The 141,242-nt window shown below is 43.9% G+C and overlaps 8 protein-coding genes and 1 non-coding gene across 12 annotated transcripts in view; 4 read left to right on the top strand and 5 right to left on the bottom strand.

Moving 5' to 3' along the window:
* The window catches only part of kmt2d (lysine (K)-specific methyltransferase 2D), a 44,368-nt gene extending 3,498 nt beyond the window's left edge, over positions 1-40,870 (bottom strand). Inside the window, exons 1-53 of one of the 2 annotated variants that reach the window (XM_061774505.1) lie at positions 40,725-40,870; positions 38,136-38,218; positions 37,849-37,960; positions 33,169-33,371; positions 32,942-33,051; positions 32,672-32,834; positions 31,860-32,031; positions 31,624-31,738; positions 31,311-31,489; positions 30,948-31,234; positions 28,739-28,867; positions 26,490-26,609; positions 25,633-26,378; positions 25,450-25,557; positions 25,232-25,345; positions 25,026-25,130; positions 24,738-24,919; positions 24,327-24,491; positions 24,053-24,162; positions 23,599-23,640; positions 23,329-23,514; positions 23,063-23,233; positions 22,869-22,991; positions 21,893-22,014; positions 21,662-21,797; positions 21,488-21,565; positions 21,326-21,403; positions 21,082-21,240; positions 20,934-21,003; positions 20,539-20,777; positions 20,371-20,444; positions 20,112-20,162; positions 18,399-20,009; positions 18,147-18,320; positions 16,923-17,062; positions 14,884-16,631; positions 14,670-14,793; positions 14,404-14,485; positions 14,259-14,325; positions 13,912-14,144; positions 10,898-13,768; positions 10,663-10,812; positions 10,413-10,577; positions 10,184-10,331; positions 10,015-10,096; positions 9,764-9,936; positions 7,802-7,926; positions 7,577-7,712; positions 6,868-6,989; positions 5,431-6,784; positions 5,178-5,314; positions 4,595-4,725; positions 601-886 (exon numbers count right to left, since the gene is read on the bottom strand). In XM_061774505.1, coding sequence (XP_061630489.1) covers positions 601-886; positions 4,595-4,725; positions 5,178-5,314; positions 5,431-6,784; positions 6,868-6,989; positions 7,577-7,712; positions 7,802-7,926; positions 9,764-9,936; positions 10,015-10,096; positions 10,184-10,331; positions 10,413-10,577; positions 10,663-10,812; positions 10,898-13,768; positions 13,912-14,144; positions 14,259-14,325; positions 14,404-14,485; positions 14,670-14,793; positions 14,884-16,631; positions 16,923-17,062; positions 18,147-18,320; positions 18,399-20,009; positions 20,112-20,162; positions 20,371-20,444; positions 20,539-20,777; positions 20,934-21,003; positions 21,082-21,240; positions 21,326-21,403; positions 21,488-21,565; positions 21,662-21,797; positions 21,893-22,014; positions 22,869-22,991; positions 23,063-23,233; positions 23,329-23,514; positions 23,599-23,640; positions 24,053-24,162; positions 24,327-24,491; positions 24,738-24,919; positions 25,026-25,130; positions 25,232-25,345; positions 25,450-25,557; positions 25,633-26,378; positions 26,490-26,609; positions 28,739-28,867; positions 30,948-31,234; positions 31,311-31,489; positions 31,624-31,738; positions 31,860-32,031; positions 32,672-32,834; positions 32,942-33,051; positions 33,169-33,371; positions 37,849-37,960; positions 38,136-38,184 — 14,757 coding nt within the window. In that variant the 5' untranslated portion in view covers positions 38,185-38,218; positions 40,725-40,870. The remainder of the gene's footprint in view (positions 1-600; positions 887-4,594; positions 4,726-5,177; positions 5,315-5,430; positions 6,785-6,867; positions 6,990-7,576; positions 7,713-7,801; positions 7,927-9,763; positions 9,937-10,014; positions 10,097-10,183; positions 10,332-10,412; positions 10,578-10,662; positions 10,813-10,897; positions 13,769-13,911; positions 14,145-14,258; positions 14,326-14,403; positions 14,486-14,669; positions 14,794-14,883; positions 16,632-16,922; positions 17,063-18,146; positions 18,321-18,398; positions 20,010-20,111; positions 20,163-20,370; positions 20,445-20,538; positions 20,778-20,933; positions 21,004-21,081; positions 21,241-21,325; positions 21,404-21,487; positions 21,566-21,661; positions 21,798-21,892; positions 22,015-22,868; positions 22,992-23,062; positions 23,234-23,328; positions 23,515-23,598; positions 23,641-24,052; positions 24,163-24,326; positions 24,492-24,737; positions 24,920-25,025; positions 25,131-25,231; positions 25,346-25,449; positions 25,558-25,632; positions 26,379-26,489; positions 26,610-28,738; positions 28,868-30,947; positions 31,235-31,310; positions 31,490-31,623; positions 31,739-31,859; positions 32,032-32,671; positions 32,835-32,941; positions 33,052-33,168; positions 33,372-37,848; positions 37,961-38,135; positions 38,219-40,724) is intronic. The other variant, XM_061774512.1, reaches the window with a different exon arrangement.
* An 8,744-nt stretch (positions 40,871-49,614) lies between these two features.
* dhh (desert hedgehog signaling molecule) lies at positions 49,615-62,308 on the bottom strand. 2 transcript variants are annotated; one of them, XM_061774492.1, is made up of 5 exons: positions 57,131-62,308; positions 56,243-57,052; positions 52,481-52,742; positions 50,568-51,285; positions 49,615-50,262 (listed from the first exon to the last, which is right to left on the bottom strand). In XM_061774492.1, coding segments are annotated over exons 2-5 (1,380 nt in total). In that variant the 5' UTR covers positions 56,642-57,052; positions 57,131-62,308; the 3' UTR covers positions 49,615-50,261. The 2 variants fall into 2 exon arrangements, with proteins under 2 accessions (XP_061630476.1, XP_061630470.1); XM_061774486.1 differs by having other exon boundaries at positions 50,258-51,285; positions 57,131-58,540; positions 61,881-62,308.
* Positions 62,309-62,458: 150 nt separating this feature from the next.
* On the bottom strand, positions 62,459-79,522 carry lmbr1l (limb development membrane protein 1-like). Its single transcript, XM_061774473.1, has 17 exons — positions 79,237-79,522; positions 71,830-71,914; positions 69,520-69,553; positions 69,035-69,174; positions 68,664-68,767; positions 68,452-68,575; positions 68,292-68,360; positions 68,146-68,210; positions 66,877-66,949; positions 66,691-66,780; positions 66,536-66,612; positions 66,372-66,449; positions 66,220-66,293; positions 65,995-66,085; positions 64,765-64,831; positions 64,440-64,601; positions 62,459-63,886 (listed from the first exon to the last, which is right to left on the bottom strand). Exons 1-17 carry the CDS (start codon positions 79,297-79,299, stop codon positions 63,801-63,803), a joined length of 1,482 nt encoding a protein of 493 aa, XP_061630457.1. The 5' UTR covers positions 79,300-79,522; the 3' UTR covers positions 62,459-63,800.
* Positions 79,523-79,948: 426 nt separating this feature from the next.
* trnag-gcc (transfer RNA glycine (anticodon GCC)) lies at positions 79,949-80,019 on the bottom strand. Its single transcript has one exon. It is a non-coding gene; the product is annotated as a tRNA-Gly (tRNA).
* Positions 80,020-80,541: 522 nt separating this feature from the next.
* Positions 80,542-85,430, top strand: dnajc22 (DnaJ (Hsp40) homolog, subfamily C, member 22). Of its 2 annotated transcripts, XM_061774462.1 has the most exons (4): positions 80,542-80,642; positions 81,697-82,305; positions 82,403-82,695; positions 84,446-85,430. In XM_061774462.1, exons 2-4 carry the CDS (start codon positions 81,756-81,758, stop codon positions 84,620-84,622), a joined length of 1,020 nt encoding a protein of 339 aa, XP_061630446.1. In that variant the 5' UTR covers positions 80,542-80,642; positions 81,697-81,755; the 3' UTR covers positions 84,623-85,430. The 2 variants fall into 2 exon arrangements, with proteins under 2 accessions (XP_061630446.1, XP_061630438.1); XM_061774454.1 differs by lacking the exon at positions 80,542-80,642 and having other exon boundaries at positions 80,672-82,305.
* A 139-nt stretch (positions 85,431-85,569) lies between these two features.
* ikzf4 (IKAROS family zinc finger 4) lies at positions 85,570-98,954 on the top strand. Its single transcript, XM_061774442.1, has 8 exons — positions 85,570-85,667; positions 89,341-89,401; positions 89,482-89,562; positions 89,647-89,934; positions 90,022-90,189; positions 92,322-92,477; positions 92,591-92,722; positions 94,792-98,954. The coding sequence occupies exons 2-8, from the start codon at positions 89,341-89,343 to the stop codon at positions 95,580-95,582; spliced, it is 1,677 nt and encodes a 558-aa protein (XP_061630426.1). The 5' UTR covers positions 85,570-85,667; the 3' UTR covers positions 95,583-98,954.
* A 7,987-nt stretch (positions 98,955-106,941) lies between these two features.
* wnt1 (wingless-type MMTV integration site family, member 1) lies at positions 106,942-111,340 on the bottom strand. The gene is made up of 5 exons (XM_061774429.1): positions 111,011-111,340; positions 110,794-110,909; positions 109,207-109,460; positions 108,573-108,838; positions 106,942-108,488 (listed from the first exon to the last, which is right to left on the bottom strand). The coding sequence occupies exons 2-5, from the start codon at positions 110,892-110,894 to the stop codon at positions 107,997-107,999; spliced, it is 1,113 nt and encodes a 370-aa protein (XP_061630413.1). The 5' UTR covers positions 110,895-110,909; positions 111,011-111,340; the 3' UTR covers positions 106,942-107,996.
* Positions 111,341-114,009: 2,669 nt separating this feature from the next.
* On the top strand, positions 114,010-124,705 carry wnt10b (wingless-type MMTV integration site family, member 10b). Its single transcript, XM_061774420.1, has 4 exons — positions 114,010-114,197; positions 114,653-114,915; positions 117,615-118,054; positions 120,428-124,705. The coding sequence occupies exons 1-4, from the start codon at positions 114,124-114,126 to the stop codon at positions 120,926-120,928; spliced, it is 1,278 nt and encodes a 425-aa protein (XP_061630404.1). The 5' UTR covers positions 114,010-114,123; the 3' UTR covers positions 120,929-124,705.
* Positions 124,706-130,448: 5,743 nt separating this feature from the next.
* Positions 130,449-136,903, top strand: arf3a (ADP-ribosylation factor 3a). The gene is made up of 5 exons (XM_061774406.1): positions 130,449-130,539; positions 132,611-132,794; positions 132,880-132,990; positions 135,325-135,449; positions 135,558-136,903. Exons 2-5 carry the CDS (start codon positions 132,647-132,649, stop codon positions 135,717-135,719), a joined length of 546 nt encoding a protein of 181 aa, XP_061630390.1. The 5' UTR covers positions 130,449-130,539; positions 132,611-132,646; the 3' UTR covers positions 135,720-136,903.
* The last annotated feature ends 4,339 nt before the right edge of the window (positions 136,904-141,242 follow it).

Genomic DNA, 141,242 nt, shown 5'->3' with positions numbered 1-141,242 from the left:
TTTGAGGTCAACTTTGGGGATGCGCATTATACACGAGAAATTACGGTACTCAAGTACTGAGTAAATAGTGAGTAACTTCTGATTTTTTTTTAATCCACACCATGAACGGCAAGTTAAAAAAAATGAAATAAATAAAATGTGAATGTGAAAATTCTGATGATGCTGTGTTTTTGCATGTGTGTATGCAGTCAAAACTACAACACATCTACAATTTACTGCACGGAGTTTTAGTGAGTTATAAGTGATCTAAAAGATCCACGTTTGGGCAGACAGTGCCAGACAAATACAATACATGAAAGCTGTTGTTTTTATTCGTTTAAATATAAACAAGAGTAGCGCGCCGCCTTCCCAAAATGTTGGCCACTTATTGGCACGACGATCAGCAGGTCTGGTTTATCGAGCGTTAATCCCGTTACGACGTTGCTTTGACCTCCCCCCCCCCGGGAAAAACTCATCGGATCTCTACGATTCACGTAAATGGCCTATTTTGAGTTCAAAATGACAAATTTCACCAAAAGGCGACTGATTTGCGTGTATGCAAGTAGAAGGGATTTTTGTTATTTGGTGGACTGTGGAGTCACAATATTGGTAGGTACATACCTGTAACTCGTAGATCTTCTCTCTGCGGTTTGCCACCTCATTGCGAATTACTGTGCCGATATATTCGATGACCATAGTGTGCTTCTCTAGATCTTTAGCAGCGTACAGACCCAGGCCCTGAATGCGAGAGCGAGCCAGGTACACATTGTTCTTCCACTCTGTCTTCAGGCGCCGATACTGCGAGGACTTTGAGTGGACAAACTGCTTGCTGTATGGCGTGTTCATCTCACAGGTGAAGGTGCTCTGGTAGGCCTTGGACACACTAGTGCTGTTCAAAGTATGAGGCCTGAGGACAGACGACAAAACTGTCTGAGCCAGTTTACAAAAAAAAAGGTGCTGGCCATTTGAAGATGGGAGATTAATTATCAATCCAGGCAGCAGGGTGGAGCACCTGTTGAGCACATCTGCCTCAAAGTCATTATTCTGAATTCGAATCTCTGTATGGAGTCTGCACGTTCACCGTGTGCTGGCATGGGTTTTCTTCTGGTACTCCGGGTTACTCTCACATTCCAAAAACATGCATGTTAGGTTCATTGAAGAATAAATTGTCCATAGGTGTGAATCTGAGTTTTGTTTTTATTTTTTATTTTATTGATTTATTTTTTTAAATCGGTCTAGTTTTGCCCTGTGATTTGCCCATGGTGTACCTTGCTTAGGCCTGTCACAATAATTACTACATCGATTTATCGTTCGATAAATAAAATGGACATGATAGTCGGTCGGTGCACGGATTACACAGTGAGCTGACAGAGTTGGACGGCTGTGTCATTAGCCGCTAGTGGGCTCATAGAATGTTGGCGGACCAATACACTCTTGCTGGTGCTCCGTCCAATACTCCACAGCCTTGGTCCATTTGCAGCACGAAGATTCACACAACAGAGACACTTAAGGGAAAGTTCCACCGCGGCAAAGTCATTTAAAACGTCACCGCCACTCTTCGAGTTGTTGTGTGTGTTAATCCCCAATTAACACAAATACGGGAAAGTTAACTGTTTATTAAGCATAACCTAAGTGGCCCACTTTATTCAGTCAGTAGTTGCCATGGAAGGGGCGGAACTTCCCACAGAAACAGTCACCATGGTTTCAAGAGTTAGATTATTGTAAACACTATCTGCCAGTCAAAGCAACGGCATGCTCCCGAATTAAAATAAAACGGTTCAAGTTTTAACGAACAAAAAGCACGACCGACGATCACTGATGTGTGCTTTTGTGTTTTTTTATGTGCCCTTGTGTGAGGCTTCTATAATATTAGCCGTGTGAACATCAGACGCACTGCACACGGCACCGCTGAGCGAAGCATAGGTCGGGCAAAATGAAAAGGGACGAGGAGAACTTTTCCGATCGTGTACACATTATGCGGACGAACACTATTGCAACACATTGCCTATTCTATTTTGGAGCTTGTGGATGATGAAAGGCTGACTTGTCACAAGGAGCATTAAGCTTTCCTTTGAATGCAACCAGTCGTCCTGTCCCTGCAGCTGAAAAACACCCCCACAGCATGATGCTGCCACCACCATGCTTCACTGTTGGGACTGTATTGGACAGGTGATGAGCAGTTCTTGTTTTTCTTCCCCACACATACCGCTTAGAATTAAGGCCAAAATGTTCTATCTTGGTCTCCTCACACCAGAGAATCTTATTTCTCACAATCTTGGAGTCCTTCAGGTATTTTTTAGCAAACTCCATGCAGGTTTTCATGTGTCTTGCACTGAGGAGAGGCTTCCGTTGGGCCACTCTGCCATAACGCCCTGACTGGTGGAGGGCTGCAGTGATGATTGACTTTCTAGAACTTTCTCCCATCTCCCTAGTGAATCTCTGGAGCTCAGCCTTAGTGATCTTTGGGTTCTTCTTTACCTCTCTCACCAAGGCTCTTCTCTCCCGATTGCTCAGTTTGGCCGGACGGGCAGCTCTAGGAAGGGTTCTGGTCGTCCCAAACGTCTTCCATTTAAGGATTATGGAGGCCACTGTGCTCTTAGGAACCTTTAGTACAGCAGAATATTTTTGTAACCTTGGCCAGATCTGTGTCTTGCCACAATTCTGTCTCTGTGCTCTTCAGGTCCTTTGACCTCATGATTCTCATTTGCTCAGACATGCACTGTGAGCTGCAGGTCTTATATAGACAGGTGGGTGGCTTTCCTAATCAAGTCCAATCAGTATAATCCAACACAGCTGGACTCCAATGAAGGTCTAGAACCGTCTCAAGGATGATCAGAAGAAATGGACACCACCAGAGTTAAATATATGAGTGTCACAGCGAAGGGTTTGAATACTTATGGCTGTGTGATTTCAGTTTTTTTGTTTTTTAATAAATCTGCAAAAATTTCAACTATTCCGTTTTTTTCTGTCAATATGGGGTGCTGTGTGTACATTCATGAGGGGAAAAAAGAACTTCAATGATTTTAGCAAATGGCTGCAAAGAGTGAAAAAATTAAAGGGGTCTGAATACTTTCCGTACGCACTGTACGATTTGTACGCTCTCAGGGCGAATTAAATTAAACAATGACTCTTGAGCGGTTGCTGGCTTCCCCCAAATGATCAGTTTTCATTTTTTAGTTTTTTTAAACCTGTCCTCTTCGGCTGTTAGGTCAAGCAGAATGGAGAATCTGTTTAAATGGAGATCAGTTTTCGTGTTATTTTACGTTCTTGAGAATTATATTAGCTAGCCTTCCACAAACAAAGCACAAAACGCTCTTAAATACAAGTTCAGAATGTTTAGTATGCAAAAGCACAGCAACGACAAGCCCTGCCAGTTGCAGTCTTTCTCGCTCTCCCTAATCAAGTGGCCGGCCTCACAGAAAAAACGGCTTGCTACTTGAAATCATCACGAAAGGAGGAAAAAAACAAGATAATGTTGTGTTGATGTAGTCTCCTTTCTTTAAAGGCGTTAGTAAAATGTCAACGATTGTGTCGTCTCTTGTAGTTTCGACCAAAGAATTAGCGAACCCCAGTGAGCTAACATTAAAAGCTATGCCAGCTACGCATGAGACGATCGGTCCATATTGAACTCAAGTATAGATGGGGATGAATATGTTTTCATGATGTGACTCAACTCGTTCGGCGAAGTTTTCAGTGTGCCTTAAGTGAATTGTAAATAATACAGTCAGCCGTAGAGATCAACGGACTGGAAGGGGCGGGGCAAGATCAGTCCTTAAAGCTGAAAGTGCGTGGCTTAACTCCTGTTGACTACAGCAAAGGTCAATATATATTTGATTGACAGGTGAAGGGCTTGTCGTCAAGGGACCAACAACAGTCTTGCAGCTCGAGGACGGGGCTTATTTTTCATGATTTCGCACACATAAACAACAACTATATTATCGTTGATCGTGGTAGTTTTTGGGGAAAATATATCTTCTTAAGAAAATTGTTATCGTGACAGGCCTAACCTCGCTCAAAGTCAGGTGGGATAGTGTGCAGCTCACCCTTGACACCTCTATCCTTTATTATTGTCTGTTTCCTCTCTTTGTGGAAATCTGCCTTTTCCTTGACAACTGTGCTATGTTTCTGTGGTTCTGTGTGGTTTGTAAAAAAAAAATTACAATATATTTTATATGCGCCTCAAAACCTGATGCAGGGTAACCGTTTTTCCATTGCAGCGCATCGGTAGATGTACAGTGCTCAATCGCTTGGTGCGCGGCAAACAGTCGCCAACTGTAATTTTTTCGCGATGGTCCATTTCAGTCGCAAACTGTCACTCGATGTGCAGCGTGCTTTTACATGCATGTTTTTCAGAATGTGGGAGGAAACCAGAGTACCTACAGAAAACCCACATAAGCAGAAAGAACATGCAAACTCCACACAGGGATGTCCAGAGCAAAAAGCTGAACCCATAAACTTCTGACTTTGAGCCCGACTAAACACTACCCACTGTGCTGCCGAACAGCAAACTAATTGGGTGAACGTAAATCAATTATGCCCCCCCCCCCCCCCCCCGAGAGGCTTCAAGACATGGCTTAAAAATGGAGAATAAATATCTAAAAATATTGTGCCTTACCTCTTGCACTGTGTAGGGACTTTGGGCTCCGAGCGAGCAGAACCTGTGGGATTGATCATGAGAGGGAGCTCCATCAGTGGGTGACGGCCATATCGGAACTGGTAGTTCTGGCAGTTCTCCACTCCAGGCAACTAAAATTCAAGAAAGGTGAGATAATCATGTTAAATGTCCTTTAACTTGAACCCAGTACTGCCACTATCCATCCATCTATTTTCTATGCCAATCATCCTCATTAGGGTCACAGATGAGCAGAGGCCTATCCCCGCTGACTTTGGGCGAGAAGCGGAGTACACCTGGGACTGGTTGCCAGCCAATCGAAGCGCACATATAGACAAAAAAACATTTAGACTCACATTCGCACCTGTGGCTCTTTAATGAATGCGGACTACCCGGAGAAACCTCACACAAGCATGGGGAGAACAAACTGCACAGAGTAAGGCTGAAGCTGAGATTTGAATCTCACAACTGTGAGGCAGACGTGATAACCACGAGAGCACCGTGCTACCGAATACGGCCATTAATCGAGTCAAATTCATGAGAGTGGCTATAAATTGTCGCACTTCCATGTGCATTTTTCTCTTACCGATTCAGTGATGCGCATTACAGCATGAATGGTGAGGCCGAACATCTCTTCTCCTTTGACATGTTCAGTGAACAACTTCAACATGGACGAATCATCTCGGAGTTTGGCAACCTTGTGAACCACCTGTTCCCAGATTCCTACCAACAAAACAGAGTCAACCTTTTCCGTCACTGTTAAGTTATTTTTTTAGAGGCAAAGAAAACACTGAGACACATGATAAACAGTAAGGAGAGTCTACAAGTCCAAGTCTTACCCTGCGGACTCATGTCACGGTACTGCAAATCCTCCATGCCATGTTCCAGAACACGCACCTCAAACAAGGGGCGGCCTTCGTCGTCGCTGATGCGGCAACGGTAGCGACAGCGCTTGTTGGGCACACGTGTGCTCCAGTAGATGCGCGTGGCCTCATAGCCGACAGGGAAGATGGCAGTAGGTGAGTGGAAGATGGCCATTTGGGAGGGTAGCAACTGACCGACGGCGTGAAAGATGAGACCGCCGACTCGGAAAAGGTGGATGCGGTCCCCTCGCTGCAAGATGCTGGCGATCTGCTTGACCTCGTCACGCTCAATGTAGACCCGCCGTAAAACAGCAAAAGAGGAAAGTTCATCTTCGCTGGGGCCCTTCAGTTTGTGCTGGGTGCACAACATGGTTTTGTCTTTGAAGAACATGCAGCGGGCGCGGATGGCACAAGCAAAGTGGTAGACGTTTGGGCAGCGCAGTCGGTTGCAACTGTTGGTCGCACCAGTTTTCTGGCAGCACGCACACATTGTACGCAATCCGCGACGCAGCGCCACCTCCACATTGATAAGCGCGCCGCCCTGCGTCTCATATACCTCAGTAGACCACAGGGCGCAGTTGAGGTGCACCCACAGGTCCACGTCAATGTTAAGCAAGCGGGCAGGCCCGTCCGTGGCGCCGTCACCCTCCTCATGGCAGAAACAGCATTTGCGTTTATCCCGTGGTAACCTGTCAGGTCGCAGAGTAATACGGAGACGCTCCATCAACTCAGATACCTCACGACTGCTTTCCTTCTTCGAGCCACCTTTACGTATCGAGATGACAATCTGCAGGCGCTTCCAGCGAATCCCCTTCCATTTTTTCACGTTGGGGAGTAAGACCTCATCAGGGGAGAGAGGCCTGCGTTGCTTTATGGCCTTTGGAGAGGACTCCAGTGGGCAGGGAGAATCTGTGATGAGAGGATCAGTGACCAATTCCTCCTCCTTGGCAGCAGGAGTCAGGTGATCTTCTGGGGCAGCAGCGGGATCGAGACCCGCAGGGTTAAATGCTGGATCAGTGGCCGTCTCTGGAGCAGAAACTGTCGACACGGTCACACCAACCCCTTCTGCAGGAGGAACACCATCCTGCTCAGGCTCTATCTTGATCTGGACAGAAGTGGGAGTGGCAGGCAATGGGGATGAGGGGGCTGACTTTTTGGAAGGTTTTGCCTCATGAGATGGAACTGGATCTGGGGAGGAAGGAAGTGGAGGGGATGGTGATGGAGGCAGTGATTCCTCCACTGGTATAATCGGAAGGTGGCGCACATCCAAGTCGTTTACATTGGTTGTGTAACAGTGCTGGACTGCTTTGCCTTCATTATCTTGGAATTCCTAAAAAAAAAATGCACACGACATATACAGCTCTGGAAACATAACAGTAACTCTACATTGCATCAAAGAGATCTTTAGCTGACCTGTTTTATCAGTGTCAGAATGTCCACTTGTTTCTTTAATGTGCAGCCTGGCAGAGACACATCAAATTGCCTTAACCACTCATCCTGACTGGATGCGGCATTGTCCTTAAGACAGACAACACCTGGAAGACACGGTTAGTCATAAATGATGAGATAATGAACAAGTAGGCTTGACTTTCTCTTTGTTACAATCAGCATAACGATAGTGTTCCCCCGCTGCATTGCAGTTCAGCATTTGCTACCTTGCTATACTGCTTTTTTTTTTTTAAGTGTTTTTTTTTTTTTATGGGTTTTTACAGTGTACTTACTGTAATGCCCTTGCATTTGGGAAATGAGAGCCAGTCACTGATGCACTTTTCAGCCATTTATTGACTATCGAGCACAGCTCACTTACACGCCGACATTAACATGCTACCCCAACTGGCCACGCCTCTTAAAGGCACATCCATGCACAGAGACACTACAATGCATGTATAGTATTTTCTATAAATTTTATGCTTGCAAGATTTTTTGTGTTCAAATATTGACAATGTGTTTAAAAAGTGTGTTTTAATAAGTTCAAGTGGGTTTCAAATGAGTTTAAAATGTTTGAAGAGTCGCTTTATATTGCAGATTTTCACCAATTGGGTGGGGGTCTGGAAATCGGGGGTTCATTGCACCAATTCTTACTACGTAAGGGAAAACATGAAACATCTTTTTGTGCACATACCTGACTGGACAGGCCCTTTCCCAGGATCATCCACTCCAGGCATGTCAAGGTTTTGGGAAGGGAAGGTCACCTCGTACGAACCTGGCATCCTTATTTTGAGCAGCTGGGCCATTGCCATCATCACATGGTTAAGTTTCTGGGAAAATATCAGGTTAGTTTTCAGTCAACTATGCATGTAGGAACAATAAAGTCAGAACAATTTGCAATAATCTTGTGGTGTAATACCTTAGCTGCCATGGAGGACAATGTGAAGGTAACAGCCACCTCGTTACTTTTGGCTTTATCCCAGTGATTAGATATAGAAACCACTCTTCCATCACCTGCTTCAAAGGGTTTGCTCTCCGAGAACACTAGCAGAGAAGAACATATGAAAGACTGTTTATTTATCCAGCTTGGATTTTACCATTCAAAAATCAGTATGACGTTGCAGTTAGAATTCACTGAAACTCAATATGGTGACAAATTAAAAGTCCCTCTAAAGTGAAAATAAATGTCTTCTAAATTATACACACTACAGAGAGGAGTGTTAACAACCCTGTCAAATTTGAATGATTACCCCCCCCCCCCACCCCTCAAAAAAATTTAAAATAAAATACAATTGCCAAGTATATCAAATCAAGCTTCAAAATCAAGATAAATCAAGGACGTCTCTCCGCTCTCAGACGCTGTGGGCATGTCTGCTGACTGTGCACTGCTCAGCTGTCAATCAAATACCACTTCAACGACCTGGAAAAATGGACGCTACTTCATCTAGCATCTTTCTCATGCCTACAGATGACTTGATGTTTGCGCCGCAAAAAGAAAAAACACCCACTTAAAGCCTTCTTTGGCTGGGATACTGTACTGCAGGGGTGCCAAAGTCAAATTCACGGTGGGCCAAAATAAAAAATTGGGACAACGCCACCGGCCAAACTCAATATTTAATGAAAAATCACTGCGATGTGCATGTTTCCCTTTTCTGCAGAAATGTAGCGTTAAAGTTTATCATTGACAACAAACTTAAATTTTGCTTAAACACTGAATCTGGAATAAACAAACTTTAATATTATAAACACGAGAAATCAAATTTGCGATAAAAGACATCAGTGGTATTTGTTTGTGGTTTTGTATTTAAATAGATAACATGAATTCTGCTGTCTCTTTATCTTCTATTTATCTATCTCCAACTACCTTTCTTTTTGATGTAAATCTTTTTTCAAAGGCCAACAACAAAACAATCCCAACAAATAAGAATGTCCTTCAATAAAAATTCAAACCTCAAACTATTGACAGTCACTGCCTCGGAGTTGATAAAGGGCATTAAAAAAAACAATTAAATTATGTTATATTCTTTGTTACAGCCACGTTGCTCCACACATGACAAAACAGATCTGTCTTTAATTTAGTAAACAGATAAGCTGCCTCCCACCTGTCTTGGAAGTTAACGGTTTTCCATCTTTAGTTTGGCCATCTTTGGGAAGGGGAAGTGTAAATTTGCTCGAGGAGACTGGTAGCATAGTTGCTAACGACTGCAACAGAAAGGGAAGGGGCGCTCGCCGGTCTAGAGTGATGGGCCAATACACTAGCAAAGCATTCTAGGATTTTTAATATTAGTGGCGCATGTGCTATATACTGTCGTGCCAGCTCTAATACACATTTAATATGGTCTTGCGGGCCAAATATAATTACATTGTGGGCCAAATCTGGCCCCCGGGCCTGAGTTTGACATATATGCTGTACTGTATATCCCATCAGGTAAATCGCTGGGCTTTTTCATGTCGTGACAATGAAGCGCCAAAGTGGTTGTGTCAGCACGAAGCCCCTGTCCACAAGCTGGCTGTCATCTCTGTCGCCTCCTCTCCATAACCACCACGCACTCAAGGCCAACAACGAGAGGCCTAAAAGAGCCATGCCAGCCCCAAGCCCTGGTCCACAAGCTGGCAGCTGTCAAGTCTGACCCGACCCCCCCTTTCTCCGTGACGTGCGCATACTCACGGCCGACAATGAGGCGCTCTTAAGTGGTCTTAATAGTGTTATTCTATACGAAAAATAGTGTCATGCTATACCTCCACAAACAGAGTACAAAGTAGTTCTCAGTCTTGAATGTTTTCGTCTCAAAAAATTTATATTTAGAAACAAATCTCTTAATTCACTCTGCAGGGACTTTTTATGGTGAACAGGTTTATGCCAAAAATTGCCTGTTTTTACCTGGGATAGCCGTGCGAGGAATGACAGGAATTATGGGGGATATTGCTCTCTCCGTCTCCTCCTCCTTTGGCTCCTGCAGACGAGGGAAACGTGGAGTTTCCTCTCCAACGTTACTCTCAGGAGAGGATGCTGGAATGATGCTTTCTGGAGCATCCTCATCATCACTCTCCATCCTGCAAGACGACATCCAAATTTGTTTAGCTTCAGAGCAAAGAAATGAGTGACATAACGTCAAAGAATCCCTGCTGTACCTGATGTCCTCATTCTGGTTATGTGGTGGAGTGGGAAGCGCTGCAAGAATGTCAACACTCTTTGTCTCCTCTGTAACCGCTTCTGCACAAACAAGTACAGAACATTTAGAAGCAGAGATTTTGGACAATTATTGAACATGAATGCCAATTTGATGCTGTCATTATTTACCTATTGGTTTGTTTTTTAACTCTGCATTTTTCTGACCCCGAGAGAGTTCCTCCCCAGGAGTCACTCCATTGAGCAGCTTGTGCTGTACAGAAGGCGGAGGTGTCGGTGGCAGGGAAGATGGAGGTGTTGGTGGGTTGCTGAGGTTGCTCTGTAAAGGTAGATAATTCCCTTTGATGAACATCCAAAAATAAATGACACAGTGCACAGACTTCACCTTGGCTTTCTTTACCTTCGTGAGTAACTGAGAATAGTAGTCTGGGATATTGTCGAGCATTGCATTTCCAAAGGATCCTTTGAGCTGGGCTTTTCCATTGGCTGGGCTGCTCCCAAAAGGGGCAAACAGATCCAGGCTAGCTGTGATGGAAGGTTCCATCAAGGGCAGCAGAGACAGACCCTGGAAATATATATATAATTAAAATTAGTACCCATTGTGGAATCAATCAATTGAGGAATGTGTGTGTATTACAGGTAACAATTACCTGTTTTAGTTGCTTTATGAGCGCTTCAGTACTTTTTCCAACTTCTTCCTTCTTAGTCTTCTTCCGTACATTAAGCCCCCGGTCTCCAGGTGCTTTATTAGTGCGCTTTGGCTTTTGTGCTGGAGCCCTTTTACTTATAGACTGCAAATCCTGAGTGTGTCAACAAAATAATACAAATCAACTTAATTCTCCACAGAAGAACTCTGTGATGGAAAATAAATAAATAAAATCTTACCTCCATATTTCGAGGAGTCCCTTGAAGTTTTTGTTCCAGCATTGCAAGTTTGCTGTTGATATGGCCATTTATCTCATTGTGGATGCCTTCAGGGGGCCTCTGGGCTGCAAGCTGAAGGTTCTTCGTTCTCAAGAGTTTCTGGAGCAATTGTTGTCCAGTTTCAGATCTGGTGTCATCTGTATGAATAAATGTAGTGTTGCTCCCAGAAGAAACCATGTCAGCTGTCGCTTCTCGCTTTATAGCATCAGAATGGGCATCTCCTGCACCATCACAATGTACCTCCCTTGGCTCCTGTTTAATGTTCTGCAGCGTCAACTTGCATAGATCTCCTTCTGTAGAGCCATGCGGTGGGTGAGGAGCATGGCTTTCTGCAACTTGTGGAGACTGTTGCTGGACATTCAATCCTGTACGAGGACCATTTGGAATCAGTGGGGTTGTAGAAGATGTTTCACTGACCGATGTCTGCGATTCTATTTTCAGCCCCGGACAGTCAAGCGGAGTCTTGGTTCCCGGTGACCTGAGCGGAGACGCCTTGACTTGACTGTATGGACTTCCCCTTCCAGCTCTATTGTCAGCTAACGAAGGTGAAGAGACATGGGATGGGAGCGGGGAGGCTGGGTGGGTAGGGCTCATGCCAAAAGGACCTCTTGGAGAATATGCATGAGAAGGGGATCCCTGCATGCGGATTGCTGCAGCTGCCATCATTGCCTGCTGCTGGTGCTGGTTAGGAGTGGGTGGATGCATCCCTACTGCTTGGTTCAGCGGGTGTCTGAGATCACCAGGTTGCGTGGGTAACGACTGACGTGGTGATGTGGGCCTGATCATACGGCCGTGGTCCATAGGAGCTCGTGGTAGTGGTAATTGTCCTCTCATAACCTGATGTTGTATTGCCTCTCCTATTTGCGGTTGCCCTGGAACCATCATTCCCTGCTGAAGTTGAGAACCACTCTGTTGCTGAGTGCACATACCTACAGGCTTCCCCATGGCTCCATATGGCATATGTTGCCCTTCCATTCTTGGCATTTGGTTTCCAGCATGTGGCACCTGTCCTGGTAACATGTGATGTCTCATCTGACTTTGTTGTTGACCCATTGGCATCCGCAGCATTGGTCCCTGGTGGAGCTGCCTCTGGGCAATCATAGCTTGGATGTGTTGTAGTTGTTGATTTGGGGGAAGATTGCGTAGCTGTGGATTTTGAGCAATGATAGCCTGGACCTGGAGGTTGATAGGGGTGCGTATAGGAGCAGGTGGAACCCCAGGCCTCTGTGCCATCATGCCTTGCTGCTGAGCTCTAATCCTGCCCATCATGGCCTGCTGTTTTTGCTGTTGTGCAATGAGGGTGAGCTGTTGAGGATTATTAACTACAACAGACTGTTGCTGGCCAATATTCTGTTGCTGGATGTTGGGATCTCGAGATTGCTGCATGACATGAACCGTTTGTAGTCGCTGTTGTTGCTGCTGCTGGGCTAAGAAATCCAGAGATTTCCCTTCTTCTTTAATCGCCATCGAAGTGGGCTTGTCAGTGCTACCTGAATCTTGCCTCTGTAGAGCAGTTGATTGGATTTGTGGATTTACAACAAGACTGGATTGTTGGTCGGGAAGTGATGGTTGTTGCTGCATATAACCCTGGTCTTGGTGCTGCTGATGAACTTGCTGTCGCCCCAAATCAGGTTGCTGATCATTTGCAGGGCCCACATGGGTCATATGATTGGGTGTGGAGGGTCCACTAAGCTGTGGTGGGGTTCTGGTATTAGGGCTGAGAAGGTCACCCTCTTTAGTCTCTACTATTTGACTATCTGTAGCTCCTAATGGCTGAGGTGTCGTACTGCCTGTCGAAGGGGAAGAGCCCATTTGTGGCGTAGACGGTTGGGAAAGTCTTCCTTGCTCTTGGCTGGGTTGAATCGTCAATGGGGTTGGTTGCCTTTGTTGTGCCAACGGTTGCTGCTGAAGTTGAGCAAAAGTCTTTGGGACATTCTGCTGCTGCTGTTGTTGCTGCTGCTGCTGCTGAGAAGCAAGCATGCGTTTTGCCGCCAGAATGTTCTGTTGTTGTTGTTGTTGTTGAGCCATCTGGCCCTGGGGACCCCTGAGGACAGGATGGCCTGGAGATACAATAATTCCCTGCTGACCCATCATTGGAGCCCTCTGTTGTTGTTGTGTAATTGGCTGGTTCCCAGTTAACCTTGGTTGAGATGCCCCCTTGGCTTGAGCCTGGTTATTGGGCTGGCCAGCACTAAAGTTCTGTAGTGGTGGAGCCACAGACTGACCTGCACCCATTACTTGTGGGACCTGAGCTATGCTCTGCTGATTCACCTGACTGGCTAACATCTCCTGTTGAAGATTTGCCTGCTGCTGGGACATGAGTGGGTTCCCCATCAAACTAGGCTGTGGCTGAGTTATTAAGGCTGACTGTTGATTTTGTTGTTGCTGCTGGCCCATCATCGCTTGCTGTTGCTGCTGGAGCTTTGCCATGTGCATCCTATGTTGAAGTTGTCTTTCTTGGAGAAGCCTGGGGTCAGCATTCTGCATTCCTGCCGGCCCCTGTGGGAAGTATCCTGTTGGAGCACCAGGGGGACATGTGGGCCTAGAACCATTGACTCCAAGAGCGACGGGAAGCTGGGGTTGGGGTCTTCCAATGAAAGGCTGACCTTGGGGCATCCGAACAGGCATTCCACCTTGTGGAACCATACCGGGGTGCTGGGTAATGACTTGAGTTCCCTGTTGCCCCATTATCATCTGGCCAGGTAATTTGGGAAGCATGTGAGGTGCGGTTCCCTGTGCAGAATGTCCAGGAGCAAGAAGACCTGGACCTTGCTGCTGCTTGCTTCTATACTCTGCAATGAGATTGGTATGCTCCTTCTGCTGCTTCCGTACCTAAAGCAAAACAAATATTTATAGAGTTTTTAAGCCAAATTGCATTTTCCTGTGTTGATAAACTTACATTTTAACAGCTACAATGATGTTACCCTGATTCAGATAATAATGGATGAATGGGTGATATTTTTAAAGCCACATACCTGGTCAAGCTGTTTCTGAATTTTGCTCTGTTCTTCTGTGACCAACTTGAGTTTCTCAGCATCTGACTCAGCAAACTCCCTGCCAGCTTTCTTTGCAGTGCGTTGCTTAGCACACAGTGCCTTGCGTGATTTTCGATGGACTCCAATTTGTTCTTCCAAGAATTTTAACTGCATTTGGAGTAACTGCTGAGTGTGAACAAGCCATTCCTCATACTGGTGCTGTTCTGAATTATCTGTGACAGGAAAATTACCTTAGACATCTACACGGGAGATGCATGAGCAAGATACCAACAGGAAGATAGGAGCGTTACAAATTAATTAATGCATTTGTTATTGTCAGGACATACTGATGATTCCTTGAACAAACGGAGGAGGGTTTGGTCTCGACTGGGTCGGCTCACTGGTTTCTCCATCCTGAACACAAAAATATATTAAAATGGTCATATAAAATAACATATTAAATATATCCCTTCCCCTGAAGTAAGTGCTTACTTTTGGAGGCCCTGATGAAATTTGACCTGGATCTGTGCCTGAAGCAGATGAAAGTCTTTGAGCAAGCAGAGAAACCTGTTGCCTGAAAAGAAAGCAAAACATATACAAAAGGTATGACAACATTGCTATAACAATATCAACACATAAACCAGTTGTCTATAGAGTACAAAGCTTTGTTATGTAGTAGTGTTTAGTTCCGGTTTCTATATCGGTACAATGACAACACAACAAATTACGAATACAAATACTTATACATTTTTTAGTACCTGTTGATGCCAGACGGCACAACCATGGGTTCCTGTGCCAACACTCTTTTGATACCTTTAAGAGCCACCATCTTTGCCTTGGCAATGGGATCCATTATGTCATCAGTAGCAAATTTGTCTAAATCTGGAATACAAGACCAACACAATATCAGGTGATATAGTGTGGAAAAACTAGTGTTCGGGAATAATTACAGATAAAAGCCATAGTGGTAACCTTTGTCTGGGAAGAAATTGTTGGCCAGAGGTGACTGTTTCACCACAGGTTGCTGCGGTGGATGATTGATGATTCCTGGTTGCCCCATTCTCACCATGGCTTGCTGCTGGCTCAAGGCCATGTGAGGTGAGGGTGCCACTGCACTTCCCAAAAGTCTTTGTTGATGCTGCAACATGTGTGGAGCACGAGGTACCATGCCGGGCCGAGTCATCACTGCTTGGGATGGTGAACGGTGGTGGTCTTGCGGCAACATTAACGGCCCGGGTGCCTGTGGGTTTGACTGTTGACTTGGAACACAAGGAAAATGAGGAGCCATGCCTCCCTGGTGAAGAGAGCTGAGCTGTTGCTGCTTCTGCTGCTCCTTCTTTTCATGTTCCAAAAGATCTTGTATCAGGAGAGGCAGCTCACCATCTAATGAGCTTTCTACCTTCGCCAAATCCACAGCAACAGAGTGCTGTCCTCCAACATCAGGCAGGTCAAGTGCATCGTCACAAATATCTGCATGCGCAGCAGCTGTAGGAAAAGGCAAGGGACCATCCTGGCCTTGTAGTGGGTATGAAAGTCCCCCTAATCGAACAGAACTGAGGGAAGCTGGCTGGTGTTCTTGCTGTGCAGGCATGGCCGAAGGTGTGGTTCGACCAAGAAGCAGAGAGACGGCCTCTACCATTTCATCTTTTACAGTAGCCTGTCCTGACAGGAGCTGAGGGGTGAGTGTTTCTCTCTTTACTTTGGAGTTACCAGCTGTGCTAGGGGAGGGTGGCATTTGGGTGGATGACCTGCCTGGTGAGGCTGGTGTTGTTGAGAGGGACTTCTGCCCAGACGCCAACTTGGGTTTTTCTTCTACTTTAATGTGTGCAGACCCAGAGGCTGATGAAGGGGTTTCACTTTCTGCTTCTACTAAACGCAGCTGGTCTGAAAAGCCATCCTTGGGGTCTCCTTGGTCTAGTTCAGGGTCAGTATAAGCCAGCAGGTCAAATTCATCACTATTCAGCAAATCATCAAGATGTGGATCATTAGTTTCCAGGTTGTCCAGGTTTCCCAATTCATCATCTCCTTTGTCTGGGTCCAAGTCAAGAGCTAAATCTTCTTCATCCTCCACACCTGCATCTCCTGGCGCATCTGCAAGGCCTTCAAGATCAGGCTCTGGTAGTGCCTGATTGTGTTCTACCACAGCAGCTTGGTTCTGTTCTGTGACAATACTCGATTGTGACAGGTGTCGATGTCCAGAGCCAGCAGTGTTGGAAGTCAAAGCTCCTGCTTGGGGCTGGTGTGCTCCTGGGACTGCAGGCTGCGGAGGTAATAAAGATGACAGTTCACTCTGCTGTAATCCGAACTGTGAGTTAATGCCCCCATCTGACGGAATAGCACTAGTATGCGGTATGGGATGCTGCTGGACATAAGGTGCTGGCATCTCTTGTGGGGCAAAGAGACGTTGTCTGGGCTGAGGTCCACGAGGCATAAACTGGGGTCTAAGTGGTAACCTCTGTGAGTTGTGTCTTAATTCGATAAACTGTGGTGGGGGTCCTTGGCCAATTGGTTGCATATTCTCTCCTCCATGTCCTGGTATCATGGGGTGAGGGTGACCCACAACTTCCATACCCTGGATGTTGACAGCATTGGTGAGATTGTGCCTTAAGGCCATAGCCTCCATGCCAGGGTGGGGGAATCTCCTTGGTCCTGGAGCATGCCACTGAGGAGGGAATGGTGGGCGAGGAAACATGCCCTGAGGCTTTGTGGAGCCTTGTGGCCTGAGGGATAGATGAATACAAAAGATAGGAAAGATGAAATGGCGTGAACTAGCTCATGCAATATGTCATAAAACCACAGACTTAATGCAAAATTATCTTCCATTAGTAAGAGAAATTTATTTTTATTTTCTTTTATTTTTTTTTAAATCACTCCTTGTTTAGCCATTCTCAACAGTTACAATATGTACAGCCAAATTACAATTTTTCCCTGATAATGATAGAACATATGTTTGTATCATTCTGACTAGTTCTAATCAATTTTAATATCTAAATGATAGCTTGGAGGCATACCTAAGTGTACTAGGATCCATGATGGAAGGGGTTCCTGTGGATGGTGGGGAAATGAGCTTGTCGTCCATGCCACTTGCAATCACAGGGATCTTTCCCATAGTAGAGGCCTGAGCGCCAGCAGTTGTAACAGCAACACGATCCTAATCAAACAAACCAAAAGGAAGCACAGTATGTTGGACTTGACATTTGTCACAATCAAACTGTGTCACAGGTAACAACAACCCACCACTGTTTTGACTTGCTGCCCTCTGGAAGGTGCTACTGGTCCATCAGGACCAGAACGAACAGACTCAGAGACTGCTTCTTCGCACAAGTAATCACTGCTCTGAACTCACAATAACACCAACTCATTCCATATTGCTGCTTATTTTTTTACATTCCTGACTCTGCTGCTATTTTACATATGTGTGGTTTACTGCCTTTCATTTTTCTAATATCTTTTTTTTTTTGTTGTATTTTCAAAACAAACTTGGAGTTGCGCCCCAAATTCCTTGCACCATACAATGACAATAAAGGCTTTTCTATACTACTGAAGTAGATTTTGGGGGTAAGTGTAACAAGTATTTCTTGGCAGAAGAAGCAGCAAATACTGTTCTAACAGTGAGGAGTCATTCCATTCAGATTATGTTGTCAAAAGAGAGTTTTAATGAGGAAAGAGATTGAGGGTAAACTGTTATATTATCATGTTTTTGGTTCTCTGATTTGACTCCGGACCGAAGCAGAAAATGAAACATTGTTTTGCATCACACTGTACATTTAACATTGGATTATGGAATTACTGGAGATACACAAACAGGATTTCATTTAAATCCATTGATATTGAGTACAACCTAACTGCTATTAACAATGTTTCTCTTTTCTTTATGCTTGAATGCAGATCTGCAAAATTGCCTTCAACAGTTGTCAAGATGAGTTTTATGATACATTACTGAATATGTGTACAGGGAACATATTTGCAGTTCAGAATTTGCAAATTTGAATATTCACATCATTTTTTGTGGGGGGCGCTTAGCCTCTGTTATTTCCTGAAAAACTCGCCAATTCGTTTTTTTGTGCTCAGGCCAAAGCAATATAAGTATTACTTTGCCACCATCCTGTGGAATCTTTGTGCCAAGGAACTATGTTGAGACAAACGTGCTCTGCTGCCATCTTGTGGCATCGATAAGCAATTCTAAACATTTTAGGAGGGTCCCTATCCTCCACAAAAAAGGGGGTTCTCTGTACCTGTGGATAAGGTGGTGGTGCTCTGTGTATCTTGTCTTGTTGAAATGCACCCATCTCTCCTCCTGGCCATCCAGGAGATGGGTTTCCCACAGCGGCTGCAGCTGCCTCCTTTTCTTGTCTCATAGTGTTCCGTTGCATTTGTTGTCTTATTAGAAATTCCCTCAGTCTCTGACGCTAAAAACAAGACATGGATTAAAAACCAAAACTAAAATATATTTATAAAAGCTTATTATTTGTGCTATATTTTAATACCTGTCTGTGCTTCTCCAGCTCAGAGGGACTCAGGCCCACTAGTGCAGGGTCTTGCACTGCTGACACATCAGGCATTTCTTGAGTGCCCGGCAAGGATGGGGGATGAGGTTCATCTTGAGGGCGGACAGCTGCCAGTTCTTGGGATCCAGAAGGAGGTATCAGTCGAGAGCTGTAGCTGTCTGCAACAGTAGTCTGCTGTGTTTGGGGCTGGGGCAGCGGTGGCTGTGGCTGACCTGGTGCCTGCTGTTGGGATATCTGAATTGTTCCTGTGCTAGGGCTGAATGAAGGCGGGGGTGCTAAGGGTTTGCAAGAAAGAGGATCCCTGATGGGACTACTGTTGGAATGCAACTGAGGTGATTGATTTGAATTAGGTGAGCTTTTGAAACTTGTAGTTCCATCTGATGCAGCAGATGTGGGGCGAGGTGGTTTGTGGATAGTCATGAAAGGGTCTCTAGATTGTGGCCTTGAAGAAGGCTGAGAACAGTGATCTGGGGACTGGAAACGTGGGGTTACAGGAGACTGTGCAGAGTAGGCATCATTGGAGAGCCCTCCAGGAGTGAGGGGAGACTGACAACTGCCCTGGGATTGCGGGCTGGAGGGAACTCTCAAGCACAAATCCTGTTGAATTACAGGGTGTCTCTGGGGTCCAAGAGAACAACCATCACCAGACTGCAACTTGGGAGTTAGTGGAGACTGAATGTGGTGGTCAGAGAAAGGGTGTGAGGGAGACTGTCTGTATCCTTCAGAGGGGTGGCTTGGGGAGGCTCCAGGATGAAGCACTCCACCGTCCCCTTGGTGCATTCGTGGTGTCATAGGTGCTTTAAATAACCCATCCCCAGACTCAAGCATCCCAGCAGGGGAGCCAGTGGCAAGATCAGGTCTTCCGACAGGAGTGGAGCGAGGAGAAGGTGCACTCATATCACCCCTATACTGGCTGGCAGGTGAGGATGTAACTGAGGGTACTGGGGATGAACCGTATTCTGTCTGTAGAGTTCTTTGAGGGTCTCCGTAGTGTGTGTTATGGGGTGGCGAGAAAATGGGTGACTCAATCCCTATTCCAGCGCTTCTTGAATGAGGACTTTGTAGAGGTGTAAGGGACTCTTGAGAGCCTTGCTGAGATTGTGATAAATGACCCTGTTGATGCTGTAACTGTGATCTGAAATAGGGGTCAACCTGCTGAGCCCGTCGGGAGGCTACTGAAGTCCCTGGTTGTGTGTCAAAGGGGCCAAGACTAGCTGGCCGTCCCTGAGGAGGACCCTGTGGGCCGGAAGCAGAATAACCTGAGGAGGAAGCCTGTATGGGGCTAGCCCCAGCATAGGATAGAGGCGTTGGTGGGTGTGAGTGAGAACGGGGTGACTGAGGGGGGATCTTGGCAAAAGGATCGGTACGGATTTCAGCTGATCCTGGGGTCTTTGCAATACCATCTGAGAAAAAGACAGAGGAAGATCCTGAATCTGGGGGGAAAGGAAACGGGCTTTCTGCCGAGCTTGGGTGAGACGAGATGGACGTAGATCTGGAAGGCGGGGGAATCTGGATGTGTAAACTCGGTCTTTCCCCTTTAACACGCACTGGCTCCATCTTAACTGGCCTGCACACCTGACTCTCTGCCTGCTATGAGATTAAAAAGGAGAAATGACTGAGAAAATATTACAATTACCGTACTTTTTTTTTTGCAACTTTCACTTGCCATCACTAATAGAAGTTTTAACTCACCTTCTGTGCCTTGTTGATCCTCTGAGCTGCTCGGTTGTCTTTGGCCTTTTGCTATTGAAATAAAAATATATGTTACAGAAAATTAAACGCAATTAATTGGCTGTTACAAATATCTGTCAGTCTTTTTATCCACTCAACAATAAACCGGGAAGGAAAAAAGGAATACATTTTGCTCCAATTGCTCTGGCTACAACAATCACTATAAAAAATCCAATACAATATAAATGTCTTTTTCCTGTTGATAAAAATGAGGACCTACCAGATAAGGAACCTTGTCAGCTGCTGACACTTTTCTCCAGATCTTCATGATTTGCTTACAGCGGTTCGCCCAGTCTGGGAAAGGGCAAGATTTGCAACTTATGTCTAACATGTAACAAAACAACAATTGAACAATGTTCATCAAATGATAATAGACTTCCACACACACCTGGGTAGTCCTGCTTGAGAGTGGGAAAGTTGCTATTGGCGTAAAGCACGGGCGAAATGGTTGATAACTCTCCCAGCTCCTCATCTTTCTCCCATCGCTGGAGACTGCGCTGATTGTAGGACAGTCCATCACCTTCTGCCTCAGTGGGGGTTGGTGGGGATGAAGGAGTCGCTGGGGTGGAGGGAGTAGCCCAGGGACTCTCCTCGCCACCATTTGGACTGAAAAGCCCTCCTTTGTCCCTGAACACAGTTTAAGAGACTAAAGGCTTACACATTTCATCGTCTGAAGCAATCCATTCTCATAATAAAAAAATAACATACAAAGACAAATTACATGCATTGTCAGTGGCAGAATTGAGCTATGCCATGCTAAATAAGAAATGTAGCACTTCCTACCGCATGTCAAAGAATGACGACTGAGAGAGGGCAGGGAAAGCATCCATAACTCCAGCTGAAGGTAGAGACCCTACAAAAGATGCATATCTCAACTTCAACCTCACATCGAACTTCACTTACTCTATGGGAGGCATCATATTCTACACACCTGAGAGGATAGCTCTTTGTGGCAGAGCACTACAATTGAGTTCTCCCTTATTGCCCTCTGAGATGGGCTTCATACCCTCCAAGGTGGAGCCTTCTGACACTCCCAGAACCTTCCTGAAAAACTGCTCAGAATCCTGATTCTCTACTCCTTGTGGAAGACCTGATATGCAAGGAAAAACATCAACACCTCTGAAACATTTGCTTTTGTGCACAGTTAAGTCCAAGGTGTCATCTGCAAGCGTTACCTTCACTTTTTTCTCCATCAAAGTCATGAGGATCGGTTGACCCCAGGTCCTTCAGTGTTGAGGATGGTGCACAGACTTCTGAAATATAAATTTGCATGTTAATGTTAATAAAATTACCTTCACACCAAAGCAATTCATTTTTGGAAGTCTCTAGTAACTAACCTGCACCTTCTCCCTGAGCCTGCGGGGCCTCGCCCCTCTCTTGCTTGAGATGATGCACCATACGATCCTTGGCCTCAGCTAGTGAGGAGTATAAAAGTTACACATGAATGCTTAGCAAACAGTCAACTTGTTTGTAGTTACGGTACGCGTCAAAGTTTAAGTAGTTTTTCTTACTTTCTGGGGATGGAGTTTTGAACACCGGTGGTGCTGGTAATGAGGGTTGAAGAAGGCATACAGCTGGCCTCTGCCCAGGGGTTGTCATTACAGCCTTCTTACTCAAATCTATAAGTGTCTTTCCAAAAAAAGCCTCCTGCATTAAAAAACAAGTGTAGCATATAAGAATGTTATAGTAGTCTATTGTCCCACAAATGTTTAATTCAGCTATACAGAGACAGACAAACAAACCTGGAGATACGGTGGAAACATGTCCTCAAGTTTGCTCTTCTTTCTTCCTCGACGTTTCTTGGCCTGCTCCTCGCCCTCCAATGGTTTAGGATCCATGATGTTATCTGTGTCAGGATGGGGTCCTACGCACAACAATTAAAATATTCACAAAATAAAAACATAGTAGTAGAATGATGCTCAGATACATCCATTCTCTGTATTGCTTATTCTCACTATGGTTAGGGGTGTGCCAGAGCCTACCTTTTTGGCTTGTAGGAGGAAACCTGATTACCGGAGAAAACCCACGCAAACACAGTGACGACCTCAGAACTGTGAGGTGGACATGCTAACTAGTCATCCACCATACCGCTCAGATACATAACATTTAAAAAATTCTAATGGACATGCCATCACTTGTCTTTGCTTGCTGTATAATACGATGTCGTCTTTTGTACAATTTCAAGCTGCAACGCTGGTAAATGCGATAATAGCACTACTAGATGGATAATGAACTGCAGTGTCCCATGATGAATGGTTAGTGGCTAGTCATGGATTTTTATTTTAAACATGAAATGTTAAAGTGGAACTATTATGGAAAACTGCTTTCAGACATGCAAACACCAAAGGAATGAAAAAGGTGGCCCAAAAAAAAACATTTTAGAGGGGTCCTGGGGGGATCCCCCGAGCCCCTGCAGAGAATTTTTTTGATTTTAACATAAATTAAGCAATCTGGAAGACTCGAAAGAGTACAATAAGGCAAAAAAAAAACAAACAAAAAAAACAAAAGGGCAGGTGGAAAGCGGTCGCTCATTTTTATGAGACAGAACCGCCCGCTCAAAACCGGCCAAGAGACGAGAGGCTAGAGAGGGAGATACTTAATCTTTAGGGAATTTTGACAAAAGCATGTCACAGAAATGTTATTAAGACAGGCAGGAACTGGCATTTTAAGGCATATGTCTTCTTTCAATAAAAATGGTCATCCATTCTTGTTACTGACCCTCTTCGATGGTTCTCTCTATTGGCTGCCCATCTAAAGTAGTCTCTCCAGCCAGCTGGGCAAAAAACTCTTTCTTCAACCGTGTATGACACTTCCTTTGTCGCACCATGAATCCTCCAATTCCTAATGCAATGAATTCATACATTATCCACAAATTACTTGCAAAATATGATTTTCGAATAATGCAAGCTCACCAGGCCTGTAGGGTTTCCGTTTTCGTTTTTTACCATCTTCCGCATCGTCTGCTACCCCTTTGAGAACATCACATTCAGCCATGCCATCTGTGCCTCCATCAACACCACCTTCTCTGTCAGGGCTTCCAGGGTTCTCAATCTTAGCATCGCAGTCCATAGACTCCCCGCAGACTAAATAGGATAAAATTAAGTTTGAAAACAGCAGCGCATTTACAACACAAATATCGCTGCTCAGAAGCCAATAGATAGGCAGAAAATGTGCCAACCTTTTCCCTCTTCTCCTTCCCCCTCCTCCCTCACATCCATTCCATCAGGGCCTCCTTCACAACACAAGGTACCAAGGCGAGAGCGTCGCTGTCGTCTCTTAAGCAAGGGAGACATGGAGATAGACCGCAGCAGGGACATTCCCGATTCAGTCAGCCATACACCCTCTAACCGGTAGAACTGTGGTTCTGTAAAGTTCATGAGGTAAAGGTGAATTTAAAAAGACAAATTGAGCATAGAAAACACTGAAAAATGCCCAAAATGTCACTAACCTGGCTCTTTGATCCTTATTGAAGCCATAATGGCCGACTCAACTAGTGAAGAAACGGGTATATAAAAAATAATAATTAAAATCATGTATTACAAACCCCTATTCCAATGAAGCTGGCACATTAGGTCAAACGTAAAAAAACAATGATTTGCAAATCCTTTTCAACCTATATTCAATTGAATACACTATAAAGACTATTTTATGTTCAAATGTGTTGCAGGGATCAAATCCAAAATAAGTGAATATTTCCCCCCAAAAAGTTTATCAGTTTAAACAAATATCCTGTCTTTGTACTGTATTCAACTGAATAAAGGTTCACAAGAATATGTTAATCATTGCATTCAGTTTTTATTTACATTTCACACAATGTACAAACTTTATTGGAATTGGGCTTTATAATTTCATACAGTAAAATTCCATTAATTGTTTGGCATTTATTTATGGTCGTAACTCACCGACAGGTTTGGGAACATACGGGCTGCATGATGTACATGCAAAGCCCTCATCAGATGCTTGCTCCACTTCATCCTCAGTGTATAAACTCTCACAGACAGCATGCACCCATCTTCTCAGGCACACAGAAATGAATAGCGATATGACATTCAGAATAAATTAAACACCACAGTAATTCATGACATATAACATATATTCCCTCAAAAACATCATTAGCTCCTGTCTAATAAATATTTCATTTGATTTTTTTCATGTATGTAGTTCTCATGAACCCACCGATCGCAGTGTTGACACTGTAGGAGTAGCTCCTCCTCCATGAAGTTCTCTCTGCATACTGGACAGGTGACAAGGCTGGCACAGGGGCCACAGTGAGTGTAGTTATTCTGCCACTCGCAGTGGAAACCTGGCGAGTTGGAACCGCATTGTACACAGCACACACACCTTCAAAGTAGAGAAGCAGACATTACCAAATTATCAACCTATATAAAAGATTTTAAAAAAAAGACAATGTATGCCAATGTGAGTGGGTAACAGTTGCTTGCCAGTAAAATGAGAGTTGGGCCTCTGAATAACTAACGCAAGGTCTGTTTTACATAATATGCAAATATCCAGGAATTAATTTCCATTTGACCCCATTCAAAGATGCAAGGATGAACAAAGCTTTCAAATATTTTTTTTTTCCTTTACCATTTGCATTTCCAACCTCCCTTGGGCACTGTGTGCAGGGGCGGGTCCAAGCAATACGTGTGGTAGCTAACATCACAGTCATCACACAGCAGCAGACGGGAAGGGTCCGAAGCCTTTCCACATACTTCACACACAATACATTCCAAACAGCGCCAGCCCTTTCGCAGCATCGTCTTTGTAATCTACAGAAAATATCAAGTTTAGTCTAGCTCTTATTATAAAGGATTTTGGTTTATAACGATGGAAAAAAAAAAAAAAAGTATATTAAAAGGGTAACATTGTACTTACTTTGCTGTTCACACAGTAAGGATGGTAACATTGAGCACACTGAGCACAAGCCAATAACTGCCCCTCTGCACCCTTTCCAAAGCTGCCACATACAACGCACATATCCTGAAACACGGAACAGAATGGGAGAAAGAAAAAACAGATGCATTTAACAGTGACACATATTAGAAAATATAAATTACTGCATTTAAATCAACGTGCTATACCTGGAGCAAAACAAATTTATCAGTGTTTGAAAAAAGAACCACTGTGTTCTGCATGGTGTCATCTTCCTCATCGTCGTCCTCCTTACTTATTCCAGAGTCTGTAGTCATGCTTAGCTGCGGACAAACAAAAAGTAAACAAAGCAGAAATAAAAGTGAGTTTTATTCTTTATTGGTTGCTATTAACCAAATGTCTTGGGTGTATGCAAAATTCATCTCACCAAGAAGGCATCAATGCAAGAGGCCATGGCTTTGAGGCGAGACCTACCACCACGTCCTCTCCCTCCTCCTCGTGGTCTACGCTTCCCAGGGAAACTATTACTTCGACCCTGATAAAAGTACAGTAAGTCAGGTTTATCGCATTGTCAACTTAAACAAAAGGTGTTTTAAGAATGACCACTGACCTGTTTGACCCTTGAGCGGCCAGGGGATCCCCTGCGCTTGACCTTTTCTGTGTGACTACCGAGTGGTTCGAATGGCAGTGAGTCATCCGTTTCAGAGCGGCCAAGCTCCATGGAGAGGTGAGGATCCACTTCTCCAGGAGAGCCCAGGAAGCCACTGCTACTCTCGTCTTCGTGGCTCATATTGGAAAGCTCTTCCAACAGCAAATCCGGTTTAACGTCGTGCTCCTGTGGTTCCTCCTTTATGTCCATATTGTGTCCTTCTCTTCTCATTAGCTCATCATCATCCTCTTCATCCTCCTCTTCAGAGTGAGGTAGTAGCCTCTCCTCCATGTTGACAGCAGAGGCTTCATCTTGTGTGTCTGGTGGTAAAAGATGATAATGTGCCTGGCATGGACTCGTATCCTGCTCATCAGAGAGGGGTACATGCTCCCCTTTCTCTACAGATGCTAGCGAGGGCAGCAACTTTGACAGGCTCTTACTGAATGATTCTGCACTTTGGATACCACCAGAATCAGCCTTTACAAACACTGCTGATTCAAGCCGGTCGACAGGAGGAGGCGTCTCCTGCTTCTCCACCTCCATATGTTCAGGGCCCTCCAGTGTTGCTTCTACTTTAGGATTTTGAGACAGCCTCTCAGCAGTAGAATCTTGCGACTCAGCTCGGATCACTTGGTTGACTGCCTCTTCTGCTCTCCTGTCATCAGCAGGTAAACAAGGGGCACCCTGTTTGGTCGAGCATTCTTCAGCTAGGATTAAGGAATGAGTGTTATTTCTTTAATCACTTACAAATCTTTCATTAGTTACAGCACACTTTGTGTCCATGTAGAAATATGTAGGTCAACAGTTGGTCGTCCTACCTGGAGACTCAAATGGTCTGGTAGATCCCTCTGAAGTACAGCCTTCTTTTTGTATCTTCAGCTCCTCCCTCGAGAATCTGTCACCTACATCTGCTGTCTCAACAATGGTAGCTTCCGTACCTATTGAGAGAACTAGACTTTACACCGATCTGATCGGCTTGATCGGTATCGGCCGCTGCCTAGCATTTTATACAGATCGGGTGATCAGCTTTAATGTCACAATTCGCCGGGCCGATCAATGACGCTCTGTAAAAGACATTGCTCCTCGGTGCTGTCGTGTATGTTTGAATCCAAATGCTAGTTTATTTTTAGCCTTGTCACGTTTTGTACTGTAAACACCTGATGACCAATAAAGTATTTTTTTTTATCTTGGCGGTGAAAAAACATGTCGACTGTGTACGACTTTTTTGCGTTGTCTGAGACAGACAACACAAAAGCCATTTGCAATCTGTGCAAAACTGAAATACCTCGTGGGGAAACGTCATCTAAATGCTTAAATACAACAAATTTGATCAGGCACCTGAAGAATCTACACAAGGAGGAGTATGGCGCATTCAAGCAATGCAGCATGGAAAAGGAAAAGGCAACAACCAAACAGACGATGATGCAAACAACGCTAGACAACACCCGTCCATATACCCGGCCGGGACAGTGAGAAGGTTAGAGTTGGCATGTCATTAACAGTATTTATTAATGCAAAGTAATTTAACTACATTAAAGTAATTTAACTACAATAAGTTCGCACCCATTATTTCAGTTTCAAGTAATAATGGTTTGACCTGACTGAACTTTACACTTATGTCAATGCCCAAACCTTGAATGCCCCCTAGAGGTCATTGATGTTTTACCTTTTGTCTAAAATGCTAGAGAATATTTTTGAAGATACTCAGTATACAGTACACAAGCATATACAGTAAATGAAAAAGTCATTTAAATAGACATATTGCTCCATCTTTTGATCAGATCAGTGATCTTTTTTTTTTTTTTTTTTTTTTTTTTTAAACTCGCTGATCAGTGATTAGCCCTAAAAATCCTGATCGTGTAAACCCTAGGGAGATGTGGTTTAACTTGCATGTTGTCACACAGATGTTTATTTATATATACCCAGACCACTTCTACTGCTGTGACTCATTTCTCTCTCATGTTGTGATTAGGGTTGCACTCCGTACCGGTACTAAAAAGTACTGTGGTACCTCACTGTCAAAAACTATGCAACCTATCCATCCATCCATATTCAAAACAGTTTAGCCTCACTAGTCATGGGTGTGCTGGAGCCTATTCCAGCTGACTTTGGGGAAAAGGCTGGCTACACCCAGAACTGGTCAGCAGCCAAATGCAGAAAACAATACAATACCACATTTTTTAACTACCGGTGCTAAAAAAAATAAATGCAGAGACATAACAGTCCATTGGTGTGTCTAAAGTGGGCGGTGCCTTTTTCAGCATGTGTGCAAGATGGAGAAATAAAATACAGAGACAAGAAATGGATAAAAACTTTCATGGACCTCGCACTTCTCGCAAAGAAATGAGGTACGCAGGGCTTTCTGGAATTATTTTGCCTACATGATTCACAGACAGTTCAACGCGACAGACATGGCAAAGCCTGTCTACGAGGCATGCTGTAAAGCTACTCGGACTAGAGCACATGGGAAAACTTCCGAAACGGCTAAACCACCTTGCTGACCGGCGTCCCGAATTATATCACAAAGTTAAAGAGCGACAGGTTAGCAAGTGACACATTTCAAAAAGTTTCCCACAAATAGAAGTCAAACAAGTGTGAATTATTTCGTGGTAAGTAATCTTGTTCCTGACTGGTTGCATTTGATGAGGCAATTAATAAATATGAATATCCAATAATAATGCACTGAACCAATCATGGGGCATAAATAGAACCATGCCAAGCTAAGTTGTCACACACAGCACATTACCAGAGAGACAACAGCATCTCTCTGCATTAATATTAATTTATGCAATTGCAATGCCTTGCCTTTAGTGAGGTTAGTACACAGTCATATCCATTACTGCAATACAGCTTCCACATTTACATGTAAAATGTGTGCAAACACACACGTTAAACAATAGTGCTAGGAAAAACGCATTCGCTGATCAAATTAATTCTCAAATTCCAATGAAAAATACGAATCCTGAATCAGAATTTTCACATTTGAATGAAAACGAATGAAATCATGTATTTTATTCTGAAAGGAGGTGCAATGAAGCGAAGTCATCCGGCCACCTGCTTTGCTTACTTCTGCTGCCATTTTGACTTAGTGCACATGCGCAGTTGTACAGTAGCCACTGTCGTATATCATGCACATCATGCTGCCGGCTACCCTGAGACGAGAATCTCTGCGGAACGAAGCGTCCGATGAGGAGAGCTGCACAAAATATTCATGGCATACTGAGACCGCAATACAGTTAGACTTTACACAAATGACGCACCTTTTCTACGTACACCTCTGTGCTCTATTGAGCAGTTTTTATTTTTTGATGAACTGTCCAAACAATAAAATCAGATTTTTTTTTAAAAAGAGACAGGAGCTCTAGTTTTTACAAGTGTATGTTTTGCGAACATGTATGTTAACATTTAGGCTATAAATCTCAGCAGCTGCGAGAATAATGTCATTTTTTTGTTTAATGTAGAAAGATCGAATATACAGTCCCACCAGAAAGTATTCACACCCCTTCACTTTTTCTACATTTTGCTGTTACAGACTTACTCTAAAGCTGATTTGAGTATAGTTTTCTTTTTAAAAAAATTACATAAAATATCCCATAATGACGAAGTAAAAACATTTTCATACAGTTTTGCAAATTTATGGAAAATGTAAACAAGTATTCACACCCTTCGCTGAAGCACCTTTGGCAGCAATCACAGCCTCGAGTCTTCTTGGATATGCTCTCTGACCTTGGCACACCTGTTTTGCATTTTCTCCCATTCTTCTCTACAGATCCTCTCAAGGTCAGTCAGGTTGGATGGGCAGCGTCGATGGACAGAAATTTTTAGGTCTTTCCAGAGATGTTCGATTGGATTCAAGTTCGGGCTCTGGCTGGGCCACTCGAGGACATTCACAGGCTGCTTCTGAAGCCACTCCTTTGTATCTTGGCTGTGTGCTTTGGGTCATTGTCGTGTTGGAAGGTAAATCGAAGCCCTAGTCTGAGTTCCAGAGCACTCTGGGTAAGTTCTCAAAAAATTTCTCTATATTTGGCAGCAGTCATCTTACCCTCTATGCAGACTAGTCGCCCAGTTCCTGCAGCAGAAAAACAACTCCACAGTGTGATGCTGCCACCACCATGCTTCACAGTATGGATGGTGTTTGCCAGGTGATGAACAGTGCCTCTTCTTCTCCAGATATGACGCTTAAAATTCACGCCAAAAAGTTAGATTTTGGTTTCATCAGACCAGAGAATTTTGTTTCTGCAGGTCTGAGAATCCTTGGTGCCTTTTGGCAAACTTCAAGCGGGCTGCCATGTGCCTTTCAGTGAGAAGAGGCTTCCGTCTGGCTTCTCTACCATAAAGGCCTGATTGGTGGAGTGTGTTAGCAATGGTTGACCTTCTGAATGGTTCTCCTATCTCTGCAAGGGAACACAAGAGCTCCGCCTTAGTGACCATAGGGTTCTTGTTCACTTCTCTAACCAAGGCCCTTCCCAAGTTCCTCAGCTTGGTTGGACAGCCAGATCTAGGATCTTCCATTTCCGAATAATTGAGCCCACAGTGCTTTTCAAGAACTTCAATGCTGCTGAAATTCTTTTTTATCCTTCTCCAGGTTTGTGCCTAGACACAATCCGGTCTCAGAGGTCTGCAGACAATTCCTTACACTTCATTGCCTTGTTTCTGCTCTGATATGCATTGTCAACTATGGGACCTTATTTAGACAGGTGTGTGCCATTTCAAATGATGTTCAATCAACTGAATTTACCACAGGTGGACTCCATTCAAGTTGTAGAAGCATCTCAAGGATGATCAGTGGAAATCAGATGCACCTGAGCTAAAGTTTGAGCGCCATAGCAAAGGGTGTGAATACTTATGTTTACATGTTTTATAAAATTTACACAAATGTCTGAAAATATGTTTTTACTTCGTTATTATGGGATATTTTATGGAGCCGTTTTTTTTTTTTTTTTTTTTTTAAAGAAAACTATACTCAAATCAGTTTTAGAGTAAGTCTGGAACAGCAAAATGTGGAAAATGTGAAGGGGTGCGAATACTTTCTGGTGATGTGGGGGTGTATATACAAATATATGTTAACTTGATTTAATATCCTCCACTACTTAATATTTTGAAACACAAAGATTTTGAAATTCCCTGTTTTGCCATTTATGATTCCACTGCTTTTACTGTTGTTTTAGGTTTTTGCCTTTGTATCATTTCAGTATCCAGGTACTTTCTACAGGTAAAGTATTGATGTCCAAATGTTGGCATTGTGACAACACTGGTTGTGATGGAGATTGACTAACCTAGGTCCATGGGTGTCACTTCTTCAGCTGTGGCGTCCGCTGACCCCATCTCTGATGTGCTTCCCTGGCCTTGTATAACATTTGTCTGCTCTTCCGTCATCATGTCAGCCTCCGTTTGGATTGTCATCTCCACCAACTGTATCTGCTCTTCAGTTTCATCCGCTACCTCTGAGGTTGATGTCTCTGCTGTGTATGCTTCGGTGAGACGCTCCTGCTGATGTCGATCCTCCTTACAAAGCAGGCAAATGCTGTTGACTTCTGGGAGCTCGCACTCTCTGTGCACCCACCTGAGACAAGAAAAGATCATAGAATATTTTACAATGAGGCCACATATGACTGAAACCCTTAGATGAACAGACTAACCTGTGGCACATGGTGCAGCATTGAAGAGCCACAGATGGGTGTGCAGCTTTGCCACATACGCCACACATGGAGCTGCGCACACGCTGACAGGCCTCGCACACAGCGTAGTTTTCAAACCACTGAGCCGAGCCTGGCAACACGAGTCCACGAATGCCACACTCCATACATACGCGACACCTCTGGGAAAATTCACATAACAGAGAGTAAATCAATTGATGAAAAAAGCATATGAACTTGACTGGAGAATGCTTTGTCAAGAAAGTGCCACATTCCAGGAAGGGTCCACTTTTAAAAGATGACGAATATGACTTACTCTGCATTTCCATGGATCTGTGGGGAGAGAATCCATGGCTGGCTGCAGACAGAAGGTGTGGTAGCCCTTATCACAGGCATCACATACTAACATTTTGGAGTCTTCACCTGGTTGTCTGGGGAATTGCAACATAAGGTAAATGAGCGAGATGGCAGTATTTACAAAAAGAATCAGAATCAGACACAGAAATGTCACCACAGCCTATTAAGCAAATCATGCAATTTTATTGTACTCACCTGCAAGTCTGGCACACTTTACACTCTGGGCATTGCCATCCTGCCCGCTGGATGGGCGTGGCCCCAATCTCTAAACAGGCTGCGTGATAATGTAGGCCACAACCCGTACAGAACAGCAAGTCTGTGAGTTCCCCTGCTGAGTCACACACTGCACACCAAGACTCTTCCCCTGCTGTGAAAGTCAAAAAATAGAATCATGTTGGGTTTGGTTCATTTTGCAGATCATGCTGCAAATGCTAGCAGCTAAAACAATGTCACTGCTAGGCAGTGGTCCTCAGGTCAATACTAAAACAATGCATTTGAACCCCGAATTTTTGATTCTCTCATATCTGAACACGTTAGGCGAAGTATGTATTTTTTCACAGGAAAGTGAGGCAATATGCTTAACAATCATAATTATCACACTTTGGAGATGCATTTTTTTGGCTGTGCAGTCATTTAATAAATTCAGATGGCTGCTTTTTCCCCAAATACTAGTCAAAAACCACCAAAGCAAAATTGCAAACATGTACCCTCTGTTAAATGGCTATGATAAGAAATTGAACAGTGTGCTTTTAGTGTCCATTTTCTTATATATATATATATATATATATATATATATATATATATATATTTTAAGCAAATGATCTGGAATACTGTAAGAGAGATAATAGCAGCAGTTTAACGGGAAATACAATCTAGAATTTTTATCAGAAATAACTGATGAGATGAGGAACTTGTCCTACAGTTGAACACGTTTTGTAATTATTTGTAGGAAAATGCATGATGTAATTGTGTTAGCAATCATGAAAAGATGTGTTTGGTGGTCTTACCTAACTCTTCTGCTTTGTCTATGTGGTGTGGACAGAGAAGGGCCAACTGCTTCATGGATTGGAAGGAGCCACTCGCTGCCGCACAGGGGAAGTGGTAAAAAACTGAACAGCCCTCAGCATGGCACCGAATAGTTGCACCAAGCCTTTTGCAGTATTCACAAAGCTGTAACAAACCAATAACAGATATCAATGTGTGTGACACTCCATCAAGGAAAATTTGTTATTCCCAACAACATCTAATCCATGTTATACAGTAGACTGATCACTGACCCGCTGTGTCCCTGAGATAACAGCCTTATCCACGTTCTCCAACCCGCCTTCATCCATTTGTTTCACTCCTTCTGACCACACCGCACACCAGTGATGAACCCAAAAACCGCCTGCATTTCAAATGGCATAATTCGGTCATCAAATCTTCAGGCAAATTTTTAGTCACATCAATTGCCTGTATTTTGTGACAGATCAAGATTTTACATAATTGTTGTGTGGGAATTAACCTGAGTCATCAAAGAGCGACGCCAGACAGGGGGTGTCCAAAAAGCCAATGGAAGACAACTCATCATTTCCAGGCTGTGGCAGAGGAGAAGCTGAAGGCTGGAGGTTTGCCGGTTCTGAAGTCGACCCCAAGTGTCTGAGTTCCCGTTGTCCATGAAGGCTGCGTTCCACACAGTTGCAAAGAGCACAAGCCTTCACGCTCTCTCTATTCAAAACACATGCACAAAGACTCAGTGTTTAAATCAATCACTGCAGTGGACGGTTATATTCGTCAACATAAAATCCAACCATTTAACGCCACCAACAAATATATTCGTCAAGTATATTTTTTTGGAACAGGGTCTCGCCCAGCTTGGCTGTGAGATTCGGGTTTGTAAACCACTGTAATGACTAACAGATCCCTGTAGATGGCGGCATTGCATCCCTTTGGATCGGAGATCAGCAGAGCTTTTGAGTAGAAGATAAAGATAAGGCGGTGAATCTCGGCTTGTCACATCCATTATGAGGGCGAGAAATGCAAACGCGTTTTAAGTCAGACAAATTTAGGCATCCCACACTCAAACAGAGTGTATGTGTCTATATAAGACATGCAAACACCAAAGGTATGAAAAAGATGACCAAAAAAAAAAAAACATTGTAAGGGGGGACTGGAGGGATCCCCGGGCCACCGCAGAGAATTCTTTTTGATTTTAACATAAATTAAGCTATCTGGAAGGCTCTGAAGAGTACAATAAGGCAAAATAAAAAAAAATTCTTCACGCAGAAAAACATTTATTTACACCGCTCAAGTACCTGTTTATGTACACATTTAAGTTAAAGTTTAAATTAAATTTGCCTCATTTCTTTGCTTTTTTTGTTTTTGCCTCCAACTTGAGCCAGGCCCATCTCTACCTGCACCTGTTGCCGACTTGAAGCTGTGCCACATGAATAGCATCCTCCTCTTTAAGCACTCTCATTCTGGAAAAGAATTGACTAAACTTGTTGTCTGTTTCATTTCATTCTTCACTATTACCAACTTCAAAGGCTAATCCCAAATGCATCCTCCAGGAAAATATTAAGTACAATATTTTTCTGTTTTTATTGGCCATTACTGAATTTGAAGTTCATTAGTTCATTCTGTGTTGTGACATAATACCCAACATCGCTCCGTCGCTTAATACATTTAACATTAACATCAGTAAACTAATTAGATAATTGTAGGCGCGTTTCCCAATTAATACAAGATGTACTAGCGGATCACCTCTTGTCGCCGATGTTACGTGTGCTTTGCGGTTCTGCTGGGACCACAACCAGGGCCACGACCCGCAGCACCTCAACGTGAAAATACAAGATACCAGTGCAACAAATACCACACTGACTGATCTGATGAGCAAAAGTGTTGCTTAAACGTAAGAGTAGCAAAAGAGGATGTCTGCTCCAGAGATGGGTAGAGTAGCCAAACATTGTACTCAAGTAAGGGTACTGACTGTTACTTGACTATTATGTGACTCAAGTAAAAAGTAGCCCTCCAAAAAAATTACATGAGGAAAGTAAAAAGTACACAGTCTTCTTTTCCTTTCGGCTTGTCCCGTTAGGGGTCGCCACAGCGCGTCATCCTTTTCCATGAGAGCCTATCTCCTGCATCCTCCTCTCGAACACCAACTGCCATCATGTCTTCCCTCACGACATCCATCAACCTTCTCTTTGGTCTTCCTCTAGCTCTCTTGCCTGACAGCTCCATCCTCATCATCCTTCTACCAATATACTCACTCTCTCTCCTCTGGACGTGTCCAAACCATTGAAGTCTGCTCTCTCTAACTTTGTCTCCAAAGCATCGAACCTTGGCCGTCCCTCTGATGAGCTCATTTCTAATTTTATCCAACCTGGTCACTCCGAGAGCGAACCTCAACATCTTCATTTCCGCCACCTCCAGCTCTGCTTCCTGTTTTCTCTTCAGTGCCACTGTCTCTAATCCATACATCATGGCTGGCCTCACCACTGTTTTATAAACTTTGCCCTTCATCCTAGCAGAGACTCTTCTGTCACATAACACACCTGACACCTTCCTCCACCCGTTCCAACCTGCTTGGACCCGTTTCTTCACTTCCTGACCACACTCACCATTGCTCTGGACGGTTGACCCCAAGTATTTAAAGTCCTCTACCTTTGCCATCTCCTCTCCCTGTAGCCTCATTCTTCCCCCACCGGCCCTCTCATTCATGCACATATATTCTGTTTTACTTCGGCTAATCTTCATTCCTCTTCTTTCCAGTGCATGCCTCCATCTTTCTAACTGTTCCTCCAGCTGCTCCCTGCTTTCACTGCAGATGTCATCTGCAAACATCATGGTCCACGGGGATTCCAGTCTAACCTCATCTGTCAGCCTATCCATCACCACTGCAAAAAGGAAGGGGCTCAGGGCTGATCCCTGATGCAGTCCCACGTCCACCTTAAATTCTTCTGTCACACCGACAGCACACCTCACCGCTGTTCTGCTGCCCTCGTACATGTCCTGTATTATTCGAACATACTTCTCTGCCACTCCAGACTTCCGCATGCAGTACCACAGTTCCTCTCTGGGTACTCTGTCATAGGCTTTTTCTAGATCTACAAAGACACAATGTAGCTCCTTCTGACCTTCTCTGTACTTTTCCATCAACATCCTCAAGGCAAATAATGCATCTGTGGTACTCTTTCTAGGCATGAAACCATACTGTTGCTCGCAAATACTCACTCAAATACTCAAAAAGTACACAGTAAAATAATTAATCAAGTACTGAGTAAATAGTGAGTAACTTCTGATATGTTTAACCACAGCATGACCATCAATAAAAACAATTACAAAATGTGAATAGGCAAATTCTGATGTTGCTGTGTGTGTGTATGCACAGTCAAAACTAAAAATTAAAAAAAATTAAAAACATCTGCAATTTACTGCACGGTGTTTTCTCAAGTTGTAAGTGAGCTGAAATTATCACATTTGGGGAGACAGGGCCAGACAAATACTACAATACATGAAAGCTGTTTTTGTTTTTTTGTTTGTCTAAATGTAAACACGGCGGCCGACTGGTTAGAGCGTCAGCCTCACAGTTCTGAGGTGCGGGGTTCAATCCCCGACCGTGTGGAGTTTGCATGTTCTCCCCGTGCCTGCGTGGGTTTTCTCCGGGCACTCCGGTTTCCTCCTACATCCCAAAAACATGCATGCATTGGAGACTCTAAATTGCCCGTAGGTGTGTATGTGAGTGTGAATGGTTGTTTGTTTGTATGTGCCCTGCGATTGGCTGGCAACCGGTTCAGGGTGTACCCCGCCTCCTGCCCGATGATAGCTGGGATAGGCTCCAGCACGTCCGCGACCCTAGTGAGGAGAAGCGGCTCAGAAAATGGATGGATGGATAAATGTAAACACAAGTAGCGCGTCGTTGCCTTCATGGTAACGAGGACCTTCCCAATAGGGCCGCCATGTAGGCACAACAATCAGCGGGGTTGGCTTATCAAGTGATAATACCTATGTACGGGAAGCCCAATGGAAGACGTTGTGTGAGGTAATGTGACCTTCTTGTCTCATTTGATTGGTGAACTAGACTAAAACGATTGACGCAAACAGCGCCCAATGCGGAAGTCCAAGTCTCGCGCACGAAATAGTATCAATAAATAAATAATTATTATAAATGAGCAATAATTGATAAATAAAAGTAGCGAGCGACATTTAGATCATTGTAACATAGTAAAAGTACCGTTACTTCTTAACAACAGCAGTGGAAGTGTTTTTTCTGGTTTCGTCAACTCCTGTGACTTATCGAAAGCAGGTCTCGAGCCCACAGGCGGAACCTCAGACCAATGCGCTCGCATATATTAGTCCGCCAATTACGTCTGTGTGCGGGTGGATAATGTGTGGAATGGATCTAGCTGCGTTCAAGGAGTACGAAACAGCTTATGACGTCAGCGACGGCAGCGACTGTAACCCCCCCCCCCCCCCCCCCCCCCCCCCACCCAACCAGCAAAAACTCAGTGAATCTATACGATTCATGTAAATGGCCTATTTTGAGGTCCAAACTGCGAATTTTGCCGAAAGGTGACTGATTGTATGATATATGTATATATATACACACACACACACACACACATTATAAATAGTATATAGGTGTCACGGTAGGTAATAAAACGTGTGCGTTACAATCATGAGAAAAGATGACGTAGTTCATGGAGTTAATGAGGAACACCAAGTAAAAAAAAAATCCACTGATGTTCAACTCCTCCCGTGCAGTATGTGAGTCAGCATCGTTCACTGCGTATTTTGTAGTTGTATATACTGGTAAATATGTTTTTGTTTTCTAGTTTGGCAGGTCACAAAAGCAAAAAAATAATACCGTCAAAGTCACTGTTTTACTTGACATTACTTTTTACAAAAAGCTAATTTTTGCAGCTTTTTGGTCAGAAACCAGTGTTTTTGGTGAAACAACCCATGTTCTACTGCTGATTACTAATAAACGTAATACGCTACAAAGTAAAAGAAGTCTGATCTTTCGTTTGTTAGCATGGGGCCTTATATTGTCACAGAAGGCATTTTTTGGGTCTTGAAAGATCAAAATTATCTATATTGCCTGGTAATATGGGGAACTCTGCTTTGGAAACAGCTGGGAGTGAATGAGTTAATGCTGTCAACAGTGAGGAGCTCTGATGGGAAAAGTGAAAAAGGTACGTACATAGGTGCACTTGAAGAGGTGGCAGTGGGATCAGACACACCCTCAGCAGCAGGAAGAGCTTGGGACTCTCCTTCAGAGGAGACAAGTTGCTTTGCAGGAGCGTTATCGTCAGCTGAAAAAAAGACATTACAAGCATGGTTAACAATTTATTTTAAAACATACAAAGCACGGGGTAGTTACAATAGTTCTGATAGCACATGATATTATAACTGTGATTCTAAATAATTCTTACTTACTCAACACATACATGCTAAGATGTTTGGATGCAGAAGACATTCAGTGATTACCTGTTGGCTCAGAGTCGCTTTCGTCGCAGTTTGATTTCTGCTCGTCCATCCCCCAAGCTGACTTTGACCTCCTTGAGAGAGATCTATAGCGTCAGAGTACAAATGGTTCATAGTAATGCAACATTATTACTATACTATTTTCAAAGTATGCTAAAAACCTGTAATCATTTCTCTTTTACCTTTACAACAAGTCTATTGCAGTGACAGCAAGACAATGAAACAACAAAAGCAAACTGTAAACAGATGGCTTCCCATACAGCGATCGAGAACATGCAAATCCTGACATAAAAAATGAAATGGACAATTATTAATGATAACTTGTCATATAGCATCTTTAAAAACACCTTTACAAAGTGCATTGACTGGCCAAGTAGAGACAGACATAAAAAATATATATATATACTAACGGTATAATCATGTAAATACAACAACAACAACGATAGTGAAGCCCAAGGCAATGCAGGAACCCAACTGAGACAAGGAAGGTTGACGTGGAAGTTACATTTTAAAACTCACAAACCTGAAATCATTTGGTACATTAAGAATACTGCGAATCGTAAACATAAAATAAATGAATAAGTGTCAAGAAAACAATTAAATTCTGAAAGATGCAACCACGTGAACGCCAGTCCAAAAGAATGTGTTTCGAAAAGTGATTTAAAAGATGCCACTGATTTTGCGTCTCAGCTCCACAAGCAGATCGTTCCAAAGTTATGATCCAGGTCATAGAATCAGATCATTCAAAAAAAAGTAACTACCCATCTTACATGCATTTAAACATACAATGCATCCAGTTTTGTACCCTGGAGTCAGTCACTTCCTAACATTAGCAATAACGCAATTGCGCATGCTTGTAAATTGAGCAAATTGGTGCGAGTTTCAGTAAACGGATACACCAGAGACACACCGGAATTCATACACATAAAGTGCTTATTCACCCAGCAGTGCATATTCCAAACCGGTTGGTTGGCAAAACAAAAAAAAAACAAAAAAAAAACCATAACAACTAATTGGGGCGTTTCGAATGTACAGTGATTATATTTTTCAAACTCAACCATATATGAGGATACACAAAGAAAACAACTTCCGTGTTGAAAACTTCCTGTTGCAGCGCTGATGAGTACGTGCGGAACCGCAGTCGCTCAAATTTTAGTTCCGTTCGGAGCTTCACGCCGTCGACCAAGTACAGTACAGTAAATCATACGACGGCCTCGCCATTGTTTCAACAACAACAAATAACACAGAGTCGCGGCGTGGATCGTGTTAGCCCAGCGATCCCGCGTTCTGCGTCCCGCCAGTGTCGATGGAAAGAGACTTTTTTTTTTTGCACGCAGCTCCGTTTCAGCGTAATGATAACATGGCAGCGTCCCCAATGTGGGCTCGTATGATGTTAATCTCCCAATGTCAGAAAATAAACCAAATGAACGTGCGCAATGCAGCCACGCCGATGCAGACGCACAACTATCACGTTGTGTGCTGCAACTTCGATGCACAAGTTGGTAAGTTACAAAACAAACACGGATATCAGTTTCGAAGTTAAAATGCATCATGTGTTGTCATTTCCACACACACAAACATACGTTTCGTTCGGCAGTTGGAGGAACAACTGGGCTGAATGCCTTTCACGTGTTTGTCATGCATAGAAGATACAAGCATCCCTGAATGGAATTAATGCTTCAAGAAGAATATCACGTGTATAGACACAGCACAATCATGCGCATTCCAGCGGCAGGTTTTAAAAACAGACGGAAAAAAGACACCTTGGCCAATTTGAATAAACGCTATTTGGAAGAAAATAAAAACGTGAACAATGGAGTAAAATTGGCGGATGAGCGTAGCGTTAAAAGGCGACATCTTCGAAATAAATGTGACAGTCGAAACACCACGATAACAAGAGCACATAGTGAATCTAGTCAATTAATGAGCTGAATAGTTTTTAGAAAACGTATTCGATAATGCCTCGTTGAAGTGGTAAACGATGGCAAAACAGCGTCCTGGTTAGCTGGCTTGACACTGAAAGTAATCAGAAATTAACTTTCATGGTGATCGTGCAAGCTTCCAATTGTGGCGATAATAGCAAACAACATCTACATCTCCCTGCCATGTCAAAGACAACACAATACAGTTCGATGATAACAGCCATATCAATCATTACGCAATGTAAACACCGATTTGAGGGTTTCGTATTATTCCAGCAAATAGCCTGTTCCCTATCCCTGGCGACGGACCGAAACGGAAAATCGAACAACTAGAGATGGTGACGTAGCAGCTAAGTGTCCCGAAGAGACAAAACTGCGAAAACTACGCTCAGTCGCAAGCATAACTGCATTCTCTCCTGGAAATGACAACTGGTAACTTCGACCTAAAGCCCCTGGACACCATCACCAGAGAATATTAATCAAGCTGAAGTTAGCGCCCAGGTAACACAGCTAGTTCTCCAGCAAGTAGACAGTGTCATCAGCTACGGGCTAACAGCTAAAAGCTACCGATAGCGGAGCCAACGTTACCCGGTCTAAGGTCAGGGTTAGTGTGTCTCTATTTATGCCTGGCACGGGAAGTTGAGAAAAGTCACAATTAACCGCGACTGACCTTACGAAAACAAAAGCGTCTCCTCATACATCAGCAAAATCCAAAGAGCCACACGGCAGCAGCTTCCCGTAACGCTTCTGCTCGCTTCATTTTATGTACCGGACTAACGCTGCAGCTAGCCGGCTGGAGCGAGAGAGAGCGAGAGAGCGAGAGCGAGAGCGAGAGAGAAAGAAAGAGAGAGAGAGAGAGAGAGAGAGAGTGGGGGAAGTGTACACAACCAGGCGGAAGGCTGCCGAGCTCACTGCTCACTACTGTGGTACACTTTACACAACTCCGCGGAGAACGCTGGGTTTGCGAGATAACCACCGCTTCGGCTTGGTGGCCGCAGGCACTCAGTCACCAGGGGAATGAAGAGGCACCGATACTATTGGTGGTACTACGACTCCTACTACTACTACAGTCCTGTTCAATGTTTTCTCATCGTCTTTCAGCTACACAACCCGGCTAGTGGATGTAGCTTGAATGCTAACAGCTAGCCACGGTGGTGTTATGGAATCCTCCTCGCCAGCTCGCAGTTTTGCACTGAATCGTGAAAACAAACAATCATTTGGCGTCATGCGTTGTTCAACAACATACTGTAATTGTCAATACCACTTGAGATGTCACAATTTATCGATTAATCGACAACTAATCGATCATCAATGGGCAAGTATTTTAATAATCGATTAATCGTTTAGAGACGTTGTCAAAGTCCTCTCATGTCACTCTCTCAACAGTAAATATTGTCTTATTTCTGTAGACCTTCGTGAAAGCAGACTGGTTAGCTTTTGTTTGATAAAAATAAGACATTTGCAAATGTCTGCTTTTACTTTAGCAAACAATGATCGACATTTGTCCCTATTTTCTGAAATGTTACAGACCAGACCTGAACCTGAATCATAATCAATTTGTGAAAACGTCAGTTGAATCTATTAAGAAAAAAATATTTGCAGCTGTAGGATGAATAACCTGTAATTGACATCTAATTGAACCTGAAGTACACTCATCTATTAACTCTTCACTCTCAGTTTCAAAAATGTTGGCGCGTACAACAGAACTCCCTCTTGTGTGATATTGCTTAACTGCCTCTTATTCGGGTTATTATTCGGTATAATCATTAAACAAAACCAAATCAATAACAATAATCGATTAATAATCAGTAATTGTGGAAAAAAAGTATTTTGCAATGAACTTAACTTGAATGCAAAATTCATTTGTATCTGATGAATCGATGAAATGATCGAGAGAATCATCAATTCTAAAAATATTCAGTAGTGACTGCCTTAAATCCCACCACACACACACACAGACACACGTTTGACCAAACTGCACTGCTCATTGCGCCATCCATCCATTTTCTGAGCCGCTTATCCTCACGGGAGTGCTGGAGCCCATCCCAGCTATCATCGGGCAGGAGGCGAGGTACACCCTGAAGTGGTTGCCAGCCAATCGCAGGACACATATAAACAAACAACCATTCACACTCACATTCACACCTACAGGCAATTCAGAGTCTTCATTTAACCTACCATGCATGTTTTTGGGATGTGGGAGGAAACTGGAGTGCCCGGAGAAAACCCACGCAGGCACGGGGAGAACATGCCAACTCCACACAGGCGGGGCCGGGGATTGAACCGCGGTCCTTAGAACTGTGAGGCAGACGCTCAAACCAGTCGCCCACCGTGCCGCGCTGATTGCGCCAAAAACAACAAATTTACCAGCGCTCTAAAAATCATCAAATGGTGCGAAAACGAGTATTCAGTGTGTCAATGTTTAGGCGTCTAAAATTAAAATGCTGTTGTGCTTTGTTTATCACTTCCTGCACAGAACTGCACATGAGTGTGCTTGTTGGCAGGCATGGCACGGAAACATGGAGGATACTAACACTCGATGGTACTGGAGGTCCTTACATTTTTCCAAAGTATGGAAGCCATAGTCATGAGGTTGTTAAAATTCCAGGAGCGAGACTAACCTAATTTTTAAGTTAGGTATAAACATGTCAACTTGTCCTATATGATTTGATTAGTCCCATGGTGCGGACGGTTGTGATCATAAACTGATCATTAATATTGCTGTAAAGGCAATATTAGGGATTACAGGGGTCTTGGTTGCATGCTGTGTGTCGACTAACCACTGGGACTGATCCGCAGTTTTGACCCCGCAACTTTTTATTATTGCCTGTGTGGAGACCTCTTGTGTGATCCTAAGGGACCAAAAATAAAAAAAAAGTATAAATAATATAATTCTTTCATAATATAGTAAAAATAATCTATCTGGCCACTCACTTCAAATGAAGAATCATGCAAGCTTGAACAAAGGTGTAAAAATGGTCCTCTAAGGTCATCACCCAAGTGGTACTGTCATGCAAGTATTAAAGCAGTGCATTACATACATTAGTGCACAATGTATGCAGGTTTTCATTTGGAAAATACGTTGTTACTGGGTCCCTGCACAGGATTAGTTAACTCCCCATTCAGCTTTACTAAAATTGGATTAGATTTTTTTTTAGGGGGGGCGAGACTGGTTAGAGGACAGGCTGATTGGCCAATGGCTGTAAATAGAGGTTGGTATTAAGGGCACCCGATTCCTCCGATTCGTTCTTGCCCATCTGCCTCCTGCATGTCCAGGATAATCCCTTAGAATACCTCCACAGATGTTTACAACAAAGCATGAACCAGGATGACGTGGACACAATTTGGAGGTTAAATTGTTTCGTAGCTTTGCTCATAGATGGCATATATTGGTTGTGCTTTCATTTTGCATACTGTACTGATTTTTGTGCTCATTGTTTTTAGTTTGGCATGTGCTCCACTTAAATGTTTCCTCATTTGGGGGTGATTTCTTTGTGTAAAGGCAGTCACTAATAATATAATATCTATCTGCATGAGATTGGGTTTACCAAAGAAGAGTTTTTTCAGAATCTTAAGAACTTGGTAAAAGTCATTTTTCAACATTAAATGAAAAGGTACAGCCAATGTAGTGTACCATTCGGTTATTTATTATTTATTTATTATATAAATTCTGCTAAAAAGGAGCAGAATGTTGAAAGAGTGGTTGTTGCAAGAAATAAACATTATACAAGGTGCCCTAGAAAAGTGTTTCCCAACCTTAATTGAGCTAAGGCAAATATATTAGTATATTAAAAAGATCTCTACAATTGATATTAATAATTATGTGGCGGCACGGTGGACGACTGGTTAGCACGTCAGCCTCACAGTTCTGAGGACCTGGGTTCAAATGCGGGCTCGCCTGTGTGGAGTTTGCATGTTCTCCCCGTGCCTGCGTGGGTTTTCTCCGGTTACTCCGGTTTCCTCCCACATCCCAAAAACACGCATGGTAGGTTGGTTGAAGACTCTAAATTGCCCGTAGGTGTGAATGTGAGTGCGAATGGTTGTTTGTTTCTATGTGCCCTGCGATTGGCTGGCGACCACTTGAAGGTGTACCCCGCCTCTCACCCAAAGATAGCTGGGATAGCACAAGCGCGATCCCAGTGAGGATAAGCGGTACAGAAGATGAATGAATGGTTATGTTTGAATGGCAACAGGTAGATATTAAGGATAGGCGAGTAGCAATACCAGGTAACTGTATCGGCCAGATACCTGCCTTAAATCAAGGAATCAGGTACTCATGAAGGCTGCCGACACCAGCCAGCAATACTTAAGGCAAAACAAATCTGACATCCAGTAAGTCCACCTCGTCAGTTGTTGCCAGTGAAAAAAGAAAAGGCCTTTGTTCCAAATTATCTGTCATGTGGTGATTTAAATTGTATTTATCAAAAGTACTTGAAAATAAATAAGAATTTTCAGACCAATTGAGTGATTTGAATTGGATAATTTTCCACAGCATACCTGACGATCCCTCACAGTTTATTACAGATGGCAAAAGTAGTCACACTCTGTACTCAAGCAGAAGTACATACATGTGTGTTAAAAAAAAGACTGGTAAAAGTACAAGTTTGTTTCAACACCGTATAAATGCACTTGTCAAATATATACTTCCTGTTTTGTTATATATATGTATATAATTCTTAACTTTGCACAAAAGAAAAAACTTCACTGCACACCAAAACTAAATTAACTTTCATAGTGCTCATGCAAAGATGAGAAAAAAAAATCAGGTTACAGCGGTACCTTGAGATATGAGTTTTATTTGTTCAGTCACCACGCTTATACTGTAACTAAAAAAATCCCGTATCATCTTTCCCCCACTGAAATGAATGGAAATGCCATTAATCTGTTCCAACCTCCCTTTTTTTGGTAATGTTTTTTAGTAAGGGAAATAGCAATCTATAATATTGTGTTTTGTAAAAATAATAATAACTTTTATGCTATCAAAATGTTTTCCCATAGCTTTGCTAACCCCATGAACTGACTCACACGAAATGCTAAATTAGCTAACGATAACTGAAAAAATAAACCACTTGTTTTTTTTCCAGATTTGACGCTGAATATCAACGCCAGGAGATGGTGGCTTAGGTCTGGCAGAAGAAACAGCACATTTGCCACCAATCATTCTTGGAGCCGACAACAGCGAACAAGTGGTGCCACGCAACCAAAATTGTGACTTCGATATTATACCTGGATAAAGCACCCTGATACCGGCACTGAAACGATACAGCAAAAATCTAAAACATCAGTAACAGAAGTAGAATGAAAAGTGAAAAAACAACTTCAAATAATTTTGTATTTATTTTTATTAATTCAAAACATTACGATAAACTTGAAAAATGATGCAATAATGGAACTAGCCCATTCTTAACATTAGTATTTTTTTCTGAATAATTAGATCAATGCCTGCATTATCATATACAGGTATATGACGAATACGTGTGTTTGTATGGATAAAAAATTAAACATCTATATACAGTATATGTATAATGCAGCCCTATAGGGGGCACAAGCAAGTGCAAACTGTAGGCCGGTCGCAAGCCCGGATAAATGCAGAGGTTTGCGTCAGGAAGGGCATCCGGCTGAAAACTTTGCCAAACAAATATGAGCGTTCATCCAAAGAATTCCATACCGGATCGGTCGTGGCCCGAGTTAACAACATCTGCCACCGGTGCCATCAACCTGCAGGGCGCTGGTAAAAATTCAGCTACTGTGGGTCGAAGTCGAGGAGGAGGTGGAAAGCGGGTTCTTCGGCAGAAAGAGAAGAGGAAAGCACAGAGCCTAGAACTGAATGTGGGGACTTTGAATGTTGGGACTATGACAGGAAAATCTCGGGAGTTGGTTGACATGATGATTAGGAGAAATGTTGATATATTGTGTGTCCAAGAGACCAGGTGGAAAGGCAGTAAGGCTAGAAGTTTAGGGGCAGGGTTTAAATTATTTTACGATCGTGTAGATGGGAAGAGAAATGGAGTCGGGGTTATTTTAAAAGAAGAGTTGGCTAAGAATGTCTTGGAGGTGAAAAGAGTATCAGATCAAGTGATGAGGCTGAAACTTGAAATTGAAGGTGTTATGTATAATGTGATTAGTGGCTATGCCCCACAGGGAGGATGTGACCTAGAGGTGAAAGAGAAATTCTGGAAGGAGCTAGACTAAGTAGTTCTGAGCATCCCAGACAGAGAGAGTTGTGATTGGTGCAGATTGTAATGGACATGTTGGTGAAGGAAATAGGGGTGATGAAGAAGTGATGGGTAAGTACGGCATCCAGGAAAGGAACTTGGGGTGTCAGATGGTGGTGGACTTTGCAAAAAGGATGCAAATGGCTCTAGTGAACACTTTTTTTCCAAAAGAGGCACGAACATAGGGTGACCTACAAGAGCGGAGGTAGAAGCACACAGGTGGATTACATCTTGTGCAGACGATGTAATCTGAAGGAAGTTACCGACTGTAAGGTAGTGGTAGGGAAGAGTGTGGCTCGACAGCATAGGATGGTGGTGTGTAAAATGACTCTGGTGGTGGGGAGGAAGATTAGGAAGACAAAGGCAGAGCAGAGAACCATGTGGTGGAAGCTGAGACAGCAAGAGTGTTGTGCAGCTTTTCGGGAAGAGGTGAGACAGGCTCTCGGTGGACAGGAGGAGCTTGCAGAAGACTGGACCACTACAGCCAAGATGATCAGAGAGGCAGGCAGGAGAGTACTTTGTGTATCTTCTGGCAGGAAAGGAGAGAAGGAGACTTGGTGGTGGAACCTCACAGGACAGGAAATAATACAAAAAAAGAGGTTAGCTAAGAAGAAGTGGGACACTAAGAGGACTGAGGAGAGGCGAAAGGAATACATTCAGATGCGACATAGGGCAAAGGTAGAGGTGGCAAAGGCCAAACAAGAGGCATATGATGACATGTATGCCAGGTTGGACACTAAAGAAGGAGAAAAGGATCTATACAGGCTGGCCAGATAGAGGGATAGAGATGAGAAGGATGTGCAGCAGGTTATGGTGATTAAGAATAGAGATGGAAATATATTGACTGGTGCCAGTAGTGTGCGAGATAGATGGAAAGAATACTTCAAGGAGTTGATGAATGAGGAAAATGAGAGAGAAGGGAGAGTAAACGAGTGTGGTGGACCAGGAAGTGGCAATGATTAGTAAGGGGGAAATTAGAAAGGCATTAAGAAGGAAGAAAAATGGAAAGGCAGTTGGTCCTGATGACATTACTGTGGAGGTATGGAAGCATCTAGGAGAGGTGGCTGTGGAGTTTTTGACCAGCTTGTTCAATATAATTCTAGCGCGTGAGAAGATGCCTGACGAATGGAGGAAAAGCATGCTGGTGCCCATTTTTAAGAACAAGGGTGATGTGCAGAGCTGTGGGAACTATAGAGCAATAAAGTTGATGAGCCACACTATGAAGTTATGGGAAAGAGTAGTGGAGGCTAGACTCAGGACAGAAGTGAGTATTTGCGAGCAACAGTATGGTTTCATGCCTAGAAAGAGTACCACAGATGCATTAGTTGCCTTCGGGATGTTGATGGAAAAGTACAGAGAAGGTCAGAAGGAGCTACATTGTGTCTTTGTAGATCTGGAGAAAGCCTATGACAGAGTACCCAGAGAGGAACTGTGGTACTGCATTCGGAAGTCTGGAGTGGCAGAGAAGTATGTTAGAATAATACAGGACATGTACGAGGGCAGCAGAACAGCGGTGAGGTGTGCTGTAGGTGCGACAGATGAATTTAAGGTGGAGGTGGGACTGCAACAGGGATCAGCCCTGAGCCCCTTCCTGTTTGCAGTGGTGATGGATAGGCTGACAGATGAGGTTAGACTGGAATCCCTGTGGACCATGATGTTTGCAGATGACATTGGGATCTGCGGTGAAAGCAGGGAGCAGGTGGAGGAACAGTTAGAAAGATGGAGGCATGCACTGGAAAGCAGAGGACTGAAGATTAGGCGAAGTAAGAGGGGTTGTGGGGGGAGAGTGAGGCTACAGGAAGAAGAGATAGCAAGGGTGGAGGACTTTAAATACTTGGGGTCAACCGCAGGTTGGAACGGGTGGAGGAAGGTGTCAGGTGTGTTATGTGACAGAAGAGTCTCTGCTAGGATGAAGGGCAAAGTTTATCAAACAGTGGTGAGGGCAGCCATGATGTACGGATTAGAGACAGTGGCAGTGAAGAGACAAAGGAAGCAGAGCTGGACGTGGCGGAAATGAAGATGTTGAGGTTCAATCTCGGAGTGACCAAGGATGGAAAAGGATGACGCGCTGTGCCGACCCCTAAAGGGACAAGCCGAAAGGAAAAGAAGAAGAAGATACAGTATATGTATGATATATAAAAAATATTACACCAACCTTGTTTCTTCACTTTCTTGTTTCTTATAATACCTGGTACCACTAGACATTTTACCTGAAGAATACAAAAGCTTAACGGGCAGCCGTGGCCCAATTTACGGGCAGCCGTGGCCCAATGGTTAAGATCATCGCCTGCCACCGTGGGGGACCTAGGTTCAAAACCCCGACTGGACCATCCGCCAACATCCCCTGGACTCACGGCTGTGGTGTCCTTGAGCAAGACACTGATACCCCGAAATGCTCCCCGGGCGCTTCAGCTGCCCCCTGCTCCAGTGTGTTCCACTAACATGTGTATGTGTTCACTGTGATGGGTTAAATGCAGAGAACAAATTTCGTGTGCATGCATGGATGTTCATGACAATAAAAGATGATTCTTCTTCTTCTTCTAATTGTATTATAAAATATAATTTGGGTTATTATCAAGAAAACCATGGAACATGGCTGGAGCTAGATATCAGCGCTTATATTCAACTATTATGAGGTATTTCGTTGTCATTATTATATTTGTCCAAACAAAGGTACCTTTAGTTGAAACAAGACAAAAATGAACAAGAAACTGAACAAGGGTTCTAATATGTTTTTCCATGACTATATCAATTCTATATTTATACATACTTTACTCATACTTAATAGTGTGTATCTAAAGCTTTCAAGCTTTTTTTTTTCTTTTCCCCAAGCTTCTAGTGTTCAGTATTCTTGTATTTGACTGCATTTGATTTCTCCCATTGTAAGCAATACTGCGGACGCTAAGGTTACGTCCCGGTGGCGAATGCTAACGTGTCCGCAGGATGCAGGAGCTATTTGGCACTTTGAAGCCATTTCATTCTTGCTGCTCCCGCACAGTCGTGTGCAGACAACTTGTCGGAAGGCAGGCAGTCATTGGCTGACTGTCGGCGTTTGGGGTACTGGCCTTTAAGACACCCTATGAATTGGACGCTGTCGCGTTTTTTTTGTTTTGTTTTGAAACCACCGGTACTAAAAAAAAGTTTTTTTAAATGGTTCCGTGTGATTTTGGACATCAAAATACCTCAGTACGGTACTGGTTTCGGTACTTGGTGCAACACGACAGCAAATAATTCCCAATATCTTGCTTCTCCGACTTTTCATAATCATCCCTACTTCATGTTCCTCCATTTCCTTCTCCCTTTTCTGTTTTCAAATGTAGGGGATAAAAGTGTTAAAAAGAAAAACAGAAAACTTTAGTTCCTTGTTAAATTACATTTTAATGCCACCCATCCACTTTCTTCCGCTTAGCCAAGGTCGGGTCACGCAGGCTGTAGTTTTAGCATGGAAGCCCAGACTTCCCTCTCTCCAGCCACTTCATTCAGCTCTTCCGGGGGGATCCCGAGGCGTTCCCAGGCGTGTCCTGGGTCGTACTTGGGGTCTCCTTGCGGTGGAGCATGCCCCTCCTTAAGCCGTCATCTTATCGTGGTGGAGGGGTTTGTCTATCCCAATGATTCTAGGAGCTAAGTTGTCTGGCAACTTAACTGGCAACAACAAAAACAAACAGGTCCTAGGTGAGGGGCCACACAAAGCATGACTCCAAAGACCCCTGAGTTGTTTAAAAATACTGAAAGCCGTTTTCCCTTGCTGGGCACGGGTCACCGGGGTCCCCCTCTGGAGCCAGGCCTGGAGCTGGGGCTCGAAGGTGAGCGCCTGGTGGCCGGGCCTGCGCCTATGGAGGCTGGCCAGGCACAGCACGAAAGGGTAATGTGGGTCCCCCTTCCCATGGGCTCACCACCTGTGGGAGGGGCCATAGGGGTCGGGTGTAACGTGAGCTGGGCAGTGGCCGAAGGCGGGGACCTTGGCGATCTGATCTCCGGCTACAGAAGCTGGCTCTAGAGACATTTTAATGTTTGATGAAAAAAAGTGAGGACATTACATATGGTGCAATTATTAAAATATGAAACATATATTACATATCAGATAGTACAAAAATATTTTAAAAAAATCTATTGATTTGAGAAAAATTCTAATGTATGTGGAAAAAAAACTGTCCATGATGATGATGTTTATATTCAAACAGCAAAGAAACACTTGAAGTGTTAGTGATCATGATGTTAAAAGAAAACTTTACTTTTAGGGATGGAAAGTGTTCGGGTCTAAAATGATCGATCCCACACTGTACAATACTCGAGCATACCAGTGCACGTTTGACGTCTGATGATTGAGTGTCCCTTTCGTTTCCATTCTCCAAGCTCCATCCACATCCTGATGTACAATAGGAGAGCTATTACTCACATAGAAACCTGTATTAAAATGTAGTGAGCTTGTGTTAGTGCAAGTCGTCTGCTCCTGCGTTGTGCTTTCCCCCCAAAGTAGGCGTTTGAATGAGGTGATGAGTCGCAGAGGTCCAAACGCCCAATGTGCCAGCGTGTGCCCTTCCACTAGTGCGTAGCTGGACACGAGCACCCCGTCCACAAACAAAGTCCCATCTTCTGTCAAAGGTGCGTACACTCCCGTGGTCTCTTGGATTGAAAGGTAACTGATTCGAGATGGACGTATCTGACCGTCTGCTCGGTGGATTAAAACGCAGTGCTGGGCTCGGGCTCTGCTGGCGAATCGCGCTCGGTACTTACTATTGTCAAGTGCGCAGTCGGGGTCTAAGAAGACTAGGTGGTGTGGCGTGACAGCCAATCTATGGCCGTCTTCTGTCTCCAGAGACAGAAAAGTGACCCGGGCTTCCTGGTCCCGGTGCAGAAAGAACAGGATTGGGCTAAATACTATTTGACCTGTCGTAGACACGGCCATCACTTTGTCCCCAGGAGCTAGTGATGACATGCGCTTATGCCCCCCTCCAGCAGCAGTCACCCGGGCCCAGCCTGGGAAACAGCCTCCTTTTTCCACTGCAACTGAGTGATCTGCAGAAAGAAACCAAATAACATACATTGAGTGGAACGAAAATCTTGGGGGAGGGTGGGGGGTGGGTGGGGGGGAATGCCTCAAAAGTAAATCAACCAGCTCTGAACTGGTAGGAAAAGACGCCAACTGCTCGGGAACTTCCGGGGGAATGCTATAGGCGCTTAGCCAACTGGATAGCTAGCAAGGACAGTGTTTACACTGTCCTTCCTCGTTACAGAGACACTCCTCAACGTGACCTTTATTGGCGCTGAATAAGCTACACTTATGACAAGTATTGTTATCACTAAAGATGGACAAGAAGCTACACACCAAGCAAAAAGTGAGAACAGGAGAATACAGAGAATAGCTAGCAAGGACAGTGTTTACACTGTGTTTACACTGTCCTTCCTCTTTACAGACACTCCTCAACGTGACCTTTATTGGCGCTGAATTAGCTACATTTATGACAAGTATTGTTATCACTAAAGAAGGACATGGAGCTACACACCAATCAAGAAGTGAGAACAGGAGAATACGGAGAAGCCACGCTAACTATGAAGTTAACCTAAAATGTAGACGAGCGAATCACCAGAATACGTGCTTAGATGGTACACTAAACTCATAGCACAAGTCTGTCCGGAACCGCATTACATCAGAGCGTAAACAACTATGAACAGCAAATTAGCAGGTAAATTAACACGTTTCTAGAGAGAAAATAATACAACAGCGACAAAGTAAGCACACACAACAAGTCCGAAAACCGGCAATGAATCAGTACCAGTACGTTACCACGTATGTCAGCCAGGAAAACTATTTTAGTTAGGGCTCAACTCCTGATGCTAGTTGTATGACAATTGGGGATGTTAGAATTTTACTAAAAGCATTGCCCCTACAGTGAATGTTTTGTGATGACGACGGACTGAACCTGTAACACAAAAAAAAAAGAACCTAACAACAACAACAAACAGTAACAAATGCATTCACTTAGCTTATAAATATTTAATTTAATTATTTTCCTATGGGAAGTAATCACAGAACAAGCTTTACGGTTACCGTTTTTTGCCTTTATTCTATTTTTATTCCCCCCCCCGACAAATTGGGTGTTTTTTCAGATTGTACAATGCTGTCTATTAATTCCCTTTTGGACCATGGAGTGAATTCCCTGACTCATTTTACCTGCATCGTAGTGTATTCTTATGAAAGCCGTAATCTTACCAGCTTTTACAGAGCAGTGGATGTGATATTTGGACTCGTAGTGGACCCAGTCGAAACCTGCCTCCACAGCCAGCTGGGAGAGCAGTCCGTATTTGTCCGTGTCTCTGTCCTCAGTTGTGATGTCCACAGCCCGACCTTCATAGTGCAGAGATCCGGGAGGGTGGTGACCATCCTCGTCCCAGGCCTCTGTGACCCGCAGGTGCACGCCTGGCCACTGGTTCATCACTGCTATCGCCAGCCTATTCAAACACTCCTTGCAGCGCTAGGATAAAATCAAAAACAGGGAGTGAATATTCAGATTTCAGAGCCTGCGTCATAAGCATATAATATACGTAATAATAGAAAAATAACAGGAAAGGATGTTGTTTCCAGCAGCTGGAGAGATGCCAGTTCCCAGGTAATGCCAGTGTGCCCTTCATCCGCAAACCACTGAAACCCCCCAAATGCTCAGACAGATTTTGTGAGTCAGTTACTTCAAATGTATTTCTTTTTTTCTTGATATATCCCATAAAATAATTGGTTGATTGACTTATTGTAACTAACATGAAAAAAAATATAAAAAAATATATGTAAATATATGTTTTACATAGACAGTACATTACAGTTGTTTTATTTGACTAAATACTTGGTTAGTTAAGTCTATTAAAATTATGAATGCCACAAAAATTCTACACAGACATTTTACATTTTTATTTCCCTCTCCGAATGACTTGGCCCAGCTTTCTGTTTTTAAAAATAAAATGTGTCCCTTGAGCAGTAGCACAAACGTTTGCCCAATGCCCACCCCTGAATGTAAATCCAGGGGACTAGCTACTTCTATAGGGTGTTCTTCCTCTTATGCACTAGAGGGCACTATCAAGTTTCTTGACTGTCAAGCTGCTGTATTAAATACAAGAACGTATTAAGCTGTACTGTGTTCAAGGTTGCTTCGACATATATTGAAACTACTACAACAAAGCTAATATTTTGTAACTATATACAGCATTTCTCTTTTTAATAACAAAATCTAAGTCATGTAAAAATATAAGCCCAATTCCAATGAAGTTGGGAGGTTGTGTTAAACAAATAAAAACAATACAATGATTTCCAAATCATGTTCAACCTATATTTAATTGAATACACTACAAAGACAAGATATTTAATGTTCAAACTGATAAAATTTATTGTTTTTAGCAAATAATCATTAACTTGGAATTTGATGGCTGCAACACGTTCCAAAAAAGCTGGTACAGGGTCACGTTTACCACTGTGTTATATCACCTTTTCTTTTAACAACATTCAATAAACGTTTGGGAACTGAGGACACTAATTGTTGAAGCTTTGTCGTTGGAATTCTTTCCCATTCTTGCTTGATGTACATCTTCAGCAGTTCAACAGTCCGGGGTCTCCGTTGTCGTATTTTACACTTCATAATGCGCCACACATTTTCAATGGGAGACAGGTCTGGACTGCAAGCAGGCCAGTGTAGTACCCACACTCTTTTATTACGAAGCCATGCTGTTGTAACAAGTGCAGACTGCAGTTTGGTATTGTCTTGCTGAAATAAGCAGGAGCGTCCATGAAAAAGACGTTGCTTGGATGGCAGCATATGTTTCTCGAAAACCTGTGTTTACCTTTCAGCATTAATGGTGCCTTCACAGATGTGTAAGTTGCCCATGCCATTGGCAGTAACACAGCCCCATACCATCACAGATGCTGGCTTTTGAACTTTGTGTCCATAACAGTCCGGACGGTTCTTTTCCTCTTTGGCTCGGAGGACACGACGTCCACAATTTCAAAAAACAATTTGAAATGTGGACTTGTCGGACCACAGAACACTTTTCCACTTTGCATCAGTCCATCTCAGATGAGCTCGGGCCCAGAGAAGCCGGCGGCGTTTCTGGGTGTTGTTGATAAATGCCTTTTGCTTTGCATAGTAGAGTTTTAAGTTTGACTTACGGATGTATTGCCAAACTGTATTTACCGACATTGGTTTTCTGAAGTGTTCCTGGATATCCACGTGGTGATATCCTTTACACAATGATGTCGGTTTTTGATGCAGTGCCGCCTGTGGGATCGAAGGTCACGGGCATTCAATGTTGGTTTTCGGCCTTGCTGCTTACATACAGTGATTTCTCCAGATTTTCTGAAGATTACAGTTGGTCATTTCTGTGCTGTGTACAGTGGATGGCATGTTTGAACTTTGAAACCCACTCAAGCACAAATGTCCTATACTTGTTACCATTTATTAACAGGGTTAAGCTACTCTAAGTGCAATATGTGACTCCATTATACACCTCAGTGCTCTCAAGTGTGACCATGAAGAAATTTGGTCTCATGACACTGTCTCCCATGTTATGATTGTTTGCTGGCACATAAATTCCTCCTCTCCCTCCTCAAACAATCGGACAATATGAGTAAAAGGCTGCAGTAGCAAGTTTGCCGCATTCCTTTGCCTTTTTCAACAGGGTGACAGAATAATCAAGGCCATTCTCCGTCTTTGTCGGCTGTGCCAAGCATAACTTTCACCCCGGAAACATTTGATCGGAATTGTGACTCCTAGGCCTCCCGTGGGCCGTCGTATTTCCAACTCCCAGCATAGTCGCACGCTGGTAAAAGGATGGTGTCGGTGTCGAAAGTGATGCGCTCATTAGTTGGGATGTTGCGAGCCTTCTGGCCTTTGACTGAATAGCATTTGTCTAGAAGCTAAGAAAAGGAGTCGTGGAAAGCTGAGCATGGGAGAGAGCGCCACTACACACAAGGCAAAGGGGAAAATGTATTGGCATGCACTTCGGAATGTGACAGCAAAGGGTGAGAAAGAAAGGGACAGAAAGCAAACTAGATACATTTTCCTCCCAATGCCATTGAAGAGAGGCATTTCATTGTCACAACTACAATAGTGGCTTTTCCAACGGTGCCATTACTTCAGCAGGCGGGAATTTTGTATAGGCGACCTTTCTCCAAGTGACGCACAATGAGCGTCTTTCACATCTGAGCAAAAAAGAGGGGCACAGCACACATGGACACACTCAAAAGTGGGCATGAGAAGGGCACACATTACAACCACTCATATTCATCACATAGATGTATTTCCTAAACAAGCAAAGTAAGCCGCCGCATCACTGGAGGAGAAAGCATCGCTTCCCATCGTATGTGCAGATGCGTGGGAAAACAACGAGTTTGGGCTCGAAAGCCCATCCAGCCAAATCGTAACTCGATGTATTGATGATAAGCAGGTCCATCCCATGTACACCTGTAATAGCAGTATTCCCAAGGTGTTTGGTTAAAGATTCAAATGTGCTGCATGTTCCTGAATGGGGAACTTGGGAAATCTCTTTATGTGGTGCAGTGACTGGCAACCAGGGTGGGGGCAGGAGCAAACATCAAACATCAAAACGGGTCAAAGTGGGCAGGCTGGGCATCGATCACCCTGACAACAATTGTTTTTCCCAAGGGTGAAAAACGTATAGACGGCCTCATATAGGACAATTAGTTTTCACGATGATAAACTTGGACCTGAACCCCAGGCAGCACCGGACCTTCGCGTATGTGCAAGTGTTGAATTGGATCCTGATTTCTCAAGAAAAGGGCAAGGGGAGTTTGCTTTTAAACCGACTCACTCTTTTGTTTGTGTTAGGAGCCTGGCAGGGTCACAGACGACAGACAATGAGTGAAGGTGATGTCACTGATTTGATTGGTGCAAAGTAGTATACAGTAGCAGTGTGATGGAGGGAGGCCTCATCGGGGCAAATGAAGGGAAGTGAACACCAAAGTCAGTCTTACCTTTGTCATGAAGCGGTCCGCATTGGTGTTCTCTTCATCTTTAAAGACAATATCTGGGTTGTAGTTGCACACCAGTTCATTGAAGCGCTCCGAGCTCCTTGTGATCTTGCCCTCTGCCCTCCCGCTGGCCCCTAGGTTATTCTCTGAGAAGTTGGGGGAAAATTGCTTGTAGTGCATGGGCGTCAGCCTCCTGGGCCTGGACCGGACGCCGTAGCCGGGGCCCGGCCCGCACCCCTCGGCCAGGCACAGACAGGTCAACAGAGCGAGTAGGCCGAGCCGGGCGCTGCGGGCCCGGCGGGGCTGCTTCTTCATTGAGGAGGCTTGATGCTTCAGGTGGGTGACATGTAGGCTGGGGTCAAAGCTTGGTCCATTCCAAAGCACTGATAATAGCTTGAGCATGAAAACTCAATTTGTGTTAGGACATCCTTTTGGCTTGAAATGAACCAGAAAGTGCAAGTTCATCAACTCTTAACACCTATAAGACATTTCAATAGGATTCTGTGCTACGGTTGCACTCATGTGTATTTGCTTATTTAAAGCCACCTGAGCATTTCGAGTCATCTTCATCGTCTACCTGTCACGACATGGCCACTCTGCCACACAACTGGCGCTCCAAATCCCCCCTGCTAAAAATCCGACTGTCACGGCGTCATCCTCTTTTGTCTTCCTCTTTTGTCCACCCGTGGCGAGTCGCAGCGCTCCTGGCCACCTTGCAGCAGTCATTGGGTCTTATTAGAGTCTGGAGCAGATTGCCCTCCCTTCCTCTGCGCGCTCCCACTGCGCCGGGATAGCGCACGCCTCCAATTCACCCTTTGAAAGGACACATGATTAGTCTACTTGTGTTAACACAATGACACCACTCCACCCCCGCCATCCTCTCTTACTCACAACATATCAGACGTATCAGATCACGGCGCTGGCCACTCGTTGCTTGCTTCCAATTGCCAAGACGAATGGGTGTGACAGTTCAAATGCACTTTTGGGCTCATCAATCAATAACCAGGAAAAACAGGTCAAATGTTAAGGGGAAGAAAAAAAAAAAAAAGAAAGAAAAATAAATCAAGTTTGTGTTAATAATAGATGGACTTGAAAGTGAAGGTCATGCAGAGAAAACAAGTGTCCAGCCTTGACACCCCGAAAAGGTTCCCCTACTTCCTGTGTTTGAGGAACCAAGTTGGTGCCCCCAAGACCTTTCTGCTGAAAACACTCGAAAACAACATTTTATTTATATCCATCTCAGAACAATAGCTGGGAGAGTCATTAAATGTGTCTGATAATAATGCTATAAATTAGGCGAGTACAATCATTTGCAGTCCCAAGGCTGACATCTGCTATCACATGGTTACGAGTTGAATTCGTTTTGTAACCACGCTCGTAACTTTTATATCAAAACATCTTTTTCCGTTGAAGTGAATGGAGAATGCCATTAATCCGTTCCAGCCTCTCCCCGAAAACAAAATGCAATGTGTATTTTAAAGACCCTGAATATGTTTGAAGATCAATGCTGAAACACATGGGCGTGTTTCGTCCATTCTGGGGGGTGCGGAAGCATCCCTAAAGTCAGTAAAAGCACCCCCAAAATTTGAGAGCGCTTTAGAATTCTTTTTTAACAAGATAGCAAAATGTAAATAAAATACAATACAGTACTTGGTTGAAACGTCATATTTTAATTCTTTAATTTCCAAAAGCAATTTGTTGGGGGTGCTTATGGACAGTTCTTCAAAAGGGGGCCCTCCAAATGCTCAGGGTCCTGGGACAGTTCAAGTTCGAGTGGGGGGTGTTTTCGGAGCATCGAGCGGACACGCACGCAGCGTCTCACAGTTTGGAGGCGGGCTCTATTTGTCATAATTGTGGAGCATATACAACATGCAATTCTCTTTGTTTTGCTGTATGTTTAGTTTGATAGTCAACTTCAACTGGGAGGAGCAATAAACAGCTTGCAGCTTCGTATCTCCTAACAAAGGTAATCACACCAAAAAGTGTTAATATTTTGGGAAACCTATTTAGCTACCCGACTAGGGAAAACAATCAGAAACTAGTCTCAGAATGATACTGTGCCATACAGCGCCATCTATCTATCGATCGATTGATCTATCCATCAATCTATATCTATCTACCTACACGGTATCGCTCCATCTGTTTCATTTCTCATGTGCCGGATCATGTTCTAAATAAGACTTACAACGCTGCGGTGCTCCTGCAAAGGTCACCAAAGGTTGCATCCTCGCTGGGGAAGATTTCAGAAGATCCCAGGATGTCGTAGGGAAGGGTGGCAGTGTGAAACAGCATTGTCCTGTCCTAATCAATAAACAAGACCGAGCACAGATGAGAGATATCAGCCTCCATGACAAACGCGGGACTCGACTCAGACACACGCAAAAAAAAAAAGTAACGTTTACATCTTCGACATGTTTCATCAAAGCAATTTGAGAATGTAACATGAAAGGGAGTAAAGGAAGGAAGCAAGCATCTGTGGGCTGCAGATGGAAATAAAGTTGTGGTTATTCTTTTTTTTTTTTTGGCACCCAATCCTTCTGCCTCCCCCTTGTTGCCGCTTTCTGCCTCTTCTGAACTTCTTCCTCCCCCATTTCAGGATGGGAGTACATGGCTGCGTGACTGCATGAGCTTCCTGCGAAGCCACAAGAGGCGTTACAGTACCTTGGTTGCTATACATTTTTCCTCCACTTCACTCAAGAGGCATCTTACCCAATGCTCCTAACTCCAATTGTGGTTCGCCACACAATGGGGGAGAAAGAAAAAAAAATCCACTAAGCAACAGCTTGTAACTTTTAAAACTCTCCATTTGGGGCAGTCGTACATCAAGGTACCACTATAACTGTATTTGCCCAAAATCGGCTTTTTTACATAAGGATTATGCTCAAAGAGTTTCCTCAACCATATTTGAGTTTCATATTAAGAATTAACCTTCAATTTTTGAAGTTCATGATTTATTAGATACAATTTATTCGATAAGGACATCAAAAAAAAACATCGGACAACCAGATGCATTGTTTTAAGTGTTTTAGCATGAGTGGTAATTCTCAACACATTATTAGAAGGTTGATATTTTTTGATATGGGTGTATGTGATATGTTTATTCCTCTGGAAAGTTTCCAACTTTGAACATTTCAATAAGTATTAAATAAGGTCATTCCAAAATCAGTCCGTCTCTTTTCTATTCCATTTGTCCGATCACAGAGTGGTCGCCAAACCAATCACAGGGCATATAGAGCTCGGATTTGAACCGTAAACCTCAGAACTGTGACGCAGACGTGCTAACGGCTAGACCAATGATTTCAAGTGGATGTGAAGTGTACTATCATTGGTTATTCTTTATTTACAGCATTTTGACCAAACAATGTCAAGACACCTGGTGACTGTTTTTAAATTAAGGAAATTCGTAAAATAGCTACTTTAAACAAAGTAGTGATTCACTTACAAAATAAACGTGAGAACTAACCAGTGTCGTCATTTTCTTGATTGTGTGCGTCCCTGTGGCTGCACAAAATCTGCCAACACTAATAAAAATAAAAAATAAAATTTCCCCCTAATATTCATGGAAGTTTATTTTGAAGTAAACTGTATTTGAAAGTTTCTTTAATAATGATTAAATGGCATGTAAAAAAAAAATCAATAAATGACCAAAGCCTGTTTGTTGACGCTGCAGTTTGTGACTAAGTTGAGATCTTATTTGCTTGAAAGTGTCATCTACTTGTAGCTTTCTCTCGCAATTAAAACAGTAAAAATGTAGCATGTTTTTTTTTTTTTTTTTAATATATTGATTGTCTATTGTCGTACTAGAGTGGCTCCAACTGCCGGAGACAAATTCCTTGTGTTTTTTTTTTTTTGACATACTTGGCAAAATAAAGATGATTCTGAGGTACCCCTCATGTGTCACTACAGCATAACTGTTCTGAACATCGTATATAGACAGTACTTCAGTTTTCCTGGCATATCATTTCTAATCGTCCCACCATTTTCCGCTCATATTAAAACGCTCCACTGGATGGATCTGTTGTAAGATCAAATGTATGCGTTGGAACAATGCTGGCTTTAACATCTCAAGTGTTTGTCTTGTCTGACGGAACTAAATAGACGCTGTGCAGGTTTCACTTCCTCAGGTGGAGGCCGCTTAAAGGGTCGGGGGGAAAGAAAAGTCAAGGATCTGACACTGCTCCAACACCCATCCTTTCTTTCTGCCCACTGACATCTCTCACTATGTTATCAGTGCAGGAAGAGGCTGGGTGGTGCATTCTGAGATGGCCGCACACCCTTCACTGTGTTTCATGTAACTTTAGTTTAGCATTTTATTGGGAAAAACTTGTGAAGCATGCACAAAATGTGAAGCATGCACATGAACACTTGATCTTGCATTTGAATGAGAGACATTGAAGTTGTGATGTTGTACATTTGGGGGGGGGGGGGCAATAAACTGCAAAAAGGTGGAACTTCCTGACTCCAGGCAAGCGGGTCACCAGTCGGATTAATCATCTGCTCACTGTGTACAAGACACTTTCAGAAAAACTCGCAAAGCTTACGCCTCCCTAAAAACAACAATAAAACAATCAAAATCACACAGGGCTGCCCGTGTGAAGCAAGCGTGCCGTGAGCGTGCACGCAGGATGCCGGGCAGAGAGCGCGAGTGCCATTATCAGTTGATTAGCCGGCAAGTCTCGCCTTTTTCCTGTGAGTGCTTCTGTCATTTGTGAGCACACAAACAAGGGTGCAACGGCATCTAATTCATTTTGGCATGCAGTTCAAACGGCCCAATGTCAGGAAAGCTAATCCGTCCCCCCTGAACTTCATTCTTATGTTTTGACAATAAAGATAGCATATCTCATCCCATTACAAGCAGCCTGTCTGCTGCCTTGTCTAAGATACGCCTGACAACAGTCTAATGGTGTGTGTCACCCAATGGGACTGCTGTAACCCTTTGATTGCATCACTACGTATGGTTAATATTTTTGCGGCACGGAGAGGCGCAGTGCTAATCAAGACTGATATGGAAGCCAGGTTTGCTGGAATAAAAAGCTGTTTCTTGGAAAAAGGCTGCCTTATTTTAGTCATGAATTATGGGGAAAAACAGCGCGGAACAAATTGTCCGACATCCTGCCTCGCGATAAGAGTTACTCGGCTTACGGGTTTTTGAGACAAGAGCCATCGTGTGGATGATTTTTGCTTTGACATGCAAGCAAAAATTTGAGACACAAGCACTGTATGGCGGCAGTGAGTTCCGCTCACTTCACAATAAAAAGCAGTTTAGTAGATAAAGAATTCTTCTTTTTCAAAAAAAAAAGAAATTATTTTAAATGCCACCCCCAGTGGACGTTTACTGTCAAGCTAAACTTAAAAAAATAATAATGAGAATAACATTGTGTATTTAAAGCAACCACATAACTTTGCCCAGGTCCTCTAGCTTAATGCTAACACATTATGGGAAACGCCATAGGCAGGCTAATGAATACAAGTGTTTTGCGTTATAAACGTGATCACAGAATGAGCATCTTAAGGCACCACTGTATGTACTTCAGCAATGGCTATGTTTTCCATTTGACCACATTCGACTAGTTAGGTCTGAGTTTGTTCATACGTTTGTGACAGAGTCAGCAATAGTGCACTAGCCCATCTCTCAACACACCTTATATCTGGAACTTCCGCAGAGCTCAACCAGCCGCCAGATGTTGCCGTTGCATTTGTGCACATTTGAGTTCATTTCCTTTTTGCAAAGGAAAGGCAATGAAAAACAAAAACTAAAGCAAATAAGCTTGATTAAGACATCCAACTAAACAAAACAAGAAATGCAAACAAAAATCAAGCGAGAGAAATCAATCAGGAGTCAGCCTTTTCTTGAACTGACTTCAGAAAAATGGGATGAGGAAATGGACAATTGGGAAGGAAGAGTGATGGAAGAAAGGCGGTGGGCGGATGGTGGAGACGTGAAGGACAAAATGTCAGTCCTGCTGATTCAAGTTTTTTTTTCTAATCTGGCACTTGCATCGAAGAAGGGAAAGCGTGGGTTAGGGCTATAGTGGCTGCACACTGCTGAAAGACAGCCCAAAATATGGCTTTCTTCTTTAGCTGATTAAAAGGAGTGCAAAAAAAAAAAAAAAAAAAAAAAATGGTGGGGGTGGGTGTTCAGGTCACAAGTATTCTCCACTGATCAGCTTGATGCTTTTGTTACAGTGTATAAAATTCAAAGAGGGAGGCACCCAAAACCATCTTTAAAAACAAGACAATTTTATTGGTTTTTGCTCTTAAAATGACAAAATTGTTTCAAAGTAAACAATGAGCACCATTTGGCAATCTTTGAGAAGAACTCTAAAGATTCTGTATCCCAGCTGTAGCACAGTCAACAATTTAACAAAGGTGATAAATGCCTGTGATGTGTCGCTTCTCCAATGCCCTTGGATATATAAAAAAAAAAAGCAAACATTGTATTCCTGCTTTGGGGGGGGGGGGGGGGGGGGGGGTAAAAGGAGAACCCTACGAGTGATCTGTGCATAAAATACACTGTACAGTCAACAAATAAGAAGGGCAGAAAAGGTTGAACTTGAGATACACTGCTCCCTGCTGGCCACACCGACGTCTAATAACCTGCTAATACAACAGAGAAACAACTAAGCACACTAAACCCATTCACACCAAGGAGAGGCAGCTGAGATTAACACTTTTTTTTTTTTTTTTTTTTTAAGAATCACTGATAAAAATTTGTGTGCTTTAACATACTGTATTGCACTTTCCCACAAAACAGTGGAATAATTCACAGTTTGGTTGCTTGGTTCCCCACAGAGACTTTCCCTTGGCCATCAATGCATAAGACACAGTGGAAAGCTTTCCTTTTGTGCACGTTTGTAAGTCAGGTAGTGACTTTGTAAACTTGCTCATTTAAAAAAAAAAAAGTAAAAAGTCTAAAGATAAATTGTTAAGAAGCTTAGACTTATTAAAGTCTTATTCCTCACAGACTGAACACGGTAGCCCGTCATCCCATTTTCTCCGTGCAACTTCCCCGTCGCCGACCGACTGTGCAGCAGTCCGGGCTGCACCGCATGGAAGTCAGATTTACACTTAGAATAGCGGAACATCCTACAAGAGGAAAGTCTGGAGAAGTCACAGAGAAAACGCGAGAGACCGAGCACTTAATCAACCTGTAGCCAAAGAGGAAATTATCTCACAGCTCCAGCATAACACTTCAAAATAGCTTTGTTGACTCGCACGTTTCAGAAGCCATCATTTTGTCTCCTCTATTGGGGGCTTCACTGCCCATGTAATATGGCTTTGATTCACATTCGCCCTCTTTGAGCCATAACCGCATCTCAGGTTCGAGCCATTTTTTGGCTCATATGAACACACTTTCACATTTTGGGTCAGCGAACATCTTTGAGCAAAGCCCCCCCCCAACTGCACGCAGTCAAGTGCAGTCATCACCCTCGTCGCTTCGCTCTGTACAATCGATGTCGCCAGCCAGTGAAGATGGGACTATGCTGCACAATCTGAAGGGTGCGCATTTTGGCTCGATCTTATTTTTTTAAGAAACAAAAACAAGTTCAAAAGGTTTAAGTCACTGGATTTTGGACAGTCCACTTGCCAGCAGGAGTCTGAACGGGACAGTGGAGCGCGAGACAGTTAAGGGTAGTCGGTGGAGCCCTGCAAAGGAAGAGAATATAATCATATTGTGCACAATTGTAGGGTGGAGTGCTAAAAAACAGGGAAAATAGTGGTTTAGGTGAAACCAGAGTTAATTAATCATGGAACAAAAGTGAGCTGGGAGGCAATGGAAAAGAGTAAGTGAGGTGGCCTTAGCGCAGAGATGCTATCTGAACTGTAAGGAAGGGGGACTGTGTGTGTGTGTGTGTGTGTGTGTGTGGGCGCACATGCATGCTTGCTTGCTTTGCAGGCTTGTTTGTGTTGGGTGGAGGGCTAATGGGTGTGTGTGTGTGCTGTGAGGGGTCTAGGGCAGTGGGCCTGAAGGTCCCCCAAGGGAATCTGACTCTCCTGCTGTCCTTTTACACTTTCCTGTAAGAATTGTATTCTTTCTATCTGAGGAAAAGCGGCGGCCAGCCCACGGGGAAATGGGGCCGATGCTGGGAAACGCTGACAGCTATCCAAGTGCAGTCGATTTCAGCTCAAACTGCTCACGCCATGCGGATGGACTTTCATTTTCAAATTCGAAAACCACAACAAAAAAAAGACTACAAACCAAATGCGTGGATGAGTTCCCTCTGCACTGCCCACGTGACTGTCTTGATCAGAGAGGCGGAGGTGAGGCCAGCAAACAGCATGTTGTACAGGAACACAGCATAAAAGTTCCCAAGCCAGTTATAGCGGCCAAAGTCTCCCAGCAGATCGAAGCGGGTGATCCCTAAGACAGGCGAGAAAAAAAAAGCAAACCTTCATGAACCAAATTGTCAGGTTTGGGTTTTCACAGCAAACGCTACAAACGCCCTCTCGTGGCCATTATCAAAACTACAAGTGCAAAATGTCTGACTATTCTTGTGTGCGCGCGCGTTTCTTTACATCCTTACCAAGTGTACGTGAAAAGACCGGAAGCGCTGAGCTCAGGATAAGAAGGGAAACACAATTGGCAATCATCTGAAGGGCACAGAAAAATACAGCTGAGCAACAAAAAGTGTTTTTTTATTTGGTTACACAATACACATGGGCTCTTTGTGCGGCATACTAGGATTGGCATCAAGACATGTAATGGGATTTAAAGGACTATTCTGATTGTTTGCTTCCGAGCCTTTTCCACACATGGAGAAAAAACAGATATGAATCTGATATCTGTCAATGAGACCAGCATAAACAAATAGATCACATTTACTGCATCAGTGTGGGGCCTACTTCATTGATATATGGCGATTGATGACGTACGCACGTGTGCGTGCACCCCAACACACCAGATAAACGCCCACAGGCCAGTCAATCAAAACGAAAGCACAGACCATTAAAGTATAGTGTTTGTCCACTGAAACCACGCTTACTCAACTGTCAATCTACTACTACTACTACTACGACATGGAAAAATATATGCTACTTTGTCTACAGATGTTTGAACCGCGAAAATATAGTCGCTTAAAGCCGGCTTACGGCCATAGTACCCTGACAACGCCTGATCTCGGAAGCTAAGCAGGGTCGGGCCTCGTTAGTATCCCCTGGGAATACCATGTGCTGTAACCGATTGTAAGGGAAGGAAAACCCTGACAGAAAACCAACTGGTCCCGTAAAAATGACAGAAACCGCAATTGTGGCCTTACGCGCCTCATGAAACAGAAAGCTAAAAAAATAAAATCAAATCAAAAGGTAGCTGTAATATATCTCAACACGTCTTCGCGGGGACAATGAGGTGCTCTGAGACGGCGACGTTAGCGTGAAGCCACAGTCCGCACACTGGCTGTCAAGTCGAACGTTCTAAAAGCAATCCCCTTTCGTTGCTTCTCTCTGCATGACGTGCACACTCACGGTGGACAGCAAAGCGCTCTAAAAGCAGCCACGCCAGCAGACGACCCAAAGGGAATTTGCCAGGTGTAGGGAGAGCTAGCTAGCTAACTAACTAACTGAACATCACAATCGCGCCGGATGATGCGAACCCAAGTGGGCCCCAATTTAGTCACTTGAGTGTAGTAGCACATGCATTTTGGGCATCTGCGCATGTAGACTGTTTAAGGTGTTCATTGAATATAGACAATGATAGTGAACATGCATGTAAATATACGGTGGGAAAAAAAAAAAAAAAAAAAAAAAAAGTTTGGCACCTGTGTGAGGTTGGTATCCTGCGCACGAGGCACCAAGCCGGTGAAGAGAGGTGAACTATAGAATCCAACTACTGATGACACCATTAGATAGCTGTCTTTATTAAGGACAACACAGAAATTCTTGAGTTTTTCGAGCACGTACAAATACGGCATCACAAAACATAAAACAGTCCGCAGGTTACACAAGATACTGCATAATCATAATGCCATTGTATTAAAGGATACAGTATAAGGACTACTTGAACTGCTGCACCCAGTGAGCCAAACATGGAGAAGGAGGCCATCCCAAGGTGAGGATCCTGAATGCACAAAGAACAGCCATCATCAGTAGACATGCACCACTTGCTGCAAAACTAAATCTGGCACTCAATCCTTACTTCCATTCCTCTGGGCATGGCAGTCTCATCAAAGAGCAACTCCAGCACATTAAAACAGACCATCAGGACACACAACACCTGAAGAGACCAAAAAAATATTACACAGGGTCCTATTAGCTGCCTGAATAAATGGCTTAAGAGCCTGGGAGAACATAAATATTTACTGTGAGGGCGAGGAGCGCAAGCATAGCCAGTGGATAACCCAAGTTTCTCTGCCATGGCGAAGCTTTCCTCCACGTCTCTGTATGGACAGAAAGAAACCCATTCAAGAAAACAATGACTGTACATTAAAAACCGCTGGTGGAAAGGTCAAACACACCCAAGGCTAAACGCTTTGTTCGGACTGCTTGGTGCTCTTTCTTCATCGCCTCAATGTTCAGCTTGACCCAGCACGATTGAGGACTGCCACCTTGAAATGTATTTATTTATTATTATTATTATTATTTTTTTTTTTTAAATAATTTTTCTTTCATTTTAAAGCCAACATTTTGAGGGTGCTACTCACACTTCAGTTTCCTGGAGAGCGAGTCCTCCTCAAATGTGGTGCAGCTGAGGGCATCGTCGACATCTTCGAACAGCTGAGGGAGATCAGACAAATCAGTCGCTAAGTAGATTTTCAAGGCTCAACTGTGCACGGCAAGATTCACCGTGACATTTGTGCTCACTGACCCTGGCGACCGGTTTACATTTTCAGCAAGTTCACACATTAAACCAACAAGGGTGGGACTCAAAGAGTGGTACAATATTGTTCCGTTGTAATTCTTCTTCAGTTTTTGTTTTAAGATAAATAGAGGCGGGGCGTGTAATCCAGATGTCACAGCATATTCAAAACCAATATGTAGTGAAATGTAGTATGAATACAATGCTGTTAAAAAGTATTGGCCCCCTTTCAATTCTTATCTTTTTTTGCATAGTTTCTCCACTTAAATGTTTAAGATCATGAAACAAATGTAAATAGATAAACGGAACCCAAGGGAACTTAAAATGCTGATTTCGTTAAAGGGAAAAAAACAACAACTATTTAAAGTTACCTGGCCCTGTGTGAAAAAGTAATTACCCCCCTTGTTAAATTATGAATTCAATGTGGTTAATCACAATTTTTGGTTAATTTTGAGTGATCACACTGAAGTCTGATTAGCTCCAGACCTGTTCAATCAAGAATCTGTCCCGACAAAAATCAAGTCCGACAGAAGATCTCAAAAAGCTGCAACAAAATGAGACGATCCAAAGAAATTCCAGAACAGTCAAGAAATAAAGTAATTGACATCTGTCAGTCTGGAAAGGCTTACAAAAGCCATTTCTAAAGCTTTAGGATTCCAGTCAATCATACGCAGAGCAATTATCAGTGGTGAACCTTCCCAGGAGAGGCCGGCCTACAATGATTACCCCAACAGAACAAAAACGACTCATCCGGGAGGCCACAGAGGAACTTGGGACAACTTCTAATGAACTGCAGGCCTCCCTTGCTTCAGTCAAGGTCAGTGTTCAGGACACAACAATAAGGAAGGGACTGGGCAAAAATGGCTTCCGTGGCAGAGTTCAAAGTTCACTTCATATTTTTCTTTTCTTTAATAAATGAAATCACCATTTAAAAACCGCATTTTAAGTTCATTTGAGTTAGATTTGTCTGTCATTTACATTTGTTTGCTGATCTTAAACATTAAAAGTGGGGAAACTATGTAAAAATCTAAGAATTTGAGAATAGTTTTTCACTAAACTCTTATCAAGTATGGCTTTATGTATGTATGTATGCATGTATGGCCTTTTCACTCACCCGAGGTTTAACCAGCAGACTGCCTGTTACATTGAACATTCGAGACAGCCCAAAAGGTGTGCACACTGAGGATAGCAAAAACACACAGGCTATGTGATCAAATACATCAACAATAAAGGTGAAACCAGAATGTGAGTGAGACCTACACAGGAGCAGCAGTACTCCAAAAAGAGAGATGCCAGAGTACAAGTAGGGGAGGTAATACTCCCACAGGTCTGCAATTCACAAGTACAGTTGGGCAGACGTTCATGTAAAAAGTTGTCACGGACCAAATAGGTACAGTACATGATTACACAGGTGACTCACCATAGAGGCTCTTCCTGGCCATGTTGTCGTGGAGAAGGGCTGATGCAACCCACACAATGCCCAAAACCAGGAGAGCTAGCAGCAACAACAGGACGACTGCTTCATATACTCGTGCCATCACTCCCTTCACACATGACATTTGTCTGTTAGCAAGTTAAGTACAGGTGCCGTCAGGTTCAATATGCACTGTTTATTCAGAGATGCTCTATTACCTTTTTGGACCCGACAAATCCCTCGGACTCAGTGAAGAAGTAGGCAAATGGCATGAGGAAGACCAGGGACAAATTAGAGAAAAGGAACACCAAGTTCCACAACCCTGACAAAAGAGGCGGTGAAACGTTTGAGCATTAGGTTTCCTTGCAGTTCCACAGTACACCACTGAGAGGCATACTTTTTCTATTTGTTGAAACTACTCATGTCTACTAGAAACGAAGATCAACTTTTTAAGGTACAGTACAGTGCACAGTATATCAAAACAACGGGAGACACGCTTCACTTTTGGCCTTTAGGTATTCCCTTAAATTGTTTAGTTCATTGCAGTTTCTGATGCTTTGGAATATAAGGATCTGAATATCAAAATTACCATGGATAAGAGATCCATTGAGCCATTGCATGTAGTAGCTCTGTGGGAAGGTGAGCAGCACCTCATTAGACAGAATAGAGATGGGGAGAAGTAGCACCGCACAAACTGCAACTGACAGTGTGAATGTACACAACCACAGCCTGGGGGAGGAGATGAGTAGGATTGTTAGACAAAAAAAGTATTACTCTGCTAAAGTCGTGGTTTTTTTTATTTTTATTTTAGACAGGTCTGGCAGAGCAGCATAGGTGAAAGTCTAACTAAGATGGACCACATAGGCAAGATGACAGTGCCAGCGTGTAGGGACAAAGGGCAAATGAATACTAGACTGTTCCTATCACAATCAACAGACACACACACACACACACACACACACACACAACAACACACTCGACCAGACAATAAACTTACAGCATGCATCTCTCTCACACGGACACCAATCAACAGATTGCCCCGAGTCAGTTAATCGTTACAAGTTTTTCACTCACGCAATTTTGTTGACAGTTGCATCCTCAATATCATCTGAAAGAAGGGACAGCAACACCTTTCATTAATTTAATATTCTAAACAAAATCCTGTTTCTCAGTTTAAAGAGATCATTTTGAATGCATCTTTAAAAATGGAAATAACGTCCGAGTCTTTATTGACATGACAAATGCAAAACTCTGAAGGTGTGTGAACTCCAACCTCCTGTATACATAGCGGATGTATGAGGTTATAGTTATTAGTAGTTAAGTTAGCGTAGCGGCGGTCCAAAGAGTAATGGGAAAAAAAGCAAAAGTTGTCACTGGCCTCCAAGCGGGGCGTGAGGGAGGGTTTTTTGGAACATTCTGTCCAAGTATGTTTGGAGTCTCCAGTAAAAGTTATTATTAAAAAAACAAAACAAAAAAAAAACAGCAAAACACTTCATGCCCTTACATACAGAGAATTCTCCATATTTGAACCCCATGAAAGAATAGAGATTCAAAATTGTACCGTATGAACAAGCGATATACATATGTCTGGGGAGCAAAAAAGAAGTTATTGACTCCTTAACTCTCACAAACAAAGCCAGAGCATAGCATTGCTCATTTGGTATTTAGCTGCAGGGCTACACTGCTCTGTATGGGTTTGTGTGCAGGCACATATCCACAACACATAATTAAGTCCACAGCAGAGCATAGAGACCTAGCCTGTTGGACATCCTACATCTGCTTTCAGTGAAGGAAAGTTATTGAATTGGTTATGTAACCGCCTGCCCCGTAAACCCAAAGAAAATGGAAACAGGATTTTTGCACTTCCACAACAAAAACAAACACGCAAACTTAGTGCACATCCAAGTCAAATCCAAAACAGCAATTGAAACCATTATACCTCACACGTGTGGAATTGAAATGTTGCCGATCTCTTTTTGAAATGTTAGATGAAATGTAAAATGTCAAAACACAACACTATGTTTTGATCACAAGTGACAAGCTTATGAGCTAGCGTGCGAAAGTAACGAAAAAGTGTATGGCTCTACTTAGCTCGTTCTCGTATCAAACTAAATTCAAATACAGCGACAGAAGCTCAGTTATTTGTTTACAAAAAGCTACTCAGTCAATACTGGCTAATATTCCTAACAAACCACTGACAAATGAACTAAAACAAGAAGTAGAAATCCACCAAACTAAAAACAGGGCTAGACATGACTTCACAGAACCCAATACAACACTGCTAACGATCATCTCTGACTATCATGATGCTGAAACACTAACAAATGCTGGACAAAAGCCTTCAACTTTGTGATTAGCTCGTTGGAAAAAAATGTCAAGATGCTTTCGTCAATGTAAAAGGAGCCTGAAGCTACACGTCTGAAGTTCAACTTGGTGTTTATCTTGGAACGACATTCTTCACCACCCTTTCCTTGTCTTGATCCACATGGGTACTGCCTGGAGACAGAGTTGCATGACACCAAACACACCTTCTGGACTGTCAGTGTTCTATCCACACGCTCAGCCATGGCAATATGCACACATGGGTTACATTTATATTCAAGCAAACATTGCAAAGTCCTATAGATAATAATTTAGAACTGTATAGTACTGTGCATAAGGAATAACGTGCATGGCTGGGTTTTATGACATTTTCTGTGCCTGATGAATGTTCTAATCTATTGTGCTGAAAATGAGACTCCATCTTCTTTCAACACAGCAAATAGACTAAACCTTGTATCGAAGATAGTGAAGAACACCTGTGCTCGCTTGAAAAGTACAGCCTTTGGATTCTGTGCAAAAACTCACCCCAACTTTCCTGTCTAACTAACAATTCTACTCTTGCGTGTGTGTCATACTTTTGAATTTGTACATCGACTTTCAAAGTGCCTATCAAAACAGCTTTTCCCTGTGTCGATGGACTGTGTCAACGGGACCAACACGAAACAGGGGGCAGAAGGCAACCCACAAACTTCCCTGCTTCAGAGGGGAATGGTGGCTGTGTGAAAGGGAACAGTGGAAAGTCAGGAATGAGGGATAACATTGTTTCGGAGATTTTTTTTTAATCTAAAATACAATTAGTTTTCCTTGGCTGCAAATGTATACCCTATTGTTGGGGAGAGAAGCGAATTGCAAACAGCATTGGCTCCCCTCCCCCCCCCAAAGATGGGTGCTTTGCAGACTGGTCTAACCCCAATGTAGACACATAGTTTGAGGGTTTTATAACATACTCCCTGTCAATCAGCGAGCAAAGACTCCTAATGTGTCCAAATGATCAGGAATGGTTAAAGAAAGGCTGTGCATCATCTCCGCATAATGCCAAAATTTAAAGAAGGTTTCACTTACCAGTGACAAACTCTGCAGTCTTCTTGAACCGTGCAAGTATGAGGTAGGACATTACGTAGAGGCACGTAAACAGGAGTACACAGATCTGCCCAAGACACAGAAAGACATGACATTTGAGGAACAGCCACTACAGAAAGGGAATAAAGTATACAAAATGCCCTGTACTGTACTTTCATAAACGACACATTTTTGCTGACTCCAAGCCTTATTCAGGTAACGGATATATGACACCGATGTCAACAGAATCCAGAGGAACAAAAAGACAGACGCACATTTATTAGTCTAGACAATTTTGTTTTGTACATTTTAAAACACAAACGTGGACTACACTAAAAACAAAACAGCGGTAGACCGAGTATGTCCGCAAAGGCTTGGACAGACAGATGGAGCCAGAGGATTATCACCTCATTATAAGATACGACCTCAAAACGGGTGACAGTATTGTACAAGAGAGCTTAAGAGTGAAACGAGGGTTAATATACCAAGTAATGATAGGCTGTTTGACATAAGACTGTCAAATATGTAGGTCAAATCTATCGTTCATGCTCTGTGGGGCTGATGAATCGCATCATTGAACCCCCGCAGAATGAGGAATACACTTGTGTTGGTTTAAGAAACAGGCCTTAAGAAAAACTTCTGCACATCTTTAAGAAGGCCTCTAATTTGGTTAGGTGCCTAAGGGAGAACTGAAAACCTACAATCACCTGAACAGTGTTTAAACACACTCAACTGGATTTCCAAATTTGTCTCTCACCGGTTTCGATCTCACTGAATGACAAAGAAGTGACCTCATTACAGCAAACAAGCCTAATATCAAGTTTAGAAATGCATCCTAATCAAGACTGTGGAAAACAGTCTGTGTGGCTGCAGCATACTGTATGTAGGCATCCCGTTAAACTGAACACCAAGTTCCCACATATATGGCATGATTGACAACACTTGGTAGGACAGATAAAGTATCACACAACAGCTACAACAGTACTTTCCATGATTAAATGTCTGTAGTCTTAACAATGGCCATTCACAGCACAAAACAAAACTGTTCTTTTGGTAAAAACAAAATACAAGTAGTAGGGAGATAGCATTTCATTAGACTAATGAAAAAATCGAATTGGGTAGCTTTAAACAGCAAGAAATTAGTCTCCGACTAAGGTAAATTCAGTACTGTAGCTATTGTTGCTTTCCATGTCCTGATTTCAAAACATAACAGATTTATAAATTCTTATCACAGGTGGTAGAAAAATTAAGCCATTTTGACAAGTCACAACATTTAAAGAAATAAAACAAAAGCAACAGGATTATCTCAAGAAACGGCCAAATATCATTACTGGGGTAAAACATTTCTGGTGTAGCATAATAGCGTCAGTGGAACACACTCAAGAGTAAACGTTTTGCAGAGCTCTGATGTTTCTGTAGGAAACTATCACACTATAAAGCGAAAACATTGGCCACATCTAAACTAATTATGGAGACAGTTTATGTAAAATGTTCCAACGTATGACTGTTTACATACAGTGAAAGATTGTTGCGGGGGCTGGACCCCTCCTTTGATTTGAGGGGCATGACGGTGACCCACTTTAGAACAGAGACAAATGAACACAAAGGAGATGACATCTGTGAAATGTGTGGTGGACAGGAACAGGAAAACATTCTTTGCTTTGTGTAGTTTAAAGTAGGATGGGAATTTACAAGAATCCACCGAGTCCAATTCCATTATCAATCTGATTCCTTATTGATTCTCATTGGGGGAGAAAATGAAGTAATACAAATGATGTCATCATTATACAGTAGATATCATTATATGATATGATGATTCTGCATAGTGCTGTGCGATACGGTCAACATTTTATATCCCGCAAACATGCAAACTCCACACAGGCGGGGCCGGGATTTGAACTGTGAGGCAGATGTGCTAACCAGTCGTCCACAGTGCCGCCAATAAAAATATTCAGAGGCAAAACATCATTCAAAATAACCAGGTTTCAAGGATTGTACATAGTGTACTAAATTTTAAATGTAGTGTAACATACAGGCCCCTCCTTGAGCTGTCACCTTATCGTGGTGGAGGGGTTTGTGTGTCCTAATGATCCTAGGAGCCAAGTTATCTGGGGCTTTATGCCCCTGGCAGGGTCACCCATGGCAAACACGTCCAAGGTGTGGGACCAGACAAAGCACAGCTCCAAAAACCCCTATGATGACAAACTATTCAGGACGACGTTTTCCCTTGACACGGGTCACCGGGGCCCCACTTTGGAGCCAGGCCTGGAGGTGGGGCTTGAAGGAGAGCGCCTCATGGCCGGGCCACCCATGGGGCGAAAGGGTAACGTGGGTCCCCCGTTCCCATGTGCTCACCACCTGTGGGAGGGGCCATAGGGGTCGGGTGCAGTGTGAGCTGGGCGGTGGCCGAAGGCAGGGACCTTGGCGATCTGATCCCCGGCTACAGAAGCTGGCTCTACGTGGAATGTCACACCTCTGGCAGGGAATGAGCCCGAGCTGGTGTGTGAGGTCGAGAGGTTCCGACTAGATATAGTTGGGCTCGCCGCCACACACAGCTTGGGCTCTGGTACCCAGTCCTCTCGAGAGGGGTTGAACTCTCTTACACTCTGGAGTTGCCCACAGTGAGAGGCGCCAAGCAGGTGTGGGTACTTATTGCCCCCCCCGACTTGGCGCCTGTACATTGGGGTTCACCTCGGTGGACGAGAGGGTAGCCTCCCTTTGCCTTCAGGTGGGGGGGTGGTCCTGACTGTTGTTGTTGTTTGTCAGAATCCCCTGTCAGAAGGAGTTCCAACTCCCGCCTCCAACAGAACTTTACCCACGTCCCGGGGGAGGCAGGGGCCATTGAGTCCTAGTGGACCATGTTCCGCGCCTCTATTGCCGAGGCGGCCGACCGGAGCTGTGGCCGTAATGTAGTCGATGCCTGTCGTGTCGGCAATCCCCGAACCCGTTGGTGGACACCAATGGTGAGGGATGCAGTCAAACTGAAGAAGGAGTCCTATCGGGCCTTTTTGGCCTGTGGCAGCTGATGGGTACCGGCTGGCCAAGCGGAATGCAGCTTTGGTGGTCACTGTTCCAACAACAGGGGCAATCAGACTCCTCAGCCTCCCCGGTAAGGTCTTTTCAGGGGTGCTGTGCAGGAGGGTCCGCCGGCAAGTCGAATCTCAGATTCAGGAGGAGCAGTGCGGTTTTCGTCCTGGCCGTGGAACAGTGGACCTGCTCTACACCCTCGGCAGGGTCCTCAAGGGTGCATGGGAGTTCGCCCAACCAGTTTACATGTGTTTTGTGGACATGGAGACTGTGTTCGACCGTGTCCCTCGGGGAGTGCTTTGGGAGTATGGGGTACCGAACCCCCCCGATACGGACTGTTCGGTCCCTGTACGACTGGTGTCAGAGCTTGGTCCACATGGCCGGCAGTAAGTCGGACTCGGCCAAGGCTGCCCTTTGTCATCGATTCTGTTCATACCTTTTATGGCGTAGAGGGGGCCCGGTTTGGTGGCCTCAGAATTGCATCTCTGCTTTTTGCAGATGTGGTTCTGTTCACTTCATCAAGCAGTGAACTCCAATTCTCACTGGAGCGGTTCACAGCCGAGTGTGAAGCGGCTGGGCTGAGAATCAGCACCTCCAAATCTGAGACCATGGTCCTCAGTCGGAAAAGGGTGGCATGCCCTCTCCAGGTCGGGGATGAGGTCATGCCCCAAGTGGGGGAGTTAGAGTATCTTGGGGTCTTGTTCATGAGTGAGGGAAGAATGGAATGGGAGATCGACAGGCGGATCAGTGCAGCGTCTGCAGTGATGCAGACTTTGTATCGGTCCGTTGTGGTAAAGGAGGAGCTAAGCCGTAAGGCGATGCTCTCGATTTACCGGTCGATCTACATTCCTACGCTCACCTATGGTCACAAGCTGTAGGTCAAGAAAGAACAAGATCCCGGGTACAAGTGGCCGAAATGAGTTTCCTCCGCAGGGTGTCTGGGCTCTCCCTTAGAGATAGGGTGAGAAGCTCGGTCATCCGGGAGGATGTCAGAGTAGAGCCGCTGCTCCTCCACATCAAGAGGAGCCAGATGAGGTGGCTGGGGCATCTTTTTAGAATGTCTCCCGGATGCCTCCCTGGTGAGGTGTTCCGGGCAAGTCCCACCGGGAGGAGAACCCGGGGACGACCCAGGACACGGTGGAGAGACTACGTCTCTCAGCTGGCCTGGGAACACCTCGGGATCCCCTCAGAAGAGCTGGAGGAAGTGGCTGGGGAGAGGGACGTCTTGGCTGCTAAAACTACTGCCCCTGTGACCCGACCTCGGAGAAGTGGTAGAAAATGGATGGATGGAAACATACATTATTGTTTAGATCCACCGAGCGAACACCAAAAATTCTCAAATAAGCGGGAATAAACTGTCAATAAATGTTTTGGGGATTGGCTCACCCTAAAAAAAACAACAACAAAACAACAACAACAAATCTGCGACTAGGTTAATCTGCAGGTGCCAAACCACGAGTATGCAAGGGTCCACTGTAACATTTCTTGCGAGCGATGCAGTCAATCAACGCAAGAGGAATCGATAAGCAGAATTGTCAGGCGAGGAAACAAAAACAAACCAAAAAAAACTTCTAGTAATAGAATTACTGGGAACGGGTTCTTTTAATTTCCCAATCATAGTTTAAAGTCTGCGTCACCAAATCTCCTTTTGCGTGTCACGAACAGCACGTGAGCTCCCAGATCTTATTGTGATTCCCCCCCCCCCCCATCAGACATCCTTCTTGATCTCTCTCTCCAGGTACAGGGTGTGGGCGGCTCCGGAATCTACTTCAACAAATTACTACTAACATTCTCTTTGGTACATTGAGTACCTCTCACGAGGAAGTAGAGTTCTTGGTCGTGTGTTGTTTCTGTGTTTTTGTCACTTGTTTTCCATTAAATATGTGGTGGCAAACTGAGGCCAGGAAACCCCCATTTAGTGGTACACTCACGATAGGCAATGCAAACCATGCTTGGTCATGCTTGACACCTAAAGTACAGATTTGTTTTGGTTTTTTTAACCAGTGTGAGCCATCCAAGGTGTACTCAAGCGTGATTGGACTAGGTAGGCTTGGGTATGACACTGACTTCTACAAAAGCACACGTTTTACTGAGTGGTTAGCCCATGTTGCACTTTAAGCAAAGTTTTTACAATCAAGTCAGCCATACAGCCAGTCAGCAAATTATCCTTGCTTGGTGTTGGCTTTAGTTTGTGTTAATGTTTGAGAAGAAGGTAACGCATTACAATTACACGTGAAAAGCGTGAGGGAGGAAGGCAAAATACAGGAGAGAATCTCAGTCAGGAATGTGGGAAATATGCAAACTCTACATGGAAAGGCCAGCCAGCTGGCAGGTTCAGCTTCAGAACTTGTCGCTGAGAGGAAACAGAGCCAACTATGTCTAAATGAATTTAATCTATTCATAACAAGGGTAAAAATGGACATTCACTTCCTGGAATAAAGTGCTACTATTATTGTGTGTAACTGGAACTGGTGGTAATTAGCGCAAATTATTTCACTGTGCTATAACGTCATATTGCAATGACAAATTCACTTGAGAGTAGACACTATCTACATCAAAAGGCGCATAATGATTAATGAACTGTATTATAATTAATGTCTAATAAATGGAAACTGCTGTGACCACAAGAACTATTAACATCACTACGGTTGCTTGTGTTAAGAAGCCAAGTAATGTACAACCTTGAATTAGATATCATATATCTCCAAATGTGTCAAACTATGCTTTGACTATTTGAAAAATTACAAGGAAACAAGATACTTTTTCCACTTATAAAAATCAGTCAAAGCAGCAAACAATTATATTGCAATTAAACTAGAAGTCCTCACTTGAGTGTCGTCATTATAGAACACTGGCACATTTATTACTTTGGGGTCCGCCAAGATGTGGGTCATTCTCTTTTTAAGACGCACTCCTTTTGTGACCCACTAGCATAGTATCTGCTCTTCACATACAGGTATAATTTTTCTTCGGGTGGTTGTCGCATACTTAAGCTATTAATTTGATTTATAAACAGTAGTCCTTGACACAGAGAGGACTCAAAACGGTATAAAACTAATAATACTTTAATCAATGAATACAATTTTACATGTATAGTTCTGCAGTTTTTCCTCTAACTTTATTGAGCCAAGGCACATATTTTCTTCAGTGGCTCTCACTGGGCCTGTATAGTTGAACACATTGCTGATATACTGTACTCCATAACCATAACTTATTCTTATTACAACAACTTCATCTTTTGTTATGAATGGCAACGGGTTAATTGTACCTTCTGCCATCTAGTGGAATTGTTCTGGCCGTCAATATATATTGCTGGCACAGGTAGATGAACAAAGATAAATACATTGGTGCTATGACGTAAGACTCCAATGGCTTACACGTTTCTCAATATACGAGCAGTCACTTGAGCAATATTTTGTCTTGAGTTACGAGCTAAATTTGAGAAACAAGTCCACTTGAGACCCCTACCGCTCGTCTGCTCGATGGCGACAGCACACTTCACAACATCCAGCCACCATCAATTCACATTGGTTTCCTTGCAGGCGAAGGAAAATGGCAGTTGTGGGCAGTAATACGCCATTAAACTGGTTTGCCAATAGACTCCACAAAAGAAGAACAAGGAAGGACAATACACTACATACAGTTGTACTTTGTGTTTGCATTTTCTGAGTGTGCACATTATGTGGGGAGCAGACTATTGTCTTTTTATACAGTACAATACTGTGAAGTACAATATTTCATATTAAAAACATGTTTTAAAAAAATTGTTTTTGAACAGATTCAATTAATTTGCATTCATTTCAGTGGGGAAAGATGAGAGTTTAGAACAAATTAAACTCGAGGCATCATTTTTTCTTTCTCCTATTAGAAGTGAAAGTGGTTGGGAATAACTGCTGTAGTACTGTGTTGACAACATGGTATCTCGTAGTACCTTTTCGGACTTAAGGGTCATCTGTGTGCCCTGCTGGAAGTGTGGCTCATATTTATCAGCACATGACACAAGTAAGGACAAACAGGAAAAGAGCAGAAGTGGTGTCAAAAGCAAGAGACGATGGGGACACGGAGCCACTCCATTTCCTATCAAACCAGCTGCATCCGCGCGCACACACACACACACGCACGCACGCACGCGCGCGCGCGCGCGCGCACACACACACACACACACACACACACACACACACACACACACACACGATAAGGCGCCCGGTCGAATTCACTTAGCACTCACATTTCAAACATCGGTTAAAGTGAAAGCTTAAAAGGGCCACGCAAGCGATTCTGAATGGCTTAAAGTGAAGCAGCTTCATGTGCGATAACGCATTTTTTGTTTGTTTGTTTGTTTGTTGTCCTTATCATGGAAAGTTCCGTGAACACAGCACTTACGATGGTCTCCCGGACACGGTTGTGGAAAAGTTGCTCCCTAACCGACACGTCGTCCGTTTCCATCCTCCGACACCATAACAAAACAAAATGTCGGGTTCAGAAGCCCTGAAGCTGGCGTTGTCAAAAAGTTAAAAGACGGGGCATCTTGTCAGGAACGCCGCGGTCGGAATGTGTAGCAGCCGCGGCTCAGTGTGCTACTACTAGCACGCTGCTACTCTGCTCACTTAAAACCCGGGGGCGGGGCTAATACTCAGGTAGCTGTCAATCATCATCATGCAACTCCACTTCGTTACAAAAGATGCGGACGTGCGTTGACTTCACACCAGGGCCCGCCCGAGCCAATGCGGAGCCCTGGGCGGCATTTTATGAGGAGCGCCCCTTCATTTGCGATCACACGCTTCAACAACAACACATTTAGCAAGTAAAATAGTATTTAAAATAAATTAATGACTATAATTTAACAAGAAGAAGAATCATCTTTATTGTCATGAACATTCATGCATGAACACGAAATTTGGTCTTTGCATTTTACCCATCACAGTGAACAGACGCACTTGTTAGTGGAACACACTGAAGCAGGGGGCAGCAGTTCAGGGTATCAGTGTCTGGGAGGTGTTGGCAGATGGTCTGGTCGGGTCTCAAACCTACGTCGCCCACGCTGCCAGGCAATGATCTTAACCATTGGTCCACGGCTATCGAAAAAAGTAAACCTTGCATTGGCCGGGAATCGAACCCGGGCCTCCCGCGTGGCAGGCGAGAATTCTACCACTGAACCACCAATGCTCGTTTTGAAACTGCTACTGTACCAGTGCATTTTACTGTGAGATTTTAACGACTAAGAGGCGGCACAGTGTACGACTGGTTAGCATATCTGCCTCACAGTTCTGAGGACCCGGGTTCAAATCTGGCCTCCCCTGTGTGGAGTTTGCATGTTCTCCCCATCCTTGTGTGGGTTTTCTCCAGGTACGCCAGTTTCCTCCCACACCCCAAAAACATGCATAGTTGGTTAATTAAGGATAGTTGGGATAGGCTCCAGTACACCTGCGACCCTAGTGAGGATAAGCGGCACCGAAAATGAATGAATGAATTATTATATTAATACATATTATATTCATTTATGCTATACAGCAAAAACTAACTGGAATTGAATTACTTTTATAACACGTTACACCTAATTCTGCATTTATGAACGCTATAACGTTCAGTAAAATAGCCTGGGAGTAAGTTTCGTGTCTATTGGGCTGATCACGTGCCCTAAATGTTGATGTGTATCACGTGCTGAGCTCTCAACACCAGTTTCATTGTCATGATCCAAAGTCCAATCTGTTGTAACAACATGCAGCAACTTCAATGGTAGCCGGACTGAAAAGGATTGATCATCTCAAGGACTTCAAGATTTGGACTCAGTAAGTAAAATTTTAAAAAAAAGCTGATTGGCAAGTATATTAAAAAACATTTGACTAACATTAGTTAAAAACTATGGTGATATGGTATGTCTTGCTGCTGTTTTTTTTTTTTTTTTTTAATGTACAGTGGTGCCTTGAAATACGAATGACCCGAGTTTTTCAAGATACTGTATCAGTCGTCATTTTTTTTTTTTGCTTTGACTTGCAAAGAAAAATTTGAGATACAATCACTGTATGATGGCAGTGAACTCAACTCAACTCACTTCACACCAAACAGCAGTTTGGCTGATACAGTTCTTCAGAAAAGAGTCTTCAAGCTATTCAATGCCACTCTCAGTTTAAATTTACTGGCAAACTAAACATGAAACACTTATGTATTTAAAACAACCGCATCGCTTTGCCTTACGATAGTCGGTTTAGCCTAACGCTAACAAACAATGAAAAATGCCACACACGGGCTAAGGAATAGCATTAGTCTCATAGTGTTGTAACCCTTTAAGCGACTGATATTTGAAAACAAAAGGTGGAGCAACATGTAGACAGACAATACAAGAAGTCTCACAGACATGTATTCTTTATCCTTTGTGAAAAATTATTATTACTGTAGCTAACCGAGCCTGCTGTGAAACTCTTCTCTGTGTGTTTCTCTGTATATACTGCCCTCAGGTGGCCGAGGTGCGCACACCAGAAGGAGCAGCACAATGTGTTTTAAAATGAAGGAAAAATGTGGCAAAAACTGTTTAATTCTCTCTATTGTATTTAATTATAAAAGTTCTTTATGTTATTATAAACTTCACAATGTTTTTTGGGGGGCTGGAGCAGACTAATGCTATTTCCATTCATTTCAAAGGGGAAGGATGATTTGAGATACGATTGTTTTAGTAGTAAAAGATATAGTAAATGTTACACAGAATACATTTTAACACACATACTAATACAACGCTGCTGAGAAAACACCCAGCTATATTGTTGCAATAAAAAAAGACTGTTTTCATCACATTCATATGGTTTAGACTATAAAATGAGACTAAACTTGAGTGTCTCCTCCCCACAGGTACTAATTGAGTATGTCTAACTCTCAGTTGCACTGGCGGTGATCACAGCGGTCACAAGATGGTCAAAAGTGTCATGGTAGCTTATGCCCTGTGGGCAGTGGGTGGCCTTTTTGGTGTTCACCATTTATATTTAGGGAGAGACAGTCATGCACTTTTATGGATGATAACCCTGGGAGGTTTCGGCATAGGCTGGATCAGAGAGCTTGTACGTATTCCAACATATGTGGGTGAAGCCAATCAAGATGCAGAAAAGGAGAGGAGAAGACCCTCCACCATCCCCCCTCCACCAGTAAACCCAGTTAGATTCGCTGGCCAGATGTGTGTTGGGATCTACTTTGGCACTGTGGCACTGATTGGACTGAGCTCCCTTAGTTTTTTCTACTTGCTTGTTCTTCCTTTATGTGTGGGTGCAGGGGTGCATCTGGTGTCCACTGTTGGCCAGCAGACCTCTGATCTCCAAAAAACGCTCACAGCTAGTCTCATAACTTCCCCCATATTCTACGGCAGCACTTTATCCCCTCTGCCAATTAGCCTGGCAGCCAGTGTCATTGCCACACAGCATCGCAAGTACAAGAAACCTCAGGCGACAGGCAGCCCACAGGAACTTGGTAGGAACAAAATGGTTCACACTCCTCAAGTCAAATCTGTCTACCTGAATCATTAGTAGAACATATTGTTGCTGATCAATCTGTTTTGCACTTTTAGGTCCACGGCTTTTCAGATTGAGTCTCGCTTGGCTGGCTTTCTCTGCTCCATTGGCATATTGTGTTTTCCATAATACCACCACCACATTGTATTACCTGTCTGACTGTGTGGCAGCACTGCTGGATTTTTTTTGGTTCCTCCCTTGGCTCAGAAGTGCGCTGGAGTACATTCTGTTAATGCCCTATCGCTTCTTGTGTGCCTTGACTGGAGAAGGCTATTATGAAGAGGCCTGGAAGAAAATGCTGGAAATACTCCTCAAAGACTATACTGAGCAGGAAAAAGAGGCGCTGAAGGCAAGTAATTGCATTGCTTTTGTAAAGGTTACACAGTGGTGCCTTTAGATACAGAGTTGAACATGTTCCATGAGCTCTTAACTCAAAACACTTGCATCTCATATCATCTTTGCTTATTGAAATGAACGGAAATGCCATTAATCTGATCCAGTCCCCCCCCCCCTCCTCCCCAAAAATGGAATGTCTGTTTTAATTAGAAAAATAACACTTTATTGTAAAAAACAAAAAACATTATATATATATATATATATATATATATATATATATATATATATACAGTATTAACATAAATAGATTGTGAATAACTAACCTTCTTTGCCACATTGTTTTGCTTCAATTTAATGGACATTGTGCTGCTCCTTCTTGTGTGCATGTCTTGGCCACCTTGGGACAAGTATGCTAGTCAAAACTCTTCAGTAAGCTGAAGTATTATTAATTGTTCTTCACAAAGGATGAATAATTTATGCGTGTGAGTTTTGTTATATTGCTATATTTTAGATATATGGGTTCTCCGCCGTTTTTTTCAAATATCCGTTACGGTACAGATGCAATTTGTTAGCCCGTCTATTGAGTTTTGCATTATTTGTTGGCATTAAGCCAAACTGACAAATCCAAAGTAAAGCTATGTGGTTGTTTGAAACATACAACTTGCAATTCTCTTTGTTTTCTGATTAGTTAGACAGTAAAAAAAAAAACTTCAACTGGGAGTGGCAATAAATGTGGAGTGAGTTGACTTCACTGCCACCATACAGTGCTCGTATGTCAAATTTATGCTCACAAGTCGAAGCAAAAAACTGGCTGAACGATGGCTCGTATCTCCAAAAACTCATAAGATGGGCCACTCATATCTCAAGGCACTACTGTATCGGAGCACATTGTTGGTTTTCTGTGTAGTCTTTTGTTATTAAACAATGGAAACACTGTCTAGCGCACACTGCTCCATGACATTGGCTGTCTTCCTTGTTGTTCTAACTTCCTAAAAATGTTTCCCAAAGGGAAAAAAAAAGAAAAAAATCACTTCAGGTCAGGCTCAATCTGTGGCCGTCACAAGACCATTATTAACTGTACAGGCAACATTTTAACATTCTTAACATAAAGACAATTTAATCACTGTGTAATTAAACCAAAACAGATTTTAAAAACACATCTTGAACATCAATATAGTTCTATCCATCCATTTTCTGAGCCGCTTCTCCTCACTAGGGTGCTGGAGCCTATCCCAGCTATCATCGGGCAGGAGGCGGGGTACACCCTGAACTGGTTGCCAGCCAATCGCAGGGCACATAGAAACAACCATTTGCACTCACATTCACACCTACGGGCAATTTAGATTCTCCAATTCATGCATGTTTTTGGGATGTGGGAGGAAACCGGAGTGCCCGGAGAAAACACGCGCAGGCACGGGGAGAACATGCGAACTCCACACAGGCAGGGTCGGGGATTGAACCCTGGTCCTCAGAACTGGGAGGCTGACGCTCTAACCAGTGCCGCACCACCGTGCCGCACCAAAATTTCATTTAATTCTAAATGTTTATTTATTTTTAGTTTTTGCCAGTTGATTTGCCTGGAAAAATCCTGTGGTTTCATCATCTCATAGTGAGGCATATGGTGTACATTTTGAATACCCACTTCGTTAACAATTATGGTTCCTTGCCCAATAAGTAGTTCAAATATTGCTGATGTACTGTAATTTGGCCCATTTTTATGCATACTGTGCACTTTATTATCACATGCTGTATGTGTGTTCCAGGTTTTGTCACTGGGAGCAGAGGCCTCTTTTGAAGAGATAACTCGTGGCTATAGGGAGCTTGCCAAGACATGGCACCCCGACCACAACCCCAGCAAGAATGCTGAGGCGACGTTTGTTAAGATTCATGAGGCGTATGACGTTCTTCTACGGCGGCACAGGCCCCGCCGGTTCAGATAATTCCTGAGTGGGAGTCACCTCAGTAAAATGGCACAGAGAAGCGTAACTCAATCCCACTGTCATCATCATCCATCCATCCATCCATGTTCTTTTACCGCTTATCCTAGGCTGCTGGAGCCTATCCTAGCTACCTTCGGGCGGGAGCCGGGGTAAACCCTGAACCGGTCGCCAGGGCACATAGAAACAAACAACCATTCGCACTCACATTCACACCTACGGGCAATTTAGAGTCCCCAATCAGTCATAATCATTACGAGTGGAAAAAAACGAGTCAACTTGCCATTCTTACCTTACATCATTTTACTTGTCAAGCAACATCACATTTCTGTCTGTTTGAACTCTTGGCTGAGTTGAGCTGTCATCGGGAACACAATTCAATCAATTTAAACAGCTTTATTTAGAGATTCCAGATCCAGACATTTGACAAATAGTGAGCTATTTGTCCTGTAGATAAATTTGTCGTTTACACTGGACTTCGTAGCACGGCCCACAAAGTACTGTATTGATTTACAAGCACGAGTTAATGGTACAGTCGGTCTACTGAGAAAACAGTAGTTTGCTGCCCTCTTGTGGCACTTTATTCGTATCCTCCCTAAAACTGTTTGATTTCACCAATTCGCAATGCTGCATACTGCACTGTACTACTGTAAAATACCTTGTCTGTTTTGTTTGACATTTATTGTTACACGTGCAACGCCTTGCATTTTTAATGCTTGGATGAATGTTAAACTGTATAGTTTAATTACGTAGTAATACTAGTTGAATAAAGCCACAAAAACACATCAAAAGACAATCACCAGTAAAATAACCGGACTCTCCGAGAATGTTTGTCTTGCTCAAAGTAGGCCTATTAATCGATATGCACCCACATATTATGTGAATCGATGCATTCGACAATCTGTTGCCCGGAAGTTGTTTGGGGTTCTCAGGTAAAAAAAAAAAAAAAAGAGAAAAAAAAGAAAAAAAACCCGAGAGATGCTGCCGTCGCTTTGAAAACAAACCGCTGCAGACACTTAAAAAGAGGGAAAGAACCAGGCGTGGCCAGGTAAGGAGGCGCTTTGTGGACTTAGCTGTGCTCTCGCTAACACTAGAAGAGCATCCGTCGACTAGAATTGTCAAGAATTTTCTTTTTTTTTTTTTTCCGCGGGAGTTGAACGCGGGTGAATGCCATTTGTCGTGTGCTCTGCTGCCATAGCAACGGCGCGCGAGAAACATTGTCGAAACATTGCATGGCAGCGCCTACAGTGAGTTGAATGCGCTCGATGCTGAATGACAAGCCGCATGCGTGCGCGGGGGGCCGTCAACATTGGTGTGAATCGTGGGACACGCCGCCGTTTTTAGCGTCTAGCTGCCATACGTAACATAACATCACGCACCGAGAGGCTCAAACAAGTGGAACAACATGTCTGCAGAGGCCGGGTAGTTGTTTGGAAAAATAAAGCGCACGGTCGCCCTCCCGCCGAGATGAACGATTGTCAGTCAAGGGTAGGCGCAAGAGAGCGTCTCCCCCCCCCCCCCCCCCACAGCCACCCACCCTACCAGCCAGCCAGCCGTGCCCTGGTGTGACTGGCGCGTCTCCATCCACGCCTGTTGCTCTACAAGCGGCCAGAGGCAGCAAATTCACGTTTCTCCTCGCACAACCATATCCAGCCATGCATTTTTTTTTGTGTGTGCACAAGGAACGGCGTTTTCCATCGCCTTACAGTGACATAATGTAACAAAACCTCCTCCAAGGCTGAACACATTCACAAATATATGGTCTGAATAAGTTGAATGGCATTTCCCGTGTTTGAATAAATTTGCAGCCAAATTTGCTGTCAGCGTCTGGTTAGACTTGGTTTCTACATGGCAGATTCTGAGCCAGCAAACATCTAGAAATTTCCGCCCAAATAATAAAGGCAAAGTAACCATAATTATCACAGTGTACGTCAAAAGTTGGCCACACTTCTGGGATACGGAACTGTTCGGGTAGGCAAGGCACGTTAATTGATATAGCACCAATCAAATATAAGGAAAATCCATAGAGGCAAGGAAATAACACTTACCAAAAAATATTCAAAGAAAAGATGAAAATCAAGATAAAATCACAACATAAAAGCATAACAAATGAAAATACAAAGAAACAAAATGGTTAAATGGCAGAACACATGGATTATAAAGCTAAAATAAAAGCAATATCGTGAAATCAAATCAAGATACCATATTTTTACGTATGAAAAAGCAGACATGAACAATATCATTTTCAGGCCAGATTTAAAGATACTGACATTTCGAGCAGATCTCAGGTGTTTCGGAAAATTGAGAAACACTGGCCTGACTTTGGTGCAGGCAGCGTGGGTTCAGTTCCCACTCAGTGACGGTGTGAATGTGAGTGCGAATGGTTGTCCGTCTCTATATGTGCCCTGCGACTGACTGGCGACCAGTTCAGGGTGTAGTCCGCCTTTCGCCCCAAAGTCAGCTGGGATAGGCCCCAGCGTCCCGCGACCCTAACCAGGATAAGCGGTGTTGAAAATGGATGGATGGAAAATTGAGAAACCTAAAAACCGAATGCTGCATTAGCCTACTTTGTTGCTGGAAGTCTCTTAGGGAACCAATAAACCTTTGAATATATTCAGATCCAAGGCCATTTAGAGCTTTGTAGACCATCACCAATATTCTGAAATATGTTCCTTGCGTCACAGGAAGCCAGTGTAGAAATTTTAGCACCTGTGTGATGTGGTCCAGTTTCCTATATCAACAACAACTCGAGCAGCAGCATTGTTGCAGCTGTCGGATGAATGATTTTGTTCAGACCTGGAAAAAACAATTGACTAAAATGAATGTGCGAACAGCTTTACTGTTGTTCTTGAAAAAAAAAATGATACTTGATAGTCAAGAAACCCTTTCCCTTCGACATCAGACAACCTCCACTCTAATCACTTCCAGTTGCACATTTACTGCTACTACCTGTGTTCACCAATTGAATAAAATGTAAACAAATCAACAATGAAAGACGACTTGTTAAATAGCAAGATTCAATCAAAAGGCAGAGGGGTCTATCAGTGCAACTTGAAAGAGTACGCTTATTTTGTCTGAACAAATGTGGCAAAGTGTGATCAAGACTTAATTCAGGCGGTGCCAGAATGCTAGACAGAAGTGGACTGAAGCAGGGAAAAACAACCGTGAGGACTGAGCCAGACGATTTGATTTTGGTGCGTGAGTTGATCAAATGACTTCTATTAACATTTATAAGGTTTAATGCATTTCCTTTCTAATGTATTCTTTTATTGTTCTGTAACTCTGGTGTAACCTCTCTGAGATGTCTAAAAGCAGCAAGCTATTATTTGTCTTATCCGAGGACATTCCCAAGTGGGCTACAAAAGCTGGCTGGGGAGCTGGTGGGAATGTCCTGATTATGGAAATTTACTGGATCTGAGTTTCTTTTTGTTTATATCATGTAAATAGCTCTTTGTATATATATATATAAACATAAAGAGAGGATTTTCTCCTTGATTATTCTACAAAAGAGGAATTTCAAACACATGCTGCTTGCACAACAGTTACCTGTACTTTCACTTTGTTCAATAGATTGCCTCTTGTCAAATTGTTTTCTGGCAAGACAGCTTGTGTTTTACCCATAATTAAAGGAAATGATAACATTGTGTGCGTGTATGCATGTGTGTGTGTGAATATGTGCTCAAGTGATTTATGACGGTGCAGGTTGTCCCTAGCCTGAAATCCGAAACCTGGTCGTCATCCTGGACTCCACTCACTCCTTTCACTCCTACATCAAATCCATCACAAAATCTGCCTTTTTCCACCTTCAAAATTTCTGCAGACTTCCATTGCCAAGACCCTCATCCCTGCCTAAACTACGGTACCTCAGTCCTGTTCAGGCTACCCAGCCAAGCCCTGACAGCTAATGACTCCCACACTCATCCATCTCCATTGGTTCCCGGTCAAGTAGCGCATCACTTACAAAATCCTGCTCCTCACCTACAAATCCCTCCATGCGCTTGCCCCCGTCCCTTTTGGAGCTCCTTCCACCTCATCCCGGGACCTGAGGTCTTCCAACTCTGGTCTCTTCTCCAACCCTCGCACCTGCCTGCGGACGTTTGGGGCCAGAGCCTTTAGCATGGCAGCCCCTACCCTCTGGAACTCTCTCCCCTCTGAGATCTGCAACGCCCCATCGCCGGACATTTTCAAACAAATACTCACACAGCCTTTGATGCTTAGTGTCGTCGTTTCAGTTTTTTGTTTTTTTTTGTCTGTCCATTTTTTGTAAAGTGGCCTTGGGTTACGTGAAAGGTGCTATATTAATCTCATCTAATCTAATATGATCTAAGTTATCCATCCATCCATCCATTTTCTGAGCCGCTTCTCCTCACTAGGGTCGCGGGCGTGCTGGAGCCTATCCCAGCTATCATCGGGCAGGAGGCGGGGTACACCCTCAACTGGTTGCCAGCCAATCGCAGATCTAAGTTATTAATGACTATTATTATCATTATCATCTGAATGTAGTTTTAACTCCTCATTTGGCGGAGGAGCTAATATTCATTTGCAGCTGATTGTACTTTTAAATAGTGGAGGCCAACCCCTAACCTTGTTATGAACACTTCAAACAGAAAACTTCAAAAAAACTGAAAGATGCAAGTGTTTGAAATGGTTTGTAGAATGCAAACCACAATGTATAATTCAAATTGGATATGCCAGAAAGTCTTTGGTCTTCCTTTGTGCAGATGCAGGCATCTGGTGAAAGAATGAATGCTGATGACTGCAATGGTTGCTCTCATGCATCAGGTATGTTTATTTAAGAAATTAAATATAGACTCCTTTTTTTGTGTCCGGACAGCAAACTTTGACTTTACTGTCTCATTCAGGCAATGGTCAAGAGTTATCGACAGAGCAGGACTTTTACAGCCCTAATAGTCAACAGTCCTTGACCCGTTGCTCCTTTACGGGTTAGTCTTCAACTTTCTCCCACGGGCTGTTTTGACATTGTCCCTAAATGTATGTAGGAATGAAGTCTGATTTTTCCCTCACAGCAAACTCCATCAAGGCGGAGCTGTGCAGTGGAGATAAATCACCGCAGCCAAACAACAGAGGGGCTTTCGGAGATAGAGGAATTGGGGATGACAGAGTAGAGCTAATGGAAGAAGGGAGTGCAGACCATGCTGGGCTCGAACAAAAGAATCTTTACGGTGAGTTGGCCCCTTCGAAAACTGCTTCGCCTGGACCCATCCGACTTCCGAGTGGAAAGCTCCAATGTGATGTGTGTGGGATCATCTGCATTGGACCTAATGTGCTGATGGTGCACAAGCGAAGCCATACAGGTGACGAGACCCGGTGAACGGTTAGCGCTTATGAACGTAACGGGCATTGTGTTTGAAGGCTTTTATGCCCCAATGTGTTGTTCTTAGGTGAGAGGCCTTTTCAGTGTAACCAATGTGGAGCTTCCTTCACGCAAAAGGGCAACTTGTTACGCCACATCAAGTTGCATTCTGGAGAGAAACCTTTCAAATGCCCCATTTGCAACTATGCTTGCCGGAGGAGGGACGCCCTAGCTGGACACCTACGGACACATGCAGGTACATTGGGGAGAACTAGCGCTACCACACACTCGCTATCAAGAAAATGTCGGGTAAATTTGACGCACCACAGAGGAGAGTGTTTTTAAAACGCCTTCCAAATTTGAATGAATAAAAAAAGTCACCATGAATGCAAAATAAGGCTCTGAAATATTGAAAAATAAGGCCGCTGGGCTATTCGTCCATCCATTTTCTGTACCGCTTATCCTCACTAAGGCGTGCTGAACCCTATCCGAGTTATCTTCAGGCTAGTGAACGTAATAAACAGTTAGCTTTCCCTTAAGTGTCTCTCCTGTGTGAATCTAGCATGGCGCATGGAGCAAGGCTGTAGCGTATTGGACAGAGCCAACGCCAATCCACAAGCCCACTAGCGGCTAATACGTACTAGCCTAGCCGCCAGTAGAAGGCCACTTCACAGTGAAGCCGTCTAACTCGCCGTTAGCTCGCTGCGTGAGCCACGTGTGGGTCACCGCAACAGAGACACTAGCCCAAATAACACAAAACACTTCAGGGAAGATGCCTTTTTCGGGTGGTTGGCATAGCTTGATGGCTAACTGCGCGATGTAGTTGTGCTAGAAATAGGCCAAGCTCTTATTGCTAAGGTTAGATGTTTTGGAGACAAAGTTAGCAAGAGCAGACTTTGATGGTTTGGACACATCCAGAGGAGAGATATTGAGTGGTGGCAGAAGGATGATGGGGATGGAGCTGCCATGTACGAAAGCTTCAGGAAAGACCTAAGAGAAGGTGGATAGATTTTGTGAAGGAAGACATGAGGGGAGTTGGTGGTAGAGATGAGGATGGAGAAGATACGCTTACATGGAAAAGGATGGTGCGCTGTGGCGAACCCTAACGGGACAAGCCGAAAGGGAAAGAAGAATAAAATTCTTCTTTCAATTCTGGCAAATAGCCATCCACGGACACTCCTTATTATATAATAAGGGGGGGGGCCTCATGCCAGAAAGTTTTTTTTCCCCAGCCCGCTTTCGTCATGGGGCTAGTTTTTAGCCCCGTCCCCAAAATCTGGCCCGCTGAGATGGTCAGAAAGAGTTTTAAGCTATATCTCAACAATTCAGTATGAAATTGTTCCATGTCTTTGCACATGTTTTCAGGACTTACCTTCAAACATGTTTAATATATTTAGAAACAAAACACGAAAATTACTTTGGTTCAACATTAAAAAGCAAACACATCAACATTATGGCTGCTTGCACAATCTTAGGAGATCTAAGAGAGTAGATTGCTCGCTTTTGAGAAACACTATAATAAAGGTATTAATCTAAGAACATGTTTATTATTGTATTTGGCATCCTAGTTTGCAATAGTGTCACAGTGCACTGCACAATACTAAGCGATGATTTTGATATTTAAAATTATAACATCCAAGCTATCTAATCTATATCTAGTCTATTTGTAATTTAGCTACATGAGAGAGTCAAGATATTTGCTACAGTTTACAATATGATGCGGTGCAATTAAAATTTTGAATTTACGAGTATTTCCCAAAATTTTGTGAACTTGAACATTATCATCTTTGTAAAGGCAGAATTCTTGCTTTTTCCTTTTTTTAATAACATACAATGTGCTGATAATCAAACAGTAAGTGGTGGAAGTAATGTTTCATCCAAAAATGCCCCTTCACTCCACTGTTGAAGCTCAGAGGAAGTAGTTATTACTCACCAGAATGTTAAGCACATTGCAAAATAGGACATTTAGCAGTTTGTGCAATCCTGCTTGATTTGTCAGCATTCGTCCACACTCGAACAGGTGTTTGCATAATGGTTCTTTTCAGAGGAACGCTTCTTACAAACTGGATTTCGCAAATTTACGTCACTTTGCTGTATATTACTGTAATGTTGCGATGGTGGGTTCCAGGCCAATTGTTTGTGAATGTGAAAATGCATCTCGCTAAATTAACAACAAATAAAAACCCAGTAAAATAATTTCCATTTTACTTTTTAAAGGGGCACCACGGAAATATTTTGAACATGAAACTATGAGTGCATGATGTACCATTTTCCCAGAAATGACACGCAATATAAGGGTTCAGATTTACATACTTTGCTATTATTTTACGATCCATCATCTTGGTTACAGGTCATTTGACCATTGGGTGAGGATTTCTTTAATTGCAGATCCTTCACCACTGGGGGGAAAGCCTTTCAAGTGCATCTACTGTAGTCGTAGCTACAAACAACAGAGCACATTGGAGGATCATTTTGACCAATGCCACAGTTTTCCCAAGAGCCAGGACCAGGAGGCAGCAGTCAACACAAAGACGGTACAACAGGGTAAGACACCGCAAAAACACCAACCAAAAAGTCCCTGCATGATAGGTAATGTAAGTACATTCAATTATTCATGGATACTCATGCCAAAAAGTCATTATGATATTTGTTTCCAGATGATCAGTCTCTAAAAATGGAGACAATGGCTAAACCGACACTGGACATGCCAAATGAGAAACCGCGTTTTGCGGATAGATTAGCTGGTAGCATTACCAAGCGCAAGAGGTCAACGCCACAGAGGTTTCTGGGTACGTTTTCTTCTTTGCTTTCATATAATAGTCATTATTTGTGCAGTACTATATTAAAAATTGTTACATATTCCATGCTATTATTTTTGCAATACTTCCAGCTCCATCGCCATCGTAAAACCTTTATTAACTTTGCAGGCAATGTTTTCCTATTAACTGCTGTACAAGTACAAGCAAGTTACAAGTTAATCCATCTAATATTTTAACTGTGACATGCTCTTTAAACATTCTCTTAACTTTAAAGACCAGCAAGGAGCAGGAGTGATAAACACAAAAAAATTTTTTTTACCATCAACTGTCACACAAGAATAAAACAAAGTCTCTCTTCCTCTTGATTCGGTGTTCACCCGGCGAACTGTTGCGATGGTGGGTGGACCTACAGGTTCAGTACCCCAGTCCGAGAGCAGTCCAGTTGTTTGCGACTGCTTATTCGTGGGCCTTAGACCACTTATTTCGCAGCTTTCCATTTTATTGGATTCCCCCAATCCGCAACTTGGGGATGTGCCCGGTGGCTTTGCAGCTGAAGCTCATGACTGTAAAAACGCTTACGCTGAGATAAAATGTCTTGGACATTATGAGAAGACAAATGCAACACTCGAGGTGAATAGGGGTCATGCGGAATGTCAAGTAACCAACTGCGACTGTGATAACTGCGACAACTATGGGTTGATTAATTTATTTGTACAAATATGATTATATGTAAACACGAACAAAGCCTAAAGATGGCATACAGTCATATTGGGTCTTGAAGACTTTCTAGACTTTTAATATTTCTACAGTTGCTTTGTCCCGGTCTGCTGCTGTAGGACTTGTCATTGACCTGAACTGGTAGGAAGGGCTTTGGGTGCGTGTGCATAACCCCTATAAAATTCCCCAAAACACACTGTTTAACAAACAGGTTGGGTTCGATATATGGGTAATTAAGGCAGCGGATGTAAAGGTATCAAAAACATGAGGCAAGGCCCCCCCCCCCCCCCAAAAAAAAAATGAACAGGTTGTCAGAGCTTGCTAGAGTCAGTGGCATGATAAATCAAATACTGAAACATGACGGTGAAGTACAACAAACTGGCAACGAGACAGAATGAGACGAGGTTAAATAAATGACATCATCAGGGATGACAAGGCAGAGGTGAGGGAGAGCACCATTAGGGGCAGCTAAGCATAAAATATGTTTCGCGGCAGGACACACATACACACAGACAAGACTGAAATCCAGCTCTAATGCAAATCAACGCACACATTCAGTACAGTAGAACGTTCTAACTTTTGATTACATGTGACAAGCATATGGCAGCTAGCCAGTCGGCAGCCATCGCAAGAAGCTAAAATAGCAGTGTATATCGTCACTCGGTGTTCCCCCATGTCAAAGCGCACAAATGGACAGACTTAAACGCACGACATCAGTCACTAGCCCAAGCCCTTTGTTCACAAAAAGTTGCTTGATGCCGACTGAGAGTGCTAACCTAGAAATCCTAATGGAACACAAAGCAGGAAGTAGAAACCTCCCTGTCATGAACGGAACAGAGGACAGGACCCAAAAATGCACGACTCCAATACAAATGGAGAGTTTCACAAAAGAGTGGTTTAATAAACGAGCAGAGGTCGGTACACAGGCAGGCAATCCGAAAAGGCAACAGTATCCAAACAACTTGAGGCAAAGAGGCAAGGTCAATAATCGGAGCAGGGTCTAGTCTTACTAGGAGTCGGTGACGTGCAAACAAGGAATGCTGGAACGTGACAACAAGTTACAACGAACTGGCGACCAGAAAGAATGAGACACGAGGATAAATGCAAGGGGTAATTAGGGTAAACGAGGCACAGGTGGGGAAGATGCTCTCAGGAGCAGGTGTGTACGAGAAAGGGGGAAGACAACAACCAGAACACACACACATGACACTACCAAAATAAATCACAGAGTGGCTCAGCAGACTTGGCTAAACAGGTAATGGAGATACTTTAAAAAAAATATGATTACTTTAGCCATTCACTTTCAACATCACATGCAGGGGAACACATTGTGTTATAAAGTTGGTGCATTGACTTTCACTAGTGTCTGGTGTTCCCAGCAGACAAGCACACCCATCTTGACCTGCTTGAAGTCCCTTGTGATTTGTCGTCTGGTTCCGAGAGGGAAGGCGAGCATCTGAACCCCCAGCCAGTTGGTGACTCCACTGGTTCGAGTGGAAAAAAACTAAAAGACTCCAGCAGCAAACGTGGAAGCAGTGTCCTCCATCCTGCCTTCTTGTCTGAGCTGAACACCATTATGGACTCCACTAACAGTAATGTACCTCCTCAAGGAGCCCCGGGTGGACTCTCAATGGTTTCTCTTGGCCTATCTGGTCAAGAAGCAGGTGAAGGATGTGAAGCTCACCCTTCAGTTCATAGCCACACAACCTCACCCAACGGATGTCCCGACTCTACAGACACCGAGAGCACAGCAGAAGACCTCAGCACAAGGGCTGCAGTCCACACACGTACCTCCAACAACAACCAGCATCTCCACTACCAAACCCTAGCGCAGCCCCACAGCCTTTCCACCACTCGTCTCAGCCAGGCCAAAGAGACGGACCCAGAATGGGACAGGGTGTGTCCTTCACCCCCCACACCAGTGAAGAGGATCGCTGGTTCACCGCTCCCCTCCAGGGAGAAAGTGCAGGTGTTGGACAGGGACGGCCAGCCCGTGCGCTATTTTCACTGCCGCCACTGCCGCATCCTCTTCCTGGATCACGTCATGTTCACCATTCACATGGGCTGTCATGGCTTTCACCAGCCCTTTGAGTGCAACATCTGTGGCTACCGCAGCCGGGACCGCTACGAGTTTTCCTCGCACATGAGTCGGGGAGAGCACCTGCTGTCCTAAGGAGAGCGGGTAGGGGTGGGAGGGGTTGCTGGAACCGTTGTGGGCTCATGTTTGCTCTGCACCAGATCATGCTTTAAAATTAAGAATTTGAAATTGTATTGTTATCTATTCAACTGAAGTAGAAGTGGGTGAAGAATCTTCCGAGAGCAGCGTTTAAAGGTTTATGGTGGCAAATTACGTAATATGATTGATTGCACTCTCTTATTGAATCATCTGGCAAAATGTGATTTTGCTTCAAAAGTGCCTTCTTGGGGGACTTCCTCCAAACTAAAAAAATGAAGGGAAACAGGTGCTGAAAAATCTTGACTAGCCATCTTCTGAGTTGCTCTATGAAATGGCCTGTTGTGCACAGGCAGAACAGAAAGCACCGTGTTTACATTGGAAGAATTGTGTTCGCCGTGCCTAGTACGCACTAAGGGTCATATTCTCCTGTGTGCTTTTCTGGCTGCGCGCACTCTCCCATCAACTCAAATCTGTCATTTACGCAGCCTTGTGCCAGGTACACACTGTGGGCGGTGCAATCCAAAATGTGGGCGTTCTCTCATTTCAATCTGCATGCAGCATGACGCACTTTCCCGTGGACTTAAGCACTTTTCCTCTTCTGCACTCTAGAGGCTGTAGTAAGTCTAGCGCCCTGTGATGGTGAAACATCATCTTGCACATTTTGATTCCGTTAGCTGCTGTCAACGGCCTGGTGACGGCTGAATTCTGCTGACGATTAGGACACACCTGGCTCACCGACTGTCCAACAGCTATAATGTGTACCTACACCGATGTCCGAACGTCAACACATTATATCATATTAATAAGCAAAAAATACTGGCAACCAGTTCAGGGTGTACCCCGCCTCTCGCCCGAAGATGGCTGGGATAGGCTCCAGCACGCCCCCCGACCCTTGTGAGGATAAAGCGCTACGGACGATGGATGGATGGATAATACAAAATAAAAAAACACACGGTCCTTCAAAGTGTAGCATGTTAGACGAGGAGTTCCCACGTCTCACTGGCGACGACACGTCCACTACGGAAGTTAATTTCAGATTTACATTTTCCAAATAGATTTCTATGGCAGTCACACGTCTCAGGAAAACCCCATGCTCCATCCTTTCCAGCCAGGCTGAGACTTTACAGGATCAACAATAGTGTTGGGTCGTAACTAATTACATGTAATTTAATTACAAAATGTATGTCATTAAAATCCATTAATTACTGGGAGAAAATGTGTAATTAAATTACAGTTGCTTTTTGAAATTTCCACGATTACAATTTTCGTTAACATTTGCAAAATAGCTGCAAAAGCTCAGATTTTTTTCCCGTGTCACTTCCTCCTTCGAAAGCTGACGCTTGTGATTGGCTCTATTTGGTCATGTGCCAAATGTAGTCTCAAACATGCCATATTTTTCTAAATATGACCTCGAAGTTCCATCTTCTGGTGCAATTGATGAGTTTGTCTCTCGCCTCTCGCCCGAAGATAGCGGGGATAGGCTCCAGCAGGCCCGCGACCCTCGTGTGGATGAGCGGTGCAGAAAATGGATGGATGGATGGATGGATTTGATCATGTTTTGTAATCAGTTTATTATTTGTGCCAACAACAAATATGTGGTTAATTTAATCCACTTTGTTTAGGAAAGACCTAAGGACCCTGTGGATGCATCCATCCATCCATCCATCCATCCATTTTCTGAGCCGCTTCTCCTCACGCGGGTCGCGGGCGTGCTGGAGCCTATCCCAGCTGTCACCGGGCAGGAGGCGGGGTACACCCTGAACTGGTTTGCCAGCCAATCGCAGCCCTGTGGATGCAGTCATTCAAAATTAAGTACTCAAAATGTAATCAAATGTAATTAGTTATATTAATTGACATATTTTCAACAGGGTAACTTGTGATTGTAACTAACTACATTTCCAAAGTAATTTTCTCAACACTGGTCACGCCTCTAGGCGCTTGCTAATTTCCCGGTTACGCACGGTGGCAGGGTTATAAGTCTTGACGGGAGAATGCACGCACCTGGAGGGGGCGCATTCAAAAAAAAACAAAAAAAAACAAAAAGATTTTGCACAAATGGGAGAATATGGCCCGAAGAGCTTAGTTTCGTGGTGTAGGAAAGCGTTTAGTGAAGTGTGTCAGGTAAGCTTTATATGCACTGAGAGTGTTGTGCCTCTGGGATTGGGGGGAACATTTGTCAGAGGATAAAAGCTAAAGAGGACTGCCTTAAATACAACTTGTTTACAGTGTGTGAAGTCAGAAACTGGCTCCGGAGCCAGTTGCATTGCGGGAATTCCGTGAAAAGAAGCTAAAGTGCGAACGTACAGTAGATTGCGTAGGATTTTGGATCTTAAAGTGGACCTTGGAATACTGGTGCAGATCAGACCATGAGCCATGAGGTTTAAAAGGAAAACCCTGACCAAGATAGCCCGGGGGCGCTTCTACAGCACCCGTAGAGTCCCCCGCTTGTATATGACAAGTCTTTTCCAAAGCACTTGATGGCTTTACATTGTTGTGCTCGTTCTCCTGCACTGAAATAACTGCCGAATCCTCACAATGACGGTCATGTCATTTGTAACAGACGGCCTTTCTCAGATTCCCACCATGTTGCACTAGTTATCACACTCAAGTTTGCTGCAGTGTGTGACTGAGAATTGAATATAATTTCAACTAAAACTCTTATGTTAAGGCACCTGAAGCTGAGTGTATGGAGATCTTTAATTGGCATCATGGTAATTGTTTAGCAGTTAAAGTTGGGTTATGTTGAGTTTCACTCGCGGCCGTCCATTTAGTGTTGCTTCTTTCAGCCTCGGTGTATTTAATCAGCTATATTCCAAATCTTATCCAGCATATTCCTCAAGCGGACGAGATATGTTACCTCCTGCTTCTTTCTAGCACCCAAATACCTTATTGCTACAGTACAGTGACTTTTCTGTTCATGTTGATTTTGGGAACACGAATGAGACCAAACTCAGTATTCTTGACTTGTTATTGTGGGTTTGCTGCTTTAATAGTTGAAATTCATTTTTTTATTTCAGAATGTACTTGAGATGGTTTGACGAAAAAAAGAAAAAAAAAAAGCTAAAACTGCACTTGGTTTGTGAAACAGAGAAAAAAAAGTGTGTGAATGGAACACAGCATATGTAACCGGTTGTCACCCAGCTTTCACCTGAATTGTGAACTATTTTTACAAATGTGAAGTTAAGTGAAAAACGAGGCATTTGTGTCTCCCTGTGTGGACTTTGTTGTTGTTTTATGATAGTTTGTTTGTGTTGTTACATGACGAAAACACTTTACCTCAAAGTTCAACATGTTCAACTGCCTCATCACTTCAAAAGCTCCTGCTGCTTTCCAAGATGTTTCTGCAGTTACAAATGTGTTGCCCTTGCTATTCTGCAAACTTTTTACTGTTAAATAAAGTTACGTTTATTGTTAAAGTGCTTTCTTACAGCATGCTTGCACATTCAAATTTGACTGGAAAGTTGTTAAATAACTGCCTGTATGTGTCATTTATTTGTTTCTTTCTTTCATTTTGTGACACAATTTAAAGCCATTTCCCGTTTTCTCAAGTGTTTGTTCACTTGTGGTGCCATCTGAGTTTTGGCCACCCATATGTACGTGTTACGTCATTGTGTGTGTGTGTGTGTGTATATATATATATATATATATATATATATATATATATTATCAAGGTCAGGCAATTGAGAAGAGATTCTCATTTGCAAGGCCGATCTGGCAGCAGACAGCAGATTAGAACAAAGCAAAATAAAAATAAATACAAATACTTAGTCAGCAAACTGTACAGCATGATATAGTTACTTCTTAATACATGGCATGACACCGCGGCACATGATGATATCAAATTTCTAAATGGTAAAAGAGGTCTATGTAGCGTCACGTGATCAGGGAGTTGCGTTCCACGGGTATGGTTGCTGGGTGGAAACGTCTCAAAATTGTTGAGGGATAAAAGGCAAAGACACCCGGCAACAGTTGCAGGAACTAAGCGGGAGAATTTGTTTGGTATGTTCTCCATGTTACAATTTTCCACGTTTATAATGTGTAGTGCCAGTCTTTGACCACTAGATGACAATCGAGTCAAGTTTACGCAGCACATCGTATGCAACAGCTCCTTTCTCATCTGAGGGCGGTTTTCATCCATCTATCCATTTTCCGTGCCGCTTATCCTCACTAGGAGCCTATCTTTCGTTTTCTCATATATATATATATATATATATATATATATATATATATATATATATATATATATATATATATATATATATATATATATATATATATATATATATTTGAGGGTTAGGTTATATATGCAACAAAAAAAAACTGGAAAACTATCAAAACGACATGGTCCTATAGTTTTGCTAACATTTGCAAACTGACTATCCATCCATCCATTTTCTGAGCCGCTTCTCCTCACGAGGGTCGCGGGCATGCTGGAGCCTATCCCAGCTGTCACCGGGCAGGAGGCGGGGTACACCCTGAACTGGTTGCCAGCCAATCGCAGGGCACATAGAAACAAACAACCATTCGCACTTAATGCATGTTTTTAGGGTGTGGGAGGAAACCGGAGTGCCCGGAGAAAACCCACGCAGGCACGGGGAGAACATGCAAACTCCGCAAACTGACTAATAAAAAGCTAAATTAATAAATATGAATAAATCATACATATAGAAAACAAGAGCAAACACTTCTCTTAAATGCGGCCACGGATGGGGAATATCTTGCTGGTAATAGCATCAGCTGGGAAGCTAATAGAAAGGCTATTCACAGTCCACTTACATTCAAAATGGATTTTAGATGTACAATTGTTTGTTCACTGAATCAATGAAAATGGTGGGAATTTCGAAACTTTGAAACAATGGAATGAAATTGGAAAATGTCCTCTGGCACTGATCATCTCTCATCATTGGGATTCACTGGATGGATTGGGATTCACTGGTTTATACTATAGTTCATGCACAAAATATTGAAATAAAACATTTTGTAATTGGTATGAAGTTTTGGTGGGTGATTGGCATTCCATTTAAGAATCCATTAAGATTTCTCTAATGGTTTTAATATGAAATTTTACATCATATTATATTATATTTATTATATGTCTTATCAGAATCAGAATCAGAATCAGAATAATCTTTATTTGCCAAGTATGTCCAAAACACACAAGGAATTTGTCTCCGGTAGTTGGAGCCGCTCTAGTACAACAGAGTATTTTGGCGGCACGGTGGACAACTGGTTAGCAAATCTGCCTCACAGTTCTGAGGACCTGGATTCAAATCCAGCCTCGCCTGTGTAGAGTTTGCATGTTCTCCCAATGCCTGTGTGGGTTTTCTCCGGGTACTGCTTTTTCCTCCCACATCCCAAAAACTTGCATGGTAACTTAATTGAAGACTCTAAATTGCCCGTAGGAGACAATGTGAGTGCGAATTGTTGTTTGTTTATATGCACCCTGCGATTGGCTGGCGACCAGTTCAGGGTGTACCCCGCCTCTCGCCCGAAGAAAGCTGGCATTATCCTCACTAGGGTAAGCGGTACGGGTGATGAATGAATGAATATATTTTATTTTTATAAGTTTGATCCCCGTCCCCCCCAGTTCCCAAATCCCATCTGCGCCCCTGCAAGACAATCATGCCTGCCCGATAGTCGGTGGTACACCAACATCAAGGCTACATCATCCTACACAATATTTCTTGCTAGAAATGTAAAGAACATTTGTTTACTGAATTAAACTGTGTTGTGAGTCCAACTAATCCCCTCTAAGGAGGTCATGTCTTCACCGCAGTGCATAACATTCAAATTCCCCAAATTAACACATTCAAGCATTTGTGGCCTCAGCAATCTGTATTAAACCAAGATGAAAATTCAGAGGCCAGACCAGAGTGAACTTTTTTTGTTTTATTTTTCTAAGGGTGCAACGTGTATTGAAACACAGCTGGCAGAGCTTGTAGCATCTCTGTGGCTCTGGAACCCATTAGCGATAAAAGGCTGTGTGTGTCTTTTACACGCAGACAAGAGCGGGTGGGAGCAAGCAGTGTAACGTTGGACAATGTGACACCAGGAAAATATGCGTGTTTTAGCGAAGGGGAGAATGCAAGACTGGCGCGATTGTGTTATGCAAGCCATTCCCGGCATGCGTGCACTTGGGAAGATGTGTGGCTCCTGCGGTTGCCTGTCCCCTCTGTCACTGCGTGGCCTTAAAGAGGACTTGCCAGAAGAAATGTCTGCCAGATCGGCTGGATTAATGGATGGGGCTCACTGCTGGAGGAAGCATGCGTGCAGCCACATGCAAGCACACACACAAACATGCGTGGCTTGGCCATTTGTGGTCAAGGAGGCCCATGTTGTCGCACCAAGTTGACTTCAATGAGTACATTTGCATTTATGTCATCTAGATATCATCCATCCATCCTTCCATTTATCTATCTAGCTATCGATACGGTATATCAACAATCTGTCCATCCTATATCCTTCTATCCACTCCTTCATCCATCCGCCTCTCTGTCCATCCATGCAGCCACTCATTCATGATCTAGATCAGGGAAGGGCAACTGGCAGCCCGTGGGCAAAATCTGCATAAAATGCTAATTATCGGCCGATCCGATCAGATGGGTGCAAAGTCTAGTGTTGCATCGGGAGAAGAGGTGCATTACGTGTGAACGTGCGAGTGCAGTTGTTCGTCTGCTAGTGACACAGGAATGTGTCATAGTTCCTGCAAGCCACTTGGCTCCTAAAGTGCAGCAAATAAACATTCCTCCATGCTGTGTCAGTGCTGAACCCTTGCCACTCCTCCTGTAAAACACAGCTCCTAATTAAAACCCCCAAAATATTTTTGTTCCCTGTACTGTTGAGCAGATTAGAGACCATGGCTTGGTGCCGTGTGTCGACTCAAAGATGGCATGTTGCGGTCCTGGCCATGTGAACAACAAAGTCAAACGATGGAGATTGCGAAACACACAAGGATACAGGTTGATTCCCTCCCACCTTCACTGCACAGCCTGTTCTCTACCTCACGCCACAACGGCACTGAGCCTGACCACAGATATCATACGGATTGCTCAGTGTGCGTGAGTGCTCCATCCACATCCCGAGTCTGATTCCCTCAGTACAGAAACCCTCACAACGGATATGTTGCGGTTCGACGCTGGGCTACATCCCTCCTCAAACGCAATCTTCGTCCTTGTCGCTTGGCCCGCCACACTTGGAACGGTTGAAGCCGAATTGACGTGTGTGTGGAATCCCTGTAGCTGGAGCACAATGCCCCGTGAGTGGCGACGCTCCCTCTCTTGTGTGGTCGCTTGTGGCAGGTCGCCGGATGATGAAGTGATGGAGATGTTAGGAAGCCACGGCCATTGTGATGATGCGTGGTTCTCACTCTGGAACTGCCATCTGTCCAAAAGGTCAGTTGCTAGGGGACCATTCTCCTGCACTGGGTCTGCCTTGCAGCTGCCGCCCGCACACGCACGTACACGCACGCACGCACGCACACAGATATACACACACACACCAAGTATGTGTGCAAACATTGAGTTTTTGGTGAAAATAAATTCAATTCAAATAAATCCTCCATCCATTATCTGTACTTCTCTCAACTCCTGACTAGAGTTGTGGGTATGCTGGAGCCTATCCCAGCTGAGTTTGGGTGAGAGGTGAGGTACACACTGATCTGTGCGTCAGCCAATCGCAGGGGCATATACAAACCCCAATTCTCATGAAGTTGGGATGCCGGGTAAAACATAAATAAAAACAGAAGACGATGAATTGCAAATCCTTTTCAACCTATAATCATTTGAATACACTACAAAGACAAAATATTGAATGTTCAAACTGATGAATGTTATTGTTTTTTGTTGTTGTTGCAAATAGTCTCTCCTTTTGAACGTGATGGCTGCAACATGTTCGACAAACGCTGGAACAGGGGCAAGAAAATAGTGGGAAATTTGAGGAATGCTCAAAAAACACTTACCGGTACCTTTTTGAATATTCCACAGGTGAACAGGTTAATTAGAAACACGTGACTCTCATGATTGAGTCTCAAAGGCGTATCCCCGAAAGGCGACGTTGTTCATAAGCAAGGATGTTGAGAGGTTAACCACTTTATGAACAACTGTATAAGCAAATAGTCCAACAGTTTAAGAACAACGTTTCTCAAGCTATAATTGGGATAACTCAGGAACACTTCAGAAAACCATTGTCAGTCGACACAGTTTGTCGCAATATCTACAAAAGCAAGTTACAACTCTACCATGCAAAGTGAAAGCCATACTGTGTATCAACAAGACCCAGAAACGCCGCCTGGTTCTATGGGCCCGAGCACCTCTGATAAGGACTGCTGCAAAGTGGAAAAGTTTGCTATGATCTAATGAGTCCACATTTAAAATGTTGGGAAATCATGGACTTTGTGACAATCAGGACTGTCATTAGCAAAACGTCTAAAGGCTAGCATCTATGATGGTATGGGGATGTGTTAGTGTCCATGGCATGGGTAACTTGCACATCTGTGAAGGTACCATTAATGCTGAAAGGTACATACAGGTTTTGGAAAAACACATGCTGCCATCCAAGTAATGCGTTTTTCAGGGACGTCCCTACTTATTTCAGCAAGACAATGCTACAACGTGGCTCCATAGTAAAAGAGTGCAAGTACTAGAGTAGCCTTCCAGCAGTCCAGATTTGTCTCCCGTTGAAAATGTGAGGCGCATTATGAAAATACGACAACGGAGACCCCGGACTGTTAAGCAACTGAAGTTGTACATCAAGCAAGAATGGGAAAGAATTGCAGATTCAACAATTAGTGGCCTCACTTCCCAAATGCTTATTGAGTGTTGTTAAAAGGAAAAGTGATGTAACACAGTGGTAAACATGCCCCTGTCCCAGCTTTTTGGGGAACATGTTGCAGGCATCAAATCCACAATGAGTGAATATTTGCAAAAAAAAAACATTATCAATTTGAACAAGATCTTGTCTTTGTCATGTATTGAATTGAATATAGTTTGAAAAGGATTTGCAAATCATTGCACTCAGTTTTTTTTTTATTTTTTTTTTTACACAACATCCCAACTTCATAGGAATTGGGGTTTGTAGACAACTATTGACACTCACGTTCACACCTACGGACAATTTCAGTCTTCAATTAACCCACCACGCATGTTTTTGAAATGTGGGAGGAAAGTGGAGTACGCAGAGAAAACCCACGCGGGCATGGAGAGAATATGCAAACGCCACACAGGAAGGCCGTAGCCTGGATTTGAACCCACAACCTCTGAACTGTGAGGCGGATGTGTTTTATCCATCTATTATTTATATACTGTATCCATCCATCCATTTATCTTTTTTCTCATTTAATGGCTCCAGACAATTCCCCCATGAATACTTGGGTGTTGAGTGTTTCAATCACAACACTACCATTGTCAATTGGACCAGTTGCTATAGGTTCTGCCCACACTTCCCTTCACATCCGCGGTGTGTGGCGAGCAGAATCAAATTCGGAATGATCTCAATTAATCTGCCCCTTCAATTTGGAGGCCGCTCCACCCAAAAGGCAAACAGTCTTCTTTGATTCAGGGAGGAATTGGAATTGGAATGTGAAACTGCTGTGATGCAACTTCTCGAGCAACTTCTCAAGTCATAAAGTCACCTTTAGATATAAAAATGGCACACTCAGTTCAGTGGATGGGACTCGGTCATCTCCCGGTAATACTGTCCCACTTATTTTCATGGCTTATTTCAAACCAAAAGCATCAATTTTGGGAAAATGTCTTCATTTGTTTTCCCTCCTCGCACTCTCAGTTCCCCTCTGGTCGTCCAGTGACAGTTCTGTTGTTTTGGACTCCGGCCTTCACACCACGACTGCCTGCTCGCCGCCTGGCAGGCCCGTGTGTCAAAGGTGGCTGCAGTAGAACAGACTGTGGGAACAGCCGGTTAGCCTCCGCTGGTCCCCTGCTCCCCAACCGGAGGGCCAGCCATCAATCCAGCTCTCCCCCTGACTCTGTATACATACTGCAGCACAAACACACAAATGCCCAACCACACACACACACACACCTACACCCACGCACACACGCACAAAAAAGCTCACACCATCTCTCAATAATCCTCGGAAGCAATTTCATCTCGACTCGGGTGGCGGCCCATTGTCGCCAGTCCCTTCAATCTTTCCTTATTAACTCTCGCTTTGTCCCACATCCGAGCTTCTGGACTCATCTCTTCTACATTCCGATCGGAGCTGCTCCCAGCACTCCCAGGCAACCTCCCTTCGCTAATCCCACCGCCTCCCCCACCCCGAGGAACTCTCACTGTTTTTTTTTCCCTAAACCTGCCGATCACCTACTTACACACTAAGGTAGGGGCATTAACTTCATTGGTTTTCTGAAGGCTGGAGTGTAAAGGCGGGGTGGGTGAAGTAGGAGGCGGCCACAAAGTGACTCCAGCCCAGACAATTAGAACAATGAGCCGGGCCTGTAGGGTGCTAACTCGCTGCGTCACGCCTGGACGGTGGGGTATTTTGTCAGTTTAATGAATTGTCCATCAGGCCAGGGCCACATCGCAGGCTGCGCACGGAGAGGCCAGCAGGGACCCAGACACTAAGTCGGTATTTATTACACTGCCTTTGTCACTAATTGAGCTAATTATCACTGACTCCTCAGCACTCCCACAGGCATCGCCCCAGTGCCACCCCTCCTTCCCCACGCACCCTCCTCCACTCTCTCACTCTCCAACTGCCCCACCTCACTCTCATGCTTGCCATTTGAACTCTGCCTTCTCCCTTATTTCTTAAATCCCCCTCCACCCATCTTTTGTTCCCACCTTGAGCATCAAAGATGTATCCAAGTAGGAGAACGAAATATCTCATATCTATTTTCTTTGCTGCTCCCACCTGTGGAGATACATCCACTCAATTGATGCTGCTTCTTCCCAAAACGACCACTTGTTCATCTGTGACATTGCCTCGACTACGTATGGTGACCCTGTAGCTTCTCCCTAACTGTGAAGGGGAAAGTCCTGCACTTTCCAAAGTCACGAGGTTAATCGCCTTGCTTTGCGCCGTCATTATTATTTTTCATTTCGGCCTGAAAATGAAGCGGAAAAATATGAATTGCAATGCCGCGCCGTATGTGGTTAAGGTATATATGCGGCTGTGTAAGCCGGGCGTTGTTCAGCGGAAAGCACAGATGCAAGGGTGTTTTGTGAGCTTTGCTGCTGCTAATAGGATTAAGATGAGGACACCCAGGGACAGATTTAAACGCTCACTTGGTTGAAGCTTAACAAAACAAAACAAAAACACCACAACATAATATAGACACATTTCGGACTTAATTGAAAAATATAGACTTTATTGTTCTATCATACAATACAAAAACTGCCACCTACATCACTTGTATTCCCTAAAGAGCATCGCTTCTTCCATCTTACTATCTCGGTATTAAAAACCCTTACAAATAAATATTTTTATATTTACACTGATAAAAACACGCGTGTATTCAGTGCATGGCAAAACACAGCAAGTGGTACTGTTATGGTCCTTGTAAAAGTTCTACAACTACATTACTCCAGAAAGTAATCATAACATGACAAAACAGGGACAGTGAAAGTAATGACATTTTCTCCAGCATGAACAGGTGCATACATCATTCAGCAATGAATTCATTATAAATATATTCATATATTTTGTTATGTACAGCATTTTGGTTCTCTTAGCTGATGCACAGTTTGACGTGGGTTGAATCCTTCAAAATAGAACACCAAGTATTCTCAGTCCTTGTGGTTTTAATCTGCTCCGTTTCAATTGACTGTCTATTTGGAAATCAGTTTAAAAATGGGGAGATTATTTTGAATTTCTTCAGCTCGGTGCAATGACATTCTTTCGCAGCGTTGCAAGCATCAAACATTCGAAAAGCTTTGCCTCCATAAGATTTGGTCAGTTTCCGTTTTCCACGGCACCTCGCAGTCCCGATCATTTTGCATTCCGAGCATGTTGCGCTGTTCGGGGTCAGGGTCGAGGTCTAGCTGCTGCTCTCAATGAAATCTAAATGAAGTCGGGGAATTCGAAGTCGGGCTCCGACCGGGAGGCCGTGATTTCAATGAAAAAAAAAAAGGGAAACATTTGCAAAAGAAATAACACTTATCGTGTGAAGCACGGTCGGGGTTTTGACTGATTTACTATACATCCCCATGCTTTTATCTGAAAACGTCTGAGCATTAAAAGTAAGGAGCAAGCACATATGTTCCTTTTTATACCCTGTTTGTACATTTGTGCTTTTGTTCATTGATTGAATTTTTGGGGTGATAACGTTCCCTGTCAGTTTACCCCCAGCAACCGCCTGTATACAGTATGTGTGACTTTCTCAGCCAGCTATTTCATTTCTAACAAATTGTGCTTCTCGCAGGCCTGATAACTAATCATCCCTCCTGCCCCCATGATCATAGACACTGGTGTATCGTTCGAGTACTGGTGCAGTTCAGGCAGCTGACGTGACAGCACCAGTGGAACGTGCAGTTGCATCGCTCCGTGAAACTCTCGGCTCGGGTCTTAAACCCTCGTCCGCAGCAGAGCAGCTCGCAGCCATCCAGGCCCGGAGAAGAGCTGTTGCAAGTTCTACCCGAAGTTCCCAAAGTGCCACTTTTACCGTTGTAAGAGCAGAAGTTTGGCGATTTCTCAAAATAGACCAGATCCATGGCAGAGGGTGGTTTGTGAGCCGGGTTTTCCGGTTCCAGGTGGCGAGGGTCTGCTCGGTGTGATGCGCGATTGCTGCCCTTGTTGGCGTAAACGACTCGGGATGCACCGTCAAAGCGGTCCTTGAGGAAGTCTCCCACAGCACGAAAGCTTGGGAGGCGCATCCAACAGGTCCGGACAGTGCAGGAGCCTGACATGCCGTGACACTTGCACTCCTGACGCATCTCGGAGGACACGGTCTGCAACGAGAGGACACCAAAGTCACAATTGGCAGGGACCCCCACCACAAAAATATCTTTGCCCATTGCTGCGTGGAGCCCTACCATTCTGCCGGCCTCGTTATTGTGCAGGTTGGTGAGGTAGCGCAGATCTCGGCCTCTCTCGCTGGAGTCCACAAATTCACGGCTGAACATCCTGCCGAAGTCCACGTTGTCACTGCAGCCCCCCCAGTGCCAGTCTGGCCCCCCGGGACCTCTGCGCCGGTAATCGCACGTGCACGATTCAATGGCCCCTTCTGAACAGGAGCGAGCAACCGCATGAGTCACCCCCGCGCTGGTGATAGCGAACACAAAGGCCGTCTCTCTGCAACCTGAAGGAAACAACAGCGAGACTTTGCACCAGAATCCAGGTTTAATGAATTCATTGATGCCCTAGTTGACTTTAGGCACACTGCACAGATCACCTGTCAATCATCGACTGCATATGGGACGTAAAGAGAAAAAAAAACACGTGGAGAACACACAAACTCGACACAGAAAGGCCTGAACTGGGATTCAAACCCAGAAACCTCGCCGTGAGACAACAGTGCTACCCAATGGTCACCGTGCTCCCATCCAAATCCCTTTCATCAGTGAACTATTTCATGAAAAGGCAATTCTAATATGAACAAGGGATTCTGTTTCATCCTCCTCAAACTCTTCCAAAGATCCCCCGGAGAGACAGAGAAGAGACACTTACCACGGTTGACAATTTTGCCAAATATCGCCGGGTTGTGGGTGGTCGGGCAGTTCCAGCGGCGGTTACGGAACTGCCACTTGCATTCTTTTATGGCTGTGTGAAGTCCAGCAGTGATGGCGTGCAAGATGCCAGGATTCTGCCTAATCAGTCGACGCTGCCGACGGCTCAGTAGGGCCAGGCTCGGGTCCAAGACCAACTGCACATTTTTGGAGTTGGTGAGAAGGTTGGACGAGGAGGCCACGTTGACAATGCCCCTAGCGAAGGGATGAGGACAAGTCAAATCAAGAACCAGATTGGCCATCCTAACGGGGGGGGGGGGGGGGGGGGGGGGATGAAGTCATAAACAGCGCACGTGATGTATCATGAAACAACATTAATTCATATGCTCAAGCCCACTTGGATGCCTTTCGGTGACTTGCAGTCTCTCGGTTGCAACCTGCTGGTGAGACACTCTAAGCTCAGTGGCCCCACTCGCCTCTGACCTCCTGTTTGATCAATTGATAGGCGTCGTCTTGGTCTCGAGACGTCAAAAATGTGAACAGCAAGACGAAGAGGACTTTTTAAATACCAATTCAAACTGAACCAGGACATGTTTTTTTGGGGGGGGGGGGGGTCCATTCGTGGATCAAACAACTGTTGTGAATTTTGCTCTTCAGGTCCTTGTGGAGAACATACATTCAAAATATTAATGTTAGTGACTCAATATTTTATATTCACGCAATATTCGTAGTGTAATACATTTGTCATTGTTTTGTTCATGTTTTTGCCTTTTTATTTTGAGTCACCTACATCGTAGAATATGGCCCACATCACTTCATCCATGTGTTTCATTTGCCCGTATACAGGGTCCTTCATTTTTCCCCTCCAGTTTAAATAATGAGTTGCAAACTTGCATCCAGACCAGCTGAGGGCACAGCCTGAATAGCATTATTTAAGAAAACAAAAGAAAAAAAGTATTGTTTCGAAGCCTCATATGTTTCTGGAATGTCAGCTGTCATTTTATTGATTCTAGGACCTTTGTTTTTGTGCGTAAAAAAAGCAAGGACACATCCAAAATGGTTTAAATCTGTTGTCCAAAAACTGCACAAACCACAATTAATAGACATTTAAACAAGCACATAAAAATTTCACTGCAAAGAAAACTGAAACGTAACCTCAAACAATGTAATGTGTCTATTGTGTCCAAATATTGTATTGTATTTTCAGACAGACGGGCGTTTATTTGATTAGCCTGGATGACAAGTCTTGTGGGATTCTATTCGACAATTCAATACATTTCCATTCGATTTATTCATCCTTGAACAAATTTTTGAACGTCAAAATGTGAGTATATGAATGCAATTAAGCTCGAGCGTCAATAAATTCGGTGAACATTAAAGTTCAGAGATCATAGATGAGTTTGGAAACAGACGTGCTCGTGCGGTTGAATTTGGTGGTCGGTGCCAAAACGAACACATGACTTGGAACGCGCCATCAAACTGTTGCACGCTACAATACAGCTGCGGGTCTTCCCCTTGCTCAGACCACCGTTACATTTTTTATTATTATTTTTTTTTTCCACAAGAGCTACGGGGTACTTGCACTCACCACCACCGGCCACTGTTGTTGACGGCCCCGGTGCCGGAGAGCGACGACACCAGCAGGATGCACGCGGCTTTCACGCCCAGCAGAAGCGCCAAACTCCTCATCGCGCCCTCGCTCACCTTGGAACATTTGCATTTGAAGATGACTTCGTCACTTGAACACTTTGCACACACGAGAATGCAACAGAAAACAGATCTTGTCGTTCTGGTTGCACACTCACCGGTTTAATGAATGGACTCGATTGAGTACGAGCGGATGTCGACAGGTTGCAGGATGATGTTGAAAAGTCCTGCACGCATGCGAGGAGGATGCTGCACTCCTCCTCACTGTGTCCCTCTGAGTGATGCTCTGCGCGGTGCGTGGAACGCGTGGGACAGTCCCGCAGGCTTGATCCCCTCGGCGGTGACAGCAGATAGGCAACACATTCTTCTCTTATTGAGTGCTACGAGGGGGAATAAAAAAGGGATTTGCTGCTCACATCTCCCTCTGTGTTTTTTCTCTCTCTTCCTCGAAGCCTATTCAATAGGATTGGAGGGAGGGATAGTTAATGCTCTTCATAGGGCGCACAATGAATAAGGAAACACAACTGTGCAGAAAAGACAGATGAGGAGGGGGGGGGGGGGGATGGGGGGGGGGGGGGGGGAGGAGGGGGGCAATCCGTTGAGTTGCGCATCTCATTTGCGGAATCTCACGGGCGTCATCCAATCCACGCTGGAATATGTTTGCCTTCTGTTCCACGAGGACTGGCAAGAAACGGTGATGTTCTGCTGCAGATGCTGCTCCGGTTCTCCCGAGCTGCTGTCGCCGAACATGCAGTCATTCGGCGCAATGAAAAAGAAATGCCCCTTTCAACCCGAGTGCTTGGATTCGTCAACTCCCTTACCGCATCTTCTCCTCGCTGAAACATTTATAGACGCTCTCTCTCTCTCTCTCTCTCTCTCGCTCTCGTTTTGGGCCGGTTTTACTCGAATTCCCCCAACCCTGGATTGTGTGATTCTGTTGCAAAGGATTTTTTCTTGCGCGCGTGCAACCTGCTTGCGCGTTGAACTTTCTTCCCCATACTGCAATCACGTTTGAAATCAATAAAGAGGAGCAAGTCATTCCGACATCTGGCCAGCAGACCGCCCTCGATGCATTTCTTCAGTCATGTGCATGTCCCCAAATTTCTTCCTATAGGGCGCGTGCATGTGTGCGCGCGCGCGTGAGAGAGAGAGACACTTATCTGCCAATTTGCATACTTCCATATTAGTGCTGCAGAGGTAGCATAATCTCTGCGATGACAGTAAAAGGGAAGTGGGCTTTTGTAAAGAGGCTTTGACGACAGCCAGCCTACATTTATAGCGCGGTCCTATATATGAAGGTGCCCAAACGGGGCTTCCTGAAGCAGTCATGCGACACCGAGCAGATTAGCTCCAATCCGGATAAAGGGGTGGGGGGGGGGGGGGGGGGGGGGAACCTTTTATATACAAATCAACTTCAAATCACTTTTTAAGCCACTTAGATATACACGCCAAGGCAGAATGCTAATGCACTTTTCATTGCTGCAGCTTAGGGAATGGAAGGAGATTAGATGAATTGGTGTCACTTGCGAGCCGTGTTCTTGGGGTGGTGGTGGGGGTGTTAACTTAATGTTATGAAAGTTGTGCATTCCCAGCGTCAACCCTGTCCCCCCCCCCCCCTCCCTCCCCACTCTAAATTCGCATAGAACTTGAATAAGTGCGTCGTGATTGAGAAGCGTTTGCTTAGTTTAAAGCACTCTCACCCTCGTCACCACTCGGGCCAACTGGCACCTGTTCGTTTTTAAATCGGCATAAAACGCATTTAAAGCCCATTCAATCCGTGCATTCAGTCAGATTTGAATGAATCGCTAATGCCTGCACCCAACTACATTATTCCCCTAATGTATGCATTCTGTGAGATAAAGACTTTGGGATGACAAAGTGAAGTTGTCGCTCTGATGGAGGTGCTCGGAGGTGGTGGTGGTGGTGGTGGTGGTAAGGGGTGGGGGGTATTGTCTGTGAGGAGCCGCCTGCCTGCTGCTGTTGCCTCCCTCGTACAGTGGCAGCTCCCCCCACCATTGCTCCCCTTCTCCTTAATTCCACATCCATCAATGGCTCTTCTTCACTCTTTCACGGACATAGTATATCCACATCCATTGTTGCAGGGTGTTTTAGTGTTATAGATTTGAATTACTTTGGAAGCGGTGCTCGTGCGTAAAAGTGGGGAACAACCGTAACGCACGGACGCACCATCATCGCACTGTGAGAAAAGAAAAGATGGGATGACTCAAACTGCTGATCAAGTTTTAGTCATGGAAGTTAACATATGGCTTGAACGTTTTGCTTTTTATTCCAACCCTTGAAGTTTTGCTCAACTGTAATTCAAAATGAGAAACTGCGAAACCGCACCCCAAGTCATGCAAATGACCGTAAATGGTATACTTTATGAAAGGCTCTGTTTCCCGCGGCACCAAGAGCTTTTCAAAATGCAACAATAAAAAAAAAAAAAAATGCGACATCAAAATTCAAATTCATTTCCAATACCATTTTTAAAAAAAATGGAGCGTGCCGTAACCGTTGCGAACTCACTCAAGCTGTTGTGTATAATGCATGTCAATGTTTGACTTTGTCACATTTCGAAATACAAACGATTGAAAGACGTTGTTGAGCAGGGGTTTCAAACATATGATTCCTTCATATCCTAAAATGCAAGCTGGACTGACATAAATGGTTGTGCTGGGGGCCAATAATACCAATTCGAACCCCTATCGTTCCTTTCCGCGCACGGAAACACAACTTCAACTTATTCAAGCTATTGGGTCTGACATTTCTATTTTACAGCTCAGAATTTTCATTCCCCCCCCCCCCCCCCCCCCCATGTTGTTCCGTTCAGTACAGTGGTAAGCGTTTCATATCCCAAAATGCAAGTTGGACAGTCTGCAATTGTTGTGCTGGCGACAGGATTCCGATTTATTTATTTGCACCCACTTTTGTCTCATGCCTCCAAAATGTTCTTTTACAGAGCATTTTCTGACTGAATAATCTGACAATCTAACTTCAATAATGGCCAATATTTTGGAAACAGCAGCCTTCACCCCCCCAACGCAACCTTCCTCCTCCTCCTCCTCCTCCTCCTCCTCCTCCTCCTCCTCTTCTTAGGCGTCCTCCTGCTCCAGTGCGCTTCAGCTCTTCTTCTTCTTCTCTCTGCCTTCACGTTCCCTGTCGTTTGGCGCCGCTGCATTGATAAATAAATCAGCGTCTCCTAAAACAATCAATTGTCTTTATAAACACGGGACAACTTCATCAGTGATTTAATGTCACGGCGCGACAGAAAATGGAACTACCAAACAAACTCCGCTTGGATCGGTGCCCGATTTTGGCGGCCGCAATATTACTACCTGCGATAACGTAAGTGCACTTGAGGGCAATTCTACACGCCCTATGCAAATGAGATCAAAGCTGTCGTCTTTCAGACACATTTACAGATTTTCAGTGCAACTTGACGCTCCAAAATGTCTCAAGTGTTTGATTGCCTTTGCCTTTCAGTTTCATTTTCAATTATTAACGCCACACACATTTTTGTGTGTACGTGTGTTTGTGCGTGAGCGAGAGAGTCACGCGCACACGCACACACATACAGTATGTGTGCAAACCTTTCCGGTGTAAACCTCTACTGTAAAATCTATCTATCTATCTATCTATCTATCTATCTATCTATCTATCTATCTATCTATCTATCTATCTATCTATCTATCTATCTATCTATCTATCTATCTATCTATCTATCTATGACGTAAAAAACTTGGTGGAGAATGATTTTATACATTTCACAGGATTACAGTATGTGCCTGTGTGCCATGCAGGGTGCTGTGTAATGACATCCTCAGCCTGAAGGTGGCAGGAGATCCGGTGCTAACCCCGAACTCCGTGTGCCTGCGCCTGGCCGGCCTCAGTAAGCGCCAGATGAGGATGTGCGTGCGTCGACCCGACGTGACGGCCTCCGCTCTGCAGGGCATCCAGGTGGCCATCCACGAGTGTCAGCACCAGCTGCGGGACCAGCGGTGGAACTGCTCGTCTCTGGAGACACTCGGCAAGCTGCTGCACCATAGCAACATCCTAAACAGAGGTGAGAGACTCAAAAAGTCAAATACTTCAAAATCATAATCATTTGAAAAAAATCGCTTTCCATCGTGGTCCGGAATCAGATTGAGAATCTGGATCTTTTATTATTTTAATACATAATAATGATAATCATATTTTTTATTTTCTTATAATATGCAGAGATGAAAACATTGGGAATATATTTAGATTTGTAGCTTCCGAATTATGACAAGTTGATCCACTTTTTTTTTTTTTTTTTTACCATGATCAGAATCCAGCTCTGAATTGGATTGACAGTGAACACCCATTTATTGCAAGCAGTAGCGTACAGAGGGGGGGGGGGGGGGGGGGGGGGGACCGAGGGGGTGGTTGCCCCAGGCATCTTATTTGATGTGTGTGTGGGTGGGTGGGTGGGGGTAGGGGGGTGGGGGTCAAAATAGGTTTGTTACTTTTTTCAACCTCTGCAAATGAAGAAAGCACAAAATACAAGACATCAGTACTTCTGCCTTTACCATTCTTTTTTTTAAAAAGACAAAATATTTGCACTTCAACCAAAGTACAGAGTGTGAGTACTTTTTCCACCTCTGTTAGGGGATAAAAATACTGTACTAACAATTTGCTTTTTTTATCGATCAGAGTAGTGGGCACTGCAAGCACCTGCCGTTGGGAACACATTAGGCTGCATTCTGAACCAATCTCCTATGGCATCCCAATACAAAAATGAGAGTAGAGGGTTTTTTTTGTGCATATTTATACAGTGGTACCGAGCGATATGAGATTAATTTGTTCTGTGACCACGCTCGTAACTGAAAACACTTGTACAGTGGGTACAGAAAGTTTTCAGACCCCTTAAATTTGTCGCTCTTTGTTATATTGCAGCCATTTGTTCAAATCATTGAAGTTAATTTTTGTCGTCATGAATGTACACACTGCACCCCATATTGACAGGAAAAAAACGGAATTGTTGAAATTTTTGCTGATTTATTAGAAAAGAAAAACTGAAATATCACACAGCCATAAGTATTCAGACCCTTTGCTGTGACACTCATATATTTGACTCGGGTGCTGTCTATAGTGATTGGACTTGATGAGGAAAGCCACACCCCTGTCAATGTAAGACCTTACAGCTCACAGTGCATGTCATAGCAAATGAGAATCATGAGGTCAAAGGAACTGCCTGAAGAGCTGAGAGACAGAATTGTGGCAAGGCACAGATCTGGCCAAGGTTACAAAAAAAAATTCTGCTGCACTTAAGGTTCCCATGAGCACAGTGGGCTCCATAATCCTTAAATGGAAGATGTTTAGGACGACCAGAACCCTTCCTAGAGCTGGCCGTTCGGCCAAACTGAGCAATCGGGGGAGAAGAGCCTTGGTGAGAGAGGTAAAAAAGGAACCCAAAGATCACTGTGGCTGATCTCCAGAGATGCAGACGGGAGATGGGAGAAAGTTCTAGAAAGTCAACCATCACTGCAGCCCTCTACCAGTCAGGGCTTTACGGCAGAGTGGCCCGACGGAAGCCTCTCCTCAGTGCAAGACACATGAAATCCTACATGGAGTTTGCTAAAAAAAAAAACACCCGAAGGACTCCAAGATGGTGAGAAATCAGATTCTCTGGTCTGATGAGCCCAAGATAGAAATTGTTGGCCTTAATTCTAAGTGGCATGTGTGGAGAAAACCAGGCACTTTCCAATACAGTCCCAACAGTGAAGCATGGTGGTGGCAGCATCATGCTGTGGGGGTGTTTTTCATCTGCAGGGACAGGGAGACTGGTTGCAATCGAAGAAAAGATGAATGCGGCCAAGTACAGGGATATCCTGGACGAAAACCTTCTCCAGAGTGCTCAGAACCTCAGACTGGGCCGAAGGTTCCCCTTCAAAAAAGACAATGACCCTAAGCACACAGCTAAAATACCGAAGGAGTGGCTTCAGAACAACTCCGTGACTGTTTTTGAATGACCCAGCCAGAGCCCTGAGTTAAACCCAATTGAGCATCTCTGGAAAGACCTGAGAATGGCTGCCCACCAATGTTCACCATCCAACCTGACAGAAATGGAGAGGACCTGTAAGGAATGGCAGAGGATCCCCAAATCCAGGTGCGAAAAACTTCATTCATCAAACATGATTCCCAAAATGATTCATGGCTGTATTAGCTCAAAAGGATGCTTCTACTAAATACTGAGCAAAGGGTCTGAATATTTGTGGCTGTGTGATATCTCAGTTTTTCTTGAATAAATCTGCAAATTTTCCCCCTGTCAATATGGGGTACTCTGTGTACATTAATGAGGAAAAAAATGTACTTAAATGATTTTAGAAAGTGGCTGCAATATAAAAAAGAGTGAAAAATGTAAGGGGGTCTGAATACTTTCCGTACCCACTGTATATCAAGTCATCTTTCTCCATTGAAAGGAATGGAAATGCCATTAATCTGTTCCAGTCTCCCCCCCAAAAAAACATTTTTAAATTGAGAAAATATCACTCTATAATATTGTACTTTATATAGTAAAAAACAATGAAATTGAATGTAAAGAATCAAATTAAATTCATTAATTTCAGCTCTTGCTGGAGTGTGTTACTTGGCCAAAGCAGCAGGCATGAAGACACAAGCGAAAAAGAGTTTCTCAAATATTATAAGGGACTCAGTAAGCTGCAATAAGATGAGCCGTTTTTTGCAGAGGAGAACTAATATATGCTGTCTTACGTTGTGTACTGCATCTGTTTCCATAAGGTTTTCGTGAGAGTGCCTTTTCGCTGGCCTTGTTAGCCGCGGGTGTGGCGCACTCTGTGGCCTCGGCCTGCAGCATGGGGAAGCTGGGGAGGTGTGGCTGTGGGGACGAGCGTCGCCAGGACGATGACAAGCTCCGATTGAAGCTCACACAGCTGCAACTGCAGACGCTGAAGAAGGGTGGCCTGGGAATCAATGTGGGCTCGCTACCTGCAGGTCACCGTGGCGACCTACCCGCCGCACTGCACTCTGCCCACTTCTCTGCCCGGTTCAAGCCTTTTCCGGATGAGCTGAGCTCCATGCAGGAGACTTGGGAGTGGAGGGGCTGCAACCACGACTTGCGTTTTGGGGAGCGTTTTTCCAGGGAGTGGCTCGACTCGCGGGGATCTCCAAGAGACATCCACGCTCGTATGAGGATACATAACAACAGAGTGGGACGACAGGTGGGTGGGACGACAGGTGAGCACACAATGTTCTTAATGTAGGTTTGGTCTTTAGATCCGAATCAGAATCAGGATCATCTTTATTTGTCAAAAACACACCAGGAATTTGTCTCCGGTAGTTGGAGCCGTTCTAGTACGATAACAGTCAACTGACAGAGAATACCTTTGAGACATAAAGACATTGGGGGATAAAAGGTTGTTAGTAATGTGATAATGCCGGCATTTTATTTATGTATTTTTTTTTTTTGACAATTGTGCAAAAAGATGCAGAGTCCTCTAGCAATTAGAGCAGTTTGAATGACTAATAGAACAATAGTCCGGTGCAATGACCATTGTGCAAAGGGCGCCGAGACTTCAAGAAATAGTGCGATAATCTGGGACAATGTCGATTGTGCAAATGTTGCAGATGCTACTCAGACACGTGAGTGGCCAGCTTGGACAAAAGTTTTGAGGCACACATTCTAATTAGTTCATTAATCACTCAAGGCTAGGTGTAGTGGTTCACATAGCAGATTTGCTGTCAAGGCGTTAATTCCCCATTTACGACCACCCTATGATTGATTAGCTTCAGACCAGGGTATAATCAGTCTGTTTTTGGTGGGCCACTGGTAGTGTAGAGGTTCACAAAGCTGATGGCTCAATTTTCACTCAATGTGCCAATGACCAGTCCAAAATAAAGTCCACTGCTTGCCCGAAGTCATCATGGATATGCTTAAGCATCTGCTATGACCCTGAACACGATACGCTGTATTGAACATGGATGGATGGCTAAGGTTTCACGATATAGTTATACCAGGAGGCCTCACGACATTTTGGGTACACTTCCAACTGTGTGGGAAGACATTTTAGAAGACACTTTTCTATTGCAGCAAGACAGTGACCCAGTGCAAGGTCCATAAGCGCATGGCTGGAGTGTTCTGGTGTGGACAATGATGACATTCTGGACCTCAATACCAACAAACACCTTTGAGCTGAACTAAAACGGATTCTGATTCAAGCTCCTGCATCCAAAATGTTCTCTTGAATGAACAATCAAGAATTGGGACAAATACACTCCTCCAAAAGTTTTCCCAGATGAGTGGAAGCTGATATACATGCTGATTTCATTAGCTGGAAAATAGTACAGTCGTACAGAGACTTAGGAATTTACTCCTTTCTTTGATCAAGCTCTTGTCCTCACGAGGATCACGGGTGTGCTGGTGCATATCCCAGCCAACTTTGGGTGAGAGGTAGGCTACACCCTGAACTGGTCGCCAGCCAATCGCAGGGCACACAACAACAAACAGCCATTCACACTCACATTCACACCTTAGGACAATTTTGATTCTTCAGTTAACCTACCATGCATGTTTTTGGAATGTGGGAGGAAACCGGAGTACCCGGAGAAAATCCACGCAGGCACTGTGAGAACATGCAAACAATACACAGGAAAGCCTATGCCCGGATTCAAACCCACGACCTCAGAACTTTGAGGCGGGTGAGCTAAACAGTCAATTCATATCAGCTACATTCTCCCCATTGAATTAAAAAGCCATTCATCTGTTCCAGCTGCCCCAAAAATATATATATATTTTTTTTGCAATGGTTTTAAATAATCAAAAAACTGCATCGTAAAATATATAAAGCATACTAAAAGGGGAATGTAAAAAAATGGTTTATAAAGTGTCACAGACACAAACTGTACTAGATTCTTGTGTTGATGTGTGCCTTTAAAGGGCGTGGCCTAGTGAATGACATCAGCAGCTGCAGTCGTTCAGGCTGACTGTTTGCCATGGGGTTAGTTCATTCAAAGCGTCTGCTCCATGGTCAGTGCGAGTGTTTTCATTTTATATTTCTGTGTTTGACTCTTTTCCCACGCCATCAAAATCCATTTTTTTCCACTGTTTTATGCATAACATCTGTGGGGTTGTGAGTCGCCAACTGTCATTTCCCCTCGCAGCCCCGATTAGTTGGCGAACAATCCAACGCTTTGGGAATTCTGCTTCACAATAGTAGTAAGACCCCACATCAAATCATCCAAATGGGAGGTCGCTGTGAACGCTTGGGCGCTGAGGAAGAGCAAAGCTGTTTTCCATATTTAAATTTACAATAACAGCAATCCAATCAGAGCAAAGCTTAGTTACATGTCAAATATTCACGGGAAATCTGGCCGTTTTAGCTATCAGACGAAAAAGACCAACTAAAATAGTTAGAATAAGGGCATTCTGGGCATTTTCAAACAAAATGGATATATTATTTAAAAAGAAATGGATGGTATGGGATGGGGTTTCTCAATACAAATGCATATCTATGAACTGTTTTCATTATGAAGGGATAACACCATGTTTCTGATCTGCTATCATTATTCATCATTTTTCATCTTTCCACCCACAGATAGTAGCTGACAATATGAAGAGGAGGTGCAAGTGTCACGGCACGTCGGGGAGCTGCCAGTTCAAGACCTGTTGGCACGTGTCACCAGAGTTCCGGCTCGTGGGTTCAATACTGAAGGAAAAATTCCTGTCGGCCATCTTGGTCAACTCTCAGAACAAGAACAATGGGGTTTTCAATCCCCGAACAGGGAACGACGGCCGCAGGAGGACGAGAAACCTGAACAGAGGTCGCCGTCGCAGCATGTCCAGAGAGTTGGTGTACTTCGAGAAGTCCCCTGACTTTTGTGAGCGAGATGTGGCTGTAGACTCTTTGGGCACGCACGGCCGCATCTGCAACAAAACGAGCCACGGCACGGACAGTTGCGGCTCGCTGTGCTGCGGCCGAGGACATAACATACTGAAACAGACCCACAGCCAGCGCTGCAACTGCAGGTTTCACTGGTGCTGCTATGTTCTGTGTGAGGAGTGTCGCGTCACAGAATGGGTCAGCATGTGCAAGTAGATCCCCTTCCATCTCATCCCAATTTTCTTGACGTATAGACGGTGTACTTTATCCTCTGCTGTAGGTCACGCAATTGGTTGTGCTTCTTGTGTAACACTATACCGAACAATTCAGGAGATCCTCATCATCTGGTGTCTATTTACCTTTTGTAGCTGCCAGTATTGTCACAGGGCCAAGTCAGAGATTGAAGAGGGGACTCATGTCAAGATGTGCTTAGATGCTCTCCTCTGTCCTGCTGCCTCATATCGTTGATGTATTTTAATCCTTCCATTTTCTACACCGCTTATCCCCACTAGGGTTGCGGCTATGCTGGAGACTATCCCAGCTAACTGCAGGCAGGAGGCGGGGTACAGCCTGAACTGGTTGCCAGACAATTGCAGGGCACATACAGTATAAACAAACAACCATTCGCACTCACATTCATAACTACGGACAATTTAGACTCTTCAATTAACCTACTATGCATGTTTTGGGGATGTGGGGGGAAACTGCAGTACCCAGAGAAAACCCATGCAGGCACGGGGAGAACATGCAAACTCCACACAGACGAGAACCCGTCTGTGTGAACCCGGGTTCACAGAACTGTGAGGCAGATGTGCTAACCAGTCGTCTGCCGTGCCGCCCTGCATGCATATTTGTAAATCTATTTTTTTTAAATAATAATATTATTACTCCGTTGTCATTGGGTGAGGGCTCATTGCTAGAAAACATTGGTTGTAATTGATCTCTCCTAATGCTCTTAAACTTTGCTACATTATTTGTATTGTATTTTTTTCATAAAACAAGTTAGATATAAGTTTGCTTTCTCACAGCTATAAATGAGTACATGCACGACATTGTAGCTGGTATACTTCCAAACAGAGATTGGAAAGGTGACGCATCAGTTTTGAATGAATTCCATAATGGAGCAATTGCTTCATTGCAGATGTTGCTTGTGACAACAATGCTGATGTCAAGTCTGTGACTCTGCTGAGAAATATTGATTGAGCTCTTGTTACTCTGCACTTGTGAGATGGTCCCACTTTAGTCCCACTTTAGTATTGAGCTGCAGGCGTGAGCATGTGCGCCTGCAGCTGCGTGAACGAGAGAGAAAGCTCTGCAGCAGGGATCTTGGAGACCTTTTTTTTTTTATAGCCATACTGCGAGAGGGGCTTTTAATGACTGCTGGATATTGGTGACTGAAGTATAACTTTTACTCGTACTGGAGAGAAGCGCGAGGAAAGCAGAGAAAAGTCTACTGCATCCGAGGAGATAATCTATCCAGAGTTCATAAACTCACTGAAACGTGCTCCTGAGAGGCCGTAACCTATGGTGACGCACCATATGAGCAAACACATGCATGCATTGATGGATTGGATGCAGGTATTGGCAATATCCATCCATCCATTTTCTGTACTGCTTGTCCTAATCAAGATTATCGTGACCTGGAACCTAACACAGCTGATTTTAGGAGAAAAACCTGGAATGTTTGCAAGGCCCATATAGATAAAACAACCATTCACAGTCAGTCACATTCCCACCTATGGACAATTTAGAGTCTTCAATTAACGTAGTTAACATATATGTTTTGGGGGAATGCTGGAGGAAGTCGGAGCACCCAGAAAAGAAGCCAGGCAAGTACAAGGAGAACATGCAAACTCCACATGAGAGGGGCTGAGCTGAGATTCGAACACAAACCTCTGTGAGGCAGATGTGCTAACCACAAACCCACCGTGTGCCCGCACTGGCAATAATGCACACACACACACACACACACACAGCAGATTCACAGATGAGCTGTGACACAGTACTCTTGATGACCTGCTTTGCTCTGTCGAGCACTTTCACCGAAATGCTATTGTCAGCACCTGGCTGGCTTGAAGGCTGCATCATTTTTAATATCTCTGACATCTGCGTGGAAAACCTCTTCTGCCACTGGATTTAATGCTAATTATGTACTGTTTGTACAGACTTGGGTAAATAGCTTTCGACTCCTGAGGAATGGCAGTGCCGATGGCTAAATCGACGACTGTGCCTGTATTGTTTTTAGTGAGGGGAAAAGAGACAGCGACTGGCATGGAATGATAAGGGTCTGGATTTCTGGTCTGGACTTCTTCATCTTTTCACCCCGGAGCTGCTGAAACGGGGAATTTCCTGTCACTGTTTCTCCCATGTGTCAGACAGAGGTTGGTGGACAGACTGGAATTGATTTCTCTCTCTCCCTATCTCCCCCTCATTGCTGCAGACCAAGACACATGCGTAGCAACACATTGACAGCGCCCCAATAATGACAAACAGACTGGGCTGAAATTAGAGAGAGGCAACCAGAGAGGAAGTTGGGAGAGATAAAAGTGACCGGCAATGATTGACACCATGATTATAGGTATAAAGTGAGGCGATTTACTGTGTTTGGCTGGATACAAAGATAGAGAGATACAGTGGATCCATGCTGCAGCGCAGGAGTAACGGACAAACGGGGGGATAGGGAAGAGATGAATAACGTGGACGCTGTATAAATACCAGCCTCGCAACATCTGCTTCTCAATTCCCCTTTCATTTTTGATGTGGGACAAGGAGAGCTGCAGAGAAAACACAAGGAAGCAGCTACCCAAAACATCAAAGCCCCTGCCCTCAACATGCAGGCCCTCATTAGTTCAGCTAGCAGAACCAACCAGACTTGTGATTGTGTTTGCTGGGTGCACGCTGGCAGATACTTCAGAGGAGAGGTTCCTTTAAGTCATAACTACTCACCCCACCTCCGCCGTAATACCCCCCCTCCCCCGTAACCCTCACCAAAACTCCCGGCTCACACAAAACCCGCTGTGAGTCCCTACCGTCCGCTCCACCCCATAATCTGGTGTGCAGCTGCAAACAGCTGCTCCTCGCTTTATTTCTGTGCCTTCAACCACTGGATTGATAAACACATCTAGCGCTGCGCTCATACAAAACGTCACGGAGGCCACAGGGATGGGCTCTAAACAGGCTTAGATTTAATGTCATTATTTTGTATTTGAGGGAGTGCATTATAGACACCGTAAAGTGAATTCTGAGATTTGTTTCTAAATACCATACACAGTACGGGTTTGAAGATAACGGACCATATGCATGGTTTCCGCTGTCCGTTTGTTTCTAGCTACTGGGACATCCATCCATTCATTTTCTGTACCGCTTATCCCACTAGGGTTGCGGGCGTGCTGGAGCCTAGCCCAGCTTTCTTCGGGCGAGAGGTACAACCTGAACTGGTCGCCAGCCGATCGCAAAGACCAACAACCATTCACATTCACACCTACGGGCAATTTAGAGTCTTCAATCAACCTACCACGCATGTTTTTGGGATGAGGCAGGAAACCGGAGTACCTGGAGAAAATCCACGCTGGCACGGGGAGAACATACAAACTCCAAACAGGCGGGGCCGGTATATGAACCCCAGTCCTCAGAACTGTGTGGCCGGTCTGTGTTAACCAGTCGTCCACCGTGATGTCAAAATAATCTTTAACTGTGTGATAACATGCTGGTACTTTTCAAGGTCGAAATTTCATCAAAAGTTTTTACTTTTTAAAGACGATGGGAAAGCTCTTCCAGCCAACACATCAGTGTCCCGCCCTTTATGTTCAGCGATTCAACTCGGCTTTTGACTTTAACACGTTTAACGGTGACCCGGTACTATAAAGGCGACGGAAAGTTAACATTCGCCGAGACAATTTCACCATCACAGCAACAATCGTCGGCGGCGGTCAAAGCTTCCTCGCCATCTCCCTCTCACTCCTCATTCAGCGCTGCATGGCTCTGACTGGCTGATGCAGCTCCATTTACAGCAATTGAGAACTTTGCTCCTGGCCAGTAGTATATTCGTATCATTGTCATTGTTTTTGATTATTGGTTGTGTTTCATGTTTTCATAACTCCAATTTCATTTGATCTGCACCGCACAATGACGATAAAGGCTTTGTATTCTATTTATGCTCAATCTTTAGGTACAGCTGTTACTGGTGTCCTTGTTGCTCAATTGAAAGAAAATTGAGTTGACATTTGAGTGTCTCAAAGATTTAGCCGTGCAAGTCTAAGTACACACGGACCTGCATGTACTGTGAAACTGCGAGTGGCTCATGAAATCAGATAAGGCTCCTTAGATAGCGTCGCTGATACTTGGATAGTGGAAATTATAAGCGCAATACGTCATTCACAGTAACTTTATGTCATTCCAGCAGACAGCGAGTATAGCTTGAAGAGTTTGATGCTGACATTGTTATCACTATGCGTTTGCCCGTTGACCGGAAGTTTCCATTCCCCTTACCTACTAATTTCCCAGAGTTACTTGCCACACAACAAATACATTTGTCATTGTGGCAGCGGGAGGAGGGCGGGGTGTGTTGGCAGAGAGAACTTTTTACCAATTGAAATACATTGATCGCGGGGGTTCGGGGGCAGTGCTGAGCGAACTGGTTCCAGGGGGAGAGGGTATGGGGTGGGAGGGAGGGTGTCTGAACTGCATAGGGACCTTCATGCTGGTGTGACCACTTTAGAGTGCCTCGTTGTCCCGTTGTGGAAAAGCCCTGCCTGGACCTGGTGGGATACAGTATATTCTTGCCACCGGGAGCCTTTAAACTGTTATATTTTCATGGCTCAAACATGTAGTTATATTTAGGCATAAGAAATATCCATCCATCCATCCATTATCTGTACCGCTTATCCTCACAAGGGTCGCGGGCGTGCTGGAGCCTTCCCAGCTATCTTCGGGCGAGAGGCAGGGTACACCCCGAACTGGTCGCCAGCCAATCGCAGGGCACATATAAACAAACAACCATTCATGCACACATTCAGACCTAAGGGCAATTTAGAGTTTGCAATCAACCTACCTTGCATGTTTTTGGGATGTGGGAGGAAACCGGAGTGCCCAGAGAAAAACCACCCAGGCACAGGGAGAATATGCAAACTCCATACAGGCGGGGCCGGGATTTGAACCCCGGTCCTCAGAACTGTGCTAACCAGTCGCCCACCGTGCCGGCATAAGAAATATGCGAGACAAAATAGTATCCATTTTTCATGTCATAGTGGTGGTATTTGACAGTTGAGCGGGGTGTGGATTCAGAGCATTCAGCGGACACCCCCTGTAATTTTTCACAATTATTTTTTTCAACAATTCAAATTTGGCAAGGTTGTGAACAACAATATTCTGGATTGCCATGAGGAACATGTAAAGTCCAATGCCTCCAATTCAGAATACAAACAACATTTTTGGGAAGAGGTGCGACCACCTCAAGACATCAGCATATCATGCTAGTCCTCAGCAGGCATCAAATAATTTGGGTATGTGTTTTGCATTTTCTTTAACTTTTAGTTGTTGGTTTTTTTCAAAAGAAAGACCAGCCATAGAGGAAGTATGTGAGAAGCGATGAAAAAAAGAAGGTGGAGGAAGCACACTCCGGCCGTGTACGAATATTTTTGTACAGCTTTAGCATGAACGCTGTCACTTGCAATCAAAATTGTGTTTTTTCTTTTGACGCTGTGATAATTAAACTTGTGTGTTGAAAAACATCTTTGACTTATGCCTTTGTCGTTTTTACATTTAATAAAACTCAAATTTATTTTTAAACTTGTATGCCAATTAAGGTTCGGCTATGACTCAAAAATTACCATTACATGTAAGAAAGGATTTATTTTGCTGTCATTTTCCCCCTGGATGGGATCATTTATGGGTTTTCGAAATCTGAACAAATGGGAGACGGACCAGCATACCGATTGTATTTTACCATAAAGGTCCCATCGTAGGCGGCACGGTGTACGACTGGTTAGCACATCTGCCTCACAGTTCTGAGGACTGGGATTCAATCCCGGCCCCGCCTGTGTGGAGTTTGCATGTTCTCCCTGTGCTGGGTGGTTTTTCTCTAAACCTCCATTCCCTCAAGCTCTGTCTCTCCAACCACTTCCGTCCCCGAAGAAAGTCACAGCCCTGGATGGCCGAATCATCTCCCCCGTTACCCACCAAACAGTGCCATTCACCTTGCTCATTTCAGGTAATCACCGTGAGAACATCTCACTTTTTGTTATCCCTTCCCCTGATACCCCATTAGTCCTCAGAATTCCCTGGCTCAAAAAACACAACCGACCTGAGAAAAAGGCAATGGAGGACTATATCCATGACTCTCTGGCTTCCGGACTCATAAGACCTTCCTCTTCTCCAGTAGTGGCCGGCTTCTTTTGTGTTGAAAAGAAAGACACCACTCTTCGCCCATGTATCGACTACCGTAGTCTCAATGACATCACCGTCAAAAATAAATCTCCGCTTCCCCTCATCGACTCCTTGTTTGAACCCCTCTGCGACGCCCGGATATTCACCAAGTTGGATCTACGGAACGCCAACCACCTCATCCGTATCCGAGAGGGGGATGAATGGAACACCCCTCTCGGGCACTTCGAATACCAGGTCATGCCGTTTGGATTGACTAATGCCCCCGCTGTCTTCCAGACCTTCATTAACGACGTCCTCCGTGATATGCTGAACTGGTTTGTTTTTGTCCATTTGGATGACATTCTCATTTTCTCCTGCTCCCTTGAAAAACATCACCGTCATGTACGCCAAGTCCTCCAACGCCTCCTTGAAAACCGCCTGTATGTTAAACCCGAAACTGTGAATTCCACCTCTCCTCCGTGCACTTCCTGGGCTACGTTATCTCTAAAGGACAACTACAACCCGACCTCGCCAAGATCCAAGCCGTCGTTAACTGGCCCACTCCCACCACCCGCAAAGAACTGCAACGTTTCCTTGGATTCGCCAATTTTTACCGTCGATTCATCCGTAATTACAGCAAGGTCGCAATTCCCCTCACTAACCTCACATCCACCAGCTCCCCCTTTCAGTGGACCCCGGCAGCATCCCAAGCATTTAGTCAACTCAAGACCCCGTTCACCAGTGCGCCCATTCTTCGCCACCCCACCCCCTCCCTCCAGTTCTTGGTCGAGGTTGACGCCTCGGACACGGGGGCAGGGGCTGTCCTCTCGCAGCGGTACCCCACAACCCAGAAACTTCACCCCTGTGTCTTTTTTTCCCATCATCTGTCCCCTGCCGAGAGGAACTACGACGTCGGCAACCGAGAGCTACTGGCCATTGTATGGGCCTTGGAAGAGTGGAGGCACTGGCTGGAGGGGACTGAACTACCATTCATCATTTAGACAGACAACAAGAATCTCTCTTACCTCCGTTCCGCCTAACGCCTTAACCCTTGACGACAAGCTCGCTGGGCTCGCTTCTTGAGCAGGTTTAATTTCAGTCTCTCCTTCTATCCTGGCTCCAAAAACCAGATGCACTGTCTGGACTTTACTCACCCCCCTCCAGCCCTGATGAACCGCAACCCATCCTTCCTTCCTCGTGCTTTGTTGGAGCAGCCACTTGACAGATCAAACAGGTGGTTCAGGAGGCCCAAAGGACTCACCCGGATACCAAGTCCGGGCCTCCAAACCGCCTGTTCGTACCCGATTCCGCACGCTCTAACGTTCTTCAGTGGGCTCACAACTCCAAACTCACCTGTCATCCTGGCATCACCCGCACCATTCAGTTCATCCAGCAGCATTTCTGGTGGCCCAGCCTTGTTCAAGACACCCGGGAGTTCATCCAAGCCTGCTCTGTCTGTGCCCGAGGGAAGTCTAAACACCTGCCCTCACCTGACTGCTGCGTCCATTGCCTATATCTAGCCGTCCTTGGTCCCATATCGCTTTGGACTTTGTTACCGGTCTACCTCCTCCTTCTGGCTTGTTATGGTTAGCAACCCCCATTATTCAAAGAACAGGAGCAGGCAGTGGCAGTCCCCGCTGTCAAGGATCATCTCCAGAGAATCCAGGCAGTGTGGAAAGATGTCCGAGCGGCGTTGACCCGGTCCACCGCACGCAATAAACAGCTCGCGGACCGTCATCCCCCTAGCATCCTCGACGCTAGGGGGAAGGGGTTCCAGTACCTTGTCGACTGGGAAGGGTACGGGCCTTTTTTGGATTTCACAGAAGTTCATCCTCGATCCTACTCTTTTGGATGGAGCTCTCCCAGGGAAGCCTGGCAGGACGCCAGGTGGCGTCCGTTGAGAGGGGGGTACTGTCATATACTGCCCAGCAGTTCCATTATTGGAGCCGGGAGGGCGCTTTGTGTCCTCTCTCTCCCCACTCCCCTCTCTGTTTTCAGCACCTGTCTTCAATCAGCGTCAGCGTATATAAGCCTGCCTGTTCCCGGAAATCCTCGCCTAAGTATTGCAGCCTCTCCTGGCGGTACCAGGGCCCACCTTATGTCAAGTAAGCTATACTGTTTCTCGCTTCCCTTGTTAACTCTTGTGTCTTCTGGTGTTCGTAACCCACGTCATTCCTGCCACCAAGCCAGCAACCTGTTCTGTCCACTGCCTGCCACCTGTCCACGCCGCCGCCTGCCAACACATCCAGGACCAGCTCCATAACCTTTCCTCAATAAACAGTTCATCATTTTACATCTGCCTCCGCCTGCTCTTGGGTCCAGCTACTCCCCACACGTGACAGATAGGCTCCAGCACCCCCGCGACCCTAGTGAGGATAAGCGGTCCAGAAAATGGATGGATGGATGGATGGATGGTCCCATTGTATTGCACACTAATGATAAACAATATAAGAAACGTGAATTATTTGGTTTGGGAAAGGGCGGTACCCTCAAATGTACTGCTTTTGTCCCCTTCACATTTGAGTGGTACAAATACAAACAGAGCTCAATAAATAGCTTTACTTTAGTGTTGAAGTAGTGTTTAGGTACATTAAGTGCAGAGGAGGCAAAAGTAGCTTTGGTAACATTGTATAAATGACTAACAAAAAATGCGAAATTAGCTAATGATACCAGCTGAAAAAAATCCCCCTTACTTGTATGTCTGTATGCTTTTTTTTTGTTTTTTTTACAGATTAGTCAATTTATAGGCTCCAGCACGCCCGCGGCCCGAGTGAGGAGAAGCGGCTCAGAAAATGGATGGATGGACGGACATTGCGTCATTAAAAAGTAATGAGATAAAAGTATATAAAGTACAAATATTGATTTTGAAATGGAGGGAGTGAAATTCAAACTTCGGGTTTTGTCAAAAAAAAAGTCAGACAAATAAGCACTGACTGCTGAAAAATCTGCGAAATGAAGTATAACAAAGTATTTGTACTCTGTTACTTCCCACCACGGATTAAGTGAGCCAGATGGACTTCACTGAACCACATCACAAAATGGGAGCAGTAGCAGAGCATCCTATTACAGTTTACTTATTTATTAAGACAATCCATCCATTTTCTGAGCCGCTCATCCTCACAAAGGTCCAATCCTTGTGTTAATTATTCAAGCAAGTTTGCCTTTAGACTCTGTTTGTGTCACAACGGTTCGGTTTATTGCTGTATCAGCGCACATGTTGAATTATCTGTCTCACTAAAATCGTATAAAACTGAAGAAATTGTCACGAGCAATGAAAACTGAAAAAGGTGTTACCACTTTGCAAAGAGACGCTACATTCGGCACTGGGTGTGCTTTTGTACTGCTGCCTGACTGCAGATATGCGCGACTACCCAAATACCGCGAGATTAGGCTCGTGTGTCATCGCGAGACCTCCGGCAAGCCTGACTCTCGCCTGCGTCCAGCTGGCAGCCTCCCGTTGACGGGTAAGTGCGGCTGAAATGCCAACGGGAAAATGCTCAATCATTTACACGAGCAGATGTCTCTCCGATTTGACTTCGTTTTTGGTTTTTTTTCGGTTTTTTAAAAAAAAATACATAGCTGAATGGACGTTCTTTAATCGACGACAGGCCGGTGTGCGAGACGCGACTCTATGCAGCGATTGCAGAACACCCACATATTAGGGGGTACATAAAAATACTTTAATTTGATTAGGCTAGATTGGATTTTAATGTGCGGCGCCTGCTTCGTTCTCATCATCGTCCTCATCATCATTGATCTCTCGCGGGCCAATTGATTAGGCACACGCGCCTGAAGCGACTGCAGCACAATGCAGCAGTCCCGCAATGAACCCCAATACCCTGAGCATCATGAAATTAATGTATCTTTTTTTTTTTTTTCAAGGTGCTTTTTAATGGTCTCTTTGGAGACTGCACTCAATTCTTTTGTATTGGTTTGAAGCTCTGCCACTCGGACATATTTATTTAAGTAGCGTATATGTTCAATATTGTATTTAATTATCATTCAGTAATAAAAGTTTAATAGTTGTCATGCAGTGAACATGCACTGCAAGGAAGTCGTATATTTTGGCTATAAGCAAGAGAGGGGCAAAAGCTCTCAGTGATAAAGTTTAGTGTACCACCATTGTGTAACCTATACAGCCACTATCAGTAATGTATTGTTTAATAAATATACCTGTGTATTGGACAGTTTCAATTAATACTGATAATTATTAACTTACATTATGTGCCTAATGTGCAGGTGTGCCTAATGTAATGTGAGTTTACAGTATAGGATTTTTGGTCAGGATTTTGGGGTGGCCCACGGCCATGTATCCCACTAAAATAGTTGCCACAGATGTGCAGCAGCAGGCTCCGCCCACCAGCATCAATTTGACTTTTACTTGAGTATTTATGTGAATACGGATCGATACTTTCACTCCGTTACAATGATCGACATGCCGTTTGCTACTTTTATTTATTCATTCTTGCGTGTGCGCGTCTATTTTTAGACTGCATCTACGACTTCCGCATAGGGTGCCCGTTGCTCCAATCAAACGGGATCACTAATGTCATCCATCCATCCATTTTCCGAACCGCTTCTCCTCATTAGGGTCGCGGGCGTGCTGGAAACTATCCCGGCTATCATCGGGCACATGATACACCCTGAACTGGTTGCCAGCCAATCACAGGGCACATACAAACAAACAACCATTCACACTCACATTCACACCTACGGTCAATTTAGAGTCTCCAATTAATGCATGTTTTTGGGATGCGGGAGGAAACCGGAGTGCCCGGAGAAAACCCACGCAGGCACGGGGAGAACATGCAAACTCCACACAGGCGGGGCCGGGGATTGAACCCCGGTCCTCAGAACTGTGAGGCTGACACTCTCACCAGTCGCCCACCGTGCCGCTCACTAATGTCATTTGACTCCAATTCACCCAGCAGACGACACAAGGCAGTCAGATGACCACGCACGTAGCCACTCCCATATATTATTATCATAATTTTTTTTAAATTTGATGTTCATGCGCTGATTTAAAAAAAAATAAAATCAGAAGTGACTCACAAGTTACTCTTTACTTGAGTACTTTCTTACTCTTACTCAAGTAAATATTTTGATGACTACTTTTTACTTTTACTTGGCTCATATTATTCTAAAGTAACAGTACTATTACTTGAGGACAATATTTGGCTACTCTACCCACCTCTGTTTGTACCAGCCAGTAGCTTAAAAAGTGGTTATTTGGCACCACATGAAAATAAAAAAATGCAGCATTGTGAGTGATTTCTCCACCGGGCTGCTGGAACCTTACAGCGCCTTACAGGTCAGCTGCCTTCTGAAGTGTGAAACACTTTTACTGGCTTTCCTTCTGAGGTGGCTTAGCCGTGTAACGGAGTAATAATGTTCAGAGTATTTTTTTTAAGAGCCACAGTGTCCTCACCACGTTTTCTTGTGTGGTCTAGACATTTCTAAATGTGTGGTTCACTGTTTGTTTTGCTTTTCCGTCGTACTTGCTGAAGTGGTCTTTAACAGTTCCTCGTGTCATAGTTCTGTTGCAGTTGAGGAGTGAAGCCGGCGGTCGTCATGGGCAACATCTTTGGAAACCTGTTGAAGAGCCTGATAGGGAAAAAGGAGATGAGGATCCTCATGGTGGGGCTGGATGCCGCTGGGAAAACCACCATCCTTTATAAGCTGAAGCTCGGCGAGATCGTCACCACCATTCCCACAATCGGTGTGTAAGGCAAGAACCACTGAAGAAAAACAATCTATGACTGAATCCAGCTTGTGAGACTATTTGATCATTTCCTCTTGTTCAGGCTTCAACGTTGAGACAGTGGAGTACAAGAACATCAGCTTCACTGTGTGGGACGTTGGCGGCCAGGACAAGATTCGTCCCTTGTGGAGGCACTACTTCCAAAACACTCAGGGTGAGCCAGATTTAGTCTGCCACTTTGGTTCTCCACTGCTGCTGCTGTGTACACACTGCGTCACGTCTGACTAATATTTGGCATACATGAGGTCATTACAGCTGAACGCAGCCCACAAATGTATTAGTCACAACTGACAATAAATGCAATTCAGCAAAGATGAATATTTTGTGCCTAATGTCCCTGTAAAGACACCACAGTTAGCAAACTGATTCAAAAACATCATGTAAAATGAGGCTTCAACATCGTGAAAAATCAAGCTTAACACAGCAGGGCTACAGTATTAACCCAATTAGCTTGACAGCTACCCCAGCTCAGTAATTGCAACACACACTTATTGAAAGTGCTCCTAAAAACAGCACAAAAAGCTCAGTAAGATCATAAGATCATATATATAAGTATTCAGACCCCCTTGAATTTTCACTCTGTTATATTGCAGCCATTTGGTAAAATCATTTTATTTTATTTCCTCATTACTGTACACACAGCACCTCATATTGACAGAAAAAAACGGAATTATGGATTTTTTTGCATATTTATTTAAAAAGAAAGTATTCAGACCCTTTACTCAGTAGGTAGTGGAAGCACCCTTTTGAGCTAATACAGCCATGAGTCTTTTGGGGGATTTTCACACCTGGATTTGGGGATCCTCTGCCATTGCAGATCCTCTCCAGTTTTGTCAAGTTGGATGGTGAAAGTTGGTGGACAGTCATTTCCAGGTCTCTCCAGAGATGCTCAGTTGGGTTTAAGTCAGGGCTCTGGCCGGGCCATTCAAGAACAGTCACTGAGTTGTTCTGAAGCCACTCCTTTGTTATTTTAGCTGTGTGCGTAGGGTCATTGTCTTGTTGGAAGGTAAACCTTCGACCCAGTTTGAGGTCTTGGGCACTCTGGAGAAGGTTTTCGTCCAGGATGTCCCTGTACTTGGCCGCATTCATCTTTCCTTCGATTGCAACCAATCGTCCTGTCCCTGCAGCTGAAAAACACGCCCACAGCATGATGCTGCCAGCACCATGCTTCACTGTTGGGACTGTATTGGAAAGTGCCTGGTTTTCTTCACACATTCCACATAGAATTAAGGCCAAAAAGTTCTATCTTGGTCTCATCAGACCAAAGAATCTTATTTCTCACCGTCTTGGAGTCCTTCAGGTGTTTATTTAGCAAACTGCATGCGGGCTTTCATGTGTCTTGCACTGAGGAGAGGCTTCCGTCGAGCCACTCTGCCATAAAGCCCAGACTGGTGGAGGGTTGCAGTGATGGTTGACCTTTTAGAACTTTTTCCCATCTCCCGACTGCATCTCTGGAGCTCAGCCACAATGATCTTTGGGTTCTTCTTTACCTCTCTCACCAAGGCTCTTTGCCCCCGATTGCTCAGTTTGGCCGGACGGGCAGCTCGAGGAAGGGTTCTGATTGTCCCAAACCTCATCCATTACAGGATTACGGAGCCCACTGTGCTCTTAGGAACCTTAAGTGCAGCAGAATTTTTTTTTGTAACCTTGGCCAGATCTGTGCCTTGCCACAATTCTGTCTCTCAGCTCTTCAGGCAGTTCCTTTGACCTCATGATTCTCATTTGCTCTGACATGCACTGTGAGCTGCAAGCTCTTATATAGACAAGGGTGTGGCTTTCCTAATCAATATAATCAAACACAGCTGGACTCCAATGAAGGTGTACAACCATTTCAAGGATGATCAGAAGAATTTGACAGCACCCGAGTTAAATATGAGTGTCACAGCAAAGGGTCTGAATACTTATGGCTGTGTGATATTTCAGTTTTTCTTTTTTAATAAATCTGCAAAAATGTCAACAACTCCGTATTTTTTTGACAACATGGGGTGCTTCGTGTATATTAATGAGGAAGAAAAATGAATTTTAGCAAATGGCTGCAATATAACAGAGTGAAAAATTTAAGGGGGTCTGAATAGTTTCCGTACCCACTGTATATATGTATGTGTATTTATATATCTATATATGTATTAAACAGTACTCAAGGAAATTAAAAGGCAATATTATTTTATAATTTGGTCTGAAAATAATATTATTAATTAATTCTCCCTTGCAAAGACAATCGCATACTTTCTTTTTTAAATTAGATTTTTTTTTTCGGTAATATTTGTTGACACAAGACAACAAGCATTTATTGTTTTTACCCATTAACAGTGGTTGGAAATGCTTGTTACTTTCCAAAGTTCCCGTTCATTTGCTAAAGATTTTCTGACGACCACAAAAATCTGAACAAATCAGAGGTCAACCAGCATCTTGGAATGCATCATGTTCAACATTCCACTGTTCCTTAGTGTTGCTTTAATGAGATTGCGCTCCTGTCCTCTCTCCGCAGGCTTAATCTTTGTGGTGGACAGCAACGACCGTGAGCGTGTGAATGAAGCGCGAGAGGAACTCATGAGGATGCTGGCTGAGGACGAGCTGCGGGATGCTGTTCTTCTTGTCTTCGCAAACAAGCAGGTACACACTTTGCGTGTCTCTTCGTCTGTACCCGATTGCCCATTACATCACGGAATGAAATGGCTGACGTCCTGTTGCGATTTATTTAAATGTTTTTCTTATTTCCAGGACCTTCCCAACGCCATGAACGCAGCGGAGATCACAGACAAGCTGGGTTTGCACTCCCTGCGCCACCGCAACTGGTACATTCAGGCCACCTGCGCCACCAGCGGCGACGGCCTCTATGAGGGCCTGGACTGGCTGGCCAATCAGCTGAAGAACAAAAAGTGAAGGGCGTGGTCTGGAGAGCGGGGAAGTGCCAGCTCCAGGTAGTACTTCTTTTGGATGCATTGAGTTTACATGGAGAGGCAGTGCTGAGAAGCTTCTTCCCGGTACGCCCCAAAATCTTTTACTTGATTACTTATTTGTTTGGATCTGCAGTGAGAGTTGTTAATCATGTGCAAACCAATATGACCTAAATCTTTTGCTTTTTACACACTGTATACATAATTGGGATGTACAATGTGAATTATATACAATATTAATGAAATTACACATATTTTCCCTCCTTTATGATTTTGTTATGGTATTAACTTGTGCTGGAGGAGTGATGTAACCGAAATGTATTTGATGTAAATGATAAGAAATGTCACATTACCATGGTGGGACTAGCCAAATTGTTAAAAACACTATGGTCATATATTCATCCTTATTTGTCCAAAACCAATGCGGTGCATCAGAGTTAAGTGCATATTTCACATTAACTAATTTTAAATATCTATTTTGATGCATTTAATTCACCTCATAACACACTGGATAATTTTAAAGAGGTAACATTTTATCAGTGTTTATTTATTCTGAAGCAGATTTTGTTGACGTGTTGTTGTATAATACAGTATATCACGTATTTGAAAGAAGAAGACCTCAAACGAATATAGTATATTACTGCTTCCCATGCTGCATGTGAATATGGACAATATAAGCTCGTGGGTTTTACGAGAGCCATAACTCGCTGCCGACTGATGTAAATAAAGACGTGCTTGGTCCACTTCCCGTGCTTGATCAGGGTTCTATTCATGTGTTTGGTGTCGGTGAGGTGTGGTCGCTGTACTGATTGATGCAGGAGCCAGCGCCCGGCATCTCACACTACATGCCGCTATTTGCTGGCGTAGCCACCAATGGACATTGAATGTTTACTTTTCAGCGCCGTTGTAAAAGCAGCTGCGTTATAGCTGTCAAAGCATTGAGCCCTAATTGGCCTAACAATATGTGTTTCTTTTGTATGACTTGTGGTACCATCTAGCAGCAAAAAAAAAAAAAAAAAAAAATTCACACTATTATAATATATGTATGTTCAAATGTTCAACATCTTCTAATATGCAACTGCATTCTTTTGTATGTTGTTATTTATGAAAAGCATATCAAGGTATTTGTGGTCAAAATTAAACATTTTGTTGATGCGCCTGTTGAAGCCAGATGGTGAGCCAGCATCATTACTGAGTATGTGCGCGTGCAAGCGTGCGTGCGTGTGCGTGTGTGTATGAGACGAGCATTGTTGATATGGCCATACATTGCCCTGATTGAGTTCTACTTAACAAGCAAGTTTGTCCACTTTGACTTTCTTTTAACAACACATTTTGTCATGATCATCAGATTTTACATAGATTATATAAAACAATACATACACGAATTATAAAGAATGACAGCGTAAAGTGTTTTCATAATTTCAATACTTCTGCCTCCTCAGCGCCTGATCATTAAAGGGAATTGACATGTCTTAATCTCACCTATCAGTCACTGTTGTTAATTTGGATAGTTTTGCACCACAATGTTTCAATCAGAAGATTTACCACCAAAACAATTTCAATATCCCTCTACTTTTCTCGCATGGTTTTGCGTATTAAAGTTTGTGACACGACAGTATCTTTTGAGTTGGTGTATAAAATCTGTATGATGTTGCCCATGGTCCAAATTTGTTACATCACAACTCCAGCAGGTCGGAACAATTAATTGTCATATATTCAACAAAATATGTCTGACTTTTTAATTGTACGGTTTGTGGAAAACCTGAAGGCATCTGCAATTCTCCCTGCAGAAGATGAAAAGTATGAACAAAAAACAAAAACAAAAATGCAAGGACTGACGTCGGAACAGGGAGACCAGCTTTGTTCTAGTCAAATCAGGTCCAGTTGATTTACAGTATATAGCCCTTAATCACAAAACAAAGGGCTTCACAAGACCACATTTCACAAAGATGACCAGGGTGCAATGGATCGCGATTGGCCAACATTAATCACATGATGTGATTCTATACAATGTCAGTTTAAACAACAAGAGGTACCTTTCAAATGAAATTAAGCACCGCAGGTAGATGAGGGAAGTGGTCCTCCTCAGGTCCCGCTTCGGTTCAACAATGCAGAATCCTCCACAGCAACATCCTCCCTTTGCTCACAACCATTTAGGCCTCTCTCTGAGCAGGAGAAGGGGAGGGGAGAAGGGAAGCAGTAGTAAAACAGGCCAAAATCCAGATGTCAGGGGGTGACGCAGGGCAAGAGACTAATCGTAGACTAAGTGTGGTTTAACCAACATAAGGAAACACTAGATCAGTAATGTATAAAGATGCTGAGGAATGCAATACTGTACTGTATTTTATGAGTAAGTAGCAGAACCTTAAAATCATATCACAGGTGGACCAAGAGCCAGTGCAATATGGGCGGTATAGTGGTATACGATGGAACTTTGTAGTCCTAGTCAAGAGTCTGACTGCAGCATTTTGAACTCTCCTCTATAATTTAGTCCAAAGGTGTTTGATAGGGTTGAGGTTACTTTTGACCATGTAGCAAATGCCGAACAGCAAATAAACAAGAAAAACCCTACAGAAGACAAATTATTCTCAAGTACTAAGTACTATTGGGGGGTCCGTTACCCTTGCCCCTCCCTTGGGGACTGGTCGGGGTGCTTTGGTTGGGATGGTGGACCGCCCTGGGTCCTAGGGAGTGGGTGGCGCCCCCCTGGCTGGGTCCCCCACGGGATGGGCTCGCTGGCTTGGCGCCCCTTGCGGCTTCCATAGACATGCTATAGAATGTAATTGCTTTTGCTGGGACCACTAATAATAACACAGGATACGATGTCAACTCACAGGCTCTTACAGGCGTTCAGACACTATAAAAATCATCAGTAGCACTGCCTTGCTCATTTCCCACATCCTGTCATCCCCTGCCCTTTTTTGTCCTCTCCTCGTCCTATTGGTTAATTGTTCCATGTCCTCACCGGGTGACCTCACCTGTCCACAAATAAGAACATGATCTGACTCAAATAGTTAGACTATCCAACTTTTGTTATGCTGTGGTTCAAACCCCTATTCCCCTTGTCTGTTCTGTCCTTCCGTCTGTCCATTTTCTGTCCGGCTGCATTTTCAACAAACATCAGAATGATTAAAAGAAAAAAAAAAACTAATAAGCAGAGGAAGTATTTCAAACTCCCCTGTTGCACAGCAAAACTATTCAGATGCACCATTCTGCATGGCCAAGCACCTGAACGGGACAGGTTAAGAAACAAAAACAAAAACAAAAAAAACCACTTCACCAATATTGTATTGTTTTGCATACATTGTAGAAAATATTTACCCAGAATGGGACATGCAAGAAGGAGCAGGTCGATTGCTTTTCCTTTTAGCCCTGTCCAACTGTCATTAAGCGGAGTTTGGCACAACATAGCGCCACTCCATAGAGTCTCATCAGAGGTCTGTGTGTGTGGGAGAGTACCACTGTGTCTCCAGGGGTGTGACAGCAGTATGTGAGTCAGAGCTGCTCCCAGGGCCACCAACTCTTCGGCCCCCTGCAGGACAACTACAATAGTCGCCCCAGGGCAGATGCCATAGCTGGGATTCCCACCCGTAACCGGGACGCCTTCGCCCAGGGCACAGACACACTGGCAGCAGCCCCCCAATCAATTCATCAATCTTTGAAGGGAGACATAACTGCAAAAGGCCACAGCAGTCACCCCCACAGTTCGTCTTGGAAGGGGCCACCGGGGTGACTGGCTGACACCACGGCTCAAAGCGCAGAAAATCATAAAAGGACGTCAAAGTCAAACACACAGCTAATTAGCATATTTTGTGCGAGAATAGTTGATTTCTGCTGTCTTCAAATAGCAAACTGACAATGATTTTCTGTCTTTTTGTTGTTGTTGGTTTTTGCATTTTCTGCATCTCATTAAGTTGTGTTGCTTTGCATACATTGTGGGTATCATCACTTTAATGTGTCTGTCAGGGGATTGTAGCAAATGAATGGGGTTACAACAGATGTCCTTGTAGGTGCAGCTCGAGAGGTCATCCTGAAGCTCTTCAGACTCTGTCTCCTCCTGCTGGAGAAGAGAAACTTTGACTTCTTTTGCAAAGATAATATTACTGTGCTCTTTATTGAAGCCAATTCAGGAGCCCATATTTACGTTTTTACGAAACTCATCGGCCGTCGGTCGTCACGTACGTTCTCAAACATGTCTGCGCCCGTTATGTCTCATTCACTCGATAATAGTGTATATCTTTGATTGTGCTTGAACAAGAGCGCCTTCACTTTGTTCTTCAGTAAGTGCAAAGCTTGCTGTACTGATCTGTACTGACTTTTTGCCTTCAAAAGTCATGGTTTGCTATGCCAGTGTGTAGATTTTGACAAAGATCGATCAACCATCTCCAGAATATTTATGACTTCTGTTGATGTTGATAATAAACCTATTGTTACAGTAATACCTCTCTTTGCAAAACTCATTATCGGTCATGGGTGTGTGTTCCGGTTGTAGTTTTCCACCTGTCTCGTACACACCTGCTCCTGAAAGCATCTTCCCCACCTGTGCCTCGTTCCCCCTAATCACCCCTTACATTTAACCTCGTGTCTCATTCTTTCTAGTCGCCAGTTTGTTGTACCTTGTCATCGCGTTCCAGCATTCCTTGTTTCCATGTCAAAGACTCACAGTAAGACTAGACCCTGTTCCGATTATCGACCTCGCCTTTTTGCCTGTAATGTTATATCATAGCTTTGTTTCTAAATACATTATTACATACACATATATATACATTATGGAATACAGTTAACTTACAAGATAGGTGGGAGGCAGATTATACAATACCGCTGATGTCTTTTTTCGCAAATTTGATTTCTTGTGTTTATAATATTAAAATTTGTTTATTGCAAATTCAGTGTTTAAGCAAAATTTAAGTTTGTTGTCAATGATAAACTTTAACGCTACATTTCTGCAGAAAAGGGAAACATGCACATCACAGTGATTTTTCATTAAATATTGAGTTTGGCCGGTGGCGTTGTCCCAATGTTTTATTTTGGCCCACTGTGAATTTGACTTTGACACCCCTGCTCTACATGAATGACTGCACCTCATCGCACTCGGCTGTCAAACTCCTGAAGTTTCCAGACAACACCACAGTCATCGGGCTCATCAAAGACGGTGACGAGTTTGCGTATCAACAAGAAGTGGAACAGCTGGAGCTGTGGTGCACCCGACACAACCTGGCGTTGAACACGCTCAAGACTGTAGAGATGATCGTGGACTCCAGCTCCATCCTCAAAAAGGCCCAGCAGAGGATGTACTTCCTGAGGCTTCTGAGGAAGCACGGCCTGCTATAGGCGCTGCTGAGACCGTTGTACAGAGCAGTAATCGAATCAGTCCTGTGTTCTTTCAACACAGTCTGGTTTGGTGCTGCTATAAAAAAGGACAAACTCCAACTGCAACGGACAATCAAAACTGCTGAAAAGATTGTCTGCGGCCCCCTACCCACCCTTGAGGACTCGCACACTGCCAGAA

Source organism: Phyllopteryx taeniolatus, chromosome 1 (assembly GCF_024500385.1).
Source record: "Phyllopteryx taeniolatus isolate TA_2022b chromosome 1, UOR_Ptae_1.2, whole genome shotgun sequence".
NCBI lineage: Eukaryota > Metazoa > Chordata > Actinopteri > Syngnathiformes > Syngnathidae > Phyllopteryx > Phyllopteryx taeniolatus.
This window is presented reverse-complemented; position numbering and strand designations above follow the sequence as displayed.

Bases quoted from the DNA above. Each gene is read 5' to 3' on its own strand.
- arf3a (XM_061774406.1), top strand. From the start codon at position 132,647: ATGGGCAACATCTTTGGAAACCTGTTGAAGAGCCTGATAGGGAAAAAG. The intron at 132,991-135,324 runs GTGAGCCAGATT...CTCTCTCCGCAG, and splicing joins CTACTTCCAAAACACTCAGG to GCTTAATCTTTGTGGTGGAC. The intron at 135,450-135,557 runs GTACACACTTTG...TCTTATTTCCAG, and splicing joins TTGTCTTCGCAAACAAGCAG to GACCTTCCCAACGCCATGAA.
- dhh (XM_061774486.1), bottom strand. From the start codon at position 56,641: ATGCTCAAGCTATTATCAGTGCTTTGGAATGGACCAAGCTTTGACCCC. The intron at 52,743-56,242 runs GTAAGACTGACT...ATTTTATCCTAG, and splicing joins CGGACCGCTTCATGACAAAG to CGCTGCAAGGAGTGTTTGAA. The intron at 51,286-52,480 runs GTAAGATTACGG...TTCTTTCTGCAG, and splicing joins CCACTGCTCTGTAAAAGCTG to ATCACTCAGTTGCAGTGGAA.
- ikzf4 (XM_061774442.1), top strand. From the start codon at position 89,341: ATGCAGGCATCTGGTGAAAGAATGAATGCTGATGACTGCAATGGTTGC. The intron at 89,563-89,646 runs GTTAGTCTTCAA...TTTCCCTCACAG, and splicing joins GACCCGTTGCTCCTTTACGG to CAAACTCCATCAAGGCGGAG. The intron at 89,935-90,021 runs GTGACGAGACCC...TGTTGTTCTTAG, and splicing joins GCACAAGCGAAGCCATACAG to GTGAGAGGCCTTTTCAGTGT.
- dnajc22 (XM_061774462.1), top strand. From the start codon at position 81,756: ATGGTCAAAAGTGTCATGGTAGCTTATGCCCTGTGGGCAGTGGGTGGC. The intron at 82,306-82,402 runs GTAGGAACAAAA...TTGCACTTTTAG, and splicing joins AGGCAGCCCACAGGAACTTG to GTCCACGGCTTTTCAGATTG. The intron at 82,696-84,445 runs GCAAGTAATTGC...TGTGTGTTCCAG, and splicing joins AGGAAAAAGAGGCGCTGAAG to GTTTTGTCACTGGGAGCAGA.
- wnt1 (XM_061774429.1), bottom strand. From the start codon at position 110,894: ATGAGGAGTTTGGCGCTTCTGCTGGGCGTGAAAGCCGCGTGCATCCTG. The intron at 109,461-110,793 runs GTGAGTGCAAGT...TCCCTTCGCTAG, and splicing joins AACAACAGTGGCCGGTGGTG to GGGCATTGTCAACGTGGCCT. The intron at 108,839-109,206 runs GTAAGTGTCTCT...TGTTTCCTTCAG, and splicing joins TGGCAAAATTGTCAACCGTG to GTTGCAGAGAGACGGCCTTT.
- lmbr1l (XM_061774473.1), bottom strand. From the start codon at position 79,299: ATGGAAACGGACGACGTGTCGGTTAGGGAGCAACTTTTCCACAACCGT. The intron at 69,554-71,829 runs GTAAGTGAAACC...CCCTTCTTTCAG, and splicing joins GACTGCAGAGTTTGTCACTG to ATGATATTGAGGATGCAACT. The intron at 68,211-68,291 runs GTAGGTCTCACT...TGCTATCCTCAG, and splicing joins TGGAGTACTGCTGCTCCTGT to TGTGCACACCTTTTGGGCTG.
- wnt10b (XM_061774420.1), top strand. From the start codon at position 114,124: ATGGAACTACCAAACAAACTCCGCTTGGATCGGTGCCCGATTTTGGCG. The intron at 114,198-114,652 runs GTAAGTGCACTT...TGTGCCATGCAG, and splicing joins ATATTACTACCTGCGATAAC to GGTGCTGTGTAATGACATCC. The intron at 114,916-117,614 runs GTGAGAGACTCA...TGTTTCCATAAG, and splicing joins TAGCAACATCCTAAACAGAG to GTTTTCGTGAGAGTGCCTTT.